Source organism: Necator americanus, chromosome X (assembly GCF_031761385.1).
Source record: "Necator americanus strain Aroian chromosome X, whole genome shotgun sequence".
Classification (NCBI taxonomy): domain Eukaryota; kingdom Metazoa; phylum Nematoda; class Chromadorea; order Rhabditida; family Ancylostomatidae; genus Necator; species Necator americanus.
The window spans coordinates 26957893-27100384 of NC_087376.1; the positions used below are offsets into that span (position 1 = coordinate 26957893).

At 38.1% G+C, this 142492-nt stretch overlaps 24 protein-coding genes across 40 annotated transcripts; 6 read left to right on the plus strand and 18 right to left on the minus strand.

The window, feature by feature from the left end:
- Window positions 1-15450: 15450 nt before the first annotated feature.
- Window positions 15451-23502, plus strand: RB195_025634 (uncharacterized protein; the record flags this gene model as incomplete). 3 transcript variants are annotated; one of them, XM_064213864.1, is made up of 16 exons in its annotated part: window positions 15451-15483; window positions 15716-15838; window positions 16209-16247; window positions 16314-16421; window positions 16498-16572; window positions 16727-16928; window positions 17281-17444; window positions 17640-17675; window positions 20233-20313; window positions 22255-22386; window positions 22464-22527; window positions 22597-22672; window positions 22741-22836; window positions 22908-22987; window positions 23049-23194; window positions 23314-23502. In XM_064213864.1, the coding sequence occupies 16 exons, from the start codon at window positions 15451-15453 to the stop codon at window positions 23500-23502; spliced, it is 1644 nt and encodes a 547-aa protein (XP_064069743.1). The 3 variants fall into 3 exon arrangements, with proteins under 3 accessions (XP_064069743.1, XP_064069744.1, XP_064069745.1); XM_064213863.1 differs by lacking the exon at window positions 16209-16247; XM_064213862.1 differs by lacking the exons at window positions 16209-16247; window positions 17640-17675.
- Window positions 23503-23655: 153 nt separating this feature from the next.
- Window positions 23656-23998, minus strand: RB195_025635 (uncharacterized protein; the record flags this gene model as incomplete). 2 transcript variants are annotated; one of them, XM_064213865.1, is made up of 2 exons in its annotated part: window positions 23656-23773; window positions 23835-23998. In XM_064213865.1, the coding sequence occupies 2 exons, from the start codon at window positions 23996-23998 to the stop codon at window positions 23656-23658; spliced, it is 282 nt and encodes a 93-aa protein (XP_064069746.1). The 2 variants fall into 2 exon arrangements, with proteins under 2 accessions (XP_064069746.1, XP_064069747.1); XM_064213866.1 differs by having other exon boundaries at window positions 23835-23926.
- Window positions 23999-24338: 340 nt separating this feature from the next.
- RB195_025636 (uncharacterized protein) lies at window positions 24339-31778 on the plus strand (the record flags this gene model as incomplete). 2 transcript variants are annotated; one of them, XM_064213867.1, is made up of 17 exons in its annotated part: window positions 24513-24524; window positions 24656-24698; window positions 24756-24833; window positions 24905-24975; window positions 25041-25153; window positions 25206-25295; window positions 25364-25439; window positions 25498-25617; window positions 27340-27561; window positions 27618-27789; window positions 27855-27955; window positions 30712-30856; window positions 30909-30991; window positions 31073-31165; window positions 31210-31324; window positions 31397-31527; window positions 31653-31778. In XM_064213867.1, 17 exons carry the CDS (start codon window positions 24513-24515, stop codon window positions 31776-31778), a joined length of 1791 nt encoding a protein of 596 aa, XP_064069749.1. The 2 variants fall into 2 exon arrangements, with proteins under 2 accessions (XP_064069748.1, XP_064069749.1); XM_064213868.1 differs by lacking the exons at window positions 24656-24698; window positions 25364-25439 and adding an exon at window positions 24339-24446 and having other exon boundaries at window positions 24509-24524; window positions 25206-25278.
- Window positions 31779-34946: 3168 nt separating this feature from the next.
- RB195_025637 (uncharacterized protein) lies at window positions 34947-48217 on the minus strand (the record flags this gene model as incomplete). 3 transcript variants are annotated; one of them, XM_064213870.1, is made up of 29 exons in its annotated part: window positions 34947-34997; window positions 36868-37012; window positions 38050-38231; window positions 38328-38546; window positions 38825-38978; window positions 39081-39280; window positions 39408-39515; window positions 39620-39745; window positions 40213-40279; window positions 40391-40502; window positions 43014-43070; window positions 43261-43370; window positions 43402-43511; window positions 43855-43970; window positions 44084-44223; window positions 44312-44439; window positions 44527-44658; window positions 45185-45250; window positions 45699-45809; window positions 45872-45969; window positions 46028-46131; window positions 46190-46305; window positions 46376-46433; window positions 46878-46927; window positions 46984-47055; window positions 47367-47462; window positions 47610-47690; window positions 47834-47929; window positions 48116-48217. In XM_064213870.1, the coding sequence occupies 29 exons, from the start codon at window positions 48215-48217 to the stop codon at window positions 34947-34949; spliced, it is 3207 nt and encodes a 1068-aa protein (XP_064069750.1). The 3 variants fall into 3 exon arrangements, with proteins under 3 accessions (XP_064069750.1, XP_013294309.2, XP_064069751.1); XM_064213869.1 differs by lacking the exons at window positions 34947-34997; window positions 36868-37012; window positions 38050-38231; ... (7 more) ...; window positions 43014-43070; window positions 43261-43370 and having other exon boundaries at window positions 43398-43511; XM_013438855.2 differs by lacking the exons at window positions 40391-40502; window positions 43014-43070; window positions 43261-43370; ... (15 more) ...; window positions 47834-47929; window positions 48116-48217 and having other exon boundaries at window positions 40213-40311.
- Window positions 48218-51880: 3663 nt separating this feature from the next.
- On the plus strand, window positions 51881-53898 carry RB195_025638 (uncharacterized protein; the record flags this gene model as incomplete). 2 transcript variants are annotated; one of them, XM_064213871.1, is made up of 6 exons in its annotated part: window positions 51881-51893; window positions 52218-52273; window positions 52398-52491; window positions 53592-53664; window positions 53719-53805; window positions 53862-53898. In XM_064213871.1, 6 exons carry the CDS (start codon window positions 51881-51883, stop codon window positions 53896-53898), a joined length of 360 nt encoding a protein of 119 aa, XP_064069752.1. The 2 variants fall into 2 exon arrangements, with proteins under 2 accessions (XP_064069752.1, XP_064069753.1); XM_064213872.1 differs by lacking the exon at window positions 52218-52273 and having other exon boundaries at window positions 51885-52136.
- Window positions 53899-53910: 12 nt separating this feature from the next.
- Window positions 53911-54198, minus strand: RB195_025639 (uncharacterized protein; the record flags this gene model as incomplete). The annotated part of the gene is made up of 1 exon (XM_013438858.2): window positions 53911-54198. The coding sequence occupies one exon, from the start codon at window positions 54196-54198 to the stop codon at window positions 53911-53913; it is 288 nt and encodes a 95-aa protein (XP_013294312.2).
- A 48-nt stretch (window positions 54199-54246) lies between these two features.
- On the minus strand, window positions 54247-55470 carry RB195_025640 (uncharacterized protein; the record flags this gene model as incomplete). 2 transcript variants are annotated; one of them, XM_064213874.1, is made up of 2 exons in its annotated part: window positions 54344-54347; window positions 54380-55470. In XM_064213874.1, the coding sequence occupies 2 exons, from the start codon at window positions 55468-55470 to the stop codon at window positions 54344-54346; spliced, it is 1095 nt and encodes a 364-aa protein (XP_064069755.1). The 2 variants fall into 2 exon arrangements, with proteins under 2 accessions (XP_064069754.1, XP_064069755.1); XM_064213873.1 differs by having other exon boundaries at window positions 54247-55470.
- Window positions 55471-55602: 132 nt separating this feature from the next.
- RB195_025641 (uncharacterized protein) lies at window positions 55603-56214 on the minus strand (the record flags this gene model as incomplete). Its single annotated transcript, XM_064213875.1, has 1 exon — window positions 55603-56214. The coding sequence occupies one exon, from the start codon at window positions 56212-56214 to the stop codon at window positions 55603-55605; it is 612 nt and encodes a 203-aa protein (XP_064069756.1).
- A 231-nt stretch (window positions 56215-56445) lies between these two features.
- Window positions 56446-56904, minus strand: RB195_025642 (uncharacterized protein; the record flags this gene model as incomplete). 2 transcript variants are annotated; one of them, XM_064213877.1, is made up of 1 exon in its annotated part: window positions 56446-56904. In XM_064213877.1, the coding sequence occupies one exon, from the start codon at window positions 56902-56904 to the stop codon at window positions 56446-56448; it is 459 nt and encodes a 152-aa protein (XP_064069757.1). The 2 variants fall into 2 exon arrangements, with proteins under 2 accessions (XP_064069757.1, XP_064069758.1); XM_064213876.1 differs by having other exon boundaries at window positions 56446-56880.
- A 13-nt stretch (window positions 56905-56917) lies between these two features.
- On the minus strand, window positions 56918-57271 carry RB195_025643 (uncharacterized protein; the record flags this gene model as incomplete). Its single annotated transcript, XM_064213878.1, has 1 exon — window positions 56918-57271. The coding sequence occupies one exon, from the start codon at window positions 57269-57271 to the stop codon at window positions 56918-56920; it is 354 nt and encodes a 117-aa protein (XP_064069759.1).
- Window positions 57272-57478: 207 nt separating this feature from the next.
- On the minus strand, window positions 57479-57790 carry RB195_025644 (uncharacterized protein; the record flags this gene model as incomplete). Its single annotated transcript, XM_064213879.1, has 1 exon — window positions 57479-57790. One exon carries the CDS (start codon window positions 57788-57790, stop codon window positions 57479-57481), a length of 312 nt encoding a protein of 103 aa, XP_064069761.1.
- On the minus strand, window positions 57479-58135 carry RB195_025645 (uncharacterized protein; the record flags this gene model as incomplete). Its single annotated transcript, XM_064213880.1, has 2 exons — window positions 57479-57809; window positions 58026-58135. The coding sequence occupies 2 exons, from the start codon at window positions 58133-58135 to the stop codon at window positions 57479-57481; spliced, it is 441 nt and encodes a 146-aa protein (XP_064069760.1).
- A 34-nt stretch (window positions 58136-58169) lies between these two features.
- On the minus strand, window positions 58170-58472 carry RB195_025646 (uncharacterized protein; the record flags this gene model as incomplete). The annotated part of the gene is made up of 1 exon (XM_064213881.1): window positions 58170-58472. One exon carries the CDS (start codon window positions 58470-58472, stop codon window positions 58170-58172), a length of 303 nt encoding a protein of 100 aa, XP_064069763.1.
- On the minus strand, window positions 58170-59002 carry RB195_025647 (uncharacterized protein; the record flags this gene model as incomplete). 2 transcript variants are annotated; one of them, XM_064213883.1, is made up of 2 exons in its annotated part: window positions 58170-58560; window positions 58644-59002. In XM_064213883.1, 2 exons carry the CDS (start codon window positions 59000-59002, stop codon window positions 58170-58172), a joined length of 750 nt encoding a protein of 249 aa, XP_064069762.1. The 2 variants fall into 2 exon arrangements, with proteins under 2 accessions (XP_064069762.1, XP_064069764.1); XM_064213882.1 differs by lacking the exon at window positions 58170-58560 and having other exon boundaries at window positions 58619-59002.
- Window positions 59003-59058: 56 nt separating this feature from the next.
- On the minus strand, window positions 59059-59664 carry RB195_025648 (uncharacterized protein; the record flags this gene model as incomplete). Of its 2 annotated transcripts, none has more annotated exons than XM_064213885.1 (1): window positions 59059-59664. In XM_064213885.1, the coding sequence occupies one exon, from the start codon at window positions 59662-59664 to the stop codon at window positions 59059-59061; it is 606 nt and encodes a 201-aa protein (XP_064069765.1). The 2 variants fall into 2 exon arrangements, with proteins under 2 accessions (XP_064069765.1, XP_064069766.1); XM_064213884.1 differs by having other exon boundaries at window positions 59059-59628.
- Window positions 59665-59683: 19 nt separating this feature from the next.
- On the plus strand, window positions 59684-60421 carry RB195_025649 (uncharacterized protein; the record flags this gene model as incomplete). The annotated part of the gene is made up of 1 exon (XM_064213886.1): window positions 59684-60421. One exon carries the CDS (start codon window positions 59684-59686, stop codon window positions 60419-60421), a length of 738 nt encoding a protein of 245 aa, XP_064069767.1.
- A 285-nt stretch (window positions 60422-60706) lies between these two features.
- RB195_025650 (uncharacterized protein) lies at window positions 60707-61558 on the plus strand (the record flags this gene model as incomplete). The annotated part of the gene is made up of 1 exon (XM_064213887.1): window positions 60707-61558. The coding sequence occupies one exon, from the start codon at window positions 60707-60709 to the stop codon at window positions 61556-61558; it is 852 nt and encodes a 283-aa protein (XP_064069768.1).
- A 674-nt stretch (window positions 61559-62232) lies between these two features.
- RB195_025651 (uncharacterized protein) lies at window positions 62233-63519 on the minus strand (the record flags this gene model as incomplete). Its single annotated transcript, XM_064213888.1, has 1 exon — window positions 62233-63519. The coding sequence occupies one exon, from the start codon at window positions 63517-63519 to the stop codon at window positions 62233-62235; it is 1287 nt and encodes a 428-aa protein (XP_064069770.1).
- Window positions 62233-65888, minus strand: RB195_025652 (uncharacterized protein; the record flags this gene model as incomplete). The annotated part of the gene is made up of 3 exons (XM_064213889.1): window positions 62233-63545; window positions 65408-65685; window positions 65755-65888. The coding sequence occupies 3 exons, from the start codon at window positions 65886-65888 to the stop codon at window positions 62233-62235; spliced, it is 1725 nt and encodes a 574-aa protein (XP_064069769.1).
- Window positions 65889-67600: 1712 nt separating this feature from the next.
- On the minus strand, window positions 67601-96289 carry RB195_025653 (uncharacterized protein; the record flags this gene model as incomplete). 2 transcript variants are annotated; one of them, XM_064213890.1, is made up of 63 exons in its annotated part: window positions 67601-67675; window positions 67746-67841; window positions 67966-68132; window positions 68535-68677; window positions 69024-69166; window positions 69335-69495; window positions 69675-69750; window positions 69862-69960; window positions 70230-70324; window positions 70955-71088; window positions 71212-71368; window positions 72872-72994; window positions 73080-73236; window positions 73437-73550; window positions 73682-73768; window positions 73840-73984; window positions 74452-74576; window positions 74929-75047; window positions 75135-75270; window positions 75395-75498; window positions 75597-75678; window positions 76324-76500; window positions 77648-77818; window positions 77877-77961; window positions 78048-78109; window positions 80225-80306; window positions 81542-81591; window positions 81653-81723; window positions 81802-81979; window positions 82038-82124; window positions 82182-82286; window positions 82728-82826; window positions 82883-83208; window positions 83278-83434; window positions 83491-83569; window positions 83928-83977; window positions 84035-84138; window positions 85184-85434; window positions 85508-85603; window positions 85958-86086; window positions 86147-86310; window positions 86770-86851; window positions 86911-87071; window positions 87430-87627; window positions 88457-88571; window positions 88633-88819; window positions 88874-88983; window positions 89087-89257; window positions 90026-90141; window positions 90211-90351; window positions 90416-90481; window positions 90540-90638; window positions 91954-92088; window positions 92352-92534; window positions 92638-92757; window positions 93119-93277; window positions 93390-93570; window positions 93626-93729; window positions 94298-94388; window positions 94826-94900; window positions 95844-95944; window positions 96004-96067; window positions 96192-96289. In XM_064213890.1, the coding sequence occupies 63 exons, from the start codon at window positions 96287-96289 to the stop codon at window positions 67601-67603; spliced, it is 7818 nt and encodes a 2605-aa protein (XP_064069772.1). The 2 variants fall into 2 exon arrangements, with proteins under 2 accessions (XP_064069772.1, XP_064069771.1); XM_064213891.1 differs by lacking the exon at window positions 94826-94900 and having other exon boundaries at window positions 84029-84138.
- Window positions 96290-103095: 6806 nt separating this feature from the next.
- Window positions 103096-106262, minus strand: RB195_025654 (uncharacterized protein; the record flags this gene model as incomplete). Of its 2 annotated transcripts, XM_064213893.1 has the most annotated exons (14): window positions 103096-103192; window positions 103273-103368; window positions 103462-103598; window positions 103652-103705; window positions 103775-103883; window positions 104031-104122; window positions 104678-104793; window positions 104862-105017; window positions 105174-105281; window positions 105378-105500; window positions 105578-105673; window positions 105729-105788; window positions 105855-105874; window positions 106183-106262. In XM_064213893.1, the coding sequence occupies 14 exons, from the start codon at window positions 106260-106262 to the stop codon at window positions 103096-103098; spliced, it is 1344 nt and encodes a 447-aa protein (XP_064069773.1). The 2 variants fall into 2 exon arrangements, with proteins under 2 accessions (XP_064069773.1, XP_064069774.1); XM_064213892.1 differs by lacking the exons at window positions 105855-105874; window positions 106183-106262 and having other exon boundaries at window positions 105729-105834.
- Window positions 106263-106352: 90 nt separating this feature from the next.
- Window positions 106353-107175, plus strand: RB195_025655 (uncharacterized protein; the record flags this gene model as incomplete). The annotated part of the gene is made up of 3 exons (XM_064213894.1): window positions 106353-106377; window positions 106878-107026; window positions 107131-107175. The coding sequence occupies 3 exons, from the start codon at window positions 106353-106355 to the stop codon at window positions 107173-107175; spliced, it is 219 nt and encodes a 72-aa protein (XP_064069775.1).
- A 4588-nt stretch (window positions 107176-111763) lies between these two features.
- On the minus strand, window positions 111764-114859 carry RB195_025656 (uncharacterized protein; the record flags this gene model as incomplete). Of its 4 annotated transcripts, none has more annotated exons than XM_064213897.1 (8): window positions 111764-111821; window positions 111895-111932; window positions 112013-112092; window positions 112210-112298; window positions 113008-113153; window positions 114357-114423; window positions 114491-114638; window positions 114781-114859. In XM_064213897.1, the coding sequence occupies 8 exons, from the start codon at window positions 114857-114859 to the stop codon at window positions 111764-111766; spliced, it is 705 nt and encodes a 234-aa protein (XP_064069776.1). The 4 variants fall into 4 exon arrangements, with proteins under 4 accessions (XP_064069776.1, XP_064069777.1, XP_064069778.1 ...); XM_064213896.1 differs by having other exon boundaries at window positions 112013-112098; XM_064213898.1 differs by having other exon boundaries at window positions 114491-114644.
- An 18063-nt stretch (window positions 114860-132922) lies between these two features.
- RB195_025657 (uncharacterized protein) lies at window positions 132923-139329 on the minus strand (the record flags this gene model as incomplete). Its single annotated transcript, XM_064213899.1, has 5 exons — window positions 132923-133071; window positions 138026-138121; window positions 138481-138560; window positions 138761-138905; window positions 139278-139329. 5 exons carry the CDS (start codon window positions 139327-139329, stop codon window positions 132923-132925), a joined length of 522 nt encoding a protein of 173 aa, XP_064069780.1.
- Window positions 139330-142492: the final 3163 nt, after the last annotated feature.

Here is a 142492-nt window from a genome sequence, read left to right on the forward strand (position 1 = left end):
ATAAGTCCACGTGTAATAATGGATTCTATGATCGAAATATAACGGGTTTCCTTCGAATCCATAAATTCTTTATTGCAGAGCAATCCTATAGGAAATTACAAAAAAAGACTATAGCTAATTAAAATAGAGGTTATAAAAAAAAGTTCTATTAGAACATTAAACTTTTTCTGAAACTCCTGTTTTAATCAAATGGAATTGTAATGAATTTCCAACATTCAACATATTTTATAAAAAGAGCAACGCAGAAGTTTTTAGGGATTAGCTTCTTTCTTGTGACAGTCAAAAATTGAAAAATACAAAAATCAATCGGAAAAAGTCCATTCATTCTATTAAAACAACAATCTCGTATAAAATATACGTACATGTCACACCAGTGTAGAAAACAGAAAAATTTAAATGTTGTGAGGACAATCGAACGCAATTTTTCCAAATAATGTGAATTATGATAAATAAAAACTAGGATAGATGCTGCTTCATGGGATTAAAAGGCTTGGATGCTTAGATATCCAGATCCGCACATTCACATTCGGTTCCATAGCTTAATTTTAAGATCAAATATGAGAGAATTATCCCAGTTTTATAGCACGAAAGATGTACTCAGATAGCTTCAAGAGTTACGGTAATAGTACACGATGTCGGAAAAAAAGTATGTGAGGATTAAGTAAACGTAAAGAGTAAGAAGCACGTTTCACCCACATTGATGGACACGAATTGATGTAGTGTTACGATGGCAGCGTAGTCGCTCGGAATATTTTCCTCTTCCGAAGTTTGAGGTGCTGGCGTTCGTTCAACGTAACAATGAGAGCACTGAAGGGTGGATAATGAGACAGGACTATAATCAATCATGACAACAAGTGTTGGTGTGTTTTGTCGACAAATGACTGTGGCCAGGAATGTTATAAATGTTTCACATTATAGAAGTATTGGTAGAAGTATAGTAACTGGTCATTACTGTATATAGCTCTAGTGCCTTGGTTCAAGGTTCCACGAAGTTAAGCGTTAGTCTGAATAATTGCGCTGGATAAATGTATTCACGTGCCCTCTAGAACTCATTTCTACCAATTCATATCTAAATAACATTTAAAATTATTTTATTGTCATCACTTAATTTTATATACTTTCTTCCTCGCTTAAAGTTAGGGCTCCATCGTCTGCTTAATGTGTCTGCATGCTTAGCCTATAAGAACAACAATACAAAAATAGCAAAAAATACCACGTATAGTCTGTTGGAAGAACAAGTTACTGGTTTATTGACTCCATTTTTACCGTTAGAATTGCTTCATTTTTTGACTACGTACCTTAGAAAGGATTCCATGATCTCTAAAATTTCTAGAATTAGCGACAGAGAGAAAACTGAAGTAACAAACTATCCGGAAGCAAGAGTAAATAATAAGTCACATTCATTAAGAACATCTAAATAATTCTCATCCCTTTTAAATTCACTGGAAGAGGTGTCCGTCAAGCCAAACAAATTGGAGCGATTTCCTTTTTTGAACTGTAATAGGATCTATTAATTGTAGGAAGAGATATTTATTGTATAGCATGTCCTTATCAATAAAACTGGAATATCAATCATAAGTAATAGTGAGTTTTAGGAACTCGCAGGTCTCACACAATAATTTGCAGCAGACCGTAAAACCCACCATTATTGACAACAAAGTAGATTTAAAAAAAATGCAACACATCTATCTCTGTTATATAAAAAGGTACAGCAACCAAATTAATGCGCATTGATCAGAAATAAATTATCAGCGGGCGACCTGACTTCAAAGCATGTTACTTCATAGTGCAAGCGATTCCCAGGGATCTAGTAATCCTTCGAATGGTTTAATTTAGTACTCAATAGACAGTTTACAGTTTAATACAGATTTTTTTTCCAAAAGTAAACTTTCTAAATGAGGACCAGCTATTGGTTACTCAATATATGATTTTCAAATGATCCATCACTTAGAGTATTGGAATGACTGAACGATAAAAACATAGATTTTTCAAGAATTGTTTTTTTTTGTTGGAAACTACTGCTACAATTCTCTCGCGTTTGACAAAATTCGACAGCAACCTTCTCTCTTTTCTTTTACAATCCTTGAAAATTTGGCACGCCGATGGAGCTTACTCAACTGCACCAGTTTTTGGATCAACTTATACAATCCTTGAGGTTTACTGCTTCTTTTCTCTAGTCTATTTTAATTCGTGTTAGAAAAGGATATTGTTGCATAATTACTTTTTAAGGGTCGGATGTGGCGCAGTCGGTAAGAGGTTCCACGATTGTGTCTGCACGATCGATCGGAGGTTCGAATCCGCCCTAGTGCTCGCCAAACCTTTCATCCCTACGGGGTCGATAAATTGGTACCAGATTTGTCTGGGAGGATAAAAACACTTTCTTGATCATCGGCTATCTGCAGCAAGTCATTGTGTAGGCCTGTGTACGTTCGTAAACCTCAAACGATTCTGAATTGAAGTGAACGTTGTGGCGCATCCCAAGCGGAATGATCAACGCCAAAAACTTTATCCTTTATCCTTTAATTACTTTCTGTTGAAGTATCCATTTTAGATTTTAAATAATATAATAACAATCAAGGCCAGGAAAAAGCTGGTGATCTACTGATTTGATCTCACAGGGTGTCCATAACCGCTCGTAGGTAATCGAGGAATTTTTTGTTTTGTTTAGGAATAAATTGCCTTCAGTATGCGAAACGTCAGTGGAATCTGCCCCAATTGATGTTCTTCTCTGCTTCGTCCAAAAATAATCGCATTACTTTTTTCCCTTTCGATTTGTTTGTCACCGTTGTGTATTTTCAGTGTTGTCCATAAAATCTTGAGCAAATAACTGAGTTATTTCTTTTCAGTTTTCAAGGTTAAAACTTAACGTGGCATCGCTGATCCCTTAACAAAAAATTCAAACCTTCTCTTATCTTTTTTTCAGCCGATGTCATCTACTGTAGGGTCAAAATGACATGAAGCACGTAAGCAAATGCGTACGCGGCTTCCCTCGAGGCGCATAGGTGGAGCGTAGGAGCGTGGTGGAACTCTTGCTGGCACCACCAGTCGTTGTAGTCCCATTTCGGTTCCGACTGCTGCGTCCACCGCGCGTTTCGAGCACGTACACAAATGCACCGCAAGTACAAGCGTGATTCATGTCGCTTTGACCCGACTATAAATCTACCTAAACGGCCGCGCGGGCGGTCGCGTCGCGGCACGCTGGCCTGCAGCCACTTCTGCTAAGTTGGCGTCCCTTCACAAGCGTGAGGGCCTTTGCTGCTAAAGAGCACTCGTAGCTATTCGACGTGAGGTAAATAGGTGAAAATGATAATTCCTACCTTTGCTACACTTGCTACATTAACTATTCTAGCCTTAAATGTCTGCTAACTAGGATAAGTTATTTCTAGATATGTATTTATGTTGTGGCTTCTTCCTCACATGAAAAGTCTTTATTTCTTGACATGTGCTGGCATGGAGTTTGGCAGGAACGTTAATGATTCGTGGCTTCTGCAACTCACGGCTGGCACAATCCTGTCTGTTAACGCATTCTTTATGTTGTTGAAAATTGGGTTTCTTTTACGAGTTGTCCCACAGATTTTCACTGATGTTTATCTCTGCCCCTTAAAGATTGCATTCCACCTTAATCTCCTTCTTCGTTGCTGAAATCATTCCATTTCTACTCTGAACTACCCAGCATTGCTTTTCAAATAATCGCTTTTAATTATTGAATTGCTGAAGGTACGGTTTTTTTTTACGGAGAACATACTGTTTTACTGGTATAATGATTTACAATCGTTCGAAGTAAGGATTTCGTAAAATTCTTAGTGATTTTTGTGTGATGATTAAAACGCTTCTTTAACGTCCATCTACGTCCGTATTTCTCTTCTCTCCTCCTTCTCTGCTTTGGCTTGTACTTTGTTTTGGGTATTTTAAGAGTGTCAACAATGTTAAATGCATGGTTATCGTTATTGAAAGTCTATTTCGGGTTCGTATAATTCAAAGTCATAGTCGTTCAGCAATTCAATAATTAAAAGCGGTTATTTGAAAAGCAATACTGGGCAGTTCAGATGAGAAATGGAATGATTCCAGCAAGGAAAAAGGAGATTAAGGTGGAATGCAATCTTTAAGGGGTAGAGATAAACATCAGTGAAAGACTGTGACTTTGAATTATACGAACCCATAAACAGAAACCCAATTTTCAATAACGATAACGAATGCGTTTAACAGTTGTTGACACTCTTAAAATACCCAAAACATTAAGTACAAGCCAAAGCAGAAGAGCACATGTCAAGAAATAAAGACTTTTCATGTGACGAAGAAAGAAACGTTTTAATACATATCTAGACAATAACTTATCTACTTAGAGACATTTAAGGCTAGAATAGTTAATGTAGCAATTCGAACGATTGTAATTATCATTATCACCAGTCAAAAGAGTGTGCTCTCCGTAAAAAAAAAGCCGTACCTTCAGCAATTCAATAATTAAAAGCGATTATTCGAAAAGCAATGCTGCGGTAGTTCAGAGTAGAAATGGAATGACCTTTTTCAGCAACGTTTAAGAAGGAGATTAAGGTGAGAATGCAATCTTTAAGGGGGAGAGTTTCCTTGCATCAGTGAAAATCACTGTGTGGATTCAACTCGTATAGGAAGAAAACCAATTTTCAAAATACTTACCAAGTTTTATCTTTTTGAATCTTTGCGCTGTATAATCCCGTCGTTAAGTGTTTTTTGAGAAATGGACCAAGATTACTATTGGTTTTTTTTTGATCGGTTCAGAACTGCACCATTCAGGAGCGGACATACCGTGAAGGAAAGATCTAACAGACTTTTCAAGTAGAAAGAAGCCACAACATTCCTAAATATCTAGAAATAACTTATCCTTGTTAGCAGACATCTAAGGCTAAAATAGTTAATGTAGCAAGTGTAGCTATCCAGAGTAGGAATTAGTCAGTTTTCGGATCCTGGGGAAGGTTAAGAGGGTCCTGGCGGATTCTCCGTCGAATGGCTACGAGAAAATGCTCTTTAGCAGCAGATAGGCCCACATATCTTGTCGAAGGGACGCCAAGTCGTTAGCATGAAGACGCTGACAACCGCCATAGATGTTCTTCCTGCCACAGAGACGCAGAAAACTGCACAGTTACAAGGAAATATGCAAAGAAGAGTGGTGTGAGCTGTAGAAATGACCGAATAAGTCAAAGAATAATAGTGTTAGATAGAAGTACATGGGATTTTGTATGGTGTTCTAATAAAGAAAGGGAGTGAGTTTGTCTATTATATCACCTGCAGAAAGTCTAGAAATGCCTACAAATTTGAACTCTTTTTCTTGCAACTGTAAGCTCCCTGGAAGCCAGAGATACATAAGGTCCTCTGTCCAGAAATAAGTTAGGCTACAAAAAAGCTGTTCGAAGCTTACAGGATAACGTTAATTATCATTAATTTTGAGTTATTTTTGAGAGCTGTATGATCCCATCGTTAACGTGATTTTTCACGTAATTCGAAGCTATGGACCAAGATTACTCATATAGGTTTTTCTTTGATTCTGGTACGATCTACTAACATTGAGGACCGCATGTTACAAAACGTGAAGTGAAAGTGTGTGATTCTCCAGAACAACTCAAGAGATAAGGAATTAAAAGCCGGTGATGCAGCGTAAGATTAGGGACACAGATTTAGTTGTTACGAAAGTGAATTTTTTTAGTACACGCACCATCGCTAATTGATCTGACGAGGCTGACCGGGGCATGGCTGAAATTCCAGAGTGCCATGAGTCAGCTATCGGATCCTTCTTGGTGGTGTACAAAATGTTGTACAAAACTTAAGGATAAGATAGGTAAAGTGACATAACATTGTGATAACAACTCGACGGAAATGTAATGCCGATGGAAGTGTGAAAGTGCGAGAGTGTGTTCCCGGAGGTTTCGGAGTCGTGCACTGCAAGCTGGTGTCAGATGGTTTGAGGTCAGCGTGAATACGGCGCTACTGTAGAGGGTGCACGGTAGGGTGGCACACACTGCTTACCAACCTTGTGGCTGTGGAAGCACGTTGCATGTTTTGCTGTTCACACACTCTACTAAAAACCATGCCCAGTCTTTTAAAATGTCCAAGCAACCATCCTGAATCGCAGTAACTTCAGTGTAATTACTGCTTTTGAATAGAAAAGTCATTTCTGTTCGTTTCATCGCGTATTTGTCTCAGTTTCCTTCTGTACTATATGTACTATAGCATTACTTTCTATGTGTGGTCCAAGTTTCATATCGAGCTATGTTACATGGCAGTGACAGATCATGCAAAAATTAGTTTCCTCCTTAAAGGCATCACTCCATGAATCTGCGGTGGTACGGATTTCAGGTGGAGTATTCGTATACGGCATAGCAGATTATGGGGAGGAGAGTGATTCCGTCCATTTCTTCCTAATTGCCGTAAAAAACGGCCCGGAAGATACGGCTCCGGGCGTTCTGGCGCACTATTTTCTACAAGGAGTTCGACTGGCGCGCGCCAGCCTTGTGCGGTGCCGCATCTTCCGGGCCGTTTTTTACGGCAATTAGGAAGGAATGGATGGAATCACACCTCTCTTCACAATTTACTATCCCTTATAAGAATACTCCACCTGAAATCTGCACCACCTCAGATTCCTGGGGTGATGCCTTTAATTTTTGCACACCATTGAACTCCTAAGACGGTTGTCTTCGTCTTCATGAACGACTGGAGCGTGACCTCTTCGAGGTATGTTCGCGTATCTGCCGGCATATCCACTGGGCACGTTATGTCTCGGAGGCGAAGAATCCGCCGGGACCCTCTTTTCTACGTTCCTTTAACCCGGGTAATTTTACAGCCCAGTTTGGTTTTTCTGTGTATCATTAATCATTACGTCAGTTTTTCACTGGGAATCAGTTCTAATAAAAATGCCGTTTTAGAACAAAACTGTTATCATTACTTCTGAAAAGAGAATCGTATTCGGGAATGAACGAAACGCAAATAATGCTGAAATAATCTATCTGTACACTTATTTGTCAATGTTAGTGATTTTCACAGTATGCTGCAGATTAATGCGTGAGACCTGCGACCTGCATGTTCCTAAAACTCACTACTGTTGACCTGTAGGTTTCATCGTCTAAGCCTTTCTCATAGAAAGATCCGAACGACTGCTACACTTGACAGAAAATTTCTTTTCTATGTTTTCCTAAGGGTGGAATTGACTGTATTGATTGAGCATGTGGAAGATGATCCCACGTGCTCATGTGATCAATCGATAACCATTCCAGCAAGTGCCCTTTAAATCAGTTAATCCAGTACGCGCTTATCGAATATTTAAATCATTCCAGGTGTTTTGTGCACTCATAGTTCACCGTCAATCATGTTTTAGTCACAATCAAGGCTAGACACCAGGTGTTTCAGGGGCAGGTTAGACTTTGTAGTCGATGACTACAACAAAGCGATACTCGCTCAAGGTCACCAAATCCACAATTTTTCTACAACATCAGAATATGTAAGGAAATAACAATGTAAATAAAATAACATGACAATGTTCCATGTTCAGGAATTTCCTTTATTGAATACTACTCGCTAACTGTTTTCCGTAACAGCCGGACTGAATTTCCTAAAAACCTCATTTATTTTCAAAGAGATTTTTTTCCATATTCGCACGTTCGTCGACGAACATCAAACTTGTTATTAGGAAGAAAAAGAAGTGGATGAGAAGAGGATGACAATTTGTTCTAAAACTATTTAATCCTGATGAAGGAAAGGGAAAAGAAGAGAAAAGAAAGGTGAAATGCAATAAGACCTAGAGTTGCAAAAATGCAATCCCACGGAATCAAATTCCCTTGGTATAAGCATCACTTTTTTCTGGATAGATCATAGTACTAGAAGAAAACAGTTTCAAAATCCTGACACAGTCAGTGTTGTCAGAAACTCCAGCGCATCAGAGAAAATGCATGGAAATCTCATCTATCAACTTCATAAAACTTCATCAGTTGAAAATTGATGATTGATGAGGGCGCACACCTCTATGAACCACGATTTTTTTTCCCTTTAGGATCTAAAGCATCTTAAATAAATCTTTGAAATAAATCTTGGAGCTTTTATAAAAGATGTACCGCTCCTCGCAAAACATACATTTGGGAAGTTTGAGTAATCTTCTACACTTATTGACATAAAGCATCACTCCACGAATCTGAGGTGGTACGGATTTCAGGTGGAGTATTCGTATACGGGGTCGTAGATGATGGACAGGAGGGTGATTCCGTTCATTTCTTCCTAATTGCCGTAAAAAACAGCAGGGAAGATACGGCTTCGGGTGTTTTGGCGCACTATTTTCTACAATGAATTCGATTGGAGCGCGCCAGCCTTGCGCACGCGCCGCATCTTTCGGGCCGTTTTTTACGGGAATTTAGAAGAAATGAACTCCATAATCTACTGTGCAGTATACGAATACTCCACCTGAAATCCGTACCACCTCAGATTCGAAGGGTGATGCCTTTAACTAAGTGTTCGGAAAACTCGTAACGAATACGCAAACGTCCTGGGAATGTGGATAGCTTTTGATATGTAAAAATTCAAGAATTAAGTGTTTTCGCTACACACTCAATTTACAGACACAACGTGAAATGTGTGCACAATTTTCCTCCAGAAATGTTTCTTTTGAAGTTTGCAACATAATGAATGAATTCAGCGAAGGGAGTCAACAAACTGGTGGTGGTAAATCACAGGAAACCAACAAAACAGCTCTGAAAAATGTCCCTTCATGTTTATGTCCTCGTCAATGTATGATGTCCATGATATCTCTTTTTTCAGAACACCTTTTTCGCAAGCTTTCATTCTCCACTGTAATTAAATTAGCTTTAAAATCACAGTTTTAATTTATCACACCGAGGGATTTTTTTTCTTGGTGAAGTAAGTGAAGTCGCTTTGATGGGTTGCTCCATCTCTTTCTGCACTACTGAATATCAAAACCTATCTTGTTTCCCTCATAGACAATGCTTCCAATTGTTGCACTTCGATACAGGACCTACTGCAAATTTGGACATTTTTGAAGCTATGTTGTTTTGTCTTTGAGATTGTAAAAAATATCGCCTTGTTGTCTATTAATATTCTTGGAACAAGTGAGTTTTCTCCTCGATTTGTTAGAATATTGATGTAGAAGAGAATATTTCAAGAGAACTCGGATTTTTGTTTTTTTAAGGAGAGGTTTAAAGTGCAGGGGCTTGGTATCCCTGCCGGACGACTAGTTTTTGCCACGCGGGCTTCATCGGCAAACCTCAAACTTGGGCAATTAAACCTTTTAATAAGCATAAAAATCTACAACAAAAAAAAACAACGTTCAAAAGGAACGAATAAAAGTTAATATTCATAAAAAAAGACAATCTCAAAAAAACATTCGCTATATAAATTTACATGCAGAAATCGCGAAAATTAAAACAACAAAAAATGGGAGAAAATAAATAAAATAATCGAGAATATCGCAACTTCGCCATTCGCTTTTCGCATTTATGTCCCTTTTATACTGTCGCGCGCTTGATATTCCCAAAAGATATGCTCCGCTATTCTCTTGAGACAAGCCTTATCTCTTGAGCAAAGGAAATGTTTTGGGAACGTGAAACAATTTATTTTGACTCACGTTTTCCGCGATAAGGTTTTCAAGTATTATTTTTTCTGGGAAAGATCAAGTCCTGCGAACCATCTATTTCTATTAAAGTGCAGCACTTATGAACCAAAAGAATACAGACAAATTCAAATCTTCACTTTTCAAATGTATCTTTGTTTTTGGTTACGCTGACGGATTCCTTTACGCCAATCCATGTTTTCAGTTTAGCTCTACCATTTTTCTTTTGCAGTGATTCGATACATTTTCATCAATTTACATTAAGATAATTTCAAGGAGACTATAAAACCAATGTCCAAATTCGTAATCTTTTTCAAAAGATCTCTGGAGATCGTTGGTGATTTTAGCTTTGGATGGCCATAGTCATGTTCCAACATTTGAGGTGTTCCATGAAAAGAAATAAGCTTCAAAGAGAAAAGGGAATTTCTTCTGTTTCCATTTTAAAATCCGTCACAACGGTTTACAAGCTCACAATAACTATATATAATGTGAGAGTACTGCTTACTACAAAAATGCTTAAAGAAAAAAATCTGCTCAGTTTTCCCGCAATTTCTACCTCTTTACCTTGCACTTACGGCCCTATCTTCCCAGGCATCGAATCGGTGGTGCTGCGATCGATGGGAGACGATCTAATCCCGTGTTTCGCAACGCGTCTTTAATTCTAGACCAGGGCTATACGAACATAGCCCGTTACAAAGACTTCCCAAGATTTTGCACATGAAATGTGTACAAACTTCTTACAGTATCCCCAGACGCCGTTCTACAAACTTTTTTGAAGTTACAGGGCATATTCACCTGATCAGGAAACAAAGAGCAGAAGGACCGACGTGTGACACTGGTTTTGCAGTGTACCCTCGTCGCCCAACTCGTCGATTCTCCATTTGAAAATCTTCGTTTGCCACGTCTTTCCATTCTCTGCCACCATGCCCGGCATCAAAAATACGTCCGCATCATCACTTGCTGCTCACCAAGGTCATCTGCTGCTGATGAACACGAATTGGAAGGATTTCATTAGGACGAAGAAATGGTTTGTGGCGAGAAGACATTTTAGAATTTCATGATTGGAAGGGCCACGTAAAACAGACGTCGAATAAGAAGATTTGGATCAGATACTGGAATGATAATGGGAATCATCTTCTAGGTGATGTTTCCCACGAGCTTTCTTCATGAGCATTCTCTTTTCAGGAAGAGTGATCATGATCGGGGGACGTCGGAATAGCCCAACTACACGACTCTTGTGGAGATAGACCACGTGCTCACCAACAGGAGAGAGTCTTATCGGAGTCTTAGTAGTACCGTCCTCCCTGCACATTTCCTGGTCACAGTTTTCATCGAGCCAAAATACGATCCAACCAGAAAAAAAGGGAATTAGCTTTTATTATCGCAAACCAGATTTCGTTTACGACAATTAAAACCTTGAACAGTGCCTGTCTCAGTGTTGTTGGCATAGAAAAACGATGAAAACTCGAACATGAACTACAAAATGACTCATAAAGCGTTAAACGTTTAGTCTGGACGTGCGTGGAGGCACTGCGCGGAGGTCCGGAATAATTTCAGAAGTCGGTATGAAATAAGAAAAGGTACAAGTCTGAGGATCAGTTCGAATGCATTCGCAAACAGAGGATTTGGTGGTGAACAAAGACATCCCTGCTGGAGGGTCCTTGAAAATACCGGCAGAAGAAACTTATAGCAGCAGCGCAAAGGAGAGCGGGTCTAATTACATGTAAAAGGGACTATCGCAAAAATAATCCTTGGTTATCATCTTTGTAAAACAAAGAATGAATTTTCTTGTCGTGTGCGGGATGGTGTAGCCCAATCGGTAAGAGCTGTGGGTGCACGATCGATTGGAGGTTTGAATCCGCTCTGGTGCCAAGTAACCCTCTCAAGATACTGTAAGGCTGCACATAAACCTCGAACAAAATTCTAAAGTGAAGTTGAACCTGTAGGCACATCCAGATAGCGATTGATCAAATCTATGCACCTTATCCTTCATCCTTTATGTTGTCGGGTGATGCAAATAATAACGAAGATCTTGTTTCGGAACCTTTTCCCTTCCCCAATCCTTGTGCCTAGTATGAACGTTCCACTGGTAAAGTACCGTTACAAATTCTTCCCTTGGAAGAACTAGTTATGATCGAAGGTGTGAAACTCCTTGGCACATTCCCCAGGCCTAATTTTATATCAGCTAATTTTGTCGACCAGTGGCAAATTTCTCCATGTAATTCCAGCAAGGAAGGAACATGACGTCTTATTTCCATAAGAAAAGAATCTCGAACCAGTGGTGGACTACATAAACCGCTCCTAGGAAAAACAACCGAAGGGAACATGGGGATTACCTTCTGAAATGCTTTCTGAGCGCGTTTCATTGGGAATTTCCACGAAAATCATTCTTGTGCACGTATTAAGGACGCTGGATGAAGTTCAACCCTAAAAGGAAGCAGGATACCTTGACGATTTGTTCCCAAGGCGTTCATAACGTTCATAACGTTCATTTATATACATGTCCGAAACTAAATCGTATAATTCGGCTTGACAAAACATTTCACGTTATTAAAATCGATTATAACGGTTTTAAACATTCGTATTAGCTTCTGATTCATGTGATTTATCTCAAAAACTTCAGAATTCTGCAGAGATGCAGAAAAGGTACCACTAAAGTGGAAATGAGCTAGACCCTTTCGCTTGTCAAAGAGATTTATCGCAAATATAATGAGTATCGTTTCCTGTCTTTATGAACTACGACAAAGCCTTCAGGGCTGTAGAAATGAATGAAATTTTGTTAGGGTTGGTTCTGAGTGTGGACACGTCGTATGCGAGGATATTGGCCAACTGCTAGCATCTATATTCCAGTACGATGCAGCTCTTCCTCTGCTCCCTCACCATACTTAGTGGAAAGGAGGTACGACGAGGGTATCACCGTCGCAACTGTTGAATTAGAGCAATTATAAAGTCATTTACTTTCTGGACCAGATATAAGTCAACTTGTTTATGGAAGATTTCCCTCAAAACTTCGTTTCGCTGATGACTCCGTTCACTTCAAGAAGAAGGAGAAGTAGCAGTGAAGCAGGACTGATAATTAAGGATCTAAGTGAACCAGGAAAAGACAAAAAAACATTGATGGAAGAGAAAGAAGACATAGTTTATGTAGAACATCCGCTGCGAAGACGAAGGAATTCAACTTAAAGGCTCCCAAAGCTCAGCTAGATACGGCATCAAGGCAGCATGCCACGAATCTGACGAAAATCCTGAGATGAAGTTGTAGATTGTTGTAGATTTCGAAGTCTGGAGTGGTTCCGCTCATTTATCCCATATAGCTGTAAAAAAACCATAGGAACAGTCCTACTTCCTACGAAGTACGCTGGAACACGCGTCCTTGTACACTTTCTGGTCCAGCAAATTCATTAATTTTACTTGAATAGGCTGCTCAAGAGACCTCATCAATCCTCAACCGCTCGCTCGTGGGCGCGGCGCGTACAAGGGTGACGAGTGTCAACTGAACTCCTCTTCTGCGCTGTTTTTTAGGGCGATTAGGGAAAAATGAGCTAAAGCACGCCGGACTCCGCTATCTACAACTTTATCTTTAGCTTTTCTTGCGAATTTCCCACCACGTCAGTTTCGTGGTGTGCTGCCTTCAAGGACCTCATCAACATCACACGAGAAACTTACGAACATCTGGTTGAAGATTGCAGTGAAAAGAACGATGCTGAACGGTGAAGGTGGGTGGTCTACGTAATTATGTAGGTATGGGAAAAATGTTAGGACTTCATAATATTGAAGAAGGACATACACCAATTATTCCAAGCAAGAACAGTAAAAATACTTCTAAATATAGCTTATGGAGCTGTATTTTCGTATCTTCTTTGAATTTCTTACCAAAAATGATTATTTTCAGGGTTTTGGTTCATTTTCCAACAACGTGGACTATCTAGACACAAGCTGACAGTAGTTTTTTCTAGCATGGTAAGAAAAAATCACTATGTCTAAACAGATTAAATGAATCTTCCAGGTGGAACTTTTATCCATTTGTTTGTTCACTTATTTATTTTTCTTTATTATCTTTAGGCTCGTTAATCCATATGAAAAAAACCCATTCAAAAAACAACGTGTGTATGGGAGGGCAGCAACGTCCCAGAATCCTTGAATAGAAAGAAAAAACCATTGAAAAACGGTGATAGGAAAAGTTTTCTGCTTTCTTTCTCTAGATGTCGTGGTTTTTTGTTTAGTTTTTGCCCAAATTTCCTATCGAACAAATTTTTTCTTCCGAAAAAAAAAATCTATGGAGGTTTTGCTATGGTCTAGCACACTCCCATCGAAGTGGAATTTCTCAGTTAGCAGGAATACCAGAAAGTAGTTCTTTCTTTCTTTGTTTCTTTTCCTTATTCTCAAAAACAACTACGTTAGAATAAATAATTATTGGTGCTTTGTTTACCGTGTCATTCAACTTACTTACGAAAACAATATCTTCTGAACGCTGTCTTCCGAAGAACTGCAGAACGAAGAGTGACCATGATTAAAGGCAATGGATAGGATGGATGGAAAATATCGCCGTAGATCAAAGAATGTATCTGCTCATGAAATATTTATTTATTTATTTATTCACGTACATCAGTGGTGCACCAGAAAAGAAAGATAAGAAATGGAACACACTTTGTCTGAGTCAGAGAATCTTATGAACAAAAAAAAATTACAAACTTTACTAAAACCCACTAAAACCTGCTAGAGAAAACTAGCGCTGTTTTTTTTTTGCGGCGGATAACAAGTAGAAAATGTCAAACAAAATATGCAAATAAACGAGTAAAATCATGTCCTTATTTGCGATTATAATCGTAAACATGAAAAGGTAATGTCTTTAATTTTAGTTCTCTGCTCTACGTATATAACATCTAATAGATGTAAAGTGTATAGTAACGTGTCTGTGTCAAAGTGTATGCAGAACTACTTGTCTCTTAAAAATTTCAAAATTTAAAAGACTTCAGTCTCGAAGAATTTGTGCCTCATTTTTCTGATCACTGCGATCAACGGGAGCAGACTCACCTCATATCATCCATGTACTTGAAAACATTATTTTGCTGAAGTTGATGAGCAAAAAAAAAAGATCACTTAACAAAATCAAAGACATATGTGAGCGCTCAGATTGATTTCTTTCCCCTAGGGAAAGGAAGGTAGATGTGTTTCTCTATATTTCCTTTCTTCATAAAAAAATATTGATTACGTATGGAATTTTCCGCTTTTTATACACTTTTGGTCCTTTATGTGTTAGTGTTATAATGCTGTCTGTTGAAGATAAAAAAGGGGAAAACCCTTCCCTAGCATCATATGATGCCTGGATAAAAAAATTTCGACAATTTTTTTCTTGAAGATTCTGATATTTTAGAAATTTTCTGTGATTGTAGGGGTTCTTCAAGCGATTCACGATATGAAATTGTTGTCTTTTCAATGAACAATCAGAATTAAGCACGGATTGAATTAAACATAAAGATAAATACATAGATATCAAAAGATTCGTTGAAGAAGTGATGTTTGTCCCACTTTTGATATTGTTGTTATTTTACAGTTTGATGGTCGTTATCCAAGCGAAAATTTATCCAGAATTGTTGCGTTCGGTTGCAACAGCAGTCCGCCACTTGGACTTTCCCAATATTTGTTATCTTCTCAAAACTGACATGTTCACTCTAAGTTCACCTGGCCTAAACATGCGTCGTTTCCATCGAATTTCTTTTTTCTTTTACACCTAGTCAAACCTCAGTGGCAGCTGTCAACGGACGGACAGAGCGGCTATAGCTTTGCATCATCTCTCTGTCCAGTGCATCGATCTGAAGTTTGAACATCGACTCAATGACTGGTAGTGAAATTCGGTAACACTAGTCAGGATGTACGTCCAAAACGATGACAACTTCGATATGGTGAGTATTTGATTGCTTGAAATCATCCGCGATTATTCTTTTTTTTTTCGAAGAAAAAAAAAAGAAACTACTTGAAACATCTGCATGTACAAAACAATAATAAACTCACAAGTTTGTGAAATCCTTTAGTTTTTATTTTCCGCTAACAAGATGACGAATTTGTTCATAGCCTAATGGAAAAAGAGTTTCATGGTATTGATGGACTTCCTACTATTCATCTCCATACATGCAGGGCTCGGAGAGCTCGTGCTCATCGCTGCACGAGATCCCAATGGAAATGGACCTCACTGCTTCTGGACCACCAATTTCAGACGATGAAACTGATCTGGAAACAAGAGAAAGAAAATACATAACGGTAGGATTTCAAATATTCAGAAAAATTTGTGTCTTACGTCTATGATATGCACTGCATAGTATTTCAGTGAGTTAGTGGAGTTAGTGAAAAAACTATAATTTAAAAAAAAATGTATATATTCAAAGTTATATTACATTGTGTGTTAAGCACATAAATACATAGATACATTGGAACAATAGCCATTCTTTAAACTGAGTTGATTGTTCCTCTGTGCTGACCGAATCATGGATAATCACGTTGCATTTGTGTAACTGGAATTAGTCACGACTCAACAAAAGAAATAAATGAAAGAAAGCGAGAAAAGAAGATTGAAGACAGCAGAACTTCAACAATTCGAATCTAATTTGCACCTGATAATCTACATTTAAAGAATTCCCTCTATTATATGACTAATATGTTTCATAAACAGGTTTACTTTCTTATCGATTCTTTATTAAAATTAAGATTAGCTCATTTTGATAAATTATTGATTTAGTATGCAAAACGGATACTACCTCATGTTGGATTAGTATGCTTATTGTTTGCCTACCTCCTTGTCGGTGCCACAATTTTTCATGCTATTGAAGGACCAAATGAGCTTGTGGTATGTGATAGAAAATCTAGTAAAACATCCTAATTTAACAATCTGTTTTAATAAAAGAAAATATTTATGTAAACAGCAACGAGACTATGAACTACGAACAATCTTCGGACTTAGGAACGATTTTCAGGATCATATCTGGAATATAACTCAGGTAAGTTCTGTAAGACTGAGCAGAAATTTTCCCATACGTCATTTAAGTATGTAATAAAAAAAAGTGCAGAAGATTTTTCTTTTTTATTCTGTGGGTTTTCAGTACTATTCTCTGGATATTTTTTAAGCATGTTACTTCAGTTTTTTTTTTCTAGGATGTTGATAACCGAATTTCTCGTGAAGCATTCAATTCAATAAATCAAGAATATTTTGAACAACTGGTGAAGAATATATTTGTATCATATCGGAATCAATTTATTAACGAAAATCATCTCATGAATAGAACTAGAGGAGAAGGATTATTGTGGACTTATCCTAACAGTATTTTCTTCGCCACTACTGTCATTACAACGATCGGTGAGAACCTGTGAACTTTTTCTCCATATACCTTTTTCTAGGAGTTTGAGGTGTTTTAATTAGTTAACTAGTTATCTCATATAACACTCTTTATCTGTTAGATTTATTTCACTCATACTTTTATTAGCTGCTTATTTTGTTACTCAATTTTTTTAACTCGTAAAAAAGTGGACGTCATCACTGGTTAGGTCGCGTAAGGATCGAATACATGTCCATAATTTTCCATTTGTGACGGAGCGGGACAAAGTGAGCAGCATAAAATCAAACAATTTTTTTATTAGCAGCAACTTTTCTGTCTGTTCCCTTTTCCCTCACTGATCAAAAAATATCCGTCACCAGTGTGAATTTTCAGGATATGGGAACTTAGTGCCCACTACAACTTCCGGAAGAATTGCTTGTATAATTTTTGCGTTATTTGGAATCCCACTACTACTGGTTACCATTGCCGATATTGGAAAGTTCTTATCTGAATTTCTCTCATTTCTTTATAAATCGTATCGATCGTTTAAACGAAAAGTGAGTCTTTTTCAAAAATATTTTTCGTGTATTACGCTTTAAATCAGTTTTGTAACCTCTGAATTCTTTGAAATGAAAGCCACATGGGAAGTTTTGCGGAAAATCTCGGATGATGTCGGGGAATTCTTCCACACGTTCACATGACGATTATTTTTCACCAGTAATTGTGTTAGGGTTGACAAATGATAGTTTCAGTTGATCGCGAGGCGAAGAAACAGCATATCGGAAGCGGTAAGGAGTGCTAAGCTCAGTGTGACATCAACTATTCTTGGTGTTTACTATTGGCGTTGGCATTTTTTTCTCATATTCGCTTACATTCTTTTTGCTTAAGGTCACCATCTACAATATAATTTTCATCAAAAATTTTTAGAGTTATTTGAAGTTTAAGATAAAAGTTGTCTGTAGAGGACGTTTGATACCGAAGTTTTTTCTCCTTGCTAAGGATGTTAATTTGGAAGTGTAGCTGGTGGAGAGTACGTTCAAACGAAGTGGACGCACCGCTGCTTCGACGAAGTACGGTAGAGGAAAGGATTGTGTGTGGTGTGTCACATAGGCGAAGAAAGTAGTGCGTACCATCAGAGGCGTCGCGTCTACACGGTTGAATTCATTAAATGCTGAAGAAATAGCTACTTCAGTCAAAGGCTGTATTACAGTTTAATTGAATATATGCAATGTTTGACATCGATAGCTCAAATTGCTTTAGAAGATTTTTGCGTTACTACCTCTCAATTATTCATAGTTTTTTTTTTTAATTCTATGAAGATCCGTACAATATGGATGACATTTTGGATTTTTTGAGATAATTTTACGTTTATTAAAGAATAAAACGATAATGTGTCTAGCGTTAAATGTGCTTGGGATTCGTCAACGCGTTCAGTTCATTTTAGAATCTTTGGAAGTTTACGAACTCGTGTTTAGCCTATACAATAATTTGCGTGAACTAGACAATGTATCAAATCAATATTTTTCTTCTCACAGACAAGTCTGGTACCAATTTATCAATTCCGCATTGATGAAAAGTTTGGGCGAAACTGGAACAGTTTCGAACCATCGATCGTGCTGTCAAAGCGGAACCTCTTACCGATTGCGCTACACCGGCCTAAAGCTATTATAATTAGATTCTAAGCAAGAAGAAAATTCTAGTATAATGAAATGATAGTAGTATTAGTAAAGTAAAAATTACAGTATGATTTCCAGAAACTGATTTTATCTTTTCATTTGCCAGGGCGGGTGTAGCGCAGTCGATATGCGGTTCGGCAACACGATCGATCGATGTTTTGAATCCGTCCTAGTGCCGACTAGGCAATTTATCTCTCCCGGCTCGATAAATTGGTAGCAGACTTGTTCCTGAGGATAAAAACGCTGACTTGACACATTGTCTCGCCTCCGCAAGTCATTCTATGGCTTTAAGGCATTTCTAAATTTCGAACGATTCTGAGCTGAAGTCAAAGCATCAGGCGCATCCTCATCGGGATTGATCAGCGCCGTAGACTTTACTCGTTATGCTTTATCGGTGAAGTAAAGTGTCTAAAGCAAAATATAGTTGAAAACAGCGGGATGGTGTTCCGATCCTTCCTCATCCTCCTTTTTCACATCACGGAATCACCAGCGCCGGAAATAAAAAGAGTAGTGTTATGATATGTTTCACTCAGCAGCATTCACTAACTTCTTTTTCGAACAATTCACGTTTTAAAATGACTAAAGTTTCTGCCTTTTTTGTTCAATCAATGCTCCAGAGGACTTGACCCCCTGGTTTTGTTTTTCGGAGGATCTGTTTTTTGAGTCCTTAACCAGTGAAGAATCATTGTTCATTTCGTCTTTCTTCTTAAAATAATGGAGCAGATATATAACTTTGTCTTGTCTAATAAATACTGCATGTGATTATAAAGCAATCACATTAATATTATTATGTGCGGAGTTATTTATTTTGACTCGAGAATAACTATTGTTTTCCTTCTTTCCATTGCATTGAGTACATAAATGAGTAATAATAATTGGGTGGGTGTAGTGTGTAGCGGTTAGAGGTTCCGCTTCCTGCACGATCGATCGGAGGTTCGAATCCGCCCTAGTGCTCACCAGGACTTTCAACCTTCCGGGGTCGATATATTGGTACCGGACTTTTCTGGGAGGATAAAAGCACTGACTTGACACATCGGCTAGTCACCGCAAGTCATTTTACGGGCCAGATACACGTTCGTAAACCTCAAACGATTCTGAAGTGAAGTGAACGTGGGGGCGCATCCCTAGTAAATTGATTAACGCCAGGAACTTTACTTTAACTTTAATAAGGTCATAATAAATTACTAGCGATGATGGAGGTTCGGTATCAAACAGTTTCTAAGCAGATAACTTCGTTCTATGTGGGAAAAAACACTAATCACAGTTGAACGGTGAGAGTTCTTGAATTCGTTCCGTCGATGGTGTCTTTATGCGGGGGCTTTAGGACCCCACAATTTGCTTTTCACATCACATTTTTGCCGCACTTAGATGCACCATTAGCGATATCTACTTCGCATGCAGTTGTTGTGTCTCAAATGCATTGCTAAACAGTCAGGCGAACACGCTCCTCTGGTGTTGATATCGGAAATGAATGAAGAAAAGATGGCTTCTCTGTGCATAGCGAAATAACATGCTCGCATCAACATTTTTTTTTCTAGCAATAATTACACTATTTTTATTCACACAGAAAAAAAAACTCGACCACAACTTGTTGAATGTATATTTAGAATATGTTCAATTAAATATATAAAAATAATGACAATATTAGGATTTATATCTGATTTTACAGATCCGTAAACAATCACGTCGTATTTCTCTTCATTATCGCTCATCATCACATTCACATACGAGTGAAACAGGCTCATCAAAGGTATTTCCTTTCTTTTTTTCCCACTTTTTTATGGCAACTATCCAGAAGCAGTATGAGTTCAAGTAAAGGTGAAACGAGTCAAAATCCGTATTATTCTAAATTCAAATAAAACTTAACATCATCTGAAATTAAACGGTAGTTGATCTATTCACTTGTAGATTTTAATTTTCACTTTTTTATGGATTAAATATAGGGGAATTCCTGCCGATTTACTGCTACAATTAAGTTGTATGAAATCACGCGGTTATGTGTATAGATGAAATTAAAAAATGTAGATGGAAGAAAAAGGAATCCAGAGAATTTGGTAGCACAATCTTCTGGATTATTTTCATGTCATCGCGGTATTTTATGATCATATACCTCTAAACCCTTTAGAAACTCCTTGCTGCGGTCCTTCCTGGCATTCTAACGATCGCTGATCTTATTTCTCCTATGGATATCCTCAGAAAAGCAAAGAAAAAGAAACATTTGAAATATTTTAACTCTAATATAACTCTGTTTGGAAAATATGTTTGAAAAACAAAATGAAGGTTAGTCGAGAGCTTAGATCCTTCAGTTTCTCTATTCGAGAAGATTTCTTTGCACTCTTTCCTCCTCTATCCTCTACTATAGGGTTCCCTACCTCTTCGTGCTCCTCCAGAAGAGTTCTCCTCGCAGTAGTGATCTGTTGATCCCCTTCCCCTCCTTCGTAGTAAACAACACACAACAATGGGCAGCTCTCGTCATCGTTATCACCATCCTCAGGCGCTTCTCACACATTTCTTTTCGGACTCCATCCGTACCAGACACTTTTCAATCCATGAACATCGATTGATTGGATTTCTCCAACTACTAGTTATTTTATGCGAAGAACTCAACTTATTCAGTATCTTTGAACACAACATTCTCCAACCATAAACTCATAAAGCCGAGAAGTTATGGCACAAATGAAGCATTTGTGTTTTCAAAATAAAATCTGGAAACAGCCTAAACTGTCTGGATGATAAAACTAGAAATGGGAGTGTTCGGAAAGTCACCGGAGACGTTTCCTTCCATGTTTTCCAGAAATTCAAAATTTTTGAATAATATTCATTTATTCTTTCTATAGAAGAGTAGTGAGGACTACGAATTCAGCCATGCACTTTCTGTAAGTTCTATTTACTGGGATGTTTTTTTTTTTCTTTTTTTTCTGAATAACCTGTAATATCGAAAGGAATGTCTCGACACTGGCACCATCTATTACATTAATCCTAATTTTATGACCATGTTTCGAGGTATTCTGAAGGCAGTGTTCTTAGATATTAACATTTTCATATTCTTCGCTTAAAAGCTCGAATAAAATTGCCTGGTTTTGCTTAGAGCATTTGTCGTAAAAGTGGTTTGTTATGCATAGATGAAGCAGTAAAATTTTGCTTCTTACGAGATTGTTTCAGATAAAACAAGCGACGTGACCTAATCATATCTTCTAAGTAAAACGGTGATTATTGCGTTGTTATACGTCGTAGTGTACGATATTTACTGCAAATAAAATATTATATATAGGCGTCTTAGTCCTGTAGTCACTGTAAATTAACTTGTGTAGTATGTGCATCATCGAAAATGAGAGTTAGGCCTCAAATAATCTCTACATTCTGAAAACTAGCAACGATATTTTTGGTCCAAACATTCTGGATAGGTGTTCATCTGGGATGAAATGAACCTAAACATCACCCAGTTCTACACCTTGTATTCCCAATCGAAGAAGTCTCTTTAATTCTGGGAGTTCTTTTTTATATTATGATTTGCTCAATAATTTGCTCATAAAATTTTATGAGCAAATTATTGAGCAGGCCTTGATACGTCTGGAGGGAAAATCTGTTTATTTTTTCGTCACCATGTTCGTTTTATTCACATCGCTTACATTTATCTGAAATAGTCTAGCCTCCTAAGAAACATTAGTTATTCGGGATATGACACTTCCAGGCTGGCTCATTAAATTTACAAGAAATGGACAGTGATTCCGAATCCTCAATGGAAGATGAACTAAGGATTCCCGTATTTATGGTGTTATTCGTGTTACTGGCCTATACAGCTATTGGCGGTTTTCTTTTTCAGGTAAAATCCAGTCTTCTCAGTTAACTTCCATTTACTATGCGACCTATTAATTTAAAATTGTTTTTTTTTTCTTGCAGTCATGGGAAGGATTACAGTACTTCGAAGCATTTTATTTTTGTTTCATTACAATGGCTACAGTAGGTTTGTCAATGCTTGGGGATGACTGGCACAACTTTTAAATTTTAATATTTTTCTCTGCACATTTTTGAGGATTTGGTGATATCGTTCCTACTGAACAAGTGTATATGTTCTTCACAATGGCGTACATAATTTTTGGACTATCCTTGTAAGCCTGGAGTCTTTGCTAGATGGTCCGGAAGACTTTACGAATTACGAAAATGAAGCAACTTTCAGGGCAACAATGTGTATCGACTTAGCGGGTACAGAGTACATTCGAAAAATTCATTATCTTGGAAGCAAAATGGAAGATGCAAAAGGAGCTGTAATTTCGTTAGTTTTTTTTTATCTTTCATCCTCACATTATTAGCATTCGTTTTTATAAAAGAATAGCGAAACTTTAGAGGATTACAAGTTGGTGAACATATCTTAAAACATACTGGTATTGAAGTGATTAAAACAGCCGGTGGAAAATTAGTACAAGGTATATTTGCTAGAAATCAACATGTTGTTGAGTTTTCATAAACAAGATTACGGTACTTCAGTTCGAGGGGCGGTATTAAATTCGAAGCAAGCACGAGAACTTGGAGTAGAGTATATTTTGGCTGATCTACAATATCAACAAAAAAATATCCTCTACGAGCCGTTAAGTCCAACTGTTGCGAAGTTGGTTAAGGAGAGCAACATAAAGGTTTGCTTTTCTTCTCCTGCAAAGTTCTTTTTTTAGGATCCATAAAAATGGAAATGGTTGTGATCGCATACAGTACGGCTACCACATATTATTCTAGTCACGGTTATCTGCTTTTTCAGATTTTACCGGATGATATAACCGAGAAGGATGGATACATCGTTCAGAACAAAAGTTATGATAAGCCAGCCTTAGCCAAAAAAGGATACGTTCGTGTCAGTGGAAATATTATTCATCGGATTATGGTGCCTAGTAAGGGTGGACCACCGCTCATCATACCATGTCTTGTATACAAAGAAACGGATATTTGAAATGTAATGAACATAATAATCTATAAATATTTCACTACCTTGTTTGTTTTTACAGAAGAAAAATTGTTTACTATGTAGATAAATTAAGCAGAAATTCATGAAACATTTATACCAAAATAAAACAACTTTACACCTAGATGAAGCCAGCAAATTTTAGTAGTTTCCACTAAATCGAAAAGCTGTCGTGACATTTTCCGGCTGAAGACTGTCAAGACTCTCCGTGTATAGTATGGAATCAGCGACTGAAGGTGTTCCAGCGGAGTATTTCGAGCTAAATTTTCTGGAATTGTATTAACTTGTGAAAGAGGAAAATATAACCTATGTGAACGCACCTCCCAAGATTTGCGCATACATTCAGTTCTTCAACAACCCATGGTTCTAACTGGAAACAGTCAATATGAGAAGTGGATTTCGATCGTTGCATAAAACATTTGCATTTCCCAACAATCCATAGATCCGCTAATCTGCCGAGTAGCTCTTTAGTAGTTTTGGACATGGAGCATCTGGACGATGAAAGAAAAAAATTCTGAGAAATTATGGAAAGAACTAACTTGTAATCGAAGGAAAACATCGAATAACTAGCGAAAGGAGCAGGATATGATAGAAATATAAAACAATAAATGCGAAAAATGTTTCCCCTCACAGTTGATTTGGCATGTCCGTTGACTTTTGGGCGTGGAAAGGATGGTGGTATGCATTTGGTATGCGACGACAAGCGGTTTCCTAGCTGGTGGACTATCATCCGCGTTAGCTAAGATCCATCTCCTCCTCATTCCTGGACCTCTGTGGTGCGTGTGTTATTCCCCCCCCAGTTAACAGTTAACTCCATACACTAAATGGAGATCCAGAATTCGTTTCAAATTCAATGGGACAAAACACCGTATCAAACATTTACTGAGTATTTCTTCGCAAAGACATCTATACATGGGAGCAATTTAGCTATTGTAAGCAGGAATTTCACGCATTTCCCAGGATTTATGCTTAATCGGTTCACATAACAATTCAGGTCGATGTTGACACTGGTAAACAGTGGCGATATTCAGAAATTCGTGGATGGTGCGACATGTGTAGCATGCGACTTAAGGAACTTCAGGAATGCGCTCCATTTTTTCTATTCTATTTTCAATCCTGTAACATCGCGTAATTTTTTCAGGTCAATTCCAATAGCAGGGTAGCGGTAGTAACCGGAACAACAGGTATGCATTGGTAAACATTCTCAGCTCCTAATAAAATATCCAGAATTCGCTAATCAGGACAAGCCATATTTGTTCATCTCGCATGTGCAATGATCGGTTGTACCGCAGTAGCTGTGAACGGATGCAACCCAGTAGGTGTGTACAAGTAGATTTGATTACCTAAAACAGTATTCCAGAGAAACTATTGAGAGTTCGGATTGTTCCAGACGAGATTTGGCAACTCATCGATCTTAGCGAGTCAACACATCTGATTGTTGAGCAACAATTTATGCAGAAAGTAAGTTTTTGAGTTAAAATAATTCATTAATTCAGACTGATTCGCTGAAATATTTTCCTCCTCAGGCAGATGATGTAAGGAGAAAGGCAGCAATGAGAGGAGGAGGTCGAATTCGACACGTTCGACTGATTGATGATGTTCTCACTACAGATGCGATCAGTAGTGAAACGAAGAGGAGGTTCGGAACTGATTGATCCTCAGGAGTTGACTGTTAGATTAAGGTTTTCCAGGCATCCTCTAACCAAAGAACAGTCATCAACAAAAATTACGTGGGTTTACCAATCTGAGAAACTCTTACAAGGGGTTTCTCAGAGCGGCAGGTGCCGAATCGGTTTTTGACATATGTGTATTAATGCTTTCTGCTACTTTTTCTTAAACACGATTACAGTACTCCAAGGATTCCTTCCCCAGACGAAACACATTCCGAAGTATTTTCACCAATTTCCGATGTATCTGAATCGAAAGTCATTCTCGATCTATTAAATCATACTAATATCGCTATCGTAGTCCTTAATATTCCAGGAAAATGGTAACGATGAAAGATGTGATAGCCCACCTGAGGTTCCTACTCCTGTTAATCCTAATGCTGGGCAGAATTCATTGCTAATTTTTTTCACCAGTGGTACTACAGGTCTACCGAAGGTTAATTTTTTCCCTAATTTTTTTTTGCTCGTCCTCGATTTCTTAAAAAAATTACTTTGCAATTAAAATTTGTCAGCATGAAATGTAGCTAAGACGTCTTTTGTTAATGTGAACCTAGAAAGGCAGCTGTTTTAAGGGAAGGTTGCAGAAGTTTTTTTAGAAGTTGTTGGAACCTTTAATGTTTGAATCAAATTTTTGCGTTATCCGACCTAAATGAAAGGGGTCTTAGGAGTTTTTGACGGTAGTGAACAAAATTAAAATTAAAACTGGAATTTTGTAAAGGGTATTTTTAACACTAACTCCTCTTCCTTGTACTCGTCTCTTCTCCTCGCTTTCCTCTTAAACATTTCAAGCCTTCTTTTTTAAATTTTTTTTTTCAAAGCGATGAATGATGAAATCGTTAATACCTCTAGCTTTCACATGTAAGAACACATTAGTAACAATGGAAGAAACTCATTACGAAGAAAAGTCCACTGTAATCCTTGGTCAAATAATCAAGCATCCCTTATAAAAAAAATTATCCCATTAGAAAATCTTCACAGAATAACGAGAGTTCCAGTTTCTTCGGAAAAGTAGTTGAACAAATCCAGTAGGTATCAATTACAGTTGGAATTTTCGTTGCTGTTTGATTTCTAATGATAGAGAAGTAATTTCTTTAATAAAAAATGTCTTAATCAAACACTGTAATCCCATGACGGCGATGGATCCTTTCATACCATTCACGAAAGGCTTTAAAATAAAGCTAATTAATTTTCCTTCGGTATTTTCGCCTACAGAACATAATATGTTAGGAAAATTTAATTTAAGAAATATTCACTAGATCTGGAAACTTGGAATTCTTTGAGAAAAAACAGCAAAAAAAAACCTTTATGAAACCCCAAGAAAAGTCTCAGAGAAATTTTCGTACCACTTTGGACTTGATTCTGTGTTCGCCTAATTATACGCATTTTCTCAATGATCTACGAGGTTACTGAAAAAATCCCCATATTTTTTTAATGCAGAGGGTGATGAATCGACCAAAAAGTAATTTACGTTCTGAAGTTGGCGAATGATTAGCTAGACAAACAAGCGGAGGACTACAGAAAAAAAGATTTTTCCAATATTCATCTGTATCGGCGGGTGTGGTGTAGCGGTTAGAGGTCCCGTTGGCTGCACGATCGATCGGAGGTTCGAATCCGCCCTGGTGCTCACCAAGCCTTTCATCTCTCCGGGGTCGATAAATTGGTACAAGACTTGTCTGGGAGGATAAAAATACTGACTTGATCATCGGCTTGCCCCCACAAGTCATTACATAGGCCAGTTACACGTTCGTGAACCTCAAACGATTCTGAATTGAAGTGAACGTGGGGGCGCATCCCTAGTAAGTTGATTAACGCCAGAAACTTCATCCTTTATCCCTTATCCTTATTCATCTGTATGTTAAATGCACATATCTAATTTATATACTGTAAAAATGGCACAACAGCGGTAACACTAAGGACATTAATAACGATATAAGTAATAATATGTTTTTTTTCTTTCTCTTTTTTATACTTTGAAGTTTTGAAACCCCCACAATTTAAAAAAAACAAAAAAAGTTTTTTTAAAAAAAAAAAAAAATAAAAAAAAATTTTTTTTTTAAAATTATAAAAATTTTTTATTTTTTTAATTTAAACTTAACTTATACTTTGAAGTTTCGTGAGCACAAGCCTCAGAGAACTCAAATGAACTCCTAGGATTTAGGCAGCAGAGTATTCACATCGTTCACTCATCATCAATATTCAACAAATGAGTCTACCATTGTATGGGCCAGTACAACCACGTGAACGATTTCTTCTTCCCCTATCAATTTCACATATTTTTGGAGCTGTATCTGCCTATTATGCGCTGGTGAACGGTGCAACCGTCTATATGATGTCAAAAGTTACACCTAAAATGTTAGCAGAGAATCTTTCCAGCTTAAATGTAAGTTCATTCTGGAATACATTTCATCGAGGATTCTCGGATCATTCATTTTACAGATAAACGTCTCACATATAACATCATCTATGATAATGTGGCTTGCACAGGATTCAACATTAGAAAATATGCCAACAAATGCTCTTCGTTCAATGCTTGTGGCCGGTGCACCGGTTGACTCAAACCTCGCAAATTGTGCTAAACGAAAAATGAATCTTAAAGACTTAAGGCAAAGTGTGTTTCCGTCACTTTTTCTCTTTATATATTTATTTATTTTTGATCCTCAACTTTTTATTCAGCATACGGAATGACGGAACTCGGAGGTCTTTGTACACTCTCTCCGTACGAATGTGACAAGATTGAAACTGTAGGAACACCTCTTCCAGGAATGTTGTTTAAGGTAATGTGAAAGCAAATTAATGTGTTAATGGCTATGTATTCGTTCTCATCTTTCAAAGCTAGAAATTTAAATTTTCCTTAAAGGCATCACTCCACGAATCTGAGGTGGCACGGATTTCAGGTGGAGTATTCGTATACGGCATAGTAGGTTATGGGGAGGAGAGTGATTCCGTCCATTTCTTCCTAATTGCCGTAAAAAACAGCCTGGAAGATACTACTTCGGGCGTTCTGGCGCACTATTTTCTACAAAGAGTTCGACTGGAGCGTGCCAGCCTTGTGCACGCGTCGCATCTTCCGGGCCGTTTTTTTACGGCAATTAGGAAGAAATGGACGGAATCACTCCCCTCTCCATAATCTACTAACCCGTATACGAATACTCCACCTGAAATCCGTACCACCTCAGATTCATGAGGTGATGCCTTTAACATCTGAATATTTTTTTCGAGAACAGGTAGCGCTTTTTGGGTACATTTAGGATCGTCAATTTTTAGTGGTGGTTTGCCAATTATTTGGCAAATATTTTGAACGCGCACTTCTACAACTCAAATTACTATAACTAACAGGAAGATTCTAAAGGAACTATTTGATTGCTGATTTTTTTTAAACTTCTAAAAAAACTAACTCTTCTAAAGACCTTTTAAAAAAGACGAATTCGACTGGACTCGCAAAGCCGTAATGCTTTGGATGAAAATGTGCTAATGTACTTTATTTTTGCCAGTATTTTTTTTTCAATAGTTGTACCATTTTTCTGGATTGAGAGATGGAATATTTATCAAGGTACCTGACAACTCTTAAAAAAACATTCTGTTGATTAGGCTGTCGAGGTTAGATGAAGCTGGAAGTTAGTGATTTTCCCTCATATTTTAGGATATGCTGCAAAGAAAAACGTAGTGAAATTGTCTTATGTCTTAAACTACGGAGTATCCCTTAATAGGAGTTATTAAACGGCACATCTTTATTACATAATTGGTCATAGTGCGTACAATTCCGAAGATTCTCTCCTGGAAGAGAAGCTATAGAAGTGGATTTTAACCGAAAATAATAAACTAAATAACCGGTTTGGTTTCCAAATAACAAACGTAAGAACTACGTTAACGTAGGAAACATAACGTAGGAACTTTTCCCTCAGCTTCTTTTTTTTAAGAAAAAAAACACCTTTAATTACATGACATTTAGATAAAACGTTGTTTACTTTGATCATTTTCAGTGTCCATTTCCTCTGAGAAACCTGTCGAAAATATTACATTATTACCATCATTATCATTATCATTACACACCATCAAACAATGTGCAAGAGAGAACTCTTTGTCTGAGAATTTGAAAAAAGTAGCAAAATTTTCGAACCAGCTCACCAATTACGACGGTAGAAATACCAGTCTTCAAAAAAACCTAGTGATATCACTTCTAGTTTTTTTTTTCTCGGATGCAGGTGAATGGTTTACATTCAAAAGGAATTTTTCGGGATCATCTACTTGCTAACATAGCGCCAAAGCTTACACGTTGATGACGGTTTTGGAAGATTTCGGTACGGTAAAAATTTTAACTTCTGTTCTAGTGACGATGTTTAAATTGAATGTGGTGAGCTCAGTGCCTTCTAACTCACGAATGTCTCTCATCAATCATTTATCTACCTTTTCTTCTTTTTTACATTCTGACACCACCGATCATCCAAATCATCGGATGAATGAAAAAATGAATGGGCTACTTTGACAGGAACATAAGTGTTCATGCAGCAAGAATCTCGCTTTAAATTTTTCATATTTTTTTCATCACTAGTATCAACCATATCTTTACTTAAAAATATATCCCCTACTAAATCTGATTCAGCTCCACTCGGTTTTTCTGAATGATTTACTTCCGCTATGTGCACTTCCGCCTCGTCTAGTCTACTTTTCCAGAAAAAAAAATTGCAGTGAATTTCAAATGCAAATAAAAGGACTTGAAATATGCAACTGAATATAAAATTGGCACTGTTTTAAATAGCAAAATATTCAATTCAAAGTTCCTCTCTTCACAGATCAGAAACTCTTAGGAATGATTTTTTAAAGAGAGAGTTTTCAGAGTTGCGAGCTTACCCACTTAACAAATTTCAAAAATGTCAAGATATTTTAATATCCCATGTATGAGGTCCGTTTTGTACACGAAGGAAAATTATTTTTCTTTTATAAATTTTCACAAATAAACATGAGAAGAAAAATAAACATAAACATGAGAACAATTCTATATTCAAAACAAAGACAATAACATCCATGAAAACTCATTTTCATAAGGAAAAGTTCAGTGATCCCTCACCTGAGACCAACTGGCCTTATACCTCATACATTGGGAATCCGCATACACAGGAATTTAGGATTAATGGAAATCGAATGTGAAGTGGAAGTGAAAATCAACAGTTACGTGATAAGCGTGTATCTCAGGACGACGAGAAGAATTTTAAAAAGTTCAAGAATTTATCATTCCACTTCAAACACCTTGCCGATAAACACTAAGCGAATTTGTTTATCAGAAAATTTTCTTAACAGTTATCAATAATTCTTGAAACAATTTCTAAGAGCATCAGAGATCGCATATCGGATGCGATCGATGAAAATTATGTACATTTATCCAGAGTGACGACTAATACTTCAAAATCCTTCTTCTTTCTTATGCATCGTTGCCAGTGTACTTTGAGATGTAACATCTGCTAGCGGGCAAATTTTCACTTCACTGCTCTCCAAAAACCCGAAAACCTTTATCCTAGGGATATTGACATTCCAGGTAGTTAATTGGGAAACAAGACAGCTATGTCCTCCCAGGACACCAGGTCAACTCCTCGTGCTTGGCCCACAAGTGATTCCAAGCTACTATAAGAATCCGAAAGCTACATCAGAACTACTGGATCATAATGGTTACGTCAAGACAGGTGCCTCCTATCTTATCGTCCTCCGGCACTCGTTACCAGAGATTTTGTTCAGGCGATGCAGCGTTTTACGACGAGACTGGATATATCTATGTTCTAGATCGAATCAAGGACATTATCAAATACAAAGGAACATTAGTAGGAATCTAGGACGATTGGAACTTTTTTTTTTCCTTTTTCGAAAACGATTTCGTTTCTAATTGTTGACCTTGATTTGAGGTATGTCCATCAGAGGTTGAGCTAATGTTACGAGCTCATCCAGGTATTGACGATTGCGCTGTTGTGGGAAGACAAGATCATGTATCCGGTGAAGTATGTACTTTAAAATCAATTATATCAATTATCTGGATCCTTAGTATCAGCTGACAATAGCTGAGAGCCTATATAATCAGCAGGTGCCGGCAGCATTCGTAGTGAAGAGCGCAACACATCCATTGTTGTCGTCGGCAGAAGTTCGGCAGTATGTATCCGGTAAATTTGATTGAATTCCCTCCGAAAGCATTTGTTATTTTAACGAATTCTCGGATTCATCCGCATATTTAGGTAAAATAGCAACGTTCAAAGAACTTAGAGGTGGTGTATTTTTTGTATCGGAAATCCCCCGAAGCACTTGCGGAAAAGTTCTTCGTCGACAGCTACGTCAATTCTGGGATAGAGAGCGAACGAATTCAAAGGTGAGAAATTTTTCTGCCTTAAAAAAATGACATAAGTGGCGCATAATTTCTGCTAATACATACATCTGGAAGCTTTTCTCTCAACCGTTGCCAGACAACGAGAAAAGAAAAAACCTTCTATTCAGGATGCAATTACAAAAGATGGAAAAGTGCAGAAACCGAATGAAAAAGTCGAAAAAACGCCAGTGAAACGAGCAAATGGCTCCGCAACACCAACAAAGAGACATACTGGAAAGCCAATGAAAAAGTAAAGAGAGAAAGAGATCCACAGCTGTCCTGTTTTTGTTCGATTATTATGTAAAATATTTTCACAAAACATACGTCATTCTGTTGTCGAACCGCCATGGAATAAACAATAAATTAGAAGTCTTCATAGAAAAAAATTTATCGTTATATGTGATAAACTAGTGTTACTATAAACAGATCCCCGTAAAAGAACTCGACAAATCCTTCCTACGTGGCATTTTTTTCCATTATAATCAATAAATTCACGTCTAGAATCGATTTTTCACAGCAGACACGCTTAGATTCTTTTCCCAAAGACAAATTCCTCCTTGAAGTTCCCTTTCTTATCAAATTCTAGCGATCCTATCAATAAATACTGTTCTCCCTAAAAAAGCTCCTAAATATCTCTTCCACAGATGAATCCGCATAATAGATCCTATGTATATAGGATATATCAGAGAAAAATTCCATAAAAAAATAAAAGATGAAAGGCTTCTATTTAGTCGAAAATATGTACAAGTCAACTACATATTTTACTAGGTATTTACGGCTTATGATCCAGTATATTTATTTAATATGGATTATACATTTTTTACATTAAACGATATCGCAATGTTACAATGTGTCGTTACTGTCATACTTGTTACGGATTATATATAAAAGCTCTTCATTCATATGATCTACTTAAACATATTGTGGCTCATATTTGAAGTTTCCCAATCCCGAATTTATTCGGTATTCGGAAAAATTTATCCATACCACATGTACATCTCTACAAGACGTCTTGCCTTTGCTTATCTAATTCCTCAGGTACATTCCCTTACAGTTATTCAATGATCTCGGATCTTAGGAACGATATATCCGAACATTGAAATCGTATTGACGTTCAATTGTTAAATAATGTTGTTTGAATGTGAACCGAACACAGCAATCTGTTCAACAAACCATAGTCACAATGGTTGAGCGGCCAGCGAAAATATTCAGGAAGAAAAACAACCGGAATCGCACAAACCAGAGATCAACAATAAAACAGCTGTTGACTTAAAACAACAATGTTGTTAAGTAATTTTTTTATGTTCTGGATTTATGTAGATTTAAGATAATTCAGGATAATAGTCTTCCTGGAAAAGATTATAATCATAGCTGTTTTTGCCGCTAATTCAATGCACCAATTTTTTTCGCTATTTCAATCGCTATATAGTCATCGGCTACGAATTGTGGCGTATATTTTACGAAAATTTGAAACGTCGAAACTCCAAAATTCTCAGAAATGAATTTTATTAAATATTATTTCTCCAGCAGCTTTGAGAAATTAGTTCGTATTTGTTCGATATTCCCCCTCCCCCCAAAATATTTTTAGAAAATAAGTGACTAATTGGATATCATACTTTTTTATAAATATCTTGGAAGGAGTCTGTTTATCTTTCAAAGGAATAATGTGTGTGTGAAGATTTTTTTGACATTAATATAAACATAAAAATCAAAGCAATTTCAAAAATTCTTTACTTGGACAAATAGTAAAATAACGTTTGTCTTATATATCTCATACGTGTTCAGGTAGTTTAAATATTCATGAAAGAAATAGTATTTAGATAAAGGTAATGACTAGGAGGTAAGAGAGGGATCACCGCTTCAGTTGAGAATCAGAAGCAAAGAAAAAATCGCCAGAAGTTTCAGTACTATACAGATCTTGACTATTCAATTATTCTTCATCGTTTTTTACTGAAAAATGTTTGAATGAAGCTGAAGTAAATTTTTTGGAACGTATGAACGGATGAACGTTCTCTTATAAATAACCACACAATCTCTCATGTATGCAAATAAATGCGGATGAAAATGCCATCTAATAATATGCATTCAATGAAGAATCAATAGAGGGAGTATAATCCATGTAAGTCTCCTCTAGGATCTCACGGGAAAACATTTATGGTTTCTAACTACTTCCTGCACAACCAAAACAGTTTTACGGCGATGACAACTACTGGAGCTGAGAAACTATTCATACCTATTATTATTTAGAAAGTTGACTTTTTTTCAATTTTTGAAAGGTACATTACTGAGTCAACGATAAGGTGATTGAAATAATTCTAGGATTTAGAGGCTAAGCGTATATACACAGTTATCTATTCGGTATTATGTTTATAGTACCTTTATACTTGACCATCGTAGCAAGGAAAAATCCTAGAGGAAATAAAAGGTGTTAAAATAAAGTATGGTAGGGAAAATCTTTCGAAAATCTTGCTCTTGTAAAGTTTTGTGTCATCCCTAAACAACTAACTCTTAACTCAAATACTTCCATGCTAATCGATTTTCTTTTCTTTTTTCTTTTTTTTTTCTCTTATGGAGACTATGATTATAAGTCATGGACATGCAAAGTTGATGTCGTGGATGGATGTTATTCGCGCACTCCGCCCGGATTTAATATCCTTCCTCAGTCAGGAAGAATTCATAAGCAACTCTCCAACAGAGTATGTTTAGTATGAAGATTTGCGAACAGTGTAAAATTTTATGAAATAAAATCAACCGATCGAAAGAATTATGTACATGGGCATGTAATTGACGAGAAATAAATCATAATGAACCGATTACCGGGCGGCAATTTCTATCCTGACGACATAAAAATACGGTTTAACAAGAGTAAATCCGTATACGTATATGCGTCATGGATGAGGACCATATTCAAAAGAGAAAATCAAAAGGAAGATTATTTACATTCGAAAAAATATGTATTACAAGGAATTTTTTTGTACAAACGAGATACGTAGCTCATCTTAACGTCACGATGCATCTCGTTGAAACCAGTATGTATTTACAAGAAAAATATTCCACTATGAAAGAAAGAAAGACACTAGCATTACTATCACGTCTTAAACTAGTTCCTACGTTATATAAAAGAAAACAAAAGGCTACAGTATACGCTGTGGGCATAAAAAGCATAACACTACATCTCTATACACAAAGATAACTAATGACGATAAGAAGAAAAAACTAGAGGTTCACTAATTTGAAGACGAAAAAAAGCTGTACATAAATCCCTGAAAATGTGGAAAGCTGGGACGAAAAATCAAATCTGATGAGACCATATCGAATCCAAAAATGGATTGGACTATGTGAAGGCAGCTATGCAGGTTCCAGATCCACGATCAGAGGCTATATATACAATTTTATCTTGCCACTTCATTCGTAGATTTCCTTCATGAATCACTTTTTTGTAGCGGTCGACGACGTGTTGAAACGATTTTTGACTGAAAATAATATATATATTTTTTTGATTTCGGCGGTTGTTTTCTCAGAACACGAGCCAATCAATAACAGTCATCGTTCAGCAAACACGGAGGCGAAAAAACACAAAAGACTCGTCATTGCGGTATCGAAAATCGATTTCAAGTACAGTTATAGGAGAAAGTGATGTGACTTTGGTTCCGTAAGCGTATCGGGTCTGGGTTTTAAACATATTAGATCCATGCACATACGATCTCGCCTGCAAACAAAGGGATTCTCGCCAACATCCATTATTTTCTTTACACTCGGCGAAATTCGCCATGAGACCTTTTCTTCACCCTCGTCAATTTATCACAGATGTCAAGCAATAGGGCGAGAAATTCCGTTCCTCTCTTAGATGGACCTATGTTGACCGGTTTTTCAAACGTAGTACTTGTATCTATTCAAAGCAATCAAGCAATCACTTCCAGAGATTTTTGAAGTTCCAAATTTTCAACAATAACAAAACAAAATCCAAAAGTTTTAGGACGACTCGCACCAAAGAACAAAACGAAACAAACAACAAATTTGAACAGTAGTTGCAGTTGTGATTCTCCTAACAAACTCATTTAGGAAAGATCCAGGAAAGATTTATGTATGTTGCGCTGAAAAGCTGTTTTTAGAGCCCCATGATAACTTTCCGATTTTGAGGAAATTTTGAGGAAAATAAAAGATCATTTCAAAAAAATCATAACGAAACACAGACTTTCACGACCAGAAGTTCTCAACAAAACAAATTTTGCTCTCGAAAACTATGGTGAACAACAGCAGAAGTCACTCTTATCATTTGTTTTAGTAAAAAATGAGGGAAATGCAGCAAATTTCCGCAGGAAAAAAAAGAATTTTCGTCGCCACATCAAAAATTAGTTTATTCCTTTCTCCAAAAACGTCTCTATCCGATTTTGAAATCGTTCAAAATCTTTTTAAAAAATGTAGACACCAAGTTGATAACGTATTGTGGTCAAGCGTCGGGATCACAAAAAAACCTACTTCATCGTACAAATATCTTTTAAAGTGAGAATAGAGAAGTTAAACGAAATTCTCCCAAAATTTTCCAACAAGCTTTGTTTATCCAACAATTCCCGGATCTCTCGCCCAGAAACGTTTTGCACAGGTCACGACATTCACGGCGCATATTTAGTGCCCAAATGCCAGCTGGAAAAACATAGAGATTTAAACGTATGCTAGTGTGGAATCGTGATGTTTTATATACGGCGCAATAAAAACAAGGATACCTTAAAATTATAGCAGAACCTGTTCTATGATCCGAAATTGATTAATCCATAAACAAAGCTAAATGATTGGCGATAGATGAGGTGAAAAGACGATTGAACAGGTTTTTTTGGGGCTGGCAAGGAAACGCTGAGGCGCCCGTTTTGAATGTCGAGAGGGGGGACCGGTTCCGATGACAGGAAGTGCAGGTGAGCCGTTTTGCCGTCTGCGTGCAACATGTCGTACACGGCCCGTTCATGGCATAGTTAATGGGCTACGTTAGGGAGAATCGCAGCCGTCATATGCACATGCAACGCATTCAGAGCCCCCTCTCCCTCTCTCCCTCATTCCCGTGTAAGCGCTGCCGATTGCTGCCGATATGGACATAGTAGAGCACGGAAGAGGGTGAGATCGTGAAGGCGCACAGCCTTAGTCGCAAAAACACTCAATCCTCGCCGTCCGCTGCTCACAAAGGTGGAGGGGATAGCCGAGCGCTGTATTCAAAGCCGAATGCATCTGTGTCCGCTTCTCACCGCTCTTCTCTACTAATATTGGCTAGCATAAGCAACCGTTAAACATGGGCCGCCCGGATATTTGCAGAGTACACGACAAGCGTAATCGCGGACAACGACAATGCTGCACCTGCAAATTGAGAACGTCACCGTCTTCGATACGATAGCTATGCAAATTCATTCCCGGATATCGAAACTCTTCCACAGAACCATCTTTTGTTGTCAGAAACATCCGTAAACGGTTATAGGGAATACCACATTCCTTCGCCAGAGACCTGAAAAAAATTGAAAAATGTGGGACGTTTAGAACAGCCAACATATCCTCTTGAATAGTTATTTTCAAGGAAAATTTGAAAATTCCAGCATTTCTAGCACAAAAGCAAATAGATGATGACGGGAACTTATCATAATAATAACTTATTATGATGATCTTCCTAAAACTATGAGAGGAAACCATAAAAAATCAAAAGAAATCTCTTGTCATCGACTTAGAACATTCAAGAAAATAATTTGGTTCATCATAAGGAGTTTGGAATCTCACCCGTTTAATCCAGATAATTTTTAGCAAACACATCAGTACCAGAACAGAAAAAAATTCCCCGAAAAAAAATCGAGAATCTAACGCAGTTCACCTCACAAAAACGAATGAAAACGCTACATATCAAGCGGCACGAAGAAGTTGCGTTGTTTCTGCAGAAAGTTTTGCATTGCATCCACTTTGTGCACGTTTTTCTCCTCTTTGTGCAATTATTTTACACGTGCCACGGAATGACGAAACCATTCTATCCGTGAAAATGTTTTCCACAACAAACCAAATTTTTCGAGTTTAAATTAATCGTTCCAAAATCAGAGAAAATGTTATTCGCTTTAGATCACTTTTAGTATTTCCGCAACTTGTTTTGAAGTCACTCAGCGGGTGTTCCTCTGCTTTTTTTGCTGGCCTATTTCTAGCCTCCGTTTGCTACTCTACTTCCCAAAACATCAAAAAACTAGGACGAACGCGAAACCCTCAATTTCTCTTTTTTTTTTTGAAATTCGAAATCGGTTTGCAGTTAGTGAGAGGAGGGAACATCGATTCACCAGAGGTTAAACTAACACAAACAACCGGTAGTGGAGGGGGGATCCCCATACGTGTGGATAGTGAATCTAATGGATGAAACGCGTTGCTACAAAGAGCAGCGCTAACGCCAACAATAGTGCTCGGCCATTACCACCAACATCAATGATGAATAAATCAGTATCAGCCATCGCGAAACGCCGGAGGCATTGTTCAGTCGTACAAAACTCATCCTTCATAACGCGTCAAACTTACTTCATCAGTTGACCAACGTTCTTGTTCAGATTGATGCGTAGCTTCGCCTGATAGTTTGTCTCCTCACAAAAAACTTGAACATGAGCAGATAATTTTGGTGTTAGATCAACTTTTGCCAATCGCTCTACATGACCATGCTTGTCTATTAGACGTTTATAATGATTCGGTTTGTCGTCTCTGTCCTAGAAACGTCCAGGAAATAAGGCGGCACACTTTAAGACCACCCACATGGAACATATGGAGGTCTAGCATACATACACATAGACAAAAGACCATACCTGATAATAACGAATAAAATAACGTTCGGATTGTTCACGTTGTTCAGGTGTGATTATTGATCCGTTAAGTACCCGTAAATTTTGTACACGACCAATGATTAGATGAATTCGTTCCTCCTCATTAAATTCATCAAGGAGAGGAATTGATAGAATTCGTAGGTCGGTTAGCGATGGTAATCGATCCAAACTGTCAATACTGTCCCAGTCAGCAATTTCCGTCTGGAAGTGTGTGTGTGTATGTGTGTGTGTGATGAGAAGGAAATTGTTTACATAAGGTATTTGGGATGACCTAGCTCCTTCACATGATAACATTTCAAATGGGAACAAAAGAAAACCGTGCGAAAATAACAAGATGGAGACTGCTATTCACAATGGAAACACTTTCAACGCCCAGTCTCAAGATTTCATAGTTTGGAAATTTCTTCTTCTTACATGGCCGCTCTTAGAAAAGATACACAACAATCAGGGAAACAACACTATTGAACAAGATCTATTACCTTTGCTAAGTTCAACGATTGAAGTGTACCCAAATCTTCCATGGTAGTATGATGAATAACGGATTTTATTGGATTCTCACATAAAAACACTGTCTTTCGACTGGGGAATCTCCTCAACAAACGGACAATCTGTTGCCAATCATCGATACGACACCTGCAACATCACAGCAAAGAACTCGACTCACACAAAAATGACGACACAGAACACGTGAGCAACCAAATAGCAGGAAAAAAAAAGAAAATCCATGGTCCATACCTATTCATGTGAATCGTCTTCACAGATTCGTTCATGACAGAATCATCATCATCACTCAAATTGAGTTTATTATCAGATAAATGTAATTCCTGTAGCGAAGGTGTATTTTTAAGGATTGATGATAGTGATGTCAACGATAAATTAGTCCCATTTAGTATTAAAGTGTGCAATAATGGGGCCGATGGTAAATCCACAGCGATCTGAAGCACAATTTACAGATTATTCCAAGAGAAAACTAAGAAAAGTCTTTTTTTTTAAATGAAATACGGAAGAATTCAGTCTTAGCCTCTAAAGCAACCTCATGTACCATAGAAGAGTCATAGTTACCTCGCCATCAAGTGGATTGTAGCTGAGATTCAAAGTTCGAAGTTGTGGTAAATGCTTCAGCACAGCATTTACACATTCCCATCTGATACTATTCCAGGCAAGATCTGCCTAAATATTGTAAGAACTAAGGCGAATAACAACTATCTCAAGTATGAGACACGTTAAGAGGAGAGTTTAACTCACAAGAGAGAACAGAAAAAATTTTGATATACCTCAGCCACATGCTGCATAAGACCAGCAATTTGTGAGACATCTCCCAAATGTGATATATTGGCATTATTCAGTACAACTAATTCGAGAGCACGTTTACTTGCCATTTTACATGGTGAACTACCAGTCTGAAGAATATATTTAGTTGATTAAAAATGTTTACAACACGAATTCTCCTATAAATTTCTACACAAATGTATGTTTTTTCTTATGTCCCCCATGTTTTTCGTACGTAACATACGAATCTTGTTACGTGTAAGAGTAAATGGATTTCATCTGAATGAAGCGACTTGTGTCGGAAGAATCAAGTGCGAGAAGCGAGAGATCTAATTAGGAGGGATCAAGATAGGCTATGATGATGGCATCAGATAAGGTGCGATGAAGACTGAACCATGCAGGTGGTTTGACAAGATCTCATTAAAGAAACAAGAACACTTTGTTACGGCGTTTACCGATTACTGAATAGATAACGGTGAAAAAAGTGAGCGAAATAGACACGAATCACTCCGATAGAACTTCGTAAATAATGAGCGAGAAACGTAAACAGACCGAAAACACTGACAGGAGTAGGATAGACGATGTTCAGTGAACTTACAAAATTGGTGAGCACAATGTCTTGATCCATGTAGGCGTCGTCATCGTTCAAATACTTTTGTTCGAGCCTGTACACAAGCGAGCACGTCTCTTCCTCCATGACAGCAATGAGCTGAGTGCGACAGCCCGCGCCGCGTCCCTCACGTGCAGCGCTCCCCCCCCCCACATTTCCCGCCCACCCTCGGAGAAGAAATGGCTGCTGCCGCCCAGCCAGACGGGTGCTGTCCGGCGGCCAGCCGGCCAGCCAGTCTCGCAGCCAGCCGTTCATCCTTCTTCGTATTGTCCAATTTACTTAAAACCTATTCGCTGAGGAAAAAGTCGAGATTCACTCGGAGGACAGTCACTTTAGGTAGTAGCTCTTGCACTTTGAAAACATTAAGAATTCCCCGGAGGAAAAAGTTGTCCAAGTGATCTTTACGTAATTTGATTACTTACGTTCGCTTTCCGTAAAGAAAGGTTGTTATTTCTAAAGTGCTACTTAGAAAAAATACATTGATGTGAAGAGGACAAAAACTATGGAACAGGGAACTGGAATGAGGAATGTTCTCTGACTAGTGCTTGCAAGTGTGTAAGTATGCAATGCATCAGTTCCTGAAAGGGGCTGTTGCGGTGAAACATGATCCATTTCCTTCTGTTTGTAAATTTTACGCAACGTATAATATTTAATAATTAATTGACGAAAGAAAAAATCCCATATAGTTATCGTAGAAGAAGAAAGATCAATTCAATCAAAAAGAATAAACTGTAAATATTTTGTGCATATTTTGCATATTTTGTATACGTTTACTAGAACATGAAAAAGATTGAAGAGATAGCAAATTTTAGAAAATTAACAGTAATCAACTCTATGCATTTATTTACAGTACTATGCTGGAAAAAGCGTTTACCACAGCCCCACTATTTTGTGTGTTTTTTTAAGATTATATGTTTAGTCGGAATCGTAGCCATTATAATTGTTTACACCTATTCATTATTTACTTTTTCGATCCCTTTTGTACTAGGATCTAGTGGAAAAAGCAGAACCTCACCTTTTTTATTGGCACTTTAATTTTTTTTTCGTCAAAAAATGTTGTTTTTAAGAGCGCAAAACAGATCACATCAAGATGAGAACATCCTCAGAAATTGGCTTTACACAAAAAAGTTAAAGTCAAGAAGTAGAATTTAATATTTGTAACAGCCTAGAGAACCTTTAGGAAAACAATTTCTGGAAATGACCTCATTGTTGATTTGAAGATTCTGAAGTGATACTAAGAAACATTAGCCATCCAACATGTCCAGTAAACTTTACGGCAGTCTCATCAACTCATTCTTGCCTTTCGCTGAGACCAAGAAAAAAAATCCAAGCACGGCATGGACAACTTTTTGCCGTTCTAACGTTGTAGTTATAGCAACGGCGAAGTGCTCAATGAACTGAAACGTTTGCTGGGAACTAAGACTTAAAATTTTTTAGTGATCAGAGTCGAAGAAATTTCTTTGTATCTTTTCCTTCCCAGTAAATACGATGAGCAGGGACAAGAAACAATTGTGTTCGCGATTATTTAGCACATCACAAAAGATGCATATGAGCGAGAAACGTCTTAAAAATTACACAACATTGTAGGAAATTAGCGAAAAGAGCAGGATAATAAACTACAAAAATGAATCCAAACAAAAAAAGGCATCTGAGAAATGGGAAAAAAAATTTGGCAATCTTTGACATTCAAACGAATATTAGAGTGAAAAACGTGTCTTTATTTCACTTTAAATTCAACAAATTTTCGAAAACGATGATATTTATACGAGGACTAAAACATAAACATCTTTTGAGGATTACGAAAGTTGGTGAACCCTCTTTGTTAAAGATCCCTTATCAGATTCGCCCTGGATCCCAACGTGCTCCTTCTTCGGCTGAGTTGGTCACCCAAATCCTGATATGTAGATAAATAGATCGATGTTAAGCGTTCTGGATTGGAAGAGGATGTCATGAGAGGATTTTTCACTTTTTGGAGTAGGAGAACGACATGTTTGACGCGTATCCGCCACGAAAAAGACTGCGCCAGGCCCCACTGACAATGATTTTGCGGATTTTTCCTTGAGTGTTTTGACACAAACAAATGTGTTTCCTTTTTCTTTTTTGTTGCACCATTCGTATATGTGAATAAATAAATTTAAAAAAAAATAAAAACACCATTCGAGTTCACCTTTAACATTCTGTAAATAATAGTAAAAGATATTCGAATAACTCTAGCACGTATTGCAAGATAAAATGTTCTTTTCACCACGAATAGTCAAAGTCAGCAAAACAATAAAAATGAATCTTAATCGTTCCGAAAATCTTGTCCCTCTATACCTCAGATACTGTAGATGTAGCGTAGACGACAGCACCAAAATTTAAAAGCCGTCCAGATACCGAAATGCGGATCAACAGAATTCTATGCTGAAAATTAAATTGGGAAACATTACAAATTTGCAGATTTTTTGCTGAAATATTATAGTTTTATATGATCTGATACTACTAAGAAATTAGTGTGTAATCCTGTATCCAACCCCTCCTCTAAAATCAGATCTCAATTCATTACTACTTATTCGCTTAGCAGTAAGTTTTGTTATGAAACACAACAGTTTTTGTAAACAACTCTTTATTTTCGTGTATTCAAGCAAAACAAATACTTCAAATATTAAGCATCTCAATGAATTAAAGACAAAATCTTTAGCATGGACATTTGGGGCACTTTCACATCCACGCAGACATAGGAGTAACAAAATGAAAAATTATTACAAAAAGCGACTTCTTGCACACAGAACAAATTCCATCATACAAACCAAAGCCATAAACGTAATCGATTATCCCGCTCATTTGAAGATATCTTGAGAGTTGCACTAAAACGATCGTCTTAAGACATTTCAAGTGGGAGACATTCATATGAGAACAAATCACAGCTTGAACTGGGGGAAGGAGTTTATAAAAAATTACAAGCATCAACATTTCCTCCTATTCAAAACTTTTTCCAACATTTTCCGCATAAAATCTATACAACGAGAGTGAAACTGACGACAAATATATACTTACACCAACAATCCTTAAAGTATAACGATCCAATAAGACGAAATCTCAACGCGAAATTCAGAAAGAGACAGCAAACAGCTACACCAGTGTTAGTGATCACAATAATTACAATCCTTAAACATCTCCCCAGCAATCCATAATTACAACATTTTGCTGATCTCCAATTCACGAGCTTCCTTGTCCTCCTCCTCATCCATGATCAAATGTTCAGCAAGGGAAGATGGAATGTGATCTTCAATCCATCGCAGATCATCCTGGAAACCGAAATGTGCTACTTCTAACTATGAAGTTATTGATATAACGAGTAAAACATAAGAAGTCGGACATTCTTCCTACTTATTCAATTTTTTTCAACATAATTTCCTTCATTTCTTCAGAAAATAACGCTTCAAAAACCAATTCTTCCATAGTTTTTCCTTGGATTCCCACCTATCAGTGAAGATAAATGAAGAACGTGGAATAAGAGAATTTTGATGACTGCAGTCTTATAGATGTGTTTTTCATCAGATTTTACAGAATTAAGCGATCCATTCATCATCCCAAACGCAACAGGATAGAAAATAAACTTGTAAAAATTATTTTTCCAACTACATTTACCTGCAGTTTATTATCTTCTCGCTCCTTCTCCTTCTGACGACGCATATCCGCTCCACTTCCGGACTCCCGCTGCTTCAACATTTCGAAACCAGGAGAAGAAGCGTTGAAAATTTCATCTATAGAGAAAATTATTCGAAAAAAAGAGGATATGTGATTCGACCCCTGTTTTCTTATTATTATTTTTCTTTCACGGATGCAGTGCTTAGTTAATCTGTTCAATAAAACGTACCTTGATCGTTCTCATCCTCGCTATCATCGAGAAGCGGAGTAAATGCATAACGCTGGTTATTAACAGAAGGACGCCAAAGGATGACAATCACAACAAGTATGAAGCAGAACAAAACATGCCAGAACGCAGTGTCCACCCATCTAGAAATAAGCAATACCCAAAAAAAATTATGCAGGGGACCAACAAAGAACTGATGGAGAAAAATTCAAATAAACATCGAAAACTCACAACTCTTTCCAATCCTTCAAGCAAGTGGGAAATATGTGGAATAAAAGACTCCAAATCATGAAGATCACAGAAGCAATAGCAGCAAACATAAGGGTATTCATGAAATGTCGGTAAACTGTCAGTTTAACCTGAAACAAACCTTTCTTTCAGAAGATAAAAAAACCAAAATGGTGAAATGAATCTACACATAAACATAAATAAGGAATGGTACGTACCTCATTTCTCCTTAATTTTAACGTTCGCATTGTAGCACCGAGTGAAGTGAATATCCAATAAAAAATGACCATTTCCGTAATAACTAGAGGAAGTGCGGCAAACTGCTTCTGTTTGGCTGCTTCGACATGATTCTATAAAAGAAGTGTGGATTAATTTGATGAATTACGGAGAAGTGCTTCACTAGACGAAGCAGAAGCAAAGACAATGACAAATTTTCCAATTTCACTACGCTACAGTGTTCTCATTGGCTGTCATATGATATAAATGAGCATAATGTCGATTCCTAAAGAAATGTGGAGAAAAATTACAGATAGAGGGTAACAAAGCGGTATTACTATGAAAATAATGATTATAGTCATATGCTTCCTTGAGTTGTTTCAAAACTTCAAAGATTTCTGAGAAAGGAAAGAAAATCTGAAGGACACTTCTGTGGTCTGAAGAAAATAGAAAATCCTCAATGTCAAGGACGACAGAAAAACGTCCTCAGCGACTCGGTACAAAAACAAGCATTCATTATATTCAAAAGCCTCCTATGGACGTTCACAACTGCATAATCCAGAAAAAAAAAACAAATTAGGAGTGAGAAGAAAATGAACCCATTACTAAAAAGTTGAGGAAGCCAAATTGTACATAACCCTAGGAGAAAATCCAAAGTACCTTGGAAACTCGAGCAAGTCCTTCAATTGCACAGAAGACGAAATAGACTAATCCAACGCCAGCAACCTGAAATTATACGCAACCCTCAACAAAGAATGGAATAAACTTGGATTGAAAGCGAACACAAAATCTCAGCTAGGCATAGGACATATATTTGTGCATTAGCTTTGACGCGGAATATTGTTACAACTTAGCACGTTTCAGTATTATATGTACCAAAAACAATGTTTGTCATATCTGACCTTTTGAGAACGCATCTACAGTGATGATGTGGCAAAATAAAATAAACATGGAGAAAATGGTAGAAAACCATGGAAAACACATGACGTTTTGTAAGAAACTCCGTCATGAATGATTGAAGGTGGAAAAGTGAAAAACAGATGACGACGTCAGCAAAAAGAAAAATGAAAGCGAATTGAAGGAAACTGGCCACAGGGAGTGATGACCGAGAATATAATTGCATACGAACAACTACAAACCATTGAGAAACAGTGTAAAACAAAAGAAATGATACCTGACTGAGTGTGTTTCCAAGACGAGGCTTTACAACACCATACCCCACCGATACTATTATCACAAGCACACGAGACATTGTCCTTTTTGCGCATGAAACCAATTCAGCAAGCTATAAACAGGCAGAAATTTTATCCCAGTTTTGAAAAAAAAAAACAAGATAGCACCAAACACCTCTAGAACTCCTTCAACACTTCGCCCACTCGTATTCATTGTTGAATATTCTGCCAAAAAGAATGCTTTTTCAATCATTCCAAGAATTATTACAGCCCCTAAACAATAGCTGACAATGGACAAAAAAACAACGATTAAAATCGGCAAAGAACATGCCTATCCAATACTGAATCCTTAAAATGTCCCTGTAATATTTGATGCAGAGAATCAGCCATATGAGAGCAAGACCTCCATAGAAAATACACATTATTACATAGAATCTAAACAACAGGATATTAAACTCAAAAGAAGGAACTAAACTTCTTTGATTAATACCACCTGAGCAGAGGATAGTCAATTGCACTAAGAAATCCATGTGGCTGCCTCCATTTTACAGTGACTGTAACGTTGTACTCATCAGTTGGAGATTCGGTAGGATAGGAGACACCGACGATCTAAAAAACGTGTAACTGATAAAGGAGCAAAAGCAGAAGTGCTTAACGAAACTAGTTACAAGCATCGAACCTTCAATACAAGAAAGTAGATTCCATCTGTGGGGACAATTTGAGCAGGATTCCATGAGCTGAAGTTACACAACGGTCAGGATGACCATACCATTCGAAAAAAAAATTAGGAAGGAATCCGGAAGCGCTGGTCACTTTACTGGATTAAGATGTCAGTGCAAGAGAGCCGGAAAAGGGTGCTATTTTCGATGCGCATACAAAAGTGACGTCGCTACAAATAATAACTTTGCTAATAGAAAAACGAGGGGATTTTCCAATCATGAGGCGTCACAGGTGGATTATTTCAAAGCGTTGGCAGCCCATAATACGTGGAAATTGAGCGGTTCCATAGAAGATAACGCCGTATTGGTCAGGTTTTAGTCAAAAAAATTATTCTTGAGATGTAATCCTGTGTAACGGCTCATATTTCCAGGAAAAAAGAACTAGAAAGGAGGTAGTGATGAAATGAAGTTAAACTGGTCTTCTTTAGAGAACCTTCCTCGACATTTGCTGAAAGAACTTACGAAAGTGAAGTTGATACAATAGGATCACTTCTCTTATCACGAAACGGAACCTTAAATAACGAAGTTTTGAAGAGAAAAGAAGAAATAAAATGAGGAAAAAACCTACCAAACCAGAAACATTCTTTACAATCATAGGATGAGGGAAAGGTTCTGAGAAGATGATAGATCCATGCGAATCCTACAAAGTACATGTTAATAGTGGGAGTCAGTTAGTGAATACGTCTAGACTGTCTTTCTACTTAATAACAAACGTTTATCAGAATGACAATCTGAATGTGAATGAGAACTCGAATGGACCGTTGGATGAAACACAAGAACTGGAGGAGATCGTGTACAATAATGGAAAATTCGTACAAAAAAAAACACCGTTTAAAAAATTTGTTTAACACCAATACAAAAAAGTTAGCTACAATAAACACATAAGGAAAGATACAGTAAGGAAGGAAGTCGCCATTTACTAAACTAAAAACAAAGAAAAAAAAAACTAACTTTGCAGGAGAAATTCTGCGGCTTCGACTTGTAATACACCATTTTTTCATAGCTATAGGTGTCAGGAATATGATCCGAATCGGAGAAATAGAATGTCTGCAAATTAAAATTTCACCATGGATTTAACCCGAGTGTCGACAACTACAACCGACTACTTAGAAAGAAGCGACTGCTTTTAGTGCAAATGATAAAAGGAAAAGGTGAATAATATCACTTCGAATAGTAATCAACAAGCAAACATACCAACAATCTTCTCAAATTATCCGCTCGCTTTGCGTCGAAGAACTCCTTGTCACATGGAGAAGAACGGAGTGCATATTGTACCTGAGGCTTAGGGAATAAAGGTTCTGGAGGAAAATAGGGCTTGGTTGAAATAAAGCGAAGGGGATTTTTTTTTGTGCAGCTACAAATTCAGGGTTTTTATCTAAGAATACACTTTAACAAGAAGAGAAATGTGGGGAAATTACCTGAAATGTCATATCTATATCTTCCTCAACACATGATAATCGTATCTCCACTTCAGTTTGGTTCAAAGCAGACTGAGCAAAACCAATCATTTGATACTGAAAACTTGAAAATAAAGGAAGATACCGTGGCAAAAAATGATTGAAAACAAAGTAATGAAGGACCAAAAGTACTTCTACCATCACATCCGTTCAGGAAACGGACCATGATGTTTCGATACGGGCACGAAAACAAACTCTAAGGTCAGTAACGATGGGATTAACTTTGAAACAAACAAAGCATACGTTTTTCGGCCGAAGTGGAACAGTTTCTGACAGTATTCCGGCACTAAGCAAATTCGTTGACGCCAACGGTACAAATAGTAAAATTAACCAAAGTTGAAACATTATAATGCTGAAAACGCATAGTTGAACCATGTAATTCATGAGAAAAGTGACGCACAAGAACGAAATTACACAAGAATACTTCCATAAATAGCAAATTCTATAGGAAAAAACAGGGAAGGAGGAACAAAGGAGGTATATTGGGACATGAAGAACAATGTAATCCACTCAGCAACAGCTCAACACTGAATGAATGGGCGCACTACTACAAAACTCGGACAAAAAACTATCGCAAGAAATGACACGCATTAAGGCGACGAGGCGCCAAAGAACGGGTTTGAAAGAAAGTTTAGGAGTTGTCTCCTGGCATATCGTTGTCACAATACTACGATGTCGGCGAATATTTTCACAACTTCTATGTGCTAGTATTAGCTCTGTCTTTGTGAAAAGGCTCAAAAGTGTTGGTTTTTCATAACCTATTCATACAGATTCCTTCTTTTCAGTGTACTGGTTCAAAGTAACTAAGTTACTGCAGATTCTTCCTTCAAAATGATACCAAATTAAGGTAAAGTGTAGTGGAAACTGCTTATCACATTCATGTTAAAAGAATGATGGATCTTTAGCTATGTACATTGGATGAAAATAAATATTTTTGCTGTAGACAAAGATTGATCTACATGTTTTACGTATGTTTAATGATAACTGGGAGATTTTTCTATAATTCTTCCCTAATTGGAAAGTCGTTCCAGAGAAAAATGTTATTGAATTGAAAATGTCACGTTAGTTCTGTTGTTTTTCCATAAAATGTGAATAAAATATCATGAATATCAATATGGAAATAGTTCGTAAGAACCCGAATTCACTTGAAAAACTAGTTTTAGAAGTGACGCAATAATACGAGAGTTAGTCCAGAATTCCAGTAAAACTTTACGAGCTTAGACCGTTACGTGAGGAAGAGGTTAACCGTTTTGGCAAATATTTCTCAGAAAAAAAATTTGCGAGATGATTTGTTTACATTTTTCTTACATCAGGTACGATGACGTAATCAAATGATGAATGAAACAAACCTATTGAATAAAATCCAAATGATCCCTTGGTCTCAGCAGAGTTGGACCACTCAGTAAGAAGAACGAGTTTCAAAGATCAATTACATGCATGCTGGAAGCCAGTTGTATACTCCTATAAAGAGGGATTTGTTGGATTTACGTTTTCGTTAGTCCCATGAGGAAAAATACATGATCATCTTCTATTTAACACAACAACAGAGAACTTGAGCAGTGACCGTATCCAATAGGATTTCATCAGTAGGATTAACTCGTTCTAGCGGAAAATTTGCTTTGGTTGGCTACATTATAATTCAATAAATATTTTTCTGAGGACAAACACATCACGCAACAGAAATACGTTCCCAATCGTTTTACTACTAGGAATATTTGTGCAACAAATGGATAGGTCCGTAGCGAAGTCCCGTTGCACCGAACGAAATATTACAATAAATAATAATAATAATATAAGTAATAATAAATATTACTATTGTATGGCACGATTGAAAAAAAGACGTCAGCGATTATTTCATTCCTATCGTATTTACTCTCCCGATGACAGATGTACTGGATACAGGATCAGGGTGGCGAGGAAAGAAGATCCTATAGATAATCGGACTTCGTAGCTCGACCTGAACAGAACAGCCGTAGGTCCTTGCCGGCGCTAGCATCCTTCCCGTTCTCCAGAAGACAGAAGAACAGTATAGGTTTTCAGAAAAAACAGCTAACGCTATGTGCTTAACACGTAACTTGTTTTAATCACAATCTCGACGCTCTTACCGTATAAATTAATCAGATTCCGGAATTTTCGACATTTCAGAGATGCAGAGCACACTTCAACCACTAACTTATAAGCATTTAAGCCGGTACTCAGCTCTTACATTTAGTCTACGTTTACGCCAAAAAATATGAACCACATTAGACGAATCTCAAATGAGATTTCTGCACTTTTGGGGCAAATTGAAATTGGTAGCATTAACGCATTTAGTACAGGGTGGCACAGGGAAACGAGAGATTTTTATTGCAATTGTGGTTGCCCTGAGGAGATGGTAGAGAGATGGGGGTGGGATCCTTCAGTATACCATTACTTCCCATTTAGTAATCATGGACCAATGGATCGGTACATTTGCGGTGAAGTCATTTTAAAAAAATGGTGATAAGACTGCTCAAGGGGAATTTTTCCTCATGGGGCCACCTGAAGCCCGCAATTCCTATGCAAGAGCTTCAATGGGCTATGGAAAATCTCAGTATTCGATTCCAGAAATGCATGCGTTCGAGTGGCCATCATGTTATTGCCAGTGTTTTTAGAAATTGAGTTTTTTTTTCTGTCAGAACACTTAAGAACGTGTATTTTTTTTTAACAATAAAGCTTTTAAAGTCACTGTCCTCACATTTCTGAGACTTATTTCAAAATTTTGCGTTTTTCTGTACCACACTGCACTGTATGAGTACTATTATAGCACTTTTTACAGAGTAACACCATTTTTCTGCAACTACAATGTATGTACACTATAGCCGTTTTGTATGAAATCTGTCAGGATCTTTTAAAATAGATTTTATGCAGTTACGAAGCGGCACACAAATGTGTGTACAGTATCCTCGTGAAACTGTTATCACTGTGCAAAAAAAGTTTCACTTACGATCAGCTCTTGAAAGGATTTTCATCCCTTGAATCTCTGCAGTTCTCAGTGCTACTGTGTATACTATATATATGTGCATATACTGTATATACTATATATGTACTATACTGTGTATACTAAATATATATATATATATATATATATATAAACAAATCAACACCCTAGCTGTGGAAAAATCGTGATATCGTGAAAAATGAATGCTGTAGTTGTGAAAAAAGTGGGCACACCGCTTTACTCTACGTTTAAAATGATTTTGGGACAAAAAAAGTTCAAGAGTGGAATGATCCACATTTATGTCCTTAAGACCACACATAACAAATTAAGGACATTCTGACGAGAGTTTGTAGAAATTATTAAATAGCCAAGTAGTTGGGTATCCGTTAAGTGCTTCAGTGGAATGACACGATTTTGAATTACATTACAGTATTATTAAAAATATACAGAAGATCGATATAAAAGAGGATTAAATCAAAATTGATCTACTTAACATTAAATTTTACCTATTCCGAAGGCGATGTTCCAGGAGATTTCCGCCATTCTGAAGGACGCACTTTGGCAGACGTCGGGCGATATGATGCCATTGTGTGCCCTTGCTGCTTTAAATTCTTGAATTGTGGAAAGTTGGACGGTCTTGTTGTGACACTTATTAACTCTGTGCATCCCAACCTTTGGCGGAAAAATTCGAACCTCGAAAAATTCCCTCAACACTGCCTTTGAACTTAGAAACACGTAGATTGTACCTGTCCCTTCTCTCGAGCGGAAGCATGGAGAAGAAAGGTCCTGAGTAGAAAAATCTTCGCGATTGTCATTAGATTTAAGAAGAACAGTCGCTGAATGTTTCCTCAGTCGCTGAATGTTTCCTGTTCATTTCTTATTATCGTGCATCGAAAAACTGTAGATGCATTAAGGAATGAACGGAATATTTTAATTTAACATTCTATTGCCTACGGTTTGACGTTATCATCCCATTTCGTGTAATTCCTTGACAATTTCAATGCTTCGAAGTTAATGTGAGCATTACTAAGCGAATTCTTTCCAGAATCATGGATGACGAAAGTCGACTCAAACTACATCACCATTAATAACGATGTAATCGCCTATAAGAAGAGAAGTGGCAATCGTCTACATGAATCTAGACATTGGTGGATGCTGCCCCTTCTTCTGTACGTCCTCCTTATTGTAAGACATTCAACTCCGTACATACTTACAAGTGGAGATGCGGATAACAGCAATGGAGCTCTTCAGAGTTATTCTCCATTGAGAACTTTTCTAATTCCGAGTTTTGTTCCAGAAAGACAGGTTAGTTCTTCTCTTTATTGCACACATTAGATAAAAGGAAGAAAAATCCTATGTTGAGTTGATATCTTCCAGTATAAACAGTGTCTTTTATCATCATCCGAGAGCCTAATTGTCATTTGAGCCAAAAAAGAGAACTTGTGAGTTTTGTAAGTGAGGTTACCAATATTTTATCCTTTTAAACATGATATTTTAGCGTAGCAAAAAGAAATACAGCGACAATTTGCAATTAGAAGAGGGAAAAAAGCTATCCAATGGTTTCAGGATAGTGAAGATCTCGGAGGAGGAGGCCTATTACGTCGTTCATGGCTCGACGCATGGCGCGACGCTTTCCCGACTAAACCTTATGCACCACCATGTAAGAATAACTAAGTTTATTGTTGTTTTGATTTTTGAAAAAAAGTAAAATAGTATAGTAAAAGTATAGTATAGTAAAATTTGCAAACATTTGTATAATTCCTCAGTTTTCAGTTCTAAATTAGACTATGAGGGAGCTATAAAATAACATTATACAAAATATGCAAAAATGGCAAAATATGAAAACAAGGTTCTTACCGTCATCCATTACTACTAATGCTATCTTATCAAGAAAAAAAAATCTTGCCATGTTCCTCTATTGCTTTCTGCTTCCTCTCACAATAATCGTCTTTCGATAATTTCAGTTGCAGTTTCAATAATTGCGTGTTGATTGTAATAACTGAGGAATTGAGATGAACCCTCCTCACATATCACCGAGACAATTCAATCATAATCAATCATTACAGACTGCGAATGTTGTGCTCATGTGGAAATTTAAATATTTTCGGTGCCCCAAAAATAAAGTTCCATGGAAATAAAAAAACATTTCAGAAGAGAACACAAACAAATTTCCAATTCCTCTCTGGTCCTCTCGCAGATATTTGGATTGTCTAAGTGTTCGTTTGGTAATTTATCGCCGTATATATCTCATTAACATATTTTTCTCCGACTTGAATGATTTTTTTTCAAGAGAGTTCACAGAAATATTGAAGGTTGTAGATGGCTCAGGATAAACAGCACAGTGTAGTCCATCAGAGTCATAAATGGAATAAGGAGAGTAGTGGTGAATGAGATGAGATGAGGTGAAGAGAATCTGAATTAGTTTAGATAGGCTACATGTTGCTGAACATGTTCAACCGCCTGGAAACGACAAATCCGCGGCAAAAACAGAAATTCATTATTTTTTTGAATGAAGCCTATTAGCGCATCAAAAAATCTCATTGTAGCTAAAACAAGTACCGCGTCTTGTGGAGATAAAGTCCTCCAGCCACAGTACTCAAAGCATAGGACGCGTCGCGCCTACCCATCTAAAATTATTCGGCGGTAGATTAAGGAAACTTTTAATGCATTTAATGCATATTCATGTAAAGTAGAAAGAAAATCTGAATTAAAGATAATTTCAAATACTTTAAGAGTTCTCAACGAAGAAAAAAATTCCAGGTGGACATTGCCAGTGTGCTACAATTCCAACGTGTGCTTGTCAAGGGAGCAGAAGTATAGAACCAATAATCGAGTAAAATTTTTTGAATATAAGGAAGCTAACAGAATTATTAATTCAAACTTTCAGCCACATCTCGAACGGAGCAGTGGTAACGTGTTCACATCCATTTTACCCAGTTACAATGGAATGTAGAACTGGAGATAACTGGATAGAGTTAGGAACGAGTTACACAAACAACATAATGATCGAGAAATTCTCCTGCTGTACAGAGAGGACCTGGTGCACACAGACAATAAGATACATTGAAGAAGTACGGTGTTACATAATACCAGTCTCAGACAAACTAATATTGACGACGACCACATCAACGGAAAATCCTGTGACCAAAGTGCCGAGGATTTTAACGGGGAATACTGGAACGACCATACCAACGGAGACTCCTGGAACCATATCCTCAATGACTTCAACGAGGAGTCCTGAACAGACTACGACGAGGATTTCTACGGGGAATCCTGGAACGACCACGACGATCATCTCAACGGGGAATCCAGGGACGACCACCACGACCACATCAACTGAAACTCCTGGAGCGACTACGACGAGCATCTCAACGGGGAATCTAGAAACGACCACGACAACCACATCAACTGAAAGTCATGGAACTATAACCTCAACGACTTCAACGGGGAGTCCTGGAACGACCATGACGAGCATCTCAACGGGGAATGCAGGGACGACCACCACGACCACATCAACTGAAACTCCTGGAGCGACCACGACGAGCAACTCAACGGGGAATCCAGGGACGACCACGACGAGCATCTCAACGGGGAATCCAGAAACGACCACGACGAGCATATCAACGGAAACTCCTGGAACCATAACCTCAACGACTTCAACGAGGAATCCAGAAACAACCACCGCGACCACATCAACTGAAACTCCTGGAGCGACCACGACGAGCAACTCAACGGGGAATCCAGAAACGACCACGACGAGCATCTCAACGGGGAATCCAGGGACGACCACGACGATCATCTCAACGGGGAATCCAGGGACGACCACGACGAGCATCTCAACGGAAACTCCTGGAACCATAACCTCAACGACTTCAACGGGGAATCCAGAAACAACCACCACGACCACATCAACTGAAACTCCTGGAGCGACCACGACGAGCATCTCGACGGCGAATCCAGAAACGACCACGACAACCACATCAACTGAAACTCCTGGAGCGACCACGACGAGCAACTCAACGGGGAATCCAGGGACGACCACGACGAGCATATCAACGGGGAATCCAGGAACGACCACGACGAGCATATCAACGGAAACTCCTGGAGCCATAACCTCAACGACTTCAACGGGGAGCCCTGGAACGACCACGACGAGCAACTCAACGGGGAATCCAGGGACGACCACGACGAGCATCTCAACGGGGAATCCAGGAACGACCACGACGACCACATCAACTGAAACTCCTGGAGCGACCACGACGAGCAACTCAACGGGGAATCCAGGGACGACCACGACAGGAACGCCGACGAGCATATCAACGGAAACTCCTGGAACCATAACCTCAACAACTTCAACGGGGAGTCCTGGAACGACCACGACGAGCAACTCAACGGGGAATCCAGGGACGACCACGACGAGCATCTCAACGGGGAATCCAGGAACGACCACGACGAGCATATCAACGGAAACTCCTGGAACCATAACCTCAACAACTTCAACGGGGAGTCCTGGAACGACCACGACGAGCAACTCAACGGGGAATCCAGGAACGACCACGACGAGCAACTCAACGGGGAATCCAGGGACGACCACGACGAGCATATCAACGGGGAATCCAGGAACGACCACGACGAGCATATCAACGGAAACTCCTAACGGGGAATCCAGAACACCACGACGACAACAACTTCAACGGGGAGTCCTGGAACGACCACGACGAGCACACAACTCAACGAAACCGGGAATCCAGGAACGACCACGACGAGCAACTCAACGGGGAATCCAGGGAACGACCACGACGAGCATCTCAACGGGGAATCCAGGAACGACCACGACGACCACATCAACGGAAACTCCTGGAGCCATAACCTCGACGAGCACTTCAACGGGGAATCCAGGAACGACCACGACGAGCAACTCAACGGGGAATCCAGGAACGACCACGACGAGCATATCAACGGAAACTCCTGGAGCGACCACGACGAGCAACTCAACGGGGAATCCAGGGACGACCACGACGAGCATCTCAACGGGGAATCCAGGAACGACCACGACGACCACATCAACTGAAACCCCTGGAACGACCACGACGAGCATCTCAACGGGGAATCCAGGAACGACCACGACGAGCATCTCAACGGGGAATCCAGGAACGACCACGACGACCACATCAACTGAACTCCTAGGAACCACCACGACCACATCAACTGAAACCCCTGGAACGACCACGACGAGCATCTCAACGGGGAATCCAGGAACGACCACGACGAGCATCTCAACGGGGAATCCAGGAACGACCACGACGACCACATCAACGGGCACCCCTGGAACGACCACGACGAGCATCTCAACGGGGAATCCAGGAACGACCACGACGAGCATCTCAACGGGAATCCAGGAACACACGACACCGACATCATAACCTCAACGACCACGACGAGCATCTCAACGGGGAATCCAGGAACGACCACGACGACCACATCAACTAGGGAACGACCACGACGAGCATCTCAACGGGGAATCCAGGGACGACCACGACGAGCATCTCAACGGGGAATCCAGGAACGACCACGACGAGCATCATCAACGGACTGGAATCCGAACCCCGACGAATCAACAATCAACTGACCCTGGAACGACCACGACGAGCAACTCAACGGGGAATCCAGGTACGACCACGACGAGCATCTCTACGGGGAATCCAGAAACGACCACGACGAGCATATCAACGGGGAATCCAGGAACGACCACGACGAGCATCTCAACGGGGAATCCAGGGACGACCACGACGAGCATCTCAACGGGGAATCCAGGGACGACCACGACGAGCATCTCAACGGGGAATCCAGGAACGACCACGACGAGCATCTCAACGGGGAATCCAGGAACGACCACGACGAGCATCTCAACGGGGAATCCAGGAACGACCACGACGAGCATCTCAACGGGGAATCCAGGAACGACCACGACGACCACATCAACTGAGACCCCTGTAACGACCTCGACGAGCACCTCAACGGGGAATCCAGGAACGACCACGACGAGCATATCAACGGAAACTCCTGGAACCATAACCTCAACGACTTCAACGGGGAGTCCTGGAACGACCACGACGAGCATCTCGACGGGGAATCCAGAACACACCGACGAGCACGTCAACGGGGAATCCAGGAACGACCACGACGAGCATCTCAACGGGGAATCCAGGAACGACCACCACGACCACATCAACTGAAACCCCTGTAACGACCTCGACGAGCACGTCAACGGGGAATCCAGGAACGACCACGACGAGCATCTCAACGGGGAATCCAGGAACGACCACGACGACCACATCAACTGAAACCCCTGTAACGACCCGAGAGATCAACGGGGAATCCAGGAACGACCACGACGAGCATCTCAACGGGGAATCCAGGAACGACCACGACGACCACATCAACTGAAACCCCTGAGGCAACGACCACGACAGCATCTCAACGGGGAATCCAGGAACGACCACCACGACCACATCAACTGAAACCCTGGAACGACCCGACGACAACCTCAACGGGGAATCCAGGAACGACCACGACGAGCATCTCAAAAATTCCGGAATCCAGGAACAACCACACGACCACATCAACGAACCCCGAACGACCGACGATCAACGGGGAATCCAGGAACGACCACGACGACATCTCAACGGGAAACGACCAAACATCTCAACGGAAATAACCTCAACGACTTCAACGGGGAGTCCTGGAACGACGACGACGAACATCTCAACGGGGAATCCAGGAACGACGACGACGAGCATCTCAACGGGGAATCCAGGGACGACCACCACGACCACATCAACTGAGACCCCTGTAACGACCACGACGAGCATCTCAACGGGGAATCCAGGAACGACCACCACGACCACATCAGAATCCAGGAACGACCACGACGAGCATCTCAACGAAATCGGAACCATAACCTCAACGACTTCACCCCTGTAACGACCTCGACGAGCACGTCAACGGGGAATCCAGGAACGACCACGACGAGCATCTCAACGGGGAATCCAGGAACGACCACGACGACCACATCAACTGAAACCCCTGTAACGACCTCGACGAGCACCTCAACGGGGAATCCAGGAACGACCACGACGAGCATCTCAACGGGGAATCCAGGCACCACACACACTCAACGGAATCCTGGAACACCACGACGACATCAACGGGGCGAACGACACGACGAGCATCTCAACGGGGAATCCAGGAACGACCACACGACATCTCAACGGGGAATCCAGGAACGACCACGACGACCACATCAACTGAAACCCGAGAACGACCACGACGAGCATCTCAACGGGGAATCCAGGAACGACCACGACGAAGCATCTCAACGGGGAATCCAGGACGACCACGACGACACTCAACGGAACGGAAGACCACGACGAGCATCTCAACGGGGAATCCAGGGACGACCACCACGACCACATCAACTGAAACTCCTGGAACGACCACGACGAGCATCTCAACGGGGAATCCAGGAACGACCACGACGAGCAACTCAACGGGGAATCCAGGGACGACCACGACGAGCATCTCAACGGGGAATCCAGGAACGACCACGACAACCACATCAACGGAAACTCCTGGAACCATAACCTCAACAACTTCAACGGGGAGTCCTGGAACGACCACGACGAGCAACTCAACGGGGAATCCAGGGACGACCACATCAACGAAACCCCTGGAACGACCACGACGAGCATCTCAACGGGGAATCCAGGAACGACCACGACGACACATCAACGAACGACCACGACGAGCAACTCAACGGGGAATCCAGGGACGACCACGACAACCACATCAACTGAAACTCCTGGAGCGACCACGACGAGCAACTCAACGGGGAATCCAGGAACGACCACGACGAGCATATCAACGGAAACTCCTGGAACCATAACCTCAACAACTTCAACGGGGAGTCCTGGAACGACCACGACGAGCAACTCAACGGGGAATCCAGGGACGACCACGACGAGCATCTCAACGGGGAATCCAGGAACGACCACGACGACCACATCAACTGAAACTCCTGGAGCGACCACGACGAGCATCTCAACGGGGAATCCAGGAACGACCACGACGAGCATCTCAACGGGGAATCCAGGGACGACCACGACGAGCATATCAACGGAAACGAGCCAGGGATCAGGAACCCACGACGAGCATTCAACGGAAACTCCTAAACGGACCCAGGAACGACCACGACGAGCAACTCAACGGGGAATCCAGGAACGACCACGACGACCACATCAACTGAGACCCCTGGAACGACCACGACGAGCACCTCAACGGGGAATCCAGGAACGACCACGACGAGCATCTCAACGGGGAATCCAGGAACGACCACCACGACCACATCAACTGAAACTCCTGGAACCATAACCTCAACGACTTCAACGGGGAATCCAGGGACGACCACGACGAGCATCTCAACGGGGAATCCAGGGACGACCACGACGAGCATCTCAACGGGGAATCCAGGGACGACCACCACGACCACATCAACTGAAACTCCTGGAACGACCACGACGAGCATCTCAACGGGGAATCCAGGAACGACCACGACGAGCATCTCAACGCCGACACCACACGACAACAACGAAACCACCACAGCATCAACGAACCGGACGCCAAACCTCAACGACCAACGGAGCCCTGGAACGACCACGACGAGCAACTCAACGGGGAATCCAGGGACGACCACGACGAGCATCTCAACGGGGAATCCAGAAACGACCACGACGAGCATCTCAACGAGGAATCCAGGGACGACCACGACGAGCATCTCAACGGGGACCAGAGGGATGACGACCACGACGAGCATCTCAACGGAAATCCAGGAACACACACCACATCAACTGAAACCCGAACGACCACGACGAGCAACTCAACGGGGAATCCAGGAACGACCACGACGAGCATCTCAACGGGGAATCCAGGAACGACCACGACGAGCATCTCAACGGGGAATCCAGGGACGACCACGACCAACGAATCCAGGAACAACCACGACGACAACAACTGAAACCCCAACACACACGCATCTCAACGGGGAATCCAGGAACGACCACGACGAATCTCAACGGGGAATCCAGGAACCACCACGACCACATCAACTGAAACCCCTGGAACGACCACGACGAGCACCTCAACGGGGAATCCAGGAACGACCACGACGAGCATCTCAACGGAACGACCACGACGAGCATCTCAACGGGGAATCCAGGAACGACCACGACGAAATCAACGAACCCGAACGACCACGACGAGCATTGGACACTCAACGGGGAATCCAGGAACGACCACGACGAGCATCTCAACGGGGAATCCAGGAACGACCACGACGACCACATCAACTGAAACCCTGGAACGACCACGACGAGCATCTCAACGGGGAATCCAGGAACACCAACGACACTCAACAACTTCAACGGGGAATTCTGGAACGACCACGACGAGCAACTCAACGGGGAATCCAGGAACGACCACGACGAGCATCTCAACGGGGAAAATCCAGGAGACCAGACGACCACATCAACTGAGACCCGTAATGCGACCTCGACGAGCACCTCAACGGGGAATCCAGGAACGACCACGACGACCACATCAACGGGGAATCCAGGAACAACCACGACGAGCATCTCAACGGAAACTCCTGGAACCATAACCTCAACGACTTCAACGGGGAGTCCTGGAACGACGACGACGAACATCTCAACGGAAAGAAAAGAAAGGGAATCCAGGAACAACCACACGACCACATCAACTGAAACCCCTGAACGACCACGACGAGCACCTCAACGGGGAATCCAGAACACCACGACGACATGAAACGGAACCGAACGACCACGACGAGCAACTCAACGGGGAATCCAGGAACGACCACGACGAGCATCTCAAGGGGAATCCAGGAACGACCACGACGAGCATATCAACGGAAACCCCTGGACGACCTCGACGAGCACTCAACGGGGAACCAGGGAACGACCACGACGAGCATCTCAACGGGGAATCCAGGAACGACCACGACGACCACATCAACTGAAACCCCTGGAACGACCACGACGAGCATCTCAACGGGGAATCCAGGAACGACACCACGAACAGGAACATCCAACGGGAATCCGGAACAAGACACATCAACGGAGACCCCTGGAACGACCACGACGAGCAACTCAACGGGGAATCCAGGGACGACCAGAGAGCATCAGGGGAATCCAGGAACAACCACGACGAGCATCTCAACGGAAACTCCTGGAACCATAACCTCAACGACTTCAACGGGGAGTCCTGGAACGACGACGACGAGCATCTCAACGGGGAATCCAGGAACGACGACGAAATCCAGGAACGACCACGACAAGCATCTCAACGGGAAATCCAGGAACGACCACGACGACATCTCAACGGAAAGATTCAGGAAGAACGACACGACGAGCATCTCAACGGGGAATCCAGGAACGACCACCACGACCACATCAACTGAAACCCCTGGAACGACGACGACGAGCATCTCGACGGGGAATCCAGGAACGACCACGACGAGCATCTCGACGGGGAATCCAGGAACACACTCTGGAACGACCTACGACGAGCACCTCAACGGGGAATCCAGGAACGACCACGACGAGCATCTCAACGGGGAATCCAGGAACGACCACGACGACCACATCAACTGAAACGGAACGACGACGACGAGCATCTCAACGGGGAATCCAGGAACGACCACGACGACCACATCAACTGAGACCCCTGTAACGACCTCGACGAGCACCTCAACGGGGAATCCAGGAACGACCACGACGACCACATCAACGGGGAATCCAGGAACAACCACGACGAGCATCTCAACGGGGAACACTCCAGAACCATATCAACCTCAACGACTTCAACAGGGAGTCCTGGAACGACCACGACGAGCATCTCAACGGGGAATCCAGGAACGACCACGACGACCATATCAACGGAGAATCCAGGAACGACCAGACGACATCAACGAATCCTGGAACGACCACGACGAGCATCTCAACGGGGAATCCAGGAACGACCACGACGACCACATCAACGATCAACGAAACAACGGAACAAGAATAAGGGGAATCCAGGAAAACCACACGACCCCTGTAACGACCACGACGAGCACCTCAACGGGGAATCCAGGAACGACCACGACGAGCATCTCAACGGGGAATCCAGGAACGACCACCACGACCACATCAACTGAAACCCCTGGAACGACCACGACGAGCATCTCAACGGGGAATCCAGGAACGACCACGACGACCACATCAACTGAAGGGAACGACCACGACGAGCACTCAACGGGGAATCCAGACGACCACGACGAGCATCTCTACGGCGAATCCAGAACAACTGCGACCACGACGAGCATCTCAACGGGGAATCCAGAAACGACCACGACGAGCATATCAACGGGGAATCCAGGAACGACCACGACGAGCATATCAACGGAAACTCCTGGAACCATAACTTCAACGACTTCAACGGGGAGTCCTGGAACGACGACGACGAGCATCTCAAGGGGGAATCCAGGAACAACCACCACGGCCACATCAACTGAGACCCCTGTAACGACCACGACGAGCATCTCAACGGGGAATCCAGGAACAACCACGACGACCACATCAACTGAGACCCCTGTAACGACCTCGACGAGCACCTCAACGGGGAATCCTGGAACGACCACGACGAGCATCTCAACGGGGAATCCAGGAACGACCACCACGACCACATCAACTGAAACCCCTGGAACGACGACGACGAGCATCTCAACGAGGAATCCAGGAACGACCACGACGACCACATCAACTGAGACCCCTGTAACGACCTCGACGAGCACCTCAACGGGGAATCCAGGAACGACCACGACGACCACATCAACGGGGAATCCAGGAACGACCACGACGAGCATATCAACGGAAACTCCTGGAACCATAACCTCAACGACTTCAACGGGGAGTCCTGGAACGACCACGACGAGCATCTCAACGGGGAATCCAGGAACGACCACGACGAGCATCTCAACGGGGAATCCAGGAACAACCACGACGACCACATCAACTGAGACCCCTGTAACGACCTCGACGAGCACCTCAACGGGGAATCCAGGAACGACCACGACGACCACATCAACGGGGAATCCAGGAACGACCACGACGAGCATATCAACGGAAACTCCTGGAACCATAACCTCAACGACTTCAACGGGGAGTCCTGGAACGACCACGACGAGCATCTCAACGGGGAATCCAGGAACGACCACGACGAGCATCTCAACGGGGAATCCAGGAACGACCACCACGACCACATCAACTGAAACCCCTGGAACGACGACGACGAGCATCTCGACGGGGAATCCAGGAACAACCACGACGAGCATCTCAACGGAATCTCCTGGAACCATAACCTCAACGACTTCAACGGGGAGTCCTGGAACGACGACGACGAGCATCTCAAGGGGGAATCCAGGAACAACCACCACGGCCACATCAACTGAGACCCCTGTAACGACCACGACGAGCATCTCAACGGGGAATCCAGGAACAACCACAACGATCATCTCAACGGGGAATCCAGAAACGACCACGACAACCACATCAACTGAAACTCCTGGAACCATAACCTCAACGTCTTCAACGGTGAGTCCTGGAACGACTCCGTGTACTGATCCAATTGTACCTCCTCCTCCCAATTTTTCTTGCCAAAAGTTACTACCATTTGTATTCCCCTATCCGATGGCTGCCAGCTTTCTATCAACAAATTCTAAAAAGAATCCGCAGTTGAAGCAGAGATCATCCTTTGCAAGACTCTCGTGCCGGAAATCTCCATGTTTAGACAAGTGCTCAAAAGAGAACACGTACACGGTAAAAACATTTCTCACTTGAAACTGTACTTTTATGTGGGAACGAAACTCAAAATCTTAAGATGTGCTTTATCCTTTTTTATTTTAGGTGTGCGAATTACAATTATGTAAACGTCGGCCTGGATCCTCTGTAACACGTGGATAACTGAAGTTTAGCTCAAATTCTTTGCGATATCTCTATAGTTACTTTTAAGTAGCTCTTGAATACAGATTTCTGCAAAGGTGTACTTTGTGTGCAAAAAAAAGAAACTCAACAACATTCAATCAACTGCGTGAGAAAAAAGCAGTTTTTTCATTTTTTGGTGTGTTCAGAGGAATGATCGATCTCTTAAAATAATAGATTGCCAAGAATTCTTCCTGGAATTCGTTCTCTACAGTAATGTTTTCGGAGACAGAGGTCTGTCTTCAGAAATTATAATAAAATGTGTGGTATGAACAACGCAACTGGCGAAATGTCGAACCATTAATGACTAGTATGTGGGTGAATTTTGCTGTTACTGTATTTTATCTATAAAATTTCAAACTACTATATCTATATGTTCACTATTTTATACATATATCTAATATTTCACAATTTTTATATTTATTGTTTATTTGGTCTGCAACACTCTTAAAAGTTATAAAATGTGGAAATACGCATGCTCAACTTTGCAGAAATGAACCGATCGAACAGTAAACACGGCGTAATCCCTACTACAAGGAGTGAATATTGTCAAACAAATGGGTTTACCTGTAGTATAAGATTTTAAAAGCTGTTCAACCAAAACTAGTATTTGGACAAGAGTAAAATGCTTTCAATTCGAAGTTTTTGAAACAACACTGGGACCTATCTGGCCCTTTTATGTGCACTGATACAGTTCGCCCTATTTCTTCGAAAATATTTTTGTTTCCAAAATTGTAAAGAAACAATGATTTGAACGAAAAGATTTCCTTTCTGAAATAAAAAAATGCACAAGAAGAAACGGCAACATTTTTGTCAAAATGATAGGATAATAAGGAAACGTTGTTTGAAAAAGAATAAAGTTGTTTTATTAAAAAAAATCATTACTGACATTGAAGAAAATTTCCAGAAAAAAGAGAAAATCTTTCTCTACTTAATATATCAACATGTACCGAAATATTATTGTGAGAGTTTTGAGAAAACTTAAACATTAAGAGGATGAAAAAATTCCAAACACTTTCAGTCCGAAAGAAAAATTATTACTTTTTATATTAATGTATCAGAAAACTTTATTCTGACATAATACTTCTGTACCATACCTTCAGAAAAACGAGACATTTATTTGCATAAACCAACAAAAAAAATGTGGTTCCTTGGTTTGCTAAGGCTGTAGAGATTTTCAGGTTATTCTCTCCCCTGATTGGGGATTAGTTGGGAAGACATTTTGAAAAAGCTAATTGACACTATACATGTGCGAAAAATCTAAAATATACATAAATGTGAGCTAAGCATTTTAATACATCAAAAAAGAGTCTATTTGTACAAGTTCATTTTACACTAAACCATACATTTCTATAAAAAAGTGCTATGGAATACGAAATGAACGTTAAATCCCTTATTATCCAATGACACTACCTAGAAATGCACTTGCCGCTCCTAAAATTCCCCCACTATTATAGGAATTGTCATTGTAGACTACCGTACCCTCGTTCACATCTCCTCTTTGGTACACAGCATAATCGTTATTACTGTAGTATACGGGCTGACGTTGATAGTAGTTATAGTTATAGGCGTAATTATTAGGTTGTGTATGGATCCCGTAATTCGATGGATAAACTGGTTGACCACGAAAATACGATAAGGTGAACGGTTGACGATATTGGTAGGTATATGGCTGACGGTACTGATAAGTATACGGTTGACTGTATTGATATCCGTAATAATTAGAATAGTCGTACCATTGCCGTTTTATCCGTGGAGAACTGAAACTTTTAAAATCACAATTCATGGGAAAATTCAATATTTAGAATTTGTAAGCGTTGTGGATTTACCCCATGGCAAGTAGAAAAATACCGGAAGCGAGGAGAATGTGGAATAATCGCATTTCTTTCCAAATAGCTACCGTCTGTGGTTTTATACGTCTGTGTCTGTTTTCGATTCGCTGACCGACTTTTTCGCACGTCATTTTAAACATGGTGATTCCTATGCTGCACGAGTTTCTTCGTAAAGTAACTTTTAAATATGAGATTCAAAGAAAATATTCCTTAGTCATAATGTAAAAAATATTCCATCATTATCAGATTGAGGCATATTTATGCCAAATTTCTAAGGTTTTGAGAACGAAAAAAATTTCGAAATAATTGGAAAAGTAGCTATAAGCAAATTTATAAGTTTTTTAGTTTTAGTTTTTATAAATTTGTAAGCAAAAGTTATAAGCAATGTATAAGTGTAATAATGAACTAATTATTATTTAGTTGCTAGTTATTTGTTAAAGGGGTGACAAAGCTTAATAAAAACAGTTTCGTATCCTAGTTACATATTTTTGAAAATTTTATTTCTACATAGAAGACTTCAAAATTTTTATCTGCCGATTTTATTAGGATGGGTTTTTTTAGTGTTCTTCGTGATGTTTGCCATAAGCTGCTATGAGGCTCATTTGTTTCCAGGACACTAATCTATGTTATAAAGAATAATAGAATCAGAATGACAACAAAAACCTTAAAAACGTCCACAGTAGCCTATAATTTCTTACTCACTCCGACATTGAACATTTGGAAAAAAAAACTTATGTAAAATTGAGCAGTAATTGTGTTCGATCACAAATATCCAAGAAACAGACATTTTAGAATATTGTGAAAATTTTTTGTGGAATATCAATGGAAATTTGTGCACTAAATTAACAATTAGTCGCGATTATTGTTACAGATATTTTCGGTCCGAAAATTCCTCAGGCTGTAGCGATCGATAATCGTCAAAACCAAGGTTTTCCAATCTTTTTTTAAGGAACTGTAGTTTTTTGAACTAAAGAATCCAAAAAAACCAAAACAGACTTTCATGCCAAAGTAGGTCAAAGTGATTTCATTCCTCGTTCATGAAATGATACGACTTTTTCGTTCCGCGCTAAATGCACCACCGTATCGTAGTAATGCATTTTACGATCAACAATCAAATACGTATCTTTCTTTAATTGTTGTAGTTTCGTTCAGTTAAAGGCTGCGTATACTCAATTCGAAGAGGATAGCCTCAACCTCTTTGACGATTTTACGACAGGACTGCTACACTGCGCTGCCGAACAAAGCAGCACTAAAATTTAGAAATTTTGAGATATAAAGCTGAAATGAAGATGATTTCCAAGTATCGTAACAAGAACATGAATTATTCATACAAATCCAGAGAAATCAAGAGCAACGAGTTTGATCAGTTCACACAAACATTTTTTTACTATGTTTATGTTTTAGTAGAAGTGGCCGCTATATTTTAAAAACACAACGATATTATTATCAGAACGATCAATAATGCTCATAGAAAAAACAAACTTTAATTTCCACCTTTTACGTCTCTAGAAATAAAGAGAAAATAAAAAGAATAACAAAGCAAGGAATACATGAATCTATTTATTTTGTTTCTTTTTTCAGGACACAGCGACAGCAATCGTATATAAATAGTTTTATTAGTATGTCAGTACATAAACAAAATCCACGATGATCACATCAAATAAATAGTCTCATCCATCAATATTGCCTCTTTCAATTTCACCGCCTTACACCCATGGCAGAAATCATTCACTCCTACTCTATAGTGTTGATATTATCCAAAATGTACAATAAATAACTAGAATAATGATATGTGTATCTGTTTTTAAAATTTGGAAAAAGAGTCGGATAAATATCATTGGTATCATTCATTCAAAAGGCCTCGATTTTCATTGACAATGAAGGTATATTGTCCAATAAGTCGAGTTATGGATGAGCTCTAAAAATTTGAAAGTAAATATGGCAGTGAAATTTTTTTCTAATTGATTCGATACAAAAGAAAAACAGACCTCTTTTGTGCGGAACTCATATGTTCGACTTGAACTCGCATTGCCTACGATCATCTCAACAATGGTGTCACGGTCTCCCGTCCTTGTGGAGACTATCTGAAAAAAAAGAACTGATTCATTTCTAATTAATTGAATTTTCCAACCGACTAAGGAAAAGAGTGAAATGGATTTTGAACTGATTTTTTTTTTGCTATTTCTAGTTGAACGCCCAAGAACTTACCCTATCGTATGACCATTGTTCCAATACGTCACGACTACGTGGCTCCAAAAGTTTCACGCCACTTCTACCAACCGCTAATTCTAATGGAGATAGAAGTCGTCCATCACAGGATGCTGCATCCAGATTGAAAATAGTGCTGCCGAAGAGTTTCCATGTGGACAGGAGCTCTGATAAACAAATAGATGTAAATTTTATTTCTCATTCAATTTTATTTCAAATTTAATCATTTCGCTTTGTTCTTATGCTTCTTATATTTTACTTCAAATTTTATCAACAAGGATACCCAGGCAAATTTTTTTGATTCGTGGATGCAAAATCGCGTTTACGCACAAGTCAGTGAATTTTTTTCTCAATATTCGTGCTGACTATTTGGACTTTGCCTTTTTTTCTCAGCAGAGGACAGTAAGCGTGTAAACGCAGCGCAGCTCTTGACTGACTCCGAGCCCGAAGGCGGATTTAAGCCAGGGTCGTGTCGCGCGTGAGCCTACCGTAATTTCGTAGGAAAAACGACGAAATGTTGGCCAGAGATAACAGATTCCAGAATGGATTAAATATTCCTTAAATTTTACCTAAAAATGCAGCCCTGGCTTGTGTGTTCGTCATGTTATTATTCATGGAACGTAGTTGGCGATTAATCCTACTCGCCCAAGCATCCGTCGATTGAGTAGGATATTCTAACACTGCTGATGGTATCAGAGAGCTGACGTTTTTCCTGAAAAAAACCACACCCTATAAACAGTGGACAAAATGTCTGGCGTCGATCAATCCGCTCAGGATAGCAGTTCACTTCAATTCAGAATCGTTCGAGGTCAACGAAAATGTAACCGACCCATACTAAGACGTGCGGAGGCCAGCCGAGGTATCAAGTCATTCTTTTTCTCCTCCCAGACAAGTGTGATGCCAATTTATCAATCACGGAAAAATGAAAGGGTTGGTTGGCACTAGGGCGAACTCGAACCTCCCATCGATTGATCGTGCAGACAGCGGAACATCTTACCGACTGCACTACACCCTTACCATATAAATATTTGTTCACTAAGAAATATTAAGACACTAACGAGAGAACAGCTGTTTTTTGTCCATCGTTAGCTGCGATATGAAGATAGGCGGCAAATTTTGTTATATCATCACATGTAGAGGCGCTAAGATATCCACCAGCTTGTCGCATGAGGAATTTTCCCTCCATATAATCAGGAACAACCTTAACGAATTAGAGATCGTATTAAGATCGTATTACAAATTTTGACAAATATTCATAAAATAATGATATTTTTGTATGATATGTATGCGTGGAAAAGAGGTATGAACTGTGAGATGTCTTTAAAATATTTAAATGATTAAAAAATTTCGAGTTCCAACAGAAGCTCACCTGGAAGAACAGCACATCGATGTATACAGGATGATCAAGTCGCAACGGATGCACCCATGTACATCGTTTCAACAAGAAATGGAATTGCTGACGTTTATGTTCGAGTTCAGTGCATATATCCAGAATGTAATCATCGTTATTACAGTACTCCATTCGATTTTCTGGAATTCAACGAAAATATCCGGAAATTGTCATATAAATGAACCGAATAAATTCCTTAAAAATTATGCATATTCTCTTAGATCTTTAAACTATCCTATAATAATGAAGTAGACAATAGATAACAATAGAAATAAATTTATTTTTTCCAAACGAAAAAAGAATCTCGAAATAGAAAAACCTTTTTCTAGAATGTAACAGAGGCAGAATTCTTGTTGTTCAGATGGACTCCTGATATTTAGCTCCAGGCAAAGCTCCTTGAATAATATGAAATATCTACTAAGAAATGACACTACAGATATTTTTGCAGAAAAATGACAGGAATATTTTAACGATAGAATTTTTCAGAACAGAAATCATCAGCTTACCCTGATCGCTTCTTCAACAACAGTTATACTCTTCGTATTGACAACTTTTTTACCTCCTCCAGGGAGCGTATAAACTTGACGTTTAAAGATTTTGCCATTCTGAAATTTCGAATCTCAAATTCACTGAAAATTTGGTATGTAAAGGAAAAAAGGGGGACATCTACATGACGAGATGACGACAATTATCAAACATTGCATAAACAAGTCGACTATGTAGGATAAACATAATTCACAATGAAATTAAGTGAAATTTTTTCCTAAGAAAATAGCACCTAACATAATTCCCCATCTAATTCCTATACAATCCTGACAAACTATTTTAAATTCTTGAAAATTGACGAAATGCATGGATAACAACATGAACATACCGTAATTTCTTCCACCTCCATACCACTTAACAAATATTTTCGGCCACCATAACGAATCGTTTGATTCAAATTTTGCAAGCATAACTGAGCAGTTCCTAAAGATCTCAATAACATTTTCTTTCCAAAATGAGTTATTATAATACATCGAGCACTTGTTTATCATTAATTTATGAATTTTTTTTTCTCACAAACTGAATAAATATTTAAGTATTTTATTAAAAAGGCGCTGATCAAAATGAAACACAGGTAGTCTTACGTACATATGTGTTACGACGGTAGAGTATGTGCCCAGAATGGTGAATTAAAACGTGAACGAAAAAAAAAACTATGGATATGAAACGAAAAACGTTGGATTTCATCTTACTTCTCGGAGATGTCTAGGATATAGGAGCTTGAAGGTAACGTACATTTAACATTAACACGTATGAGACCCGGGAAATCAGTAATTTGCTCGTTTTAACCAAGTTAGAAGTAAATTTTACGTTTTTTTTTAAATTTCTTCTGGAGTTCTGGGGAGTTACCTATTCGTTTTGCTGATTAGAAGTATTTGATGCTAATTGATTTTTACGATTAACTGAATTCTAATCCATACTATAAATTTCCATTTGTGATGGTTCTTTCACCTACACCTGTTACTAATGAAAGCATAAAATCCACAGGATTTGTATTCAAAGTGAAGAAGAGAAAAAACCCTCAGGTTAATAGTATTATTTATGTTCGCTCACCATGATAAGCTCTTCTTTGATCATCTGCATTCTCAGCAAGATAATTAACCAAATATGGACGTAGTGATAAAGAACAATCAAAATATGAAGTAATTATTGAAAATAATCGCCATCCACGTATTGAACTGTCGGGCCTGGAAATGATCCAAGATTTCTAGTGTTTGGATATCAAAGTACATTCGTACATTGTAGAAGTACATGCCAAAGTGCAGAAACAGAGATTTTTAGATAAGGAAGACAAAACTCGAATTTCCTACTTGCTAGATTTATTGTTTGTGGTTTGTCGGATGATTTGACAGTAAACTTCATCTCGAAGTGCAGGATGTTTATGACAGATAAGAAGTAGATGATACACAGCGTCGGTTATCGTTTCACCTCGTCGAATCGGTTCATCACCCATATATCGCATTATACCTGTAATTTTTTTACAAAATACATTTCAATAAATGTTGCTGAAACGATTAACCAGTGAGAATTTGTATTTGCTACATTATAATATTATTATTATAATTTTTTTTGAGAAGCAAAGTTTATTTGTGTTTTCCTGTTATGCCAACGAGGTTTAGGTGAAACTTTTTTGTTGGTCTGACCTGTCGACAAGCTTGTCTTTTTCAAAGGCCAGTCTCACCGACTAGCGGGATTGGTAAATGAAAGAAAATGAAGTGAAAATAGTATGCCTGATAATATTATTATAATATTTTTATCAGGTATACTATTTTCACTTCATTTTTTTTACTAGTTCATCGTGAACTAGTGAAAATTAGAAAAAGCTATTTATGTAGTTCTGGAGAGCGATGAAAGTGCATTCAACCCTAAAAATGTTTGCTAAACATTTGTTGACGGCTGAAAACGGACTTATTGATGGATTTTTTGTTCATAATCATGTTTTTCAGGTCTCTCGTTTGTTCATCTTTTTCACATCATCACTCCTCAATAATAACGAGTAAAGTATCTGGCGTTAATCAATCCGCTTGGGAAGACGAGTTCGACTTCAAGTCAGAGTAGTGTCTGACCTATAAAAAAAACTTGTGAGGCTCATCCATGGATCAAATTAGTATTTGTATCCTTTCACAAGAATGACCTCAATTGGTCGAGCGCGGAGGGATGAAAGGGCTTGATTGGCACTAGAGCGGTTTCAAAACATCGACAATGCGCTCACAGGCGAACCTCTTACCAGCGGCTCTACAGCCGTCCTTTTTCCCATCGTATTCTCAAAAAAAAAAGTGTTTGTGATGCAGGATGGAAACGATTTTGATGGCTCAAAAAGTTTACCACGTTAAAGAGTGAATGATACATGAGGAAGATAGTACGAAATGAGTCCTTCTAGAACTCATTTTGTGTCATCTTCCTCTTCTAACTCCTAAAAAAACTCTGTTTGTACGTTTTAGTAAAGGAGGAGTGACATGGAGAGAACTCCAATCGAAGACTATGACGAATTGTTGTAAAACAACGAAATATGGTGTATTTCTCAAAAAGAGATCGATTTCGGACGATAACAACAGGAATGGCGATTTTTTTTACCACTTTCAAAATTATTATTATCATTATCCTATGCTTTCCTTATTATTTGCTCTGCTTTAAAGCATGGAACTTTTAGAGTTTGATCCAAGGAGTTGATAGTTCACATCGAAGCTAATATTTTCGCCAATATTGCTAGGGGTACATTTTCAAAAGATCATTAGAAACTTTAGTTGGCGTCGAGCGTGTTCTACCAGGCTGACGTTGCGACATGCGTAGCACGTATCGATCGACTGCGTAATTTCGTTGGAGACGCGTTGCGTTCGCCTAGTTCAACACGGTCGGCGTCGTATTCTCATTCGACGTGACGACGACTTTTCCTAATTTTCTGGATCCAAAGTACTAAATGTGGAAGCAAAACTAGAAGATATACTCATATCTTTAGACACAAATACTTACATGCAAATGTTTCGCATGCCAGTTTGTCGAGTTCATTCGATTCGAAACGAATGAGGGAATGAGAGATTGGCTTCTCCGTAAACTTTACCCTATGAGCAACATCTTCCCATGTCCAGCCTTTCTCTGTAATAAATTAATTAATTTCAGTTTTTAAAATTAAGTTTTTTAAATGTAGAAAAATAGTTAGGACTATTATACGATAACATACTGTTCTTTTTCAAAGTATTGTCAAATCCTTTAGGACCACGGAAATGATTAAGAGCAAATTCCAACATAGTGTATTTATAACCATTCATATGACCAATTTCATCAGCAACGTCGTCGTAAACAAGAGGAAGTGTTGGCAGAGATTCTTCAATTTCTCGCTGAACAAACGAAAAAAAAGCCCGTATTTGTTTATTTCTTTTATGAAAAACACTACATAGATGACAACAGAAATGACAGACAATTTCAGAACATGTAGTTAGAAGAACGGGACGAACACTTCCAAAGAAATGTATATTTAGGACAAACACAGATGTACTGACACATACACGTGTTATCAGAATTAAGGATTAGAACAAACATTGCTGTCATCAAGTGGGACAACGTATTGAGCAGGAAGACTTCCATAACGATTCCCAATTTTTCCATACAACCATGATCCAGACGGTGTAACTTCACCATTTGGTAGTGGAACCTTAAAATCACGGAAAAACTTAATTAAAAATTAATTAATTAGCGAATTTTTTCATTTCCGGTACATGTACTACACTACAAATAAGAGAGAGAGTAAAAATATTTTGAAAAATAGAAACATCATAAATGTACCAATTCAATCGTTTCGCCTTTTTTAAATGACAACAAATTCGGTTGTTTAGTGACATAATCAGCGGTTGCACGGACGAACTGCTTTTTCTGGAACAGGTCTCATTGACAATAGTAGAAAAAATAATTTTTTTATGGTAAAAATATTTCGAATCACTGACCTGTACTTCGCCGTACATACATTTGTCGATTTGTGCCTTGATTTGTTGTGCCATTTTTGTACGTAACCTTACCGTCATATGATTTTTCGTATGTAGACAAATTACTTCATCATTTTCCAGTGTTGTTTCAGTTAAATCCGAATAACTAAAAATATCTACGCATACTTAATGATCCATGAACTAAGCTAGTCTAGATATGACTTATTGTTTGCACCACATCAACCAAACACAATATAGTTGAATACAGTCGGTGGCTTTACCGTGTTCAACCAGCCTGACGCAGCGCGTCTGCCGCAACTCATGCGCCAACGTTCTTTTTTTTTTCTTCCTAACGCAAATGCACTCTCCTCGCCTCAAACGGCAGCGTAGAGAGAGGCTTCCGGAAAAAATCTAACATCGTCGCAGGACCTATGTATGGGATCTACAGTAGGCCCTTGAACTTAATGCGACCATGAGCCGCGTAAGCGATTTGTACACTCTGGCTTGAGCAAAACTGTCGTGAATTCAGGACAACGGTAGTCTCTTTCCCGTTCTCTCCGCTACAAAACAAGGGTGCACTGCGATCACCCGGCTGAACACATCCATAGCCGACTATGTGAAGTATAAACTCACTTGAAATGATCTTGTGGTTTCAAAGGATTTTCCTTGTCTAAAGGAGTGTGAAGGGATAATCGGATTCCATGCTCACCAATGGAGAGTAACACCGATACGGATTCATCCAGGCGTTCCTCAACTACCTGCAGTAAAGCATACATTAAATAATGAGCACACACTCTGATTTTGATAATTAACTATTTTATATCGCATAATATCATCACTGAATTATATTAAGGAATAATATTATTATTTTATATTACTGCATTTTTCCTGGCAATAAAGAAGTAATGCCAGCAAATAAATCATTTCATTAGCACCGATCTAGGAGGATCATCCGTTTCTCATCTAATACTATTTCCTCTATCTCTACAAAGACAATGTAACATTCATGTGAATACAAGAAAGAGATATATGATTTTTCTTCTATTCGCTGATCCCAATAGGTCCTAGACGGAAAAAGCTACTACTCGTGATTTTAACAATACTTCATACCTCATACACTTGCGCAAAATACATCGGCCATTTACGAGCCGCCTCAATAACGGCAACTTTTACGTCAACTGGGATCTCTGTTTGTCGATTCAACATTTCTGGAGGAATATTGTTCGCTTCTGAAAATCGAAGTAAGTTGCCCACCTCCCAACAAAGTACGTATTTTTCTGATTTTTTTTTCCATTTTTTAAAATTTGTTGACTTACTAAGTATGCTAACAACGTCATCCCTCTCATATGCTCGGATACGATATGCGATTCCTTTGCGGCAATCGGAAATAATTTGTGCAAATACTTGATTGATTACTTGAACGTCATCCAGGTCTTCTCGTGGATAGAACATCTGAAAAAAAGGAATTGATCAAAACTTATGGATTTTAACGAGATAGTGATAAAAAATGACAAAAGCTCATTGAGGACAATATAAATAATGGTGAAAAAGAAAAAATAATCAGAAACACTCCTACCTCCTTTCTTATAGTGAGTTTCCACGGTTGTTTCACATATCGTACAGCAGGCTTTTCATGTGAACTCACAGATTCCGTATCACTTGGTGGTTGCACATATGGAACTAAAAATGTTTGTACAAAAAAAAAAGAAATTATTTCTATCCATGTTTTGTAGTTATAGTTCCAATAATAATATCAAGGTAGCTCATTCCATGATTACCTGGACTGCGACTTTGTTCCACGAATTCTGCTGGTCGTTCCACTTCTCCCTCAAAGACCCATTCATTTTGTGGTTCTTCAGTCTGAAACAAAGAGTTTCTACATGAAAAAAAGAAATATTTCTGCTAATTAGATGTGAATAGCAAGCACTGAAGTAAAATATCTCCATTTTTCTCGTATTTGTCATCTGTTCTTAGCTAGGAATTATCCTAGAACTCAAATTGTGCAGTAATATGTAGGTTCGATGCACACCCTTCTCAAGTGGCTGGAACATTTCCGGAGCCGAGTTGTTATTTTAGTTTTAAAAAACCAGAAAAATCCGAGGCAATATGCAAATTTATCGTAGTTATGTATAAGTTTTGGTAAAAAAGAGTTTATGAATGTTTGAGGAACAAAAATCAGTTTGGCAGGTAGCCAAACTATTTTAGGTTTGAACAAGTCGGTTATATAACATTAGTTTTCTATTAATAACATGCTGTTATTGGTAATTAGTATAAACACAAATATAATAATTTACTAATATATTAATTTGATGAATTGTTTCAGCAGAAAATAGAAATGAGCTTAGATAATAATGGATACAAGGAACAATTTCTGGAATATTAAGAATACAACAATAAACTTCCTAATAAACAAAATAGAATAAACACGCCGTTAAAATGTTGAAAAAAAATTCAAAATTAAAAGATAAAAATAGTACCAGTCTCTGCTACTCGACCAATCCATACCTTCACGACATAATCACTCGGTGGTACATATTGACTAGGAGGTGGTGGAGGGGTGTAAACATCTCGTGGTTCTTCCGGAACTGCAAATGCTTGTACGGATGGTTCTGGTGGTGGTACAGGAGCCGGTGGCTTCTTTGGAATGAAGATCCGAACATGATCGACGGGTGGTGGGAGATTCTGTTAGTAAAGAGTGTTAGTATTTTTTGTTAGTTCAACATATAAATTAACAATGATAGAAAAAAAAACTTGGAAGAAGTAAATACAAGTAATTTTAACATCAGTAAATAGTAGTAGTTAATTTAATTTTAGCAATTAATTAACAAGTAATTAAGTACAAGTAAGACAATTCTTCGGGCATTGCACTCAGCAAATCAAAATACAAAATTCACTTCAGTTAAGGTCAGGTGAATTTCTGGCACAGTTGACGTCTACCTCATACCTTAGGAATTTTCAAGAGGTTTATTGCTATTGTGCTTATTGTTGTTTTTATTAGCTAGTCGGTTAAGCGCACGTGCCCTTCCTTACTTTTTCCAGGATTTCGCAACGAACAGGGCGTTGTTCCTAGTAGTTTCTATGCTGCGAAAGAACCGAAGAATTACAGTTCACCCATAAATTCTCCTCTTCTATAAAAAAAAAAACAAAAACAAAAGTACAGTTATATTGGATTTTCTCTTCTCTAGAAGGAACAGATAGCAACATTTTCTAAATCATATTCTGAAATCCGTAGAAAGTCCTTGTACTGAATATGGCGGTGTAGATCATCTATCTATTTCAAAAACAAATTCTCATTGTAATTTAATTGATAAGCAAGTGAATTCGGATAAAAATAAAGATAATAATCGCAAAGTGCACGAAAACTGCAGTGGATCACTGGTAAATATTTTTTAATCCCTTAGAACTTGCAGCTTAAAAAAAATATGCAATTTTCCAAGAAAAAGTCATAAAAGTATTTAACCAAACTATTAAACGGATACATGGCAATTTGTTTCCTTCGAAATATTTTTTCTTAAATCGAATGGATTCTCCGGAAGAGAATTTCTGCACATCGTAATCTTACACATTAACAAAACTGATAAAATCGGTCTTAATCCATGAAACATAAATTTTCACGATTTTCCCAATACACAGGTTGTTCTTTGGAAAGACTGCTAGAACTACAGCGAATTTCAACGGCTGACGACGTCGTTCACCGAGATCTTCGAACTAATCACTAGAAAGTTATAGCCTATTCTTCTCCACATTTACGAAATAAAATGTCGCACGATAAGGCGATGCCCGAAGAGCAATTTCGAGGAGACATTCAAGTTGAATAAATCGGATCTACCTTAAGACGTTCATTAATTTTTCGAATAGCTTCTTGTTCTTTTTGCTGTATTTCTTTCACAAGATTCTTCTCTGGAATACGAAATTTGCGCGGATTTGGATGTTCAGAATTGATTATAGTGTTTTGTACGATCGGCTCTCGATACGCATCCTGTGGAACTCGATTAAGACCCTAAAATTAAAATCGGCATTGTTATTGCTTGGTGAATTTGAAAATAAAAGAGAATTACATTCTGTTTCCGCTCTGAGGATGGCGATTTTAATGGAGATGGTGATCTCGGCGATGGACGCGGAAGAGCACCCGAGTTGTCAGGCCTGAACAAGGAAGAGAAAATGAAAAACAAAGAAGAGAAATGAAAAACTCTAAGAAAAATTCTTTGCAAAAAAAAATGGCCGCCAACCTCAACATCGACCTGGTTGGTTCGAAACCTTGATTTTTAGGGTGGAAATCGGATGATGAACTCTATAATTGAAATGATTTTGAAAATATCTGGAAATTTGCGTGAAAAATAAGAAGGGGGAATAGAAAGAAGTTAAATGTACAGTCAAAATAGAAGTTTTTATGTGCTGAATCAATATGCAAACATTCCATCTCAAACAGTGGGTTGAGGCCGTCCAATTGCTATGATAAGGCCAGCAATCTGGCTGCGATGCAGTTCGTCGTAACATCTTCTTATCTTCACACACTCTCAACAATGTTTGGACTGGGAAACAAATACCATGAAGATTTCTCATCAAATTTAATAATCGATACAAATTTTCAAAAACGTAATTCGAACGACGAAACAGGAGGCAACAAAAATTCAAACTCGGTAACCTCGAACGATTTCTTCGAAGTGCTTATGATTCCTAAAAGGCGTAAATGACCACACATAATACGTGCTCAACGTCCGGTAAGCTAAGGAAAACACCGGAATAGGAATTCGTATTTTCTGGATTGGGTTCTCCTTTCAAAGAACAGTTTGTGCTGATAGTGAGTTTCATGTAACTCAGAGGTTCTTATGAAAAACTTTTGTTTGTCATACGCTTCATATTAGGATCATAATGTGCACCATATTGTTAATCTTAAGGAAATAAAGGAATAGAGTGCAAGGAGTTGATCAATCCGGAGTATGGTAATAGTAACAGTAATAATTGATTGGTTGATTGATTGGTTGATTTCAACCGCGTTTGACTTCAATTCAGAATCGTCCGAGATTTAAAAACGCGTGTGGAGCTTCAAAATGACGTGCGAGGGCGATCCGATATGTCAACTCTATGCTTCCATGCTCCCAGACAAATCTGGTAGCAAGTTATCGACTCCGTAAGGATAAAAAGCTCGGTTGGCACTAGGACGGATTCCAACCATCGACCATGATCAATCGAGTAGTCACAGCTGAGTCAGCCTCTTACTAACTGTTCTATACTCATACCCTGTTAGTACTGGTAATGTGGAATCCCTATTGCTACATCCTCAAACACTCACGGAATGGAATCATCCCATTTGATCGGTGGAACACGTGACCTCCAAATACAAGGTGATGTCGGATAATGAGGGCAATAAAAGTGTTTCACAACAATCAGCGAGTCACAAGAACGTCAATCTCAACTTACAAGATTATTTATTTATTTGTTTCTTCATTTATTTATTTATATGATCACACCCTTTGGGGTACCTTAAATAGAAAGGAGAACAGACCAGAATAACAGCAATTCTGCTTAAACTTTAGAGTGCAAATATGCATGGTGTAGGTGTATCGCTTTATCGTAATCAAAATCCATGGAATGAGTTAAGATCGCCCCTGAGGGAGCAGATATTCACACCATTTTTGCATTTCTGTACCATAACATGAGTGGTTAAACTAGCCTATTTTTTCAGCTGAAAATACTGGTACTTTTTGAGGACATTTTCTTACCACGCTTGTTTTTTCATCTATTCCTTCGTTACGTATTCGATGGGAAGTGATGTTTGCTGGTTTGTTATTAACTTTTCAGGAGCAAATTTTTTAAACAGCACGTGAATATCATTGTTATTTTATCTGCTTACGTATTCATCATATCAGTCTTTTAACATTAAAAAAATAGGGACGGTTTATCGGAGTCGGTAAGAACTTCCGCTGTGGCTGCAATCGGATCGATCGGAATCTCGAATCTGCTCTAGTCCTAACCAACCCCTTCATCCATACGAAGTCAACAACTGGATACCAGATTTTCTGGAAGGAAAAAAGCAGACATGACACATCTGCCAGACCCCGCAATTCATTGTACAGGTTAGTTACCCGTAAACCTTAAACTTCACGCGATTCTGAGCCGAAGTGAACGCGGTGGCACATCCCAAGCGGATTGATTAACGCAGGACATTTTATCCACACTTTAATTAAGATGTTTATCATTTAGTACTTCAGAATATCGCAACAAACAAACGTAAATGAGGCGGTCTGATTAATCCGAGACATCCGGGACTGATTCATTCTTTATCCACTTTAACACACAAAAATATCTTTCTGACGAAAAGTATGAAAGGAGAAAACCTTCGAATCAGATGTAATTGAAAAAAAAATTAGAAAACTTAAAAAAAGAAATCATTAATGAAACGAACCGAATTATGTTGTGCGTAATAATGTGGAATTTCCTCATCGTCATATGTGATCAACTGCGATACGTCCATTGAACGATGTCGTCTAAAGAAAATTAAGATTAATATCAGCAACATTGCTATGAGATTCATTAAAAGATTAGAATGAAGAATTTGTTTATGATACAAATTAATGCTGTCATCGAACGCGCTCATTAGACAACGGATTTATAGGGTGAAAAAAGCTGTTGTGAGAAATGATAGAATTACAGTATAAAAGTACAAATTTTAAACACTAACTAAAGGTATATAAAGGTAGAGCTTTTGAAGGAAATTGTTGAGTATTCGAAAACAATTAGACAGCGACAAATGGATGAATGAAAAAAAATGAAAAAAAAACAAATGATTGATTGATTGACAATTGATCAAATGGTAGAAAAAAACGAGAGAAAGCATCTAATAAGTTATATTTAGAAATATGTCTAAATACCTATACCTACAATAATTTGTTTAAATTTACATCGATTGATCCGTGAAATAGATCCATAAATCCATAAAATAAATCTACATATACAGCTCATAATAACTGAAAACGAACAGCAAGATCAACATTTTATGCGCTCTATACCAGTTACACAGTAAGATTTCGAAAAAAACTTGATTGTATCCAGACGAGTTTTCATGAGATCACAGGTAACATATTATAGAATAATTATACGTTTCTTAAATTCTGGAACTATAAAAGCAATCTTAGTAGAATTTCTGTTAAAGACACAATAGAAATAATATGGAAAGAACATATATATGCGTATCTCCTTATTTAGAAACTTTATAGATTACATAATGATAAAATAAAGAGCCAAAAGTCAGTAAATCTGAAAATAATTCTTTTTGCCGTGCAACCCTACTATTTCATTTTATGCTAAAATGTAGGAGCTTTGAAACAATGCTACGAGAAAAAAGTCAAAAAAAGGTCTCCTTTTTTATATTTATAAAATTTTGTTTTATTTTTATTTCTGTATTTATACCCATTTTTATATTTATATTTTCTTATATTTTTAGTTTTATATTTCACGAAATTCTGCAACGAGTACAACGAACTTTTATGCACTTAAGAATTATTTTAAGCCAATTACCATAATTACTAAATGTTAGAGAAATGGCGTTCAGACAATGCAAATATTTCACAACTAAAGAAGCGTAGACGGTTTTTTTTGAAAAGTGTTTAGTAATATTGTTTTCATTCCTGAAAGTTGACAGTCCCAAGCAATGAGGGGGATGGCGGGTTATTTTTCAATGTAATCGTTCATTATATCTAAGAAGAAGAAAATTTTCACATACCTCTGCTTTGAGGAAGGTTTGTTTTGCATAGAAGTAGACATACAGTACATCTGAAAGATTTTTGTTAGTCAAATTACTGTATATGGATGTTGGAACTCTTTTAAATCGTACCATATTCGGTGCTACGGAAGGTGTCATCATACTAGTGGTCATCAGCACAGGCATCATTTGACCATTTGATGCTTAAAAATATTCTTGAGACGATTTTTTTTAATCCCGAAAAAAGGACTTTTCCCGATATTTCACCTGAATAAACTAACCATTCATTTGCATAGGCATCATAAAAACCATTTGTTGTGGTTCATATATTTCATTGGTTGATTTATTCCCTCCATCATATGGTCTTGAGGATCGTTGAGTATTTGGTGTACCATGAGGTGATGGTATGTACTCACGCATTGTACACAAATCCGAGGCGATTGAGTCAGAAGAATCCTCCTAGGTTTTCAAATGTATTGAGATTTTAATTAAAAGAAAGGATATTCTATGAATTTACCGCTACAGGTCGATATTTTCTGTCCGTCGTACCGTAACGTGGTGCGCTATGCGACCGTTCACTTGGTCGTGCGGGACCTCTTGCTGCCTGAAATGCGGAGATAATTGTAAAAATCGGAAAAATTGTATGTGCTTTGTTCCTCACCATAGTTGCTCTGTTAACATAATCGTAACGATCTGAATCCATGCCGTTCTGAGGACGTGGATTATCCGAATAGTTCAGATGGGACGGTCCTCCTCTCTGGTACGGCTGTAAAAGTTTAAATTAACATGAATTATGGCTTTTGGAAGGGTGGACCTATTGCATTTTTGCAAACTATTGTACTGTTGTTAAAAGAGATTCCATAAGGATTTCCTTACACTGAACGCATAGGATTTACTTTAGGATCATTGATCAAACGCAGAATAGGCGTGCACTTTGAGATCGTGCCATTGGCTAATGTGTTGTGCCACCGTCAGGGGACCCTTGGACAAAAATTTCAAACTAAATATGTGCGACGCAAATGGCTGGATATTGAAATCCTGTACGTTTTAATAGTATTTTCTTATTTGCATGAAATTCCGTTGCATCGAACCAATGTATAGCATCATATCGAAAATGAGTGAAGTTCTCTTTTTTCAGAACCGCACCACCTTCAGGCAGATTATTTCGCGGAAGTCCGGAAGATATACAATCAGTTCATTTGCTTACCCCCTCATAGTCCATTGGACCATATGCTCCACCTTTGATACTGGCTGCAATCTGATGTGAACTCATCTCAGCAGCAGCAAGCTCATGTGGAGACAGAACCTGAATATGCTACATAGTTGCGTAAAGGCACGAATACCAATGAGTCTATCGGATACCTGGTCGAAAACCTCATCCAGAAATCGATCAACATCACGATTGTTGTTCGGTACAGGCATGTTTCGAATCCTTGACGCAACAGACATGGTCGAATAGACGCTCGGCACTTGATCGCATCGACTGTTCAACATTCGCGAATCACATTCGCCACCTCGCGTTGCGACGCTTGATCGCGAGCGTACAGAGTCAAAATCCACTCTCGGGATACTTTTCACGGTCCCACTATCGTGAGTTCGATCATCCGTATCACCTAGGCAATTAGTCAGCATGCTCGGTTCACGTTGATGCTGCGCCAGATGTGACGAGACGTGGTCCGGTTGTGTAACTTAAAAATTACGTACTCTTCGATACGAACAGTGTTATCACAGAAAGTACACCCTGCTCCCAAACTTACTACTTTCAAACACACGTGTTGTTTGATTTGATGCTAGTTGTGGGACGTTGGGACCAGGCATGAGTACTGGAGTTTGAACCAACGGTTGACCGATTTGGGTGGGAAACATTTGCATTGGTTGCGCAGCCATCATCACTGGCACATATTGAACCATTGGCTGGAACAATGATAGACTTTTCCAGAAACATTTTTAAAAATAACCAAAGGTCTTACCATTGTCGTTGAATGAGGGTAGTACTGGGTGGTCGTCATTGATTCAGGACGATCGTTCGTGCGTTCATAGTTGTTAGATCTAGAAAACACTGCTTAGTGTTCGAACACTCCAGATAGCTATCCAGAGAAAAAGCAAATAGTTGTACTGATGATGAATAACAAGTTACGGAAAAAAACGGTACTCATATAGTACCAATAAATCAAATAGAAGAGATCGCAAAAGGTAAAAAAAATAAGAGTGAATTTAAAAAAAACGTTCATATAAGATGAATACGACATAATTACGGAAAAAATGCGGCTAGCTCATGATGAAAGCTTTCGTCACCACATAAATGCAAATAGAAGAGATCCCAAAACGGTTAACCCTCCCCCGCCCGTTTCGAGTGCGTGCGCAAATACAGCAACACAGTGATTATGTCTTTTAAAAACGTTCATACCTATACTGTGCATATGATGAACGGAGAGGCAAAGGTTCGAATCGAGCAACCTGAACGAGTAAGTAAAAATCCTTTAAATGATACTGTATTGTAGCAATAACCCGTACTGAGCCGTTAGGAATTGGTTGTCTTGGAATTTCCGGTGGTATGTCCTCAGAACATTCATCACGAGGACCAATATGCGGAATATGCGGTGAACGAACAATAGTATCTGAAAAATTTGATATAATTCATAAAATGTACAGCGCGTTCTTCTTTAGCATAACATGAAATGTGGCGATATTGGAATCCTTCGTGGAAAAGAAAGGGTTAGGGGTAAAAATTAGGAGTATGACCACACTCAGTTCCCCTCAATATTTCTGGAGAAAGGATAAAAAGGATAAAGTGTCTAGCATTAATCAATCCGCTTGGGACGCGCCACCACGTTCACTTCAATTCAGAATCGTTTGAGGTTTACGAACGTGTAACTGGCCTACAATGACGTGGGGGGGCTAGCCGATGTGTAAAGTCGGCATTTTTTATCCTCCCAAACAAGTCTGATACCAATTTATCGACCCCGGAGGATGAAAGGCATGGTTGGCATTAGCGCGGACTCGAACCTCCGATCGATCTTGTAGAAAGAAGAACCTCTAACCGACTGCGCTACCCCTCCCCCTTCAATTCATCATATGAATAAAGAAGGATGAACGTTGGAGGATTTACGAGCTAAACGAATTGAACAATTTTGCCTCAGCGAATGCTTAAGGGCCAAGAACAAAATGTATAGTATGGTCAAAACGACATGAAGCACAGTGCAGCTGCGTAGGCGGTTGCGCTCCAAGCGACGCAGCGGAGATAAGGGTTGAAATCGAGGAGGGACCATTGCGAACTGAAGCGATGAGAGGTGCTAGCATGCGTCCTCACTCGATTCCAACCGCTACGCATCACCGCACCGCTTCGAGCGCAGCCCCTTACGTAACTGCACCGTGCTTTATGTCGTTTTTACCCTACCACAACCTGATGGGGTGAGGTCAGGGGAATGAAATGGATTAAGCGTCACTTTCCCACCCCAGGATGCAGAAGCGACGCGAGTACAATAGTGACCCGTTGTAATGGAAAATCGTAAGTGAAACCCGTTTTCCACGCCGTTTTTCAGGACGATTAGGGTGGATTTAGTATCGCTAAGCTAAGACTCTTAGTCAGCACTCTCAACTCAAATGTTTTTCTGAAGAGTTAATTTTGTGAAATGGTCCCCTTAAGCTCTGAATATGTATTACCATTTAATGTTCTCGGCTTAACCGGAAGTGCATAGCAATAATCCGCTTCTTCTTCATCCACATTCCGATACGTTTGTCTATAGGCTGGTGGTGATGACGTAACGCTTGTCACATGTAACATGTTGGGAGATCTTTCGTGACTGCCCTCACTTCGTGACAAGCGACTATTTGTCGTATCCGTTGATCTATCATGACTATGTGTATCACGACTATCATTCATTTGTCGCATACGTCGTCTGACTACAGGACTTCTTAAATAGAATATTAAAAATCACTTTCAAAAAAATCAATATACCTTTATACTAACAAAATTTTAACACTTACAATACTTTGGTTTGAGTTGATTCCGGTGGTGAACCACCTTTCTTCCTATTCACAGGTGGAAGAGTACGTTCGGTTGGGTAATTGTAAAAATAAGACCTAAATGAAAGATTTCTCCAGAAAAAAGTTTTGCATCTCAGTTAGAGGCAGCGTATATTTTCTAGGATTCTTTTCACCAGCAAGCAAAGTTCCGGATGTAGCTTTTCGATAACGATAGAAAACACACAAAACGCTCTCTACGAATCTAAAAATCAGAGGTTTCAGTAGCACGGAGACTTTAGTTTATACGACGAAGCAACTCTTTACACTTGTGCGAGTGATAAAATTCATGAAGGGGGATGCAAATTGCGGTTAGTGCCTGTTTAAGCTCATCTCACCTCACCTCACCTCACTTCACCTCACCTCATCTCACCTCACCTCACCTCTACTCAACACTTGATGCTCATGCCAAACCTTTTGTTTTCTTCTTTTCCGAGTTCAATTTCAGAAATCACATCATGTAGAAAATGTGCTCCGGTTGGACAATAGAGCATTTTTTCCGTTTCTACCTCAACCGTCCATCCACTAGGATTTCCAATTCCTCTGGAAAAACAAAAGAATAACTAAGATGTGAAAGCAATTCTACATTTGGTGGTGCCTCACCTATATCTTAGAACTCTATTCACGAGTTCTTCACTTGTCGTCCATGGATGTGCCTCAACGACATGAACCTCACCATCCTGACTGGTGACTTCAACAGCTGCATTGTGGAAACCGCATAGTGCACCCATTTCCAGGCGTGATGCTGGTAATAATCTGGCACCATGCTTAATTGAATGTTGTACTAGTGGTATCCATAAAAACAAGGATGCGAATTATTACTTACTAATTATTAATTACTAATTATTTTAGTGGAGTTTGATTTTCATTTATTAGGAAATCAATAGCTATTCATCCTTAACGGAGAAATTAATCGAGTTAAGGTTTGTAAGAAATATTCTACGTATTAAACATAGGACAACGCAATTCCGGTAGAGTATGTTCGAACAAAGAAGATGCTTGGAAAAAAATTCGTCTTCCGCATTTTTTTTTATTATATTCCCCCTTCATTTCTTATTACTCATTATGTAGTTGTTCTGCCTAAAAAAACTTCCGCAAATACATTCTGACAGCGCTGCATGTACCGTCGTTTCAAAAAGTTGAGATTTTCAGAAAAAAATCAACATTTCAGGAGTTTTTCTGTGCATTTAGAAGCTCTTCCACTTAGTTCCACTTCAAAATCTAACCTGATTTTCAAACATGTTCATCTTCCTAGCGATTGTATTCAATAGCTGTATCTGGAATGGTTGCCTCTGTTGATTTGCAAAGCTGAAAAAGGATGAAAAATCATATGACAAGGGTCAATGCTTATTTTAGGATACGATCACCTGATCAACATCGGAAGAACAGTTTCGGTAGGAGAGAAAACTCCGGCCGCTTGTAGTAGTAGGCGATAACAACGTGATGTCGCTTCCTTGTCCGGATTTTTATAGATTTGATTGCATATTTGCACAAAAATTTCATCGCGTTGGCATGGATTGCTAATGCCCTAAAGGGGTAAAGTTACGAAAAGAAGCCGAGAATATTTTCATTCTCTCATAAACTACGATTCACGTGCCTGTTTCACAATATAACGTGCCAGATCATCCAGCTGATGCCGACTTAATGCATGATCATTCATATATTTTAATATCAACTTGAAAACTTCAATCGATAGTCGAAAATCAATGTCGTTCTCCTTATGTAGAAAAGGCGTCAGGATTGGCTCACGTCTCGGTTCCAGGAGATGTCCCTAACATTAAATGCATTTATTGAATCTAGATATTTCATATTAGAGTTACATTATTATTTACATCTTTATCAAATTGTTTAAATGTTTTTCCCGGAAAAAGGAAAGAACAACAAACCTTAAAATTTTCTTCAGCGAATTTTTCAATGGTGATAGGATCAATGGTATGAATTCGGCTCTTCAATTTTAAACAGAGATAATCGGTTGTGATTTTCATATCCGGAACTTTTGGTTTAGGTTCATATAATGATTTCTCGATTTCTTTGTTCGCAATGTTTTCCACCTCTAGACAACCGAGTAGAGCTGCTGGACATTTCTGGAAAGGAAAGATTCTTTGAGAAGGAAAGCCTGTGAAAATGCAGGGATGAGCATAATCTCATTGATCACTTTTAAAATTTGTTGTGAGTCGATTTCTTCAGGTCTTTTAAATGATTACTGTAAAATACAATTTTCTAATTTGGAGTAGAGCACAGTTCTTGTGTTAGACACAGTTCCTTCAGTGAAGTTCTAATCGTGTATCAAAGAAGTACGGTTGAATCGTCAAAACAGCAGTGTGAATGCAAAAGATATCCGGCAGTGATTTTCATATTCCGGACTGCTGGCTGTTGCTTATTATTTATTTAACTATTTACCATTTATAGTCGGTGTTGTAAGTTTCGACCGGATGATCGCGACGCGCCTGCCGCAGCGCACACCCCTCTAATGTCTGTACTCGTTTCACTCTTCCTCTCTCCAATCAATGGTTTATACACCTACGCTCACACGATTGAAAACATTCAGCGTCGGATAATCCCTTAATTTCATATTTCTACGGATATCGATATTTGAAAAATTACTAAAGAACTATCTAATTACCTCCAATTCGTTGAATTCTAGTCAATATTGTAAATTTTTAGGGGGGACATAATCGAGGTCATCCAAGGGCAATCGTAACTTACGTAACCGCTTACGTAACCCGCTACTATGTACCTACTGCATGAATGGCTTTTTTCTCACTTCAACGTAGCACATTCACACAATCACAACCTCATAAGAATCACACGTTGGTGCACGTGCGGGCACGTTGCAAATGGCAACGAGTGATCCGCAGTTGACATGGGATGACCGCAACAATACACAAGTGGTTCCGTGGAACTGAACGTCACCTGATCCGGATGTTCGCTCAGAAGTGTTTCGTGATAGGCATTCAGCCGACGATTTCTTTTTGTTTGAACGCTAAGGTTTTTGAAAAGTTGTTCTCGTAACGCACAGCACTCCTTCCTTAAGAAGAAAAAGACATTATCCACGAGCAATCTTATGGTGGAAATATTCTCGTTACTACCTAGCTTTCCATCCTCGAAGACCAGCCTGCAACCGGACAATAGCTTGGCGCTTACGAAGGTAGCGCTTCCGGGCCACATAGGTTCGCATCGTTTTCTGGATTACATAAGCAGCTTCTCGTTGTGTCTTTTCACGAAGAGTTTGCAGCCTGTTCGCCAAACGATCACGCATAAACACGTAGTTAGTTCCTGAGCAGAAATTCTGACGTTCGGTAGTTTCACAGGATACCGTGACTCACAAACCTATTTGATAGTCATCGGCAAACTTAACACCCTGGCCATCTAGGATATCGACGATTATTTCCTTCTGCTTCTGGCACAGTGCTATATCGGATGGCAAAAGGCAGCGATAACTAAATTCTTATTTGATAGCAGCACAGAAACTAAGATTGGACGAAATGATAGCAAAAATGAAAAGATTGCCAAAAATGCTAAGAAGAACGAAGAAAAACTCACTTCCTTGCGAACCGTTCAAACGGTATCCGTACAGGAAATCCTGCTTGTCGAAAATGCAATGTTTCGATAATGGAGAGAGCTTTTAGCTGTCGAGCCAGAGACGTTTCATCAAGACGTGCAGGAATACGTTCGTTGTTAGAGCGTACACATCGGACAAAATGCGACTGACTACTGTAAGTTTAAGATTTTTCTTCTGGACAATGTAGTAGGGTAGTATTGCTTTTCTCTCTACTCCAGACAGTCCAAAGAACTGTACGCAATGATCCAAGATCTAAAAGTTCTGAAAGACTATAACGGTGCATTTTAGCCTGATTTATGTTTGTTTTTTGCGATATTCTGAAGTAATAAATCATAAACATTTTAATTAAAGTGCGGATAAAATGTCTGGAGCTAATCAATCCGCTTGGGATGCGCCCCCACGTTCACTTTCACCCTCTCAGAATCGCTTGAGGTTTACGAACGTGTAACTGGCCTACAATGACTTGCGGAGGCTAGACGATGTGTTTAGTCAGTGTCTTTATCCTCCCAAATAGGTCTGGTACCAATTTATCGACCCCGGAAGGATGAAAACTCCGATGAGCACAGGGCGTATTCGAACCACAGATCGGTCGTGCTGACAGCGGAACTTCTTACCGACTGCGCTATACGCGTCACAAGATTTTAGTTATTGGAAGAAAAGAGATCTGAATCGTACCAAATAATTACATAGAACATACACAATATACATAGAACAAGGTTTATTATTGTATTAATTTTGAAAAAGAAAAACACTCCATAGTCGCTTAACGTTTTCGTTGAGTAAAAAACTTCAAGGACTATAACTCATTTGAAGAGCAGCACTGGTAGTTATCCCATCCTAAGCAAGTAAAACCTAGATGTTTTCCGGATGGATGTCTCCTTGAAGTCTTCTACTCCTCTGCTAAGGAATATTTCACCCACCTCACAATTTTTTCCACTAACGCCGTTGAAGCGGTGTTGAACTGTTGACCAGCATAAACCACATAGTCATTGCCTTCCTTTGTACCTGCGAGAGGACGGAAAAGCATGGATATCACCTAAAAATTAGCCATTGATATAAATGTACTTTCTCCTAACCTTCTTACATCCGTGCGTTGAGCACTCACCGTATTCTGACTATCAGCTAGAATTTTAACAACATTTCCAGGAAGAGCACGTTTATTTCGTTGAACAAATCCGTGAACAGTGTACCATGTTGATCCAAACGAATGTCGGACCGACATTTGCAGTCTTTCTTTATTTTTTGCCTGGAAGAAGCAGTAATACGGCAAGAGATGCTGTTTAAAATTATTTCACTTCGCGATAACTTACCTTTCCGTACACATTCTTATCCAGATGGTTAAGATTACAATGTCGAAGGTAGGATTCGTCAGAAGCCTAAATTCGACTATGATGCATTTGAAGAAGGAGTAATCTATAATATACATTACCGTACCTTAGGAAATTTACATTCATCATCGATAAGATACAGAAGACCATATGGTTTTTTACAGAGGAGGTCCAGTACTTTTTCGTTGTCCAGAGATGCTGGCATCTGTATAAATTTATTGTTAAAAAAATTGCAGTAGTTCATCTTTGAAAGATTTTTAGGATTGTTTCCAAACTTATACCAACAATTCTAAAATATTATCTAAGAAAGGTCGGATGTTAGCGCAATATAGCTGATACATAAATTTATAGTAGCAAAAGATTCTAAAGCATGAGAGAAGAATTATTGAATGATATTTTAAACCGTAGAATTATGTTCCAGACTTCACTCTCGATCGGTTTACACACAAACGATTCTCAAAATTCCAATCGCGCTGTTATTTCGGAAAATTTAACTCAAGACCATACAATCCTTGGTATTCCAGGACCCCTTTTATGAATAAGGACAAAGTATTTGCTATAGAAATGCCAATCAATGTATATTTCACAAATTCCAAAACTTTCATGATGGGGCTGGGAACCTTCACATGCGAGAAGGGTCTAAAAAAAATTAAAATTGTAATATCTACCTAATTAGTAGGTAAAGAATATCGCATGAATAGCTGCGTCAAACTCTTTAAAAATGATGATATCCATTAAAATCAAGAGGAATGGTTAGCTGGGTAGGCAGATGGAAACCACGACGTCTTGCTTAAGTTAAATTAAGAGCTATGTATATTTAAGGAATTATATAAGCACCATATTTTCCTTCTGGTTTTTATTCTTAGATTGTATTCTAGCAGCAGTAAAGCTAAATTTAATTGATTAATAATTAATTGCGATCAATCTCCTAAAAAAACATTCAGTTGCAGCTGCTTCCAGAAATAAAATCCAAAAAAAGCACTGATGAGAAGTCCAGAAAATTTTAGAACAATTAAATCGAATTTCGTGAGAACTATGTACTCGAGGCAGCGGTCTCTATGAGTTATTTAAACGTCCAGAGTATCGTGAGGATATGATGATGCGTGGATTTAAACATCTAATGTTGGATGAAGGAGTTGACGTCGAACGTACTGACGCATTCCAGAAGTGATTGAACTACATCAAACACTATATTTTTTTATTACCCTTAATTCGTGATAACGTTGAGTTTCTCATATTGTTTGGAAGGAAATTTGCTCCGTTTTTTCGAAGCGCAGAAATGCGCCGAATATCGAAACGTGTACGGAACCGCTTCGAAATGATCAAATCAACGATTTTAGTTCGTGTCGACATCGCAAGATAATTAAAGAATTAGGTCCATGCGTGTTCGGTTCTTCAAAATCTATCTTCAGTTGCAATTAATTCTTCTATTTTAAAATAATTTATTAATTGATAACGATAGGAGCATAACATTTATCTACAACTTTTTTTCTAAAATAAAACTTCCAGAAAAAAAATACCTTCCATTCGAATGTCAATCCTTCCTCAGTGTAGTCAGCCATTTCATCCAGAAATGTCTGTTTCAAGAATGCATTTTCTAATTTTTCATTCACACTGTTGATAAGCAGTTGCTCCAATCCGTTATTGATGTAACGCTGTAAAGGAATAATTTAGGTCAGGATCAAATCTAAGCTTTTAGAAGGTTGTCCCGAAAAACTCCACGAAATAACCTCTAGGAAATTTTGAACCTCGAAAATTCCTTATATTTACAACATCTCTAACATAGTTCGTAGCATTTTCTCCGTTTTTTTTTTCGCTTTTATCAATGGAATGGTGGCAGGAGCTACGCACCAATTTCTTCCACCATTTCTGGACTATCTCTTTATGGATGTACGTGAAATTGAAAAGGATGGATTACCTCAACACCATAATAATCAATAACGCTGATGACAGCGTTATGGTCAGAGCATTTCAAATGTAACGAGATTCGATTGAGGATCCAACTGAAGACGACCTCATAGAGGGTCATTGCTAACGCGTCTCTTGCATCAAGTGCTTGACCCATGCTGAACGCTGTCTTACTGACTCCCTCATCAGTTTTCTGGAAATATTCCACATTAGGTGGTTTTTTTTTAGATAACTAAGCCTAATAAGATAAATGAGACTATGCCAGGCTGTGAAACTTGTACACTTATAAAACTTACAATGATTTTATGGGTGAAGCAAGGAGCGAAGGAGAACATGTCGACGTCAAGCAGATAGGAAGCCCATTTTAGTTCAACGTCGTTACTTACTTCCACATATTCCGTTTCATCCTCAGCATTCTTCAAGTAGCAACATTGAATCGCACTTATAATCCCCTATGTTTATTTTTTTAGTGCCAAAAACTAATATTCTGGCTCAGACCTTTACAGAAAAGATTTAAGAAATAAGCTAGGACTAGATGCTATCCGTGTACATTTAACATTCTTTCTTAGAACAATAAATTTATGTTGGAGTCCTCAGAGCTATTTTTTATTGGAAATAGCCTAATTTTTTTTCGATATTTGAAAAAGCTTATTGTGAGTTTAATCAGCCTATAAAGGTGATTTGCGCATAAATCCTCGAATTTCTAAACAATCACGATATATGACATTTTGAAATTATAAACTTATTAACTTCGCACCAAACAAAAAATTTTCGCACCCGTCGTTGCCGGAAATACATGTTTCCAAGATGAAGAATTGTTGCAAGAGTCTTGTAAATAATTTGACGTTGTTCTTCCGAAAATCCAAGAATTTCTAGTGAACCGTCTAGTCGAGGAAAATTTAGAGCATCATCGCGAATATTCTCTCCGACCTTGCCCTGCAAACCGCGAAACATGTCCACAAATCTAACAACACATTCCGCAACAGTAATAAATACTGTAGTCATGGTCATCTTCCAATCACATGCTACATCCACAACACGTACATACCTGTGTTAAATAGAAAAATTTCTGCTGATCACGAATCCCGTAGGTGGCTTTTGTATCTGATGACATCCCAGCACAAAGTTCATAGAAGACGTTAAAATTTCGTTCGCCTGGTTTCTGAGAAACTACACGGATTGTTTCCAGCGGTAGAGTGTTTCGAAGACTCAGTCCAGAAAGGACATTTCTGAAAGATTTTTTCCCGGCGATACTCTGCTCATGAATATACGAGGAACACTTACTTATTGTATAGAAAATCCATGCAATAACCAAATCTTGTGGCATCGTCATTTTTTACAGTTTTAGCGCAACCGAAACTATTGAATATTGTAGTGATGGCATCAATCTGAATTTGAAAATGAATATTTGGTAGAGTATCCAGTACGGTTTCGGCGTACTCCGGACATCTTCTTCCAAATCTCCTAGGAAGCTTCTTAAGTCAGGAAAAATAGAGTTCTTCAATTCTCAAGTCTATCTTCCTATTGGAGGAAACTTTAAAGATGTTCCAATAAAAATCTCTTTTCTTGACGTCAAATCGCGAGTGAGTGCCGGAATTTAACAGAATTTCAATCAATTATTTTTGTTGTGTCATTTCAAAATTTCCTAAAAAAAATATCATAGCAGTTTTATCTCAAAAATTATCACATTACCAGCGATTCCAAGCTAACGTTCATTCCGGATCTCACTGTTTTTCTCAGTATTTCATTTCAAAGTTTTCCCTCCTAAATAGGCTAAGGTGAACATAGCCTAAGCGAGTTCATTGGCTGAGTTTCTCAGGAAACTCTGCGAGAAATGAAAAAAAAAGGTTTGCCCGTCTTTGCCGTCTTTGCCCGTTGTCCATTCTTTTGACCACCTACATTGAATTTTCGGTCCTGTCACGTAAATTAGGAAAAAATATGTGAATAGTTGCTTACATGTTTCACTGTGACTTTACTGTTATGTGACGTTGCCAAATACTTCATCACTTGATATGCATTGAAAGACTTTCCAGAACTAGATTCTCCGCTGAAAAAAAAGTAACATTATACACGAAAAAAGTACTTTTTTCCAGAAATTGGTTCATTTCTCTCTTGAAATAATATCATCGAGAACCTACGCAGTTATTTTGATAAGGATATGCTCAACATACGTTTTCTGATCAATCATTGTCTGCATAACGGAAGAATTGGACGATTAGCGAGAACCTGGTAACCTCATTAACAAACTTTGCAACCTATTGAAGATTTCGTTTTTATCGCTGCTTAATTTTAGCTTATAAAATTCTGCAAAATACCACTAAATGAAGAACCAAGTGAAAAATTCGATAACGTTGATACTCTTAATTTTATTTTACCCTCAATATTTGCGGTTATCTATCCAGAACACAAAGAAATCAAAATCGGAAACAAAGTTGGTATAAAGGCTGAATATTCGACTACAGTTTCAAAAAAAGAATTCTATACCTGAAAACTATGCATTCTGCACTGGACCCACTTTGTATATTCTCGACGGCACATCTAGCTGGTGTGAAAATATGCCTAAAAATTGACGAATCAATAGATTACCAGTATTTATCATTTGCTTCCTCAATAATAGCTTTTTATCCGACTTCTTCTCCGGTTTTTTTAGTTTACTTTAATTATTAGTACAATGTTTTACATGAAACTAGTATTTTCGTGAACTAATTCAATTTTTATTTTTAGGTAGTTTCTTTTCTTGACATTTGTTCTAGTTTTTTTTTTCTAGAGAACTTCTGATTTGCGTTTTGGACGCGTCGAATCATTCTATATCCATGCAGACATCCATATCTTGTCGACTTTATAACTGTCGCTAGCATGCTCCCACAAATATCCTTGTTTTTTAATGGACAAAATGTGATGTACTGGCGAGAAGTTCAGGAAAATGTCTATTCAAAAAACTGGATATTCCCTTTTCTATTTAAATCATAAACATTCCCGTGAGATATCTTGAGCGGAATGTATGTATTTAAAAAAAAACGTTAGTTTCCCTGAAGAAAGGACCTCAGTAAGAAATAAAATCATCCGAGAAAAAATAATTAAATTGGCTGCAAAAACGTCACGTATTTCAAACGACTGTGAAATCAATTCATAGAAAAACCGCGGGAATCGCAAAGTCTTTTAAATATCCATCAAAGAGATAAGAACTGGTTCAGGACTGAAATGAAAATCATACTTTTTTTCAATGATAGTGAAAGACATTCCAAAGCCCGACAAATTTGTTTGTAGATTTTTGCACGATCATTAATTGGCCGTTAATTTTATTTCAATGTAATTTGATCCAGTCAGTACACATTAGACAATTAAGGACGTTAAGGCAGGTGGCGACGTAGTGAAATTCCTCTCAAATTTTTATTGAAGTTTTGTTTCGGAAGAAAAGGAAAAGAGAAGTTTACAGAATTTCTTTGACTTCTGCTTCTAATTGTCAAATTTTTTTTCTTTCAAGATACTTGCAATAACTTACGCATATTTATTAAATTGCTGATACTGCGCAATCACAGATTCATCATAGATACTGTACTTCTCGAATGGATTTATAAAAAGTAGAACGCCTCCGACATTCGTCTGAAAAATTTGCAGCTTGAACTAATAAAATTACTGCTGAAAATCTTTTACTATCTTACGTAAATTCTCTTTTTATTGAAACGATCCTCGATTTCAGAAAGTACACGCTCTTCACTTGTGTCTCTAAAATTCCCACAAAAACATTGTAAAGTGCAGAAAATTGCAGAGAAAAGCATAGTTTTCACATAATAACAAGATGAAATAAAACTTTAAAAGATTATCAGATATATTCGTGTACATAACTCACGTCAAATTCAGTAGATTCTCTCCTGAACAGGGATCATTCGATCCCATGATAGAATCAACGTACTGTTTTAGGAAAGGAGATTCTATAACCGTGAACATGAACGTAAAAGTACTTTTTAGAAAAAAAAAGCTGAACGATAAACTAAATTCCAAAAAAGATAAAAAGTAGGTGTAGTAATGGTAAGAGATAAACGCAAAGAACAGAAGAAGTTGACGAGCGACAAAACGAACGTCTTAGTTCCCTTCATAAAACATCATGGAGCAGGCATATGTAGAGCACTAAAAAATAATGAAATGACTTGAGCAAACGTTTTTACGATATTCGCTCAGATAGATCTCTGGAGAACAGTTTGTACAAGAAAAAATGGGGTGAATAAAAAAGTGTAAGCAAGAATTCGAGCTTATGTGACAGTATTCACAAAGCGAAACTTCATACAACAGTTTCAGCCCCAAAACTCTCAAAAAAAAGAGACCAGTACTTTTCAAAAAAAAAAATAAAACTAAATAAAAAAAACAACTCCTCCACTTAGAATACCAGTTAATTAGATGTGTTTAGTAACTTTACAAGTAAATATAATCCTTTGGTAACCAACACGGGAAGAAAACTTGGCTAAGACAGCAGGTTCAGCACAAAATCAAACAAATACAAAATTTATTGTGACATTTGCCGTTGGGCTGGTATAGTGTTTACAACTTAAAATGAAAATAACCTTAAAGATACGGAGACAATCCTGATCATTTGAGACATCGCAATGAAATGACCTTGTATTGATTCGTAAAATTAAGTGCAAATTTGTAAAAATCTCTTGGAAAATCTAGCTCATAAGTAAGCAAATTTGCAATTATTATGACGTAGAAGAGTGCATAACAAGTGAACGCTGCAATATTATCCAACTGTCATGGATGTGAAATGAGCTAATCCTTCGAGAGATTTCTATCTTTGCTTCTAAAGCGTACAATATCCGTGATTTAACTGGATAGTAGGCTAATGCCTATAGATAACAGCGTTATTCGTAGACTCGTTTCAAAATCGAGAACAATGGAATGAGTAATAACAGTAACAGAAATCAGGGAAGAAAGGAAGAAGAGAGAGGAGTCCATACAGAGTTCGTAATACCTTAGAGAACGGTGAGATACGCATAGATTACGTAGGGTGCGGCAGTCGAATCGATATATCTGAGAGTATCGTATCGTTGTTCGGGATCTTATAGAGTATTGTAGGTAACCAGTAAACGATATCGTTTTTATGACAAAGCTATATAAAGATGGATTTTATTGAATAACTTGACAACTTGATAAATTGAAGATGTATAAAGAGGTACAGGAAAACATTCGGATTAGACTCGAAACACCACAATTTCCAAGAAGACGCAACTAAGCGACCTTTCGTAAAGATCTCCGAAGGACAATTTGCTGTCATCAGAATGTTGACAGATAATCTAACGCCGGCTACAGATCAACTTAAGGGGTAGAACGAGTTTCCCACCACGTCCACGGAAGTCTCGACCCCACTATCACTCGCTAAGACATCTGTACCGTGAACGACTGGTTTCTTGTTGGCTATCCAACGTCTTGCTGGATTGAGATGGTCAACGACCGAGAAAAAAAAAACCGTGTACTTAACACAGAGAAAATCTCCCTAGCTCTAATTTGTTGAAACTTTAAAAATGTAGATTTAAAAAACACTGATACATCTTAAAAGTATGAATGAGAGACGATCTACTTGATCAGTATGAGGTTATAAATTAGATTTAAAGAGTTTTTATTCTACTTTTAAGGAGAAAAATGCCGTTAATCTTCGTTGAATTTCACTTCTAGATGTTGATATTGAAATAATAAAAAAAAATACGTCTAAGCGATGAGTGAATACGAAGGAAATGCTTCCAAAATTTCGACCAGTACATAGAAAAAAATTTCAAGCTTTAGATTTAACATTCCAAGATTTTGGCGAGTTCCCGAGTTTTGTTTCCTCCTTTGAAGAAAAAAAAGCTCTTCTTCTAAAACAGACAGTTGCAGTAAACAGCTATACAACCTTATTTACCTCAGTAATAAACAATAATGTGAACAAAAATGCAAAAATGATCCAGATATTGATAAACGCAATCTAACCCCAACGTGCGTACCTCATTTTATCACCATTTCAACAATTCGATCAAGGGGTCAAAAAAAAAACAATCCAAAGAAAATTGTACTAAAACTACCCAGTTATTGTACGTTGCTAGAGGACCACCACCATCTGAGGCGAAGGCGAACCATTGAATCAACAAAAATCAAAATTATCGGATCATCACTGCAGACCCAACGTTGGTTATGAATAATAGGTGTGGCCTTTGATCCACGCGATTCTGGAGGAGGGAAAACTACTCGCCTTACCGAGTGGTCCGCTTACAGCACCGTACAGTGAGCTGCCAAGAGGAACTTTACGCACATATTTCTCTAAATCTTCTTTCAACTCTATCCCGGGACTCGATGAGATGAGTTCGAATAAATTTAGAAGATCAACTACGAGGTGGAACCGAATTTCACCGTGTAGAGAAATGTATTGTACAAAAATATCAAATTAAGGTGAGTGATTCCCCACTTATGAGTTAGCCATCAGGGAGCGATAGTCGCCAAGTTAGGAATTGCGTATGTACACTGATTGCAATAACATCGACATACAACGTTGCTACCCTCACTAGAACTCAATCGATGTACCATATTCAAAGGAATGAGGCTCAAATACGAAGAATAGCAGCGGTGAGTAGAAGCGCGGTTTCTAAAGGTTATACAAAAAAATAGTTTTAGCGACACGATAAATTCATTAAAGAATCGCTTGTTAAACTAGGAAACCATTTGCAATTCAACTAAATCAAAGATTGGAACTAAGAATAAAGGAATCAGGATAAAATGCTTAGTGTTCAGCAATCTCTTTAGGATGCATCAGCGGTATCCACTAATTCTAAATTATCTGAGGTTAATGAACACGTACATATGTATATCGTTTCTGTAATGATTTTTTACGGGTGTACCGCTGTTGTATCGGGTCAGTATTTTTATTTGTTTTGAAGAAATCTGGTAACAATTCATCACATCCGGAAGAAAAAAGAAACATAAAAGTTTTGGTAAGCTTGAAGCGGAAAATCGGAACAAAACGAACTTCGAGCATAACAGTCAAAATTAAAATCTCTTACTACAGGTCTACAAAAAGGTAACTAAAGTAAAAATCAAGTTGCGGACACGTAACATCATCCTTCCAACAAATCCAGCGCTAATTTTAACAACGATGGTTCGCTTATATCTCTAGTGGTCCTCAGATAAATTTTATTCGGATGATTGTTTCCATTCCCACGAAACAACTTGAACGTAGATATGGATTTCCACAAATCTTTGCTGTACAAATATAAATGCAAGATAGAATTATTTTATGAAAAAAGGAAAATTTATGACTATGTATCTTCGTTTTCTGCTTCGTAATAGTGGCACCGTTGTATAAAATGCTCTCCAGTAAGACTGGTAGAAATATTTTGTACAATTAATGTACAGAGTTATTTACAAATAAGTATTTGTTATCCGAAATGGATTTCGCATCAATCAAAAACAATTGTCCTAATTTGTATACAAAGGTAAAACGAAATTGTTGGACATTACAAAGGTTTTCTCAAAAAAAAAATCAGTCCATAGTAGCTTCATCATACTGATTTCGAAATTTAAAAAAAAACTGAAATAGTAACTAAGAAGGTCATTTTTTTGCCGCAGGGAACGAGACGTTATCGAAAAATAATAAACAGGTTCCATCAGTCCTTGCTGGAAACCTCGCTAATCGTTTTTCGTTCAAATGAAACATAGAAAACAAAAATCCACGGTTCTTTGCAAGTGATGTAACCTTACAGAAATGACCTTTTAAAGAATTGGTGAAGTGATCTCAGCTAAAATGATCAAGTGAAAGAATTTCAACGACATGCGATGATTAAAACGGTAAATTCTCAGCACTTTCTCGTGGCTTTTTTTCTCCCGTCGGGGTTGCATGAATGCAATTCACAGAAGAAAAATGTTCGTCGCAACAAACAAATCTCGGGAAAAAAAATGGAGACGAACGTGAAATTGACGAATTAGCGGAGATGGCTACAGTAAATGCGTATGTAGGCTGTCTACATCGTAGCTGTACACATCATTTGTATCAGTGATGAGAAGGAGAAAAGGAAAAAAATATGGCACGATTGTTTTTTTTTAATGAAGTCCTCCAGCTGGATTGATTTTAAAGATAATTTTGGGAATAGACTCGTCCTATATCTATTTATTTATTTATTTATTTATTTATTACGCTCAAAGGCGTGCCCAGAGTAAGAGGCAAGGAATGAATACAAATGAACAATAGAAAATCCAGCAACGAGAAAAGAGTACAATGAGAATAAGCAGGGATAAGTCACGCGAACCGTAAAGCAAATGACGATTTAGTAATTTAGACAGAAAAATCCTCATATATGGAGGAGTATATGAGGATTTTTCTGTCAGTTCAAACTGCTAAGCGTATGACATGCTTTCCATTAACGGAGTGATGTAATCCAGATACTGGGCTTAATAATACATCTGAGTAGATGTGTAGGTAGTAAGAAGTATAAGCTAATTTTTACTTTAAAAAAACTGTAAGAATTTCAAATAGCAAAGAATATAGGACACGATAGGATACGTACAAGAAAAGTGAGCTGTTGTTGCGCAGTCACCGTTCTCTATTATACAAGGACCAAGAATACGTTTGAACCAAGAAGAACTCAATTTGGTGAAAAAAGAACAGGAAATAAAGTCTCAAAAGCAAAATTGATCCCAACAACCTGAACGACCTCCATCAAACAGCAGTACATTACACTCTGCATACGAATATCTATGTATCGATACAGAACCTAAGAAGAAAATTAATTTAGATCCCAATTTGATCGGGACCATTAAGAAAAAAGGACAAAAAAAAACTGATGAATGCAAAACCTTTATGAGCCCAACATCATTTTTTTTCATTCTTTATCATAACGTAACCCTTGTGGCTACACAGCTTTAGCTCCATGTACTTCAGGAAACCTATAAAACTCCTGTATTTCATACAGTTGCTTCAAGTTGGAGGTTGTTGACACTATAGATCTTAAGCTCTTTTTTTAAGCTCAAAAACAGTACAGAAAAAAGTTAATGTTGATGTAGCTATTAGGAAGAGAACAATATCCATTACTGTCATCATAATGTTATAAGATCATTGGTTCTCTTCCTTACTCTAGCTTCCTAGAAAGTTATTGGTTCCGTCCTGTATAGTCTTTTACGACAATCCAAACTCTTTCTTCGAACCTTGAAGCAATTCCATTTGCTCTCACATAAAAATGGATGAGGTAAACTATTGTTGTCAAACAAAAAGGTGTAAGAACAGCCAGGAACACTTAATAGCAAAGATCCATTAATATTGAAAATTCCTAAAAATAAGAAATACTCGACTAACGCACAAAGCGTAATGAAAGTAAAAAAAAATAGCTGTTATTCCACAATGATTCACTACAAATTTCCATATGATAACGTAGCAACTGTCAACGTTTTAGTGTGATAGTTTCGCGTAAGATTTACGTAGCCGAACGGATGTGAAAGAACGAGAAACACCGGCGATTGACGGTCGGATGGCGGCCGATTGTGGTGATGGAATGGGGCGGCGGTTCATGGCCATCGTTGTCGCTATCAACTATTATCACATACAGCAACAATCACCTCGTACGACATATACGCATTTTCCTACGCATACGCACCTACGTACGTATGTTGCAAGACCTACGATGACCTGGAATTCGGGGTAGCGCACGTCATGTCGTTTTCACTACATCTCACCGGGTTCGATAAGAGAAGACGACGACGATGAAAAACAGTCGATCATTAGATCACTGACATAGGAACGTTATCATTTAAAACAATTTCAAAAAGGTGCCCTCCTCCTCAGGAAGGGAAAGTAGCTGTAAAAAACCTTAACTGGAAGAAAAACGATAAAAGTATTTCACTGGTTATTTCACAGCATTATGCTTGTTCTAAAGTCACAGTAATAATTCCCAATTTCTAAGCGTATAGAAATGTAAAATTATACATAAGTAATAATTTTTGCAATAATTCTCGGCTCTCGTAAATAGAGTTACCTCGTAGCACCAAACTAAAAGTAAAAACGTCGTCTTTAATTGTTCCGAAAAAATCTCAGATGTCTAGAAGGAGGTTTACGCCTTTGGATAGTGGATCGACCTCACTCTGTGAAATATTCTATGAAAATTCACTCTCTTAGGACCACCTTCTACTGTCAAGTGCTGAGTTCATAACAATTGCGTCATTTCTTACCGTAAACGCATACAGCCATATTTCTTGTCTAGAATGTAGCCTCTCGGATTCTCCCGAAAACAAGCGTAGCCGCTAGTTGTAGGACCCCAGTTAATATATTCGATCAATAAATAAGTCTTGCCTTCACACTTCGGAATTATCACTGTTTTCTAACATACCCGCGGAAATTTTCTCATCTTCCATAGAATCTTCAAACCATCCTTTCGCAAGTTTTTGCAAATAGATCAACTAGGCTCTTCCCACATTACGAGTTGGAATAAGGGTAAAAATGTCAGGAACAACAAAATAGCGATTTATCTTTATCTCTTTGAGAAAATAGAAGTTTTTAAAGATCTGTACAACTCCAAAACTATGAGAATATTAACTGAACTAAACAAAACTTTGTAAAAAAAATACACTGCACCATAGAAATTACCTGCAGAAACACTGACGGATCAAGCATAAATGAAAAAGGCAATTGAAGGCTAATTGTATCAGAATGCTGGACCCGGATTATGCCATTGACTTTCTTTAAATACAATAAAAAAATAAGTGAAAATGAAAATGAGTGAAGAGAAGCGAAGAGAAGAAGTAGCACACTAATTTATGTCCTCTCCTATTCTACGATTCAGCTCACTGCTATTCTCTTCATCGAAATGTGACAACAGCGCAACATCCATGACACAAAAAGTGGCTCTGAACAAAAAAATGTTATAAAAAAGATAATAAGCATGATTCTTATTTCCAGTATAACACTAAGAACAAACAATACCGACCTGCACGTAGGACAAGGACAAGTCCCTTCCAGCCACCTTGAGGGGACGGACTGATCTTGTTTAGCGAGGAAAATCCGAGCCATACATGAAACGCACCTCAAAGGAAGAAAGTAAGATTGTATTACAACGAATTTCCTCAACACCCTCAGAAACATCTCATGGTATAAACAAAAGGTATTAACGTTTCACCACATTGGCCGACATTGACACGGCATGCAAACGGATCTTGGCTCATTATCATCAGCTCCCGGACCGAATCCTTCACATTTTCGTGACAATTTTACATTTGATAATTTTTCCGAGCATCCCAGACATGGATCAAGTTCCTGAATTCCACAGTTATAAGTTTACAACGACGTGATACAAGGTAGCAGCTCACCTCTCTTACGTAATTCTGGAATCGTGGATTCTTTTTAGCTTGATCCAAAAAAGCCTATAATGCTCCAGTTTTGATGGTACTATATTTTAACAGAAATGAAGGTGAAGGATATAAATCCGTTACCTCGATAAATTTATCCGTTAATGACATCTTTAACCGAACTTCATTAGAGAATTCGACGCGATTAGGACCAAGTTTCGATTCCAAATCCCGCATAGAAACATTGTCAATCCTATGGAAATATATATATGTATATCTATATATATATATATATATACATATATATATATAATATATAAAATTATATATATATATATATATATATATATATATATATATATATATAGCACTTTGAAAAAACACGAGATTAAAAACGTACTTGAACACGAAATTCAGGGCGCTTATATCCGCCGGCAATGAAACAGCGATTGTTAAATATTGGTTCATGCCTAATGCTTGATGGAGGCCATTCTGAAATGAACAGTGGTAAAATTATTAGTTACGAAGAAAAATGCTAGGGGATTACTTCCATAAAATCAGAGGAAATCAATTGCATCTTAAAGGTCCCATAGATTGAAGTGAACTTGAAAATACCTGGGTTCTCGACCCCGATGATGAAGTGGGTGAACCGTTCAGACCACTCAGTAAGTCACTACTTAAGTTCACATAGCTAACATTACAATAAAAAAAAAGCTCTCACTTTAATTTTTGACAACCTTGATACACAAAAAAGGAGAATTTAAGTGATTTCGCTTCGTTCATAGACTTAAGGAGTGAAATAAAATTGGTCAGAGATGATTAGAAGCGCCATTGAATCAAAGAAGCGGAACTCTCTCGAAGATTTTTTGTAGTGTTCTTTTAAAAACGAAGGCTGCTAGGAATATATGTACATGAAATTTAAAAGATAAAAATCAAAAATAAATCAGCACATCATCCCGGTTAAACGGGACAAAAATCGACAAGTTCGAGAAGAAACGATAAGAATGAAAAAAGAGGATCGAATGAAAAAAAATAGACTCATCGTACCATAGTGTCTTCGGCATTAATGACTCGGAACTGAACATCAGCTAATTTAACGACCACAAAGTTAAATCTTGAACAATGAAACAGCCATGAGTCGGTAATTACCAGTTTACTAACATCTGAAAAAGTTTGAATACGAAAAAAAGAGAAATACACCTATTCTGGACGAACATGTATGATAACGTACTGGAAATAGTATGCCGAAATGCATCCAATCGACTAAACTCGTTGGATAAGATGGTGAACACCTGGCGAGGATCATATCCGTAATTTTTCAATTTTTTCATAGGGAAAATTGAGGAGAAACCCGTTACTGTATGATAAACGAAGTACAAAAGTGCTCCTAAAATACTGATCACAGGTGGTAATTAAGTAATTCTGGAAAACGCAAAGCATAATTAGACGTACAAGTACTAGTACACAAGTTTTGGTGACAATGTTGACATTGAGCTCCTTCCATATGCAAAGGTTAAAAAAAAGAAGAAAGTCTTGCCCTTACCAAGAGCCAACAATGGTGATATCAAGGCCACATAATGGATAATCCTAGAAGGATGAATAGTGAAGACCACCGCATGCTCCTGTACAAGGAACAGGCTTAATACGAGCACTGAAAATCCAAACTAAAGCAAAAATAACATGAAATATGCAAAAGCACAAAGTGAACAAAAAAAAAGGAAACAACTGAACTTAAAAAAAAACTAACAAAATGGCAAACATCCTATGAATGACCGAGTCAAAACAAATCGTCGGCATTGGAAATCCAGAATATTCGATTCGGATGTACCCAGATAACCATAAGCTAGATTGTCGAATGTTACTCCAGCACCTATAAATATGTATAGAAACGAAAATCATGAATGAATGACAATAGTGAGAAAGTACTTGTGATTTCTCAACACCTACCTACAAAAGCATCCGGAGGATAAAGCAGTAACAGTACGAATACTACAAAAACAATCCCATGCAACAAAATCGTACTATTTGGGAAGACATAAGAAGCTAGAACAATATCGATATTACGCAGATCAAAGAAGGTGGGATGGGAAAAGCCTGCCTTGCAACGCATCCCACTCTTCCTTTGTTAATGTGCGTCCTGCATCTCCGTAAGTCAAAGCTGGTAATGCACTCAACACGATAGTAAGCAAACAAAAAATGGTCATAAAATCCTCGCAAAAAGTACCTTTGAAAAGAGTTGCACAACTGGAATGTGAGCTCAAAAATACCGTTTCATGTTATCGTCGTAGAACCCACCAATACCAAAAACTGAGAGAATAGGTTTTATAGGCACACGTTTGCAGCAGAAGAGGTCACCGTTGTATTCACGATTAGGGTACACATACAGGAAGAATAAAAATACATATCCTTCTTTTGTTCAAATGAAATATTTGTTAAAATAATCGAAAATATAGGACTTAACAGCAATGCGTTTTGCGCGTGAGGAATGTCCAGATGTTGAATGCGGATCATACACTCGATTCGTCGCGAAGTTCTTATACTTGGGAACTGACTACGCGAAATCATCAATTTCTAGTTGTTTGGTGAGGTAATAGTACAACATCAGGTTGTGGCTGTTCTCCTGGACCACCATTAAATCACTGAACTGGATCCGGCTCTCCAGAGCATTCGATTTCCTGGTTCAGGGATTCTCTGGACTTAAGGTTGTACTACCTGCACGTTCATGCCAGATATTCGAGGTTTTTGTGGTAAGCATATTAAATCTTCGATCCTTTGGGATATTTTGATCTACGGACTTCACATTTGGGATGGATTTTATTGTATATAGCACATTCTTTTGCACCAAAATGGTTTGTTTCCAAGTTTGCCATTCCTTTTGTTCTGGGTGGCCAGTTGCTTGTACGCGGCTGGGGGGACCCTATCCGGGCAAACCGTTATATTCCTGGGAAAAAAACGATACAGTAAGAGACAAATACCCAGAACTGGGAGGTGGAGAAGAATAAATAGTGTACGGGTGGGTGAAGGTGAGAAGAAAAACCACTTTTTTCTTCAAAATTCTAAACTATGGGTGAGTAAAAAGTGAGAGAGAAGAATAGATAAAGAAATGAAATAAGGTAAAAAGAAAATATTATTATCTTTCGAAATATTCGATCAATGACGGTCTAATTATATCATTAACTTTACTCCCTTCTTTCTGGACATGAGAGTGGCTTCAGGGCAACTTCGCTCCTTAAATTTGACAATACAGGGAACATGGAACAACAGAAGGATCCAAATAGAAGAAGAAAGATCATGGAGTTGATTACCATACATTCTGGAAGAACTTTGGTGTTGTCTATATGTTCAGCGTTTCTGAGAGAGTCCTTTGGACTTCCCTGTTATTTCCAAAGAGACCAGGTACGGAAAGAATTATGTTTTAACGCATAGGGCGTTGTTTTTCCCATCGCTGTGCTTTACATTCGGCATCAAAAGGAAGAACAAGTTTGAAATTGTCTGTACAGAGACGGATGACAAAAGTTCTGCGTGCTATTGATGCTCTTGAATGAAAAATGACGGGGGAGGCGCCTACACATACAGAGATATGACTGGATGCTTTGAAATTTTGGAGGAATTAGAAATATGTTCTTCGAAAGTCTGGACTTTCATCTAGTTTCGGAGATATTGCAAAAGATTATTTTTTAGAGAAGGTATAGACTTTATCTACAAAGTATGTAGATGTTATCACTTGACTTTTCGTTCTCACCTAATTTATGGTAAAGTCAAAACGATATGAAACACGGTTTGCAGTTGCGTAAGCGGTTATACTCGAATCGGTACGGTGGAGTATAGCAGTTAGGATCAAGTGAAACCCTTACTACCACCGTTGATTACTGCAGTTCGCGATGGTTCCACCTCGATTCTAACACCGCTATCTCGACCGCATCGCCTTGAGCGCAACCGCTTACGCGACTGCACCGTGCTTCATGTCATTTTGACCCAACTGTGCATACTTTGTTCTGGACTATTCACTTACTAATAAAATCTTTTCCTCTCCAACATTGGCTATCTTTCGTAATGTTTGACTTTCGATGAACCTCTGTGTAATAAGATGTGGTACTGTTTTTTGATTACCTGTACACGAAGCTGCTGATAGGGTTTGGTGGCTAAGGTTACGTGAGAGCCTTAAATGGGCTATTCAGTACATCACAAGGTGGATTAAAGGCATCACTCCACGAATCTGAGGTGTTACGGATTTCAGGTGGAGTATTCGTTTACGGGATCGTAGACTAAAGAGAGGAAAGTGATTCCATTTCTTTCAAATTGCCGTAAAAAAAACGGCCCGGAAGATACGGTTTCTAGCGTTCCGGCGCGCTATTTTCTATTTTCTATTTTCTACAATGAGTTCGATTGGGGCGCGCCAGCCACATACCGCATCTCCCGGGCCGTTTTAACGCCAATTAGCAAGAAATGGAGGAATCACTCACTTCTCCATAATCTACGATCCCGTATAAGAATATCCCTCCTGAAATCCGTACCACCTCAGATTCCTGGAGTGATGCCTTTAAGGATAAAGTCCACGGCGTTGATCAATCCCTATATGGATGCGCCTACGCGTTCGACTTCAACTCAGACTTCGTTTGAGGTTTATGAACGCGCGTGCAGCTTTACAATGACTTGTGGGGGCTAACCGATATCCCAAATCAGTGTTTTTTTATCCTCCCAAACAAGTCTAGTACTAATTTGTCAACCCCGGAGGAATGAAGGCTTGGTGAGGACTAGGGCGGATTCGAACCTCCGATTCATTGTAGCCACAGCAGTACCTCTCACCGACTGCGCTACACCATCCTTCAATTCACCATATGAATAAAAACGGATGAATTCACTGGAGTATCCATCCCTTTGGAATGCGCCAACGCGTTTTACTACAGTTCGTAATCCTTGAGGCTTTGGAACCCATTCTGGCCCAATACAATAGCCTGGAGGGGTCAGAGGGGCGCATCTCAAGCGGCTGATTAACGCCAGAAACTTTATCCTTTATCCTAACACAGCGATTGAATGCTCACCTTGGATTGGGGAAGTGTGGTCGTGACTGGTCGACCCCGCAAGCGATTGACTCGAATGTCTCATTTAAATCAGGAGAGCCATCCGGACGAGAAACCGAAGAAGTAAGTGGGACGAGTAATCGCAAGACATTTTCCCTGCGATCGATCCTAACTTTTTCAAAGTGGATCCAAAATGCCTCCAGCGATTTTCGAGACAGCGCTTTAGATTCGTGCGTTCGGATTTCATAACAATTAAAACAACCGTAACTAATGATCCCTTCTCTCCTCAGGCTCACTACAAACGGTTTTTGCCGTGCCGAAACGTGGTGTGAATCGCAGCTTTCTCAATCCGAGATGGATGATGAGATGAGCGAAGAAAAGTGAACCAAGCTGTTCTTATAACTACATAGGCTTGCCATGTCATTTTGTTTCGTACCTACCGTTTATAATGTCTACCTGGACGTTCAAATAAGGAATCAATTGCCCTCTGTTTAAAAAAAAAAAGAATTCAATTGCCCTCTGGTTTCTCCATAGTTAGTTTAATGTGTACGGGATACCAGTTTAACAACTCAAAACATTTGTTCGTTTCTGCTCGGTTGGGGCAAAAGACAAAACAATCATCGATGTTCCGAGAGTAGAAAAAAAAAAGAACGGTATTCCAGATCAGGCGGGTTAGCTTTTCCATAAAGGAACAAGTAGGACAGGAACCAATACCTGCCTCACAGCTAAACCTCTGAATTGTGAAAAACAGTTTTCAGATCATCTGAAGATATCTGGCTATTTTCCCTTATTGCATTGTTTTTCCTCTTTAAAAGCATGACCGCTTGCTCGAAAACTAGCGCTTTGCCCGGATAGGGTCTGCCTTCGGATCTGCCTACAGGGCAAACGACTTTACTCACCTTTCATTAAGAAGTCCATGGTTAGTTCTTCTAGGTATGCTTAAAATTTTTCTTGTAAATTTATCTTTGGGTCTATCCCCAAAAGATAATTCACCATTGAGAACTGAATCTAGTTTGAGGAGAATCAACGATGTTCTCTATAATCCCACGCTTTAGCGCTGGGAAAGGTGATTCGGAAATGTCCGGATGTGATCGTCTTTCGCACCCTGGATTGAGCAAAATGTGGATTCGGCTGCATTTTTGTTTCTTTTCCAAAAAAAACACGTCAATGATCAAATAATAAAAATAAGGAAAGACAAGACATTTTGTATGATTTTGGATAATTGTGCACTCGAAACAGTCGATTTTTAAAGGGCAGCGTCATCAAGATAAGCATCAACAACAGTTTTAAATCTTCTCATTACTCATTACTTATCTCATTACTTTACGTTTTGCTTTTTTAGAGTGTTACACATTCTGTGTTCACCCATTAACATTTTTTTCTTCTTTTCTCCCGGTTACTGTCATTTGTCGGCCAAAACATTAAACTGTTAAATTGTAGACCTCCTTTTCGTTACCTATTTTGTTAATTGCGGTTTTTTTTTGTTCTTTAAAATTTGAAACTGGTTTCGCTTTGCAAGACTTTTCGGAAGAAAATGACGATTTACTCGCAAAGGGAAATCAAATAGTCTAGCGAGATTTGACGTGTTCGGTGTTGACCAGATGTCCCAGCCGTTTCCGTGGGCACTGTTTTTAAGATCCGGACAGTTGCAAATACTTGATGAAAGATTGAATGGAGGCAATATCCATCAGAATACTATTTGTAAATATTACAAACTCGTATAATTATTAATTGCTTAAGGTAAGTTTTTTTTCTAGTAATTTTCTAGCCGAATTCATTCGTTTCGACTCAGCTTACAGTACTACCATATCCTCTAAAACATACATGAGCACAAATCAGATACCTCTGTAAGAAACTTTGCCAGGATCACCTTAGAAAAGCCTTAAGGTCTTATTTTAAGTAATTAGATAGGCTCACCCTTGCACCTGACGTTTAGATATCATAAAGTTTGATACTCAGCTGGCTATTATGTACTGTAGAATATGACGATTAATTGTCAGTAAGTAAGTAGATAAAAGATTTTGAGTTTGACTTTTTGAGGTACTGTTCATTAAATCCTTTCTTAGAACACAAGGAACCGCTACAAAATTCTTCACACAGAATGTAACAGAACAAGTTCGTTTAATCCATTTATTATGCAAATTTTTAGAATTAAAATTATACAAGTAGTCATGTGCGATTGAGAGGAACACGTTTCAGAGATCGTTTGCAACTGTTACAACATATAAGGAAATCCAGTAAAAGAGACAATAAGTGAATTATTCTTCTCGTGCAGAACACAGGAGAAAATTGTGGAATTATAGGAACCTCCTTCTATGGTCACCTCATATAATCGAGAAAAGGCAACTGATGACTAGGTTCTAATTTTGCAGTTGGTAACATTAATCAAGTGGGAAAAAATAGGAGCCATGCAACTGTTAAAGCGAAATTTGAATCAGGGAAATAGTTAAAATTTAAATGAACAAACAACAAACATAATAGTGATCGATGGCTAAAAATTACATGCGTACGAGCAGCAATTCCAATTCTTTGGATTAACTATTAACCGCTAAGAAAGAACGACTATTTCTGGGTATATCAGATTCTTAAGAATCTTGTAGGTAGAATCCGGTCAATTAGACTTCTATTTTCTTTCTTTGAAGAATGATACTAAACTACTTTTACTGAGGGTAAGTATAAGGAAAAACCTACTTTAATCGCGGACTGATTGCCAACCGATCGAATTGTGCTAAAAGTCAAAAAGCGCCGAATTGCAACTATTTCTAGCCTAATAGAATCAAAAAATGAAGATGCTGGAATGACTGTTTACGTGTTTGAAAATGTCAATTTCAAACACTTCCAGGAAATTTCCCGAACTCACGCTTCGTCGGAATGACAGGCGCTATACTCTTTTGGATCACGTCACGTCACCATTCAGCTAAAGTAATTGTTCAACACTTTGTGGATAGAAATACTTCTATGACCCGTATGAATTAAATTAAGCAAAGCCCAAAATCACAAAAAAATTTTGCCTTGACCGGACCATTTCTTTCAATAGGGCAAACAAGGTTAGGACATAAAATGAGAATCCTGTGGGGATGGAGCTAACAGAAGGAGAAAAATAATCTACGGTTTAGACATCTTCTTTGTTTACTTGTTCCCTGTTTCTGACCGAAGCATAGGTGTGAGTTCTAAAAATATTCGAAAAAAATGAGAATTTAGTGATATGGATAAAATGGATATTTCCATAGGAAAACTTCTCACCTACAAACACCACAGCGTCGCGACTTCGTGTATGCTGGCTGAAAATAGGAAAAATGAGAGTGGTACTTGTTTTCGAAGAATACATTTGTTGAAAGTTTGGAATAATTAAAATACTTACTTTTACTTTGAAACTATACAAGCATATCACTAGAATGAACACGCACACCATGAAAGCCATTAATGTAATGACAGGAGGCCCTGAAACTACGAAAAAAAGCATTATACAGCTGATCATATGAATAAGATGGAATTAAAGCTTGTAAAAAAATTGCCCTGCTGAAAAAGCAATTTTTTAAAATATAAATCAATACTTACAGTATGGACAAATAGGGACATTAATAAGGTTTGCTTTTTGAATGTCTCGGGGAAGATTGCAAGATTCACCACTCCATCCTGGATAGCACCTAAAAGTCGTTGGTTCTTAATTTTGGTAAAAAAAAGAAAAGAAGAAGAAAAAGTTCAGCTAATTACATAGTTTCATCCCTAACAGTCGATTAATTGAAAATTTGCGTTATAAATGAAGTGATAAGAACAACAACTATTGCTTCGAATTAAAATTAATTAAAACTGATTAATTAATTAAGTATTCGTCTGAAAATCTGTGGAGGTGTGATTTGGAAAAGCTTCCCTTTTTGACAACTTTTATATTTTTGTCTAGAGAAAAGGAAAGGATTTGCATGGATTTTCAATCCATTCATGCTGATGAAATTATTAGTTTTTCTCGTTTTGAAGAAATCAGCCTGTATTCATGTGAAAAAAGGTTGCTAAAGAAACGAGAAAAGAAAAGAAAAAAGGAAAAGAGTTGTTCAAGAGAGCAAATATGGGACAATCACCAAAACTCCTCCCGGCTTCTTTTTCTCATAAAATTCAGCCCCTACAGTTTTCTTCTCCAGACAAACTTCTTCATCGGATTTCATATCAATGTGGATTAACGCACATCACTTAACATTTTTTACAATAGAATCCATGGATGAAGATAGCAACACTATAGTGCAAGATAGGAAGGAAAAATGTAAGGTTAATGAATTTGACTCATTACTATACATTACACTGCTAAATAAATTTTTTTTTAGAAAAGAAAATGGGATAATAGTAGTGAAATGAAAAACTTACACACAACTGGTTTTTCCTGTTCCATCAGCCATACAAGCACGAGCGTGATCACATGCGGCATTCTCGGATTTATGACAGAATCGAAAACCTGGAGGAAGAACGACGACATCTTCGCCTTGTAGTCGAATCGACGCCGAGGACAGACCCTGAAACGGCACAGATCAGTCGCGTTCTTAAGCAAAGATCTGGCAGTTTTTATTTCACACCATGAATCCACAATAAGTTATCGATTTTGGATACAGAGAGAAGAGGACCTATGTCATTGGTTTTTCAATGCAACAACCAGCTTTGTATCGTTAATACCTTGAACTAAGTATCGATTCGCGTTGAGGTACATGTTGAGTTGAAAAGTACAGAGGTATAGTTATATACCTCACTAGAAAACTTAAAAATGGTGAGCTACTCGAAATAATTCTGCGACAAAGCTCAAAAATTCAATTGTTTGACATCATTTATGTTTAAAAAAATTTTTTAACGTATTACTGTGTTACTGGAATCTCACAAAAAGTCAACAATCAAACAGTGATGACACAAAGACAGAATTGAAAACAACATTTTTTAATTTGATAAAAAAATCTTTGATAAACAATACCACGGTGATCTGAAAGACTCGAAGAATTTCGTGGACATCGTTATTTTAAAAATCAAAGAGATCTTACTAGTGGAATTGATAGCAAACACTTCACTACACTGGTTTCTTTATTTATCCGAACGAATTCTAGCTGTCGATAAAATATTTTTAAATACATAAGTAAGTTGATCAGAAAATCTATCAGAATATTAGTAATGGCTGGGCTGTGCTGACGTTAGGTTCAAAATAAAAATATTTTTTTCATCATTTAAACTATATTTGGTCACGTCTTTCTATGAATTTTTTTTTGTAAATTTATAAGTACAAACTGTTCTATATTTTCATTAGCAGCTACTTAACAAAAAAAAAACCTGAACAGCATGGACGGTTGACATTAAACTTAAGAAAACAAATAACCTCTAGCAAACTAGAATGTTTTTAGTCAAGAAAAGAAGTGTTTTCGTATGAAAACCAGACTAAAAACTATAGTAATTATTGTCCAAAGCATGGAAATTCATTACAACCTTTCCAACAGGATACCAAGTGCTTTAGAAGAATTCTGGAGCGAAATTCCTTCAACAATACGTGGTAGGACCGCTCTGACTTCCAATGAAAGTTTTGGTGTATCACTTTATGCGAAATGAGTGAAAACAAAAATGAGACAAAATTTCTCGATATATGTTGCGTGTAAATTTCTTTGCTACTTTATATTTCAATGATCACACCATCCATCGGCTCTTATCGCACTTTTCGGGAAAACTATTAACGATGGACTGACCGCATAGCATTCATAAACTCCATCATGGTGACTCGTACTGTATGCATCGATAACAACAGAAGAATGCCTAGAAAATACGGAAAAGTCAACAGAAATGGGAGTTTTTCACGGGGTTCTGACTCAAAAAAACTTACTCGTCATCAAGAAGTTTAACAAATTCCACATTAATGTCATTTCCATTATGCAACCATTGCGCTTTCGGTAATTCTGGAGATTTTTCGCATTTGAGGATTACAGTTGAATTTACTGGCACGGAAATAAGTACGGCACTTGCAGGAGGATCTGGAGCTATAGAAAAGCCTTAAAGATGCATACGAGAATAAAAAAAAAGTTATTATGAAGATGAAACGATCCAGGTGGATGTAATTAATATCTGAATATATTTTGAGAATAGTAGTGGATAATTAAATGGAAAATTCCTCACCCTGAAGTCGCAAAATATGTTCGCTTGCAGAAACATCTGCGAAGAGCATAATAAGGGCGATACATATTGATTGGAACATCTTAACTGATAAGAACCGAGTCGTTGATGACTTATCGTTTGGCTCACTCGTTGTAGCTCTAAATAGGAGTAAATGTTCTGGATTGTTGAGGGCGCAAAAGCTGGAAGAGTACGTAACAATGACTTAAACAAACATTTTGATGAATAGTATATGAGAAAACTGTCAGGAATGCAGAAATGATAAGGAGGCGCCTTTGCACAGAAATCTATGACAATGGTATGTTTATCAACGAGGCAGTTTTCACGGAATGGTGTTGTATATGTTCTGGATGCGAAATGATAATACGAATGAAACGGTCATGCACTTATTTAGCGCAACAGAAAACTCTACTTCCATAAAAGATCCGTTAATCACGAAAAATAACTCCTTTGGATTTTACTGGGAGCTGTTCCAAAGAAGACGCAAATATGCACATGTGTGAGCCGATACGGATCTTATCTCGGTGAGCACCACTAATGGTTTTTTTAGCGACAACTTGCACATTTCATGCGAGAGTTAAAGATTACAGGACGTTACTCATGCGTGAGTCAGGAAAGCGTTGAAAACGAGGAGTTCGAATGAAGAAAAAAGCACTTAATTGTATTCAATGAAAGATAACTTCAGGGTTTATTCATTCATTTTACGAGCTAAGTTGCTACAGTAAAAGATTACTCAAAATTTCGAACATCTACATATTCACTACAATGAGTAATACTAGAAAAAAACCTGAAAAATTAGGCAGAGAGCGTAACGATAAAAGCGTGATCCTATCACCTCCAGAATCAAGCGATATTTTACAGAAATAAAAGTTTACATAAAATGAGAGCGAAGAGTTAATGCGATTAGTTGTTTTTATTTTCCATTATAATTTTATTACTTGCTATGCTCTATTTTTTAACATTATATTAATATTTTTATTGCTATTCCAGTTACTTCGTCGTAATTCTCACATCTCATTTCTGGGTTATGTCTTGTCTTATTTTTAATTTTGTTTGGAAAAAAAAAACTTTCTTTTACATCTTTCTCAACTCTCCTTTCTGGTTTCTGTTCTGTTGCCTCACTAAATCTTTGTGCTGGAATCATGAACAATGGCAGTGTGACACCATTGAAAGACAGAGAATCCGAAAAAAAAATCGGTAAATCTGGAATATACTCGCTATATGCCGAAAGGGTGTTATAAACAGACCAAGAAGGGTTAGATTTTCGGACAATTTTTCGAAAAGCCATCCAAATCGATACATAACTTCAAAGGCTAATCTGTAAGTAAGTGGTAGTAATTTGTAAGTAGTAAGTCTGCGTATTAAACATTGAGGAAATCCGATTTTTGGCTATGTGAGATGGAAAATTTAATAGCGCAAGACGAACGGGGCGACAAAAATTCTTCAACAAGCACGCTGATCGTATTTAGTTACAGAGTTCTTAACAGTTATGTCCGTATCGATTCGCTTTGTTGCCAGGAAAAAAATCGAAAACATGGGGATTCCTACAAAATCATCGATTAAGAAATCTTCTTTATAAAAGTTTGAAAATACATTGAAGTTGACGTTAAATTTTTAACTTTTTTCATCGCCAAAATAAAATAAAAAATATATAGGTACACGAAACGGAAAACGCAAAAGTAGGCTCTAATTCCCACATCCTTAAAAACTATACCATATGAACCCTCATAGTGTTGTGAAATTTTCCGGAATAAGTTGAAGATGTTTAGAAAACGAAGAGAGTAATTTGAATTGAACCAAAAATGACAGAGATTCCAGAAAAAACCCCAGAATCTTCTTCTAATTCCGGATTCCTTTCCTCTGAATCAACTGAACGACTGCTGAGGGCACAGATATTGAGAAGCGTTTTCAACGATTTCAGTTAGGGTTAGTTTAGGATGACATCTCGCAAATGAAAAAAAGTCCAATGACAAAAAAGTGACCGCTGGCAATAAGCGAGAACTCTTTTCTCAGAGGAACTAAAAGAACGGAACTGAAATCACTGAAATCAACAATGGTGGACAAATTTTTCAATTTAAATATCGAAGAGAGATGAAAGGGTTTTCAGAAAAAAAAAACTCATCTCTGTCAATTTCTTCAGGATGTATTGTTTTGTTAGAGTTTTCTACTATTAATCCTTTTAAGTGGCTCGGCTGTAGTCTTGAACTATGACTGATTGCCTTACAACGTATATGAACAAAATACAAGAAAAAAGAAGTAAGATTTATTTTCTATTCATCTATGGACTTTGACCAGTTAGTGTGCAGGCGGGTTTTTAAGCAGAAGAGTTTGTAAAGTCCTTCCAGCAGTTTCAACAGTACTAGAATCTTATCAAAATCAAAAATAAAAAGAAAATAAAATAAATAAAACAAATATAAAAATCAAAAAGATGAAGAGATGCTCAGTCGATACCACTTCAGAAAAAAAAGATAAGGATAAGAAATTATTGTCATTTCCTATAGATCATGTACATGAACTACCTATTGATACGTATATAGTTCTGGAATCCTCGTTTTCAAAACTCCTCTCATAAAATTGTTCCTTATAAATTCTCTTTGTCCCTATGTATAGCTCTGGTTCGTCCACGTGAATCATTGGTATTAAATGTAAATTATTTCAAAAATTACCCGTTATCCTTGTTCAAAACAGAATCGAAGCGAAATGTCTTAGAGTTATTTGGAATTTATTCCATTTCGTCGTAACTGTCCTGTGAGTAAAGGCGCACTTCCTTCTTTCTCGACTTTATCAGTGAGTTTATATGAGTGACAGAAACACAGGTTTATTGCAATCATAATATATCAAAACCCTTCAAAACTACATGTAATCTTTCTATTTGACACGTGTTTACACACATTGTGTATCTAGAAATACGTAACACATTAAATATTATCTAGAGAAAACGAGTAAAAAAAAGTAAATTCTTTGGATCATATGAGCAGCAAAGAGCCATCGTACCGCTAAAGATGTTACTGCTAAAAAGAAAAAGAATATCAGATATTGAAGAAAAACGTCAGCATCCAATAAGAATTTGGAAAAAAAAACTTTAACAAAAATTTCCTGAACCCTTCAAATGTTTTTTTTTTTCAAAAAAGAAATACATCTATTACACTCTCCTCCCCAGTCAAACCCGGAAGATTCTTATGTATGTTGAGAAAAGCATTTTGAATGCATAAAAGATAAATGATGATGATTCTTCTGGAAAATATTCCATTACTCCTGAGAAGATGTGATTCTAAGGGGAATTATTTGTTCTTTGAGAAAAACTCAAGGTGACTGAGAGCATATTTCTGCGTGGAAAGGTTAAGAACAGGTGAGATCTTTTTGATCTCCTTGGTTTGGTACTTAAGGATTTTTTTTCTGATAGAAAGTATTCATAACTAATTAATAGCTCGTTGAAAGCAAAAAAAGTTCTCCGTTACTGAACGAAATGTTCCTTAGTGTTCCTTTACTTCTCACCTCCCGAAAAAAAAAGAAAAAAAAGAAAGTCTGTTTTTTTAGATTTTTATTGGATACATACATACTTTCAAAGATTTATTGGAATATTATCAATTGAGTTAGGTAGGTTCAGAATGCAGATAACTAGTAAAGCACACCGTTTGTGCGAAATTTCTGAATTCTGCAGAATGACGGAAAAATAGAGAAGAAAGAGAAGAAGAGAGAAAGAGAAATGGAGAACAGTGTGTTCGACTCCAAATATAATTCTGAATTTCATTGCATGGAAGTATTGCATTTAAAAGGAAAATAACACAAACAAATGGAAGACATTAATCATAGAAACTTACCTGTTCTAGTGAATCAGCATTTCCTGTTCACAGTAAAATATGCGCAAATTTTAAACGAATATTGTTCAATACAAGGGATGTGATGGTTTCATTTGCTACATAAACCACGCAAATTACTGTTCAAACAATGAATCACCTTTGCGGTTTTTGAGAAATAAAAACATTGCAAGAGCAGTTCAAATGGCAAAAGATCAATCGGCGTGCAATTCTTGCACAACAACTTGAAACACGTCAAAGTTGTCCGAGAATTGCATCATGCGGCGATCACTGTAATTTTACAGAACTCGTCCCGAAACGTTCCACGATATGGGAGTCCACGAGATTTCGACGCTAATAAAAACATTGCTAATTAATTCGATAAGAATATGCTTACGCTTGCAATGTAATCTGAACTGTTTCTGAGGTCCAAAGTCGAAACGCGTACGTTTATAGAAATTAAACTGATTTGTACTGAAGAAAATATAATGTATTTGTATTTTAAGAAGAATATTTCAGAAAACAGAAATGAGAAGGTTGGTCTTTAAGCATCCGGAGTTAAGTTTTTCCTGGAATTTGATTCTCTAGAAAAAGAGTGATGGCTCCAAATATTAGTGGATATGATGGTAAGTGGGAGCAAACTAAATCACCGAGGAGATTCTGAAACGATAAATAATTTGGAAGGATACATGTTGAGAGCTATAGTTTTTTTTAACATTTCAAAATCTACAGACTGGTCAAACTGCTCAGGCTAAGCAAGTTTTGTTCAAAAATTCAGAAATTTCAATGAACTTCCAAGAAAAACCTTTGAAAAAAGATGCTCTTCAACTTAATTAGTACATAAAATGACAGAAGAAAACTGAACATCGCTGACATCATTCCATTAACGAGATAAAAAGAAAGTAAAAGAGTGCAATGATGGAGTACATAGACCCTAGTCGAGTTTCTCTTTGCACTCTACGAATTTTACGCATTTTTCTCAAAATAAACAAGAACACGCTGCTGTAGGAAACTTTGAAATTTCCTGAACTGATGCAAAGTTCCTCTTCCAAAAAATAGCTTAATGTTTACAGTTTCTCGCTGAAGGTTTTAATTTTTGTGTGTTAACGTTTCAAGTCCAAGAAATTCTTGATTTCTGGAAAATTCCACATTGTTTACACAGTGTGACAGTTCATTGTTATTCTATGAAGAGCAGGAAACGAAATGGGATCTTTATATACAAAACGTCAAGGTGTTCTGCACGCAATTAAATTATTGTGGGAAGTCAACAATTTTGCTGTAAACAACCACCGTTGAGATTAAGTTCACAGATGTTTTGTTCCGTTTGCAGAATAAACAAGGAGTGAATGTTGTTTAGACCGCACAAGTTTAGCAAAATACAAATTTTAAAAGAGGAAAATTTCTTCTACTATCTGACAATACTAAATAAAGCAAGTGATTTTTAAAATTCACAACACAACAGTACGATTGGAAGAACCATGAACGCTGATAGCCATGAATCAGTAGGGAAATGACGATTTCAACACGTACAAGCGGCGCTAGGAGGGAGGATCAGCCAGAGGTCAGCGGCTAGTTTGGCGCCTGCCTGCTGCCCGACGATGATATCGCACACTGAAGCGCGCGATTATTTTCAAGTCAAATATGGGTGGGCGTCGTGTACAGATCAAACGCACATTCGTCATCGAATGCAAATATACCGAGGACCAAGAGGAAATCGGAGGGCAAGGGAAAAAAGACGACGATGAGGCGGTACCGGTAGCATCGAGAGAAACTCTATCAGTCATAATTTATGTGAATTATGTGATAAAATTCCGAGACTTCCTTGCAAAAAATGTTCTAAATGCTAAAAGTTTTGTTCAGGCGAAAAACTTCTATCCAATATCTTTGGGTGAACTAGGATTATCCAGAAAAAAATGAAGTTCCGTCATCGACGACCAGTTCCACGTCATACAAATTGCAGCACCAAGAGAAAAAAACCGAATAAACATTGACTCAGCGTGAATAGATTTTTGTAAGAGTTAGCGCAAGAAGTCGGTGATGATATGAATGATCAGGATCAATAGTCGAAGATTAAATGCTCTAATTATTTGGACGAAGCAGTAATATTTTTATTGATAAGGTGAGGTGACGAAGAAGAAGATAAACAAAGCTTTTACCTTAGTTAAACCAATTGACATCGGCTTAATATGATTCAAAATAATGATTTTTGTATTTCTCTCATATTTAATCTATTTTATTTCCTTTCCACAAAAGAAACTATATGCAAAGCAAATTGTTCAGAATTCAAATCTCTACTAGAAAACGGTTGGAATGAAAGTTCTCTACTAATAGAAAACGGTTGGAATGAAAGTTTGTCGATGAATTCGTCTGAGGAAGCAGCTCAGGGAAGACTCTTTAGATCTACTATCGCTGTGTGGTAAAGAGAGTCGTGCAATTTAAAAAAAATTCCGCAAATTCTTTGGGTGACGGTAACTTTTTACCGATCTCGTCTTATCAAAAGAGAATGATATTTGGCAAATTTCAGTCATGCCACAAACAACGAAGCTCTTTCGTGGCTGAGGCATCTTAGAGAATAATGATTGCATAGGAACCATTTTTTATCCACGTCGATCTGGTTTCGGTTTTTTATTTTTCGGGAATATTTACAGGATAAGGATGAGGGATAAAGTATCTGGCGTTGATCAATCCGCTTGAAATGCTTCACCACGTTCACTTCAGTTCAGAATCGCCCGAGGTTAAAAATGTAACCGGCCTCTACTATGACTTGCGGTGGCTAGCCGATGTGCCAAGTCAGTGTTTTTATTTTTCCAGACAAGTCTGGGACCAATTTATCTACCGCGGAAGGATGAAAGGCTTGGTCAGCACTAGGGTGGATTCGAACCTCCGATCGATCGTGTGGACAGCGGAACTTCTTACCGACTGCGCTACATCCGGACTATATATGCATTTGTAGGATAAGATTGAAATAGAAATGATTCTAATCTTCCCGAGCGGAACTCTACTTCTGATTTAAAGGGAAAGAACTACACATGTTATAATTGATACATATTGAAGCCGAAAGGAATAATAAGGCAGAGAAGGGAGACACTGAATTTCATCATTTTTCTGAAAAAAATATTACATCTAATTTTAGCGTCTTGCATACACTATTTTTCACAGCTCTTAAGGTTTCCTAGGCAAAGACGGAGGTAACGTTCAATTTTTTTTTCATTCTTTGGAGCAAAAGATTTTTTATCACCTCAATTTTTAACTCATTGAGGAAACCACTTCGCTAGGCTTTCTAGATCTACCAGTTTCTTTATTGTGTCCCAGTGTCTTTTATTCTGCTTTTGTCAAAGATAGATTTTTTTGGTATAAAACAATGTTGTGTAAATCCAACTAAGGATTCTCAAGGATATTCTCATACAGCAAAGTAGCTCTAGTTCTTGCAACTCTTTAAGCAGCTGATGATTTTCGCAAAGGATAAGGGTGTTTTTTCATTCTTATTTTTTATTTTTTTTTTCGTTTTCGTACTTATTATTCATGTTCATTCTTCGCTCTGACAATCACTCACAAGCATCACAAGGTCTATGTAGATCAATCGAAATGTTTGTGTTGAGATACCCGTTTTTCTTTTTTCAGAATCTTCCCGAGAATGATTTCTTGCAGTGAATCATCTCCAAAGTACTTCTAATGATGAACACATATCATAGTTGCTTATTTTCATCTCCAGAAATTTTCAATCTAATGAAATAGAAATTATTACCAGTTGAAATAATGTAATGGATCTTGCGAAATATTCTTCCGGAGAGCTTCCTCGAAGAAAGTTAATAAGCGAAGTTTTGAAAATGTTGACAAACTTTTGAAGACGAATTTGTTGTGTATTGTTTTATGTTCGTTCCTTTAATGGAAACCACTCTATTTCATGGAGAAAATAAAAGCAATAAACAAAGATATACGTACAGTAATTACTAATGCAACTACCTCTTATTTGTCAATGGTCCCGGCAAATAATAAAAAGCGCTTATTTATTATTCCAACGTTTCAACAAAAAAAAAAAGAAATCGAAACGAGGAGTTTGTTCGTTCACTACAAATGTCAACGAACATATGACAGGTTATGCAAAATGAGTTCGTACTCCCATCGAAATATCGACCGTACGGAAATAGCCTCAAATAAAGACCTTTTTCAACGAAAAATCTGCAGATACTTTTTTTGATCTGATATAAAGAAATCAAAAAAAATAACAGAAGTATGTATGCACACATCTTCTCCAGGAACTGTTTTTTTTACTCAAAATAACATGCAAAAAAATTTCCGTCAATGTTCATTTCATGCATATTTGCAGAATCCATTATGAATATCAGGATTTGTCAAGAGGACAGTCACCATCGCATGAGAAAGATTAGCATTTGAAACGTTAACGATCCTCCATGCAAACACTGCAAACGAGGAAAATGAATCATATGAGTGACGAATCGTCCTTGAATCAACTTCTTTTCATGGATAATGTTGGCTGAGCATGAGTGTGCCACTTTTTTTCGCAGTCAACCTATTCACTCCACAAATTCTTTCATAAAGTAACAATATAAACATTGGTGAGAAGATACAACAAGGAATACTCTGGAAACATTCCTAGTCACATTTCAGAACAGCATACTTCTTTCAGTTTCTTCCTTTCCATTAGAAGGTCACATGTAAAGTGGAGGGAAATTTTAAAAAGCAGCAAAAGAGTCCAATAATTGAAACTCGCTTGCAAGATCATAACGCAATTGACAGGAACATTCAAAGTTTGACAAAAACTTATGAATTTTATATTAGCAACCAATTCATCCTGTGCATCACGAGATTTTCATTCCTAACACCTGCTTATCTTTAAAAAAACGAACATAATTGGAGGAAATAATAAAGAAACTGCGAGAAAAAAAACGTAATTTTGCAAACATTGCGAAAATTCATCAAATTCTACGGTTAGGATTGTAGTTGGAGCAAATTCAGATCGGAAACCACAACTATGAATCCTCGGTCTTTCACTCAAAGATGTCCTTAATCTTGTAGCCGGAAATATTTTGGAGTAAGATCATGCGTACTATAGTTGACCTAACCATGGACATACATATAAAAGGTTTGGTGAACATTTCTTGCAATTACAGCTTATCAAACTCGATAATATAAATTTTTTGCAATTATTTGTTAGCGATTACTCTTATTTTTTTTATTTATAAGTTTAAGGGGCGTAACAGAACGCTGGAAAAACTGTGCTGTCAAACAGGTGGGGACAAAATTCTCCAATATTCTCCGCTTGCAGCCGTAAATGTTGCTCGTGCTGCGCCCATTTTTGTTCTCGTATCTTTCATCAAATTAATATATATATATATATATATATATATATATATGCTCATAATGCCCTTTAGATACACGTGAATCGAAGTCTGTATTATTTGGGAGCTTCCAGTTTCAAAAATTATGGATGAAAGCGCCTAACTGCATAATAAATCAATTAGAATTTCCCAGTTACTCTCATCAATTTGCAAAAGATTCGATTGCTACCACAGGACAAAATTATTGAAAAAAACCTCAAAAAAGTCAGTTTTTTTATATTCTCTACTAATAATTTTTATAGATTTTCCCTAACGGCCCAGAGGCAGATTATTATCCTGGCAATCCATAGTGTACGAATCATTTGTAATCATCTTTGACTTACATGTTCGATGTATATACGACCTTTCAACAAATGTCTTAAAGGCATCACCCCACGAATCTGGAGTGGAACGGATTTCCGGTGGAGTATTCGTATACGGGATCGTAGATTATTGAGAGAATGGTGATTCCGTCCTTTTCTTCCTAACTGCCGTAGAAAACGGCTAGGACGATGCCTCTTCGAGCTTTCCGTTCGAATGCGCTTTATTTTCCACAAGGAGTTCGATTGGAGCGCGCCAGCCTTGTGCACGCGTGCATCTTCCAGGCCGTTTTCTAAGGCAGTTAGGAAGAAATGGACGGAATCACACCTGTCTCCATAATCTACGGACCCCGTATAGTAACTCTCCACCAGAAATCCGCACCAGATTCGTGGGGTGGTGCCTTTAACATGAAGGAAAACCTAAGATGTAGGCTAATGAAGATGCAGGCGCACAACTACTTGAAAGTATACGGTAGTTCTAATTAATAGCTGATATTCTCTGAATGTAGTTTCCTGTCGTATTCTTTCGCCAATCCGAGACCGCTGACGTAGCCTGACGCTTAGATATGGAGGGTGAACGCAACGTAAATTCTGCGCTCACAGCTCACTGAGAAGGCCGATGGTACTCGGTAAAGTTAAAATAGTCGCAGTTTTGTTAGCCTTGACATTGTTAATGTTTAGATCGGCCCACCACTTCTCACTGTTACAAAAATCGAGTTTTCCGTTTCTCTCGGTTCTTTTTACTTTTCATCAGGTAGAACAGGAAAATCTATGAAAGTTCATGTAACGTTTCATATTATTTAGATTTTGATATCGCAATGCAGTTCACCTACTAAAGTAATAAGGTAAGATTTTTAAAATTCTAGATGTAAGATGACCTTAGCTTCATGAACTCACCTAGGATTCATTTTCTAACCTCACTTTAGATGTCTTGATTTAGTGAACAGAGAGCACCAGAGAAAGAGAAGAATAGCGAAGTTTTGATTATGGAGCGATTTCAAATAAACCAAATCCTGGGGTCAACGCGCTTCAAAAAAACACGCCCGAACAATCCTTTGGATTTGACATGTGACCACAGTAATAGTCGTTGAAAATAGAGGTGCACGAGTTGAAGGAGCTCCTCCGGGGCTCACTTATTAGATTACCTCTACCTCCGATAACAGGTACTGACATCTCGGTGCTCACTTTGCGATATTCTACAACAAAATACAGAAAAAAAAAGTTTTTGAGAAGAACTACGATATGGCTCTGTGACAGAAAAGAATGTTGAAGAAAACAAAGGAAGAAAAAAGAAAAAAAGAAAAAAGAAGATGGAAAAAGTGCAACAAGAAATTTGTTTGCGTTGGCACTTGAGAAGGTGGTTTATGTGGATTTTGAAAGCCAGCCATCCCTAGTTGCGACAGAGTTGAATTCATAAAAGGGATAAAAATTAAGAGTCTTTGTCTAGCCATTATTTATACCCATTGTGTTTGTTATAAGCGCTGTTTAAAGACATCACCCCACGAATCTGGGATGGTGCAGGTTTCAGATATGTTATGGTTATACGGGGTCGTAGATTATGGGGAAGAGGGTGATTCCGTCTATTTCTTCCTAATTGCCGTAAGAAGTGACCCGAAAGATGTGGCTTGGAGCGTTCCGGTGCGCTTTTTCCTACAACGAGTTCGACTGGAGCGCGCCAGCCTTGTGCACGCGACGCATCTTCCGAGCCATTTTCTACTTAATAAGTATGTAATTAGGATTTATTAGTTTTTTGATTACGGAGAAATGGACGGAATCACCCTCTTTCCCACGATCTCTGACCCCGTATAAGCATAACCCGCCTGAAACCCGCACCACCTCATACTCGTGGGATGATGCCTTTAAGTATTACTTGGTTTCCATGAACTGCCAGGTGGAGTTATGGAAGAGTGCAAAAGATGCGTTGAATGGCCGTGTAAGAAGAGCTCGTAAGCAACAGCGCGATGATGGTGATTTGAAATCTACAGATCCGAGCTCAAATGGATCTGGCAGTAACAGCGAAGGAAACAGAAAATTTGTGGATCAGATAGATTCGAGACACGCTCATAAATGACATGATTATAAACGAATTAGACATTCATATTATATATATATATATATATATATATATATATATATATATATAAAATTGATGATGACTTCTAAGTGTAGCCTACTATTTCTCATTTTAACCAGTATATATATATATATATATATATATATTAACATTATGTGAATTTCTATTCGGATTGAAATTCAACAAATTTCTTTAAAGTCAACTTTTTATTACTTCATGAGGTTGTGCTATCATCTGTGTGCTAATGGCATCCTCACATTAATGGATAGCTTGAGGTACATACCCCTCCAGCATACCGTTCAGGAAGGATTTGCAATTTGGAGAATTTGAAGGTTCATACATATCTCACAATATGATATTGGGGGACAAGAAAGGTTCGTCTATTTTCAGAATACGAGCATATCCCAACACTCCTCCTGGCATGCATCCGGACTATATCTTGTTATTGATATAATTTATCCGCCATATTAAGGTTGCTGGAAGACAGCAAAACACCAAAACAATACATTTTGATACTCTTAGTAATATTCTTGAAATGATTCAATTAGAAAAAAACTTGATATGGACCTCTTCTCCCCGCCTTTAACATTAACATTGCATAGTTGTTCAAAATAAATCTTCATCTTGAAAACTGTTGTAATTATCCTTTATAGCTATAAATGGGAGTGATTTCCTTATTTTTAAGCATAACTCCGCACGCCTATTAGATTTGTTCCACATAATATAGATATGAAAGTGGATCTCAAGGAGAAGACCTTAACTGCATGAAGCTTTACAAAAAAATCTTCATTTTTAAGGAAGTAATGGGCGGGCGACGGTGCCGCTCCGTCAGTCACCGTCTGTTTTCCAATGTTCACCCATAGTATGACTCTCCTCCATCAAGTATAGTCACCATTTATTGTATTCTTCCCACTTTTTTGTACTCTTTTTTGCCTCATGGGCTTCCATCATATCTGTTTTAATGCAGAGAAGATAGTATCATCTGGAAAATATAAGTTCCATTAGAGTCTTCTATCAACACATCTCCTCTATGGTTCAGGAACGAATGATTTCCTTACTGCTACCTTTAGGCGGTAGATAGTTTGAGCATTATACTTTCACGCAATCATATTCTATTAAGGATAGCGATGAGGAGAGGATGGTGGTAAAGATGAATAGTACTGATGTATTGGTAGTAGCAGTGGTTTAAAGGCATCACCCCACGAATCTGGAGTGGTACGTATTTCCGGTGAAGTATTCGTATACGGGATCGTAGATTATTGAGAGAATGGTGATTCCGTCCTTTTCTTCCTAATTGCTGCAGAAAACAGTCAAGAAAATACGGCTTCGAGCGTTCCAGCGCGCTATTTTCAACAAGGAGTTCGATTGGAGCGCGCCAGCCTTCTGCACGCACCGCATCTTCCGGGCCGTTTTTTATGGCAATTAGGAAGAAATGGACGGAATCACCTCCTCTCCATAATCTACTATCCCGTATACGAACACTCCACCTGAAATCCGTACCACCTCAGATTCGCGGGGTGAAACCTTTAAGGTGAATGCTTCGGTGCCCTCGCCTTCGTCAGAGCCGCATATTCGTTATGTTAGCGGACCTCCGCGTTATACTATTCGTTCCTACGTAGTCGAAAGCCTTTTCATACAGAACGATTTAGGAAGGTTAGGAGGAACAATTTCCTCCTTCTCGAAACTCTGTGACCTTCACAGCCAAAACCGTGCCAGATTCTCCGTACATAGTATGGTTTTCTGGCTTTTTAAGCTTAATGGCCTATGCGCATGTGCGTAAAAATTGTCACCGTGAAAAATGTGTCTAAAACCCTTAGCAAACATATGAACGGTAGTTCCGAACGTCCTCTTCATGATCTTTCTTGTAAATAAGAAAGGACGCTGTGGTCTTTCACTGATCGGGAATTCTTTGCTTTTGAGGATTAGACGTCATGATTAGATTAGTTGTCACTTTCAGAACTGTATTAAGATCGCTACCGTCAATCTACAGGTCACTTGATATGTGATCGTTCGAGAAAATTGTGCTGTCATCGCCAAGTTTAATTTTAATTATCTTAGGTCTAGTTCAACTATTTTAGCCAATTTGTAAACGATATTTAAGAAGTATTACCAGTTGTCAAGAGTTTTACGATCAGCACTTTCTTCTCGGAATCCAACATGAAAGCTGGTTTTGAGATATGCAGGAAGACCTAAGGTTTCTGGAGTTCAACCTCTAAGTGATAGTTAGGTGACAAGCATCTACCGACGATTACCGTAATTCGATCGGACATTATTCTGTTCCAGATGTTGTTCTGAGATCATCTCGAAGATGAACTCGTGGATATCTTTGGATTAGATCTGGGATCTATAGATATCATGGTAATGGTAGCATGTGCTGTTTTATGACAAGATTTGAAAAATCGAGTTGTTCCATTTGTTACCTTACACAATCTTCAACTTCCTTAGTTCAAATTCGTGTGAGTTCTGTTCCAAAAGAACTAACATTCCAGTGTACCGACGAAAGAAGGTAATCGAATATTTTGACTGATATATGTATCTATGTTCCTAAACTGAAAAAATGACAGAATGAACGAAAGAAATTTGTTAAATGACCCAATTGGTTAGTTCGTTTCCGCAACGGAGGATACTTTGATACTAGAAAATGCACTGTTTATTACGAGTCCTTAATGTGTGAATCTCTACCTTTTTAGCTATATTAAAAGCCTTGAGTACAGTAGTAGTATTACAGTACATTGTGAAATGATGTATGCTAAGCACGTAACAAAATTATTCTGAAACTTACATCTCATTCATTTCTAGTTGTCTGGGTATACATTGTGTTCTGAACGGCTCTATTTTTCAGAAACAATCTTTTTTGTTAGCGACAAAGATCACCGATTTACTCGTATATATTATGACATGAACTATGAAAATAATGTTGATACTTAGTTGTCAGGTTCAAAATTGTCGTGATTTTTGAAACAAACGAAGAAATAAAGCCATCGCCCCATTATGTACTTAATTCTACTAATAATTACAAAGGTCGTGAATTCAAAGAGATTCACTCGTCCTTGAGCCTCAGTTATTTCTTGAAGTTTTTTTTCCCTAATTTTTAGATCTTAACGAAAATTAAATTTCTCAGAGGACAATTGTAATAATCAAATTACATGTAACAATTTTTAGCACAACTATGACGCTCATAGAAGCCGAATTCTTGGAAACGACATGTCCTCCCCTCTCTAATTGTTTTATGCGCACTTCATTAATTAAGCGAGTTCAATTCGCATCTTAATTTCCATATTAATGATGTCTACACGAGTTATTTTTAGTATTCTATCAATGAGTGATCATCGATAATAGTTTTTCAATTAACGGATGCTAGAGACCAGTTATCGTTAATTTTAGAATGTTTATCTATGGAATGATTGCATGAGACACGAACAATTCATTCATATTTGATGTTTCATCGAGCAACAAGGAAACAACGCCTTCTATTAGTGTAAAAATCAACGAGAGAGTGTCGACCGGTTGTTTGAGTTGTGATATTTTCAGCGTTTTGCACTTTGTTTGTTTCATATGAACGAAAACCACCGGATACATCGTTTTAATAATCATCGACCGTTTCACCAATGATCACTGAGATTGAATAAAGTTACTGGAATATATAAGCAAATACACAGGATCAATAAAGGACCTCAACTGCCCTACAAAATTCTAGTATCGATGTTCTCTATTTTTTAAAAATTTTTGCCTTTGTTGTTCGGACAGACGATAATTCGTTTCCAGATATAGGAGCTAGGGACTTCTCTGAAAACGGTCCTTCAGCTAGAATTGTAGCTTAAGATTGTACAAAAAAGTGAACTATTTTTTTATGTGGCATGGAAGAAGACAGGAATGAAAGCGAAAGAGACAGGAAGTCCGCTTAGCGACTTATACTATAACTCAGTAATCGGAGTTTGAGTGTCTTCCTTCCTATTAAAGTCGGCTTAGCGCTCTGAATTTAAAGAGTTTGAAATACAAACGAAGAGTCAGCGATTTGGATTTGGATTTTCGTATCTCACGAATGGAAGTTAAGCTAAATGCAAGCAAGTATTGGATTTTTCGACCAACAATCCGAAGAACAGGGAGCTTCGATTTGCTTTACAGTCTACCAAAATATTCTCAACTATGTTCAACTCCTTTTTCTGCAGAGTTGCACTTTGGATTAATTTACTTTCTGCCGAAGTTATCTCTGGCACAAAATAGAAGTAATTTGAAAATAGGTTATCTAAATTGAAGATCCTTGATATTCTATGTATGAGCGAGTCGTGAAGTTTACTCTTTCAGACACCGCGAGGAAGATCCTTCTCTAACAACGATCAGAATGAGTATTGCTTGATCCGTCTTTATGGCTAACAGTTCTGGTTTCTTTTTTCTTTTTGTTATTCTTTTATGAGACTGGATAACTGGAATTCTGCATTGATATGCTCTTTTTCGAGTTCTTCTTATTATTGGTCTTAATTATCTCTTGGTGATGGTTAGCCGTTCGAGGATAACAAGGTTAGCGAGCCTTTCCGCTTAGGGTACTCGACCCGTTCGTACAGTGCCCCTGTAAACCCATCACACAATTGCCATGAAGGGCCAACGTTTCTGCTTAAAACTAAAACTTTGGGGAAATTCTTGTGAGCTCTGCTGTTTCCCGTCTCTATTTTCTGTTTTGTGGCATACCAATTAGTGTTTTCAAACGAATAAATAACTAGAGATAAAGAAGGGAAATTTGAAGGGCTATAGCAAGATTGAACAATTAATCCATCCTGCTACAAATCACGATAATAATTTTCATTACTTTTATGTATATAGATTTTAGAAAACGTTCGAGTTATGTGTTCTGGAAATAAATCACGTGAAAACAACTGCTTCGACTAATTACAGGTATAAGATAAGACATCTAGTGACGACCTCGGTATACCGCTTCCTCCCGCTCAAATAAACACAACTCAGCTTTATTCGGTTTTTAGTAACAACTGTGGAGATTAATTGCGAACAGTAATGCGACTCTAAACTTTAGCTATCATTACTTAAATCTTTATCACCATCATTAATTCTCCTTTCATACCCTAAGGTTTACGTTTTATTATTTTTTAGATGTTCATTAGATGGAATCAATCAGCATCACGCGTTCCTCGGTGTATACCAAAGTAAATTCTTTCAAAAGCCATAAATCTTCGACAAAACAATTCCATCTTAAAAATTGTCTGCTTAAACAAGAACTCTACCGTAGAAAAAACGTGAAAAATAAGAACGATAACGTTTTTTACTGGTAAGTGCTGACAATATCAATTCGTTCAGTAGGTTGACTCAGCAACTGAGTAGGAGTTAATTTTTCAATTATGACCACCTGCAATTTTCAAATTGAACAAGAAGATTCGAAAGAGAAAGGAAAGAAATATCATATGGATTAGATCGAAATATTTTTTCTAAAATGTGATGAGGAATTTCGAGTAACCATTATTCTTCTTGTTTATTTTTCGGTTCTTTCGCACGAATCCGTAAGGCTCCCTCCATTTTGTGGACGACTATCAAGGTCTAGCGACTTTCACTTATATTTAATTCTGTTATCAAAATTTGTTTCGTGATAGTTTTGTTTAGTACACTGAAAATCTGGGATTACCATTCCACCATTTTTTTCTTTCTGGACGTTTTTTTATATTTCGCTTGAGGATTCTTCAAATTTACTAACATTCTCGTTTACCCTGTATGAAGGTGATATCAGGCAAAAGATCCATCACTGCGTTATCGTTCTTATTTTCTTTTCTAACCAATTTGTAGTCAATGTACGAGTGAATTCACTGTATGGCCGTTCAGTTAAATTGATTAAGATACGATCATAAAATGAATACTTTATGTACTAATTTATTTGTCGCTGAATGAATTTTGTATTTATTTGTCGCTGAATGAATTCCTCTCATGCTAGGCTTGCTGGTATTCCTAACATGACAGTATATTTTTTGAAACTGCACTTCTGTAGCGTTGAAAGGCGCCAGTAGTGTTATCCAAGCAATTTTCAGGAAAACTACATTATTCTATTATGATTTTAGAATGTTCAAAATCGGAGGTTATCGTTCATTGATACTGGCAAGGAAGAGATCGTTCAATGGAATAATGCAAAACAACGCGAACAGTATGCAACTAAACACAAAATGATATTCAATAAGAAAATAGCAAATAAAATCGCGAATTATGAAGCTCGTTTAGGAGTAGAAGGACTAGTATACATTGTATCAGATCTAGTAAATCATCAGTAAGTACTTTTAGTAGAAGAGAATCCCAAATAGAAATTGGAAAATTGACAGAAATAGAAAATTCAGAAAGAAGATGATAATCTGAATGAAGATGAACAATAACAATACAATGTAGTTTCCTAACACATAATCGAATCTGTTTTTAAGGAAAAAAAAGAAGATGTAAAACAGAATTTTTTTCTACGGATAGCAATTAATATGTGATACTAATTTCAAATACAGACATGAGACGAAAAACACATTCACATCATCTATGCCAGCGTTGTTCTCCTGTGTTTATACCTAGCTTAAAAATGTGAACATAGTTCGTATGGGAACGGTGGCGACGTCGAATAAGCGCTTCTCTGATGCCGTCTTATATTCGTAGATTAGCAACAGTTGGAAAAATAGCGGATTGACTACCAAAATGATATTTGACGGCCGTGATTCGTTTCATGCATGAACATTCTCCGGATGTGCGTCCATCATCGTATCGAGGTGGTGACCAGGAATAAACGCCGAATGCTAAGAAAAAAAGAAGAAATGCACATAAGTGTAGGATACTGAAGGAAATAAACAACAGTTTCGACATCCCTAAGTTTCTTCGCATTGAAAATTATTTATTAACTGAGTTATCTAGATCACTTATTAATTGAAGCAATTTGTAACAGTAAAAAATAAGCGACAACTCGATAATATTGATCTTTAACTAGTTATGCACGCTACAGTAGTAGGGCTAACAGGAAGCTGAAAACTTAAGCTGCTACATATGGCCAGCAATTTTATGAAAATGATCGATTTTTTGTCATAATTTAGAAGCAAGTTTTTGAGTTTTCGAGCAATTTTGAGGTAGGAATTCTGACGTAGCCTGCTGGTATCACAGCAAAAATGCGAAGAGCATATTCAGGAATCAGAGGCATCAGGGGCACGTGAGGAAAACGAGACAAGTCTTTGCACCCATAGAAATGAATAAACGAAACACGCCCTGATGCCAATAAAACCTCAGATTTCTGGATTTGTAAGTAGTGTCTCGCAGTTCCGTTATGGTTTTTGCAAACGTCATGCCAAACCTAACTTACTAATGGAATAACCGAACTCTGAAAATTCCATCAGGTGCTATCTCCAAGGAAAAAGTGCCTAATGTATCACGCTAGAGCTTACCTCTACGGTTTCGTCCCAGCGAGGATGTTAGTGTTGAGTCTAATTTAAGGACAGCATACCACGAATCTGGAGTGGTACGGATTTCAGGTGGAGTATCCGTATAGGGGGTCGTAGATTATGGAGACCAGGGTGGTTCCGCTCATCTCTCCCTGAATCACTGTAAGCAGCCCGCCCATGAATGCTGTTTTGTACGATGCCTTCTAATGCAACGCGCCACCCTTGCGCGCGTAGCGTCGCTTACTGCCTATCGGGGCAGCCCGAATTGATTTTCGACGAATCGCAAGGCGTAGGCGGCGCAAAGATTGGAGCGTTGCAATGGATGGCATCGTACAAAACAGCGTTCTGGAAGCGGCTGTTTGCAGTGATGCAGAGAGAGATGAGAGGAACTACCCCCGTCTCCATAATCTACGACCTCGTATACGGATACTCCACCTGAAATCCGCACCACCTCAGATTCGTGATATGCTCCCTTTAACTGAAGTTCGATGTAATTGACTTCAATTGGACGGTGCGTTGGAGCTAACAGTTGTAATCGTGAAGGGCTCCTTGCTAGCTCCACTTATCTCTGCAGTCCGTGTGGAGCAAGCAAAGGCCCATATCAGTCGTAACCGCTTCGCTTCGAACCGAACTGCACCGAGTTTCAAGCCGCTTTGACCCCGCCACAGCCCAGTAATTCTCCAATTTTTCTCCTCATGTCTAAGAATTCTCGAATTTTTTTCCTTATATCTAGGAGCGTCAAAGTTGCATTGAACTGCTAAGTTAGCTAACGTGTTGACGATCTTTTGAAAAAAAATGAGCTATAGTCGGGTCATAACGATATGAAACACGGTGTAGTGAGCAGTTGCGCTCGAGGCGGAGATAGGGTGGAGATGGCGGTTGGAATCGAGTTGGGACCACCTCGAACAAGGCCAGCAAGGGTCCTCACTTACCGCTGGGCTCCACCGCACCGCCTCGAACGCAACCGCTATGCAACGGCACCTTGCTTCATGTCGTTTTGACTCTACTATTTTTTGTCTCAAACAATTAAAAATACTTTTAGACAGAAATGTGATGGTCAGTGACGATTCCACAAATTGATTATCTTCCTGATCCCATAGCTAACAGGCACAGGTGCTCTAATAAGTGAATGCCAAGGAAAAAGTTGGTTACGAGCTCTAGGAATATCTAATTTTCCACTCACTTCGTTCCGGTAACTACCGTACCTATCAAATACTGGTATCCGGATGGTTTACCGTAACTTTTAGGTGATGCTATATGAAAAGAGTCAAAACGTTTCTGCAAAAAGGAAGAAGCAAGAGTAATCCACGATCATATACCGTACTAAATGCTCTGAGAATCTCCACATAGCTGGGCTCTAAAGAATGTCACTCTCACGAAATTAATGTGTAGCATTATTTTTTTCGTAATTAACTGAAAACGGGTCGCAATACGATACAAAATTCCTACCCCTTTACCTCAGTTACCATTGGGATGTCCAGTTTTCTTCCGTGGATTATTTCAATCTCAAAAATTATGATAACGCTGTTTCCGTCATAGGTTAGACATTTAATTGGACTTTTCTCTCTTTAAAGAACTCTATAACTTCACAAAAACTTGTTGTTGAATGAGATTCTAAATATTGATTTTTTATTATATAATTAATTATAATTTCTTTGAATGAGATTTTTCATCATGAAAAACTATGCTCTTGCATATGTCCAGTATAACGTTACTCAATAGTTTTGCATTGAAACGCAAGCCCATAATCACTGATCCGTCGAAAGTTTCCTGATTTTCCAAGGAAGTGAACCATTTTTAAAAGGTTAATCCATCAGAAGGTGATTGCGCTCGTTTATTGGAGTAGTAAAATACGCTGCAACACTCCTTTAGCTCTTTTTTGAGTGTTATCAAATCCTGATATTATGGGAAGAACTTAGAATACATGAAAAATCTGGTTCTAAAAGTACAAACATGGATTTTTTTTTGTCTTACCTCAACGATGTAAATGTTGTTTTGTACATTGACTACAACAACTTAAAGATATTTTCTTTTTTCCATCTCGTTTTATTCTTATCCTGTACAGTTCCCCCTAAAACGATCATCTATTTATAGGAAAACCAGCCTTATTAAGTTAAAAAAGTACAGTTGCAAGAGATGTGAAACAAGTCTGATTAGTAGAAAAAAACGATCGTTCACGAAAAAACAAAGAACATTGCAGTAGACATTACTATTTCGAAAAGGATATCCAGAAAATACAAATAAAATGTCATCTTATTCCTAGCAGTTCAGTGGTTTTTTATGGCTCAGTGATAAGAAAGGGGAGTAAGCGATTCCAAGATATGTACAAATCAACAGTGCATAGTGAATGGTGGTCAAATTGTCTGGATGGATTTGAAAATGTGAGCGAGATCTCCACCCTGTAGTTTTGATAAGGGATTACTAGAAAAGTCGAGCCATTTTATTTTTTGTTAAACAAGGCATGAACAAATGTTCACCCAAAAATCAAAACTTTCCAAAGACCTATGAGGTGTTCTCACTTCATTTTTTAGTGGAATTTTTTTAACTCCCTTATCATTCAGGTTCTGTTCCATATTGTTCGTTAGACCAACCTCTCTTTTCGCTCTTAACTTCTTTTTAAATCCCCAGATGACCCTTTAGGATACCACATCAAACTGATCAGACTAAAGGTTTTCATTCGAAAAAGTGAACCAGTGCCGGAAACTGTCGATCCTTCTGATCACATCCACTCGCGAACTGTTGATGGTGTTCCCTCATCGAGTCATTTATCCGACAACGGCGCCGAGAGGGTTAGCGCAACACTGCCTTCGCTAAATCATGTCGCGATTCGTGTGCGTCCCAAAAAGCGGACGAGCGTCTCTAATTTGATTATAGGAGCGAGCGGAAACGGTCGCGAATGGTCGTACCGACAGGTTCTCTGTTGCGCCGGAAATGGTGATGATGGCGATCGCCCTCTTCCAGGGAGGCGAAGCATGCGTGATCGTCGGCCACCCCGACGGCGCCACTAACCCACCCAAGTTGTTGACGAGCGGATTCATCGATGCGATCAGATCAGGCTCATTCGTTCATCTGACACCAGTCATTAGTCGTCGATTCTCCTTGTGCTCGCTTCGTGTAACGACCTTGGTGGTGGCGAGAACGGGTACAATAAAGCCGACGTTGATGGCGGATATAAATACAACAACATTCGTTTGGGGTTAATTTCATGGCGAAAAAAAAACAGAACTGAAGTGACGGACAATTGAGAACAGGAATTTACGGTATGTTTCTAGAATAACGGAAGAGAATATGGGACTCAAAACTGATTTTCATGGTCAGAAAAACAGCACAACCTCCCCTGATTGATCAGTCTTTGCTAATTGAATTGACGGTTTGTGAACAAGAGAAACCAACAATGTAGTGGAAAAATTATTTCTTGCAGAAATTCTGTGAACTTTCTCAAATTTTCCAGTAAACAGGGCTGATGACTAGCGCAATCCCTACATCTCAAGGCACATTGAATGTAAAAAGGATTTTTGGTGTTTTACCTCAGCATTAGATTTGTCTTGGTTCCTAAAAGGAAAGGATTTTTCATGCATGAATTCTGAATTAACTGCAATTGCAGCCACATTTTAACAAATTTTTAAAATTTTCATGATTCAATCAAGTTTTCATGACTTAGCAAGAACTGACGTATTCAAGTTTTGTCAAATGGACGAGTGAGAAAAAAATGTTATTAGCTGCTCGGGTTTGAAAATATTGACAGGTAATAATTTTTTAAAGAGTTCGTCATATTCCATCTCTGGAAAATTGCGTATGACGTGTGTCAATTTATACAGTTAAAAACTACTGACGTAATAGCTACAAATTCCCTTAATTTTGTCCTCTTAGAAAAAAAGTAATTTCAATAAATAGTCACTGCTTAGGAAAAATTCAAAAATTATTTTGGTTGTTCCGACGTGGCTGTTGAGCTCGGTTGCATTGATGAAGAGAGTGTATTCATCGTTAAATTGCCAAACATATAGGTATGCAAATTGTTATTTGAGGATATTATGCATTTTTTTTTACTGAGAACAGTTGTTTTTAGTAATGGGAAAATATTTACGTTTTAAACAACAGATATCACTCGAAATAAATCCAAAAGATTCCGATTGATAGGTTAAATTCTGCTCAAGTAAACCATTAAAAATCTATGAAATTTTAACAATTCTCTACGGATACAAAATGTTCTTTTGCAGAAAAAGTTATTAACAAGAAAAAAACATTCAGTGGATATTTATAAGATATTAAATGCTGTTTGCTAAGACATGTGAAAATATATGCGAAAATTCGATTCTCTTACCCGTGCAATACTGTTGACATTCATCCGAATTTTCCAAAGTGATTCGACTCCCTCCGCTTCCCTCAATTTTCACATTTTTCATTTTCGCACCAACACCTGCAAAGGTAATGAGGTGGTTGTCAGGAAAACAGAACAAAGTGAACTATATTTTTTCATTCCAACTTAAATGATTCGTAAATTACACCATTCCACTAACTGGTATATAGCGTGGATATACATGGATATTTGGTCAGTGCATTTTCGCGCCGAATTACGGCAAATATTCGATGACACGAAATTGAGGTGACTGAATGAGCTACGGCGAACTCAAGTCGAGTGACGTGAGATGTTGCATTAAATGAATAAATGATGGGCGTGAGATGAGATGATGACAGCGGGTTTGGTTCAAAATAAGGCAAACTATGTGGATATAAAGTAGATCAATTGTGATACGAGAAAGAGGTACGATGGCTAACCTCCGTTTGCGTTCGCTCGGATACCGCTAATCATCATATCCTCTTGTTCCGAGTAGTTTATGGAGGATTTCATGTAACATCTGGAATATTAATAATTTTTCGTGCCTATACCTCATTTACGTTTTTACATAGATATCAGGCAAGGTAGATCTGTTTTTATGATAGATCAGAAAACTCTTATGAAGACATCGAAAGATAACTTTTTTTCCGTTTTGTTTTCTCTTATATGATTCCGTTAGTTGCTTAGGTTGTTTAAATTGAAAGCTATAATCAAAATCACCTTTTTAAAGCCTTTGAATATGTGTAACCAGCACAACATGGTTGACTTGCACATTGTATGCAACATTGCGTTATGTCACTAGCGTCAAATTCATCGTATGTACCACCTTTCAGATTAATGTTCGGCAGATAAAAACAAGTTGATGCTGAAATATTGATGTAGCCTCATAAAGAAAAAAAAAAGAAATTCACCAAATATTAATCAAAAAATCAAGCTAGAATGAATTATTTGTATTCTATGTATTTTAAATATTGAGTAATCTGCAAGTATTATTTTCACAGTATTTTTCGCTATCCATTATCTTCTCCTTAACTCATTCAACAATTATCCTATCTAGCATCACTTGGTCATAGTTGAAGTGCCGCTGAAAGATCATTTATTGAAACTATGGAAAAATTGGGAAGAAAGCAAATATTCTGGATAGACAAATTTTAAAAATTCATTAACGGAAGAAATAAGTAATTGGATTTCGATTACTCAAAAAAAAACATTACAAAATATGGAAGAGAAAACTTACAAATCGCCCAACTACTTGAGAGGATAGTGAACACTAACAGCAAAACGATCATTTCCTCCTGAAAATTTTCGTAAAAATTGAGGATTTCTTCTTCTGAAAATTCAAAAACATGCGGTACGGTTGAGCGAAGAGACAAGAAGAAGAGAACAAGAAGTCTGGAGCCAATGATCTTTGCCCAAATTAATACTAGTCAATCAAGCAGTGGAATAATCATGAAACTCATTACACTGAAGAGATCCAGGACATGTCAGGATCTTTGCAAGTGAAGTGTGGTATGTGTATGTGTATGTGTGTGTGTGTGTGTGTGTGTAGAATTGATGACGGTGGTGGTCGAGGAAGGTGTGGGGGGAGGGTAGGGGCGGGTTCTTTCTCCGTTCTCTCGCGCCTACACCAAAGCGCATATTAGTAAACGACATCAATTGTGTAGGAGTTACAATGTTGAGAAAAAAATAACACAAAAAAAAAACAATTTGACACTATTTTGAACCACTTCCGCTATGTCACAACGAGTGAATGCTTGAAATTGCTGACGTACACAACCTTTTTTTTTTTCGCGAAAACAAGGTGGTTGATGGAGTTGTAGTGGCAAGCTTTCATCCTCTTTCATTCGAGGGAAAGCTATGAGGTTAATATTTGTAATGTTCCAACACAAACACGAATAAACTGAATATACTGATTACCACAGAAGTTTCTCGTTGTTATATCATGCAAAAATAAAGAGAAATTTGCCAAAAAAAGAGGATGCATCCTTCGGTCACTGTGGATCTACTACTCACTGGAAAAGACTTTTTCTAAAAAAAATGCCTCAGGTGTGGACGATTGAAGCGGTGGGCATTCGTGGCGTAATATGCGAACGGCGCGACTATAATTGTGGTGAGTTGAAAGAGTAAACAGTAAACAAGTAAACAGCATCGGCTCCGCTTACGAGTAAGGCGAAAATGACATTCGACGTTGCACCCAATGCAAATTAAATTACATTTTATTCCTGTGAACGAAATTTCCACAATTGGTCACTTTTTTTTTCAAATGCTTCTTGACCTGCTATGCCAAGAAGTCTCCTACCTTCTGTTGCGAATAAGAACTCTTTGTTCAAAGATTTGGTGTAAAATTGGTAATTATTCCAATAAGTTCATTTCAACTAATTTCAACAAATCTTTTACTCAATTTTTACTGTTTCTTGCTTCCATTTCCTTTTTCTAATCCTTTTTTTCTACATTTTTTCTTAAAGCATTGAATAATCATGAAAACATCTTTTTTACTGGAGAAAAAATTAACTCATGCACTGGTTCTACTCTCTAAACGCTTTTTACAGGTTCGATGGTGAAATTGGTGTTTAATCAATCAGCAGCAAAATTCCCAACTGTTCCGCAAATTCATAAACTTCAAATATCCTCAAAATGAGTGAATGCTCAAGATTTTATTGGATTTTTCACTCATTAATTATTATTTAAAAGAGTTGACTATGAAAAATTTAGCTTTTAACGGATTGTGCATGAAACCAAAATGGATTTCTGATTCTTCTGTGCTTTCAGGATGTCGGTGTCAAGCATAAGGTTCAAACATGCACAGAACACATTTTGTTCCCGTATGAGGGGTCCCAATTTTGATTTGTTTTATTTCAATATACCGCTCTAACTGGCTTTATTGGAGTAACTCCAAATTACTTAGTTACTGGTGAACAGAAGTATTCAAACTGTTTTATTTACTTCCATTTTTTTCAAGGAGAATTATAGTAGAACCCAATTGTTTACAATTGTAGTTTCTTTAATCTGCTTAGATTGAAGTAAAAGGGAGGAGGACAAAAAGAAAAAGGGACCAGAAACATTCTTTTTGGAGGAAAATGTAATATCAAAGAATAGTTCGTTGTTGTCTTCAAGTGGTGAAGTAATAAAAAGGTAAATAATGATGAATACATTGTTTTGTACTTGTAAAAAAACTACTCACTCTTGTTCTTTTCCCTGTTCTGTAATTTATTCTGTAATTCGATTTCACCTCGTCATAATTTTGTGCACGTACAACGCATTTTCCGTTCCAATGAGCAACAAACGGGCTGCAATTCATTTCATATTATCAACTGTTTTTATCCAATTTAATAATGTTTAGGTGAGTTTAAATGTCAACACTGATGGTTTTAAGTAAATACAGTCAATTTATTTCTCATCAACAATTTTCAGAATGTCGGAAGTTTACACATTTTCTGCGACACCTCATCTTATACGAATTATTTAAGTGTTCCGAAAAGTAATAGACGACCTTTACAATCTTTGAAATCAAAAAATTTGATTATTTCAATTAACAAGATTTTAAGAGTCACATTACACAGCATTTAGCTCATTTCAAAACAGCTGCGGTGTGGGAATTCGTAGAATCAGTTCACCTTAACCAGGTGAAAACTTACATTGTAATCAGATTTGTCAAACGCTTATCAGGTTACAAAAGCTATGGACTGCGTACTGTAGTCGATTAAGGCCCAGATTTCTTGAGCTGAATTCGATACTAGTTAGAAAATAGAACGCATATAAACGACGATCATAAATGACGAAGGAATAGAAGCAATGATGTGGGGACAACGAATCGCTCATCATCTAAAATTCAACTCTTTATTCTAGAAATCTGTTTATAGAGCCGATTGTAATTTCTGGATATTTCTCGTATAATGTAGGTCAATTTTTCAAAGTTCCAGTCTTTCGTACTCATCACACAAAAATTTCGGTTGCTTTGATACTCCCTATGACTTTTACTACGGATAGAACTGTCCTATACAATGTCCTCACCAAAATGGTTCAACCGGGTGACCGTAATGTTTGCTTTCGGACCACATGGAGCAGAGAAACGAGAAGTATGTTTCAAACGGAAGTAGAGTATGAGTTACTGTAGAAGTATTCTGCTTCTACAGTAACCCAACAACACGTTTCGTTTCAGTTGCATTTTTCATCTCCTCATCTGATCAGTTGTACAATATCGTTTTTGCAAGAAACTTCTCTCGGATCTCTCACTAACTCCTTCCTGGGTGAGCTCTCTCCCTTGATATGAAATATGAGGATAAAGTACGAAGTCCACAACAGAAAAAATCCACCTTACCTTAGAACCTCTTCCTATTACTTTGACACTACGAACATAACTGTTATTGTAATTGAAAGCTGTAATTGTTCTTCAAATTAACGGAAATCTGTTATTCTCAGTGGAATAGAAATCCGCTGAAATTCTCGATCACA